We start from the raw sequence: 119,697 nt of genomic DNA, 5'->3' as shown, positions 1-119,697 counted from the left end.
ATGCATCTATCATACCTAAGACTTCATTTAATGTGCTTTAAACAAAGTTTAACGATTAACAGTGATGGGCAAATCATAAACACAAAGGGAAATATTGTGTTAACCATGTGAAACATCAAATCTGTGTTTAAGTTTGCTTTTGTACATCAAGGCTTTTTTACTAAGAACATTTAAATCCCCTTGCGTGGTGTCATTTTTTGACAAAATAAATTAACAGCAAAATTGAAAACAAATTCTTGTTTTAGGGAGCGAAAAACTGTATACTGTTTGTAGTCTTATTTCCTTTTTTAGAAACTTTCATGCATTTGTTTTAAAAAATAGAAGAGCCATAGTTTCACCCATATAATACCTGTAGAACATTTATTAGACAAAAAGAATTCAATAGAAAAAGGTCTTATTATTATTTTTGGCAACATCAAATTGCAGCTGCATTGGTGATGTCATGCAGCCCCCCCCCCCCATTAAAATCCCATTCCAATAATCTTTTGATCTATTGTAAGATAGTTATTTTCTAGGATTTAATTTCTGCAGAGTAGTAGGAGTTCATTGGTAAATTTTGCCTCTCAGTTGTGGGCGGGACCATTGGCACAGAGTAAGCTTTCCTAACTTCCCATCATCCATCATCATTACATACTCTCCCGCTAGCTTACAGCCGCTCACAACCACAAGTTAATATTACAAGTAGTGCAACAAAAAAGGCGAGCAATATTGGAGCCATCCAGCCATACACTTTTGATCGAAATGCCAGCTCAGACGAGGAAAACAAAGACGTACTTGGATCTATTTCTCCGCATGTGGATTCATCAGAGTGGAGCATAGCAGGGAGCTTGTTGCTCGCCCCTGTAGCTTCTAAATCACACCTACAAGCATCATCTGCTTGAAGAATCATCTTCTCCTGATTCACAATGATTCCAATAAAGAAATACTCAAAAGTGCAATTTTAAGCATAATTTTGTTTATATATTTCCCCCGTCATGAGAAAAATACCAGAAGATGTTACAAACACCAAAAACACTATTTTAATCAGAGTGGGTCTTTAATGCATCTTGTACAAAAGAGACTTATGACTCATAATTCTGTCAAGATACTTGGAAAATTTACATCAAAACATAAATTGGATGGATTTAAAGATGAATTGCTCATAGTCAACATTGTTCCCATTTCTTGTTAAAATAAGTCATTTTCTTAAATAATTCAGGGGTCAGCTATATGAGTTGTGTACAACTGAAAAAAATAAATTAGTAATGAGGTGGACATAGTAGAAAAACAAAACTGCACGATTATTAGATTTCTCACACAACTTTAGGGCCAGGATATCACCTGAACAGCCTTAAAAGCTGATGGATTCCACTTTATTGTCCTCTTCTCGAGAACTGATTTGTAGCAGTTTCTGTGACGTTATTACAAACCCTTCTGCAGGACCTTTTGGATTTATGTATTTTGAAGTTTTATGATGGTTAGTTTCTATAGAGGGTCAAACAAGGTCAAACCGGCATAACAATAACAAAAAGATTGACTGAAAACACAAAAAAACGCGTTATGAATGCAGTTTAACTATGTCAAACAAGATATGTGTAAAAACTACTGTTTGAAAATCTCCCACCATTAGGTTAGCACACAAACCAAAGTGACTCCCCATCTCTTCCCCGTCTGCAGCTTACTGTCCACTTCAGGGGCACACAAACATGTCAGAGTTTGTTCATCATTGTAAGCAGCTGAAAGGCAGGACTGGCAGCTGGTTTTAAACCGACAGAAGACAGCTTGTCACAGATTACAAATGCAAACATGTTAAAATAAAATGGCCTGCAAACATTTTGGCAGAGATGGAGGCTCATGTGGACCTGCTTCCTTTTTTGCATATCAATAATCCCAGCTACTTCACACACACACAAATAATTGGTTACATAGGGAGCAACGCCACCACGCACCTCTTGTTGCCTTGGTAACTAGAGAGACAGATTTTTCGAGCAGCACTTACTTCATTCATTCGTCCCTTCAGCTTCTTTTATTCAACCCTGTCATTCTCCCTCTCTGGGCGCTTTTCAACCCATTTCCATTCCCACCTCTCCTCCAATAAGATGTCCACTTGCTGTACATATGTAAATGAGGTAGACTTGACACCAATGAAAAAAAATGTTTTAATAACAAACAGAGCTGTGTCCTCACTGGCTTTAGAGACAAAATAGAGGCTCACATCCACTGTCAAAACCACTAATGCCTGTGTACTTTACGTCAAGCAGAGAAGCATATTGCCAACCACCAGAACAACTTTCTCTATTCTTGTTCATTGTTGAGATAAAATCTTTTTTTGTTGTTGTTGTTGTTGAAGGTTTACATAGTCACACTTTTGTTTAATTTCAATGTTTTAACTATTTTCGTCTCTCGTCTTTTGCGCACTTTGCTCCACTTTGCCTGTCGTTGGCTCCCCAGCTCTCCCCAGGGCATATCAAGTTATCACTGGCCAGCAAAGCAGGAAGCTGTCAGCACATAGTGCTCAGAAGACAGAACTCTGGAGATATTAGATGGCCAAAACATACACAAACACGCTAAACAAGCATCCTGTGCTGCTCCATGAAACTTTTGAAATTACATCAAAGTCTCTAAAAAAAAGAAATGTTATTTTTAAAGGAAACATGGTAAGTTCTTTACATCCTATGAGTTTGTAATATAAACAAAGATCAGTTTAAATAATTTGTGCCTTTTCACCAGCATATAGCATAAAAACCAAAACTGAGTTCCTTTAATGACCTGCAGACTGTCCCCCCTTCCCAAGAACAGAGCTTAAATTTGCACCCACGCATGCAAGAGTTTTAAAGATTTATCTCACTTAGTTTTTGTTCAATGTTTGAACAGCTGTGTATTTCCCTGTCTGCTCATGAGAGAATATGGGATGGACAGGATAAAGACCAAAAGAAACACTAAGCAAAAGAAAAAGAAGGATTTTTTACAATCTCGTCTTTGGTGAAGACTGTGAAAAATAAGAGCTTTAGCCTGGAACTGATCCACCATACATAAATACACACAGAAGAACACACAAGGCATGTTAAATTTAAGAAATACAGTTTAATTGGGACTGCCAAATCCTCAGAGTAACATTTCAGTACAAAAACCCTACAAAGTATGTCTACTTGTAACAATTAGAAACAAAAGCTTGGTAAGGAAAACAACAAAAAAGTGGCATATAACAACACATGACATCACTGAAATAAGGAGAGATCTTGAAAGTGTGACTGAAAGATCAAACAGAAAATGAGCACAAATAGTCCGTAGTCTTTGGCGGGAGACTTCTTGAACGTTTGTGATGACCTTGGACCAAGTGAAGCGAGATTCCTGAGCCCAGACGCTGATGGTGGTTAAGGCCAGACCTCACCAAATCGAAGGGCCAGGAGGAGAACAGGGTGGAGGAGGGTCGGTGAAATACATGGAATGGGGATAAACAAACATCAATGAATTTAAAGGCAGGAAGTTGATTGTGATTGGCTGTGAAGAAAGTGAGCACTTTAGCTATTGGGCTTATTGAAATTTCACCAAGGTTTCACACCACCTCTAAATTGTGAACACAAGAAATACAGCAAAAACCGTCATGGAGCACTATATTCATATCATACAGGTAAAAACACCACCCCTGACATGTGTCTTCAGACAGTACTTCAAGGAAAGTGTTTGTATTTATAGATGAGAACCAGGTTAAAAGTTAAACTATTCATTACAAGAGTGAGGATTTGAGCTTTTTTAGGTTTTTTTTGTGAAGTTTGGTCATGTTGAGACTGAAATAACTCCATATATTGTGTTCAGGTTGTTTTTTATCCTTACACTCCTGACTGAAAGTTGTTGCAAAGCTGAAGCATAATATTAAAGTGAATGGGGAACGACATACCTGTGCAACAAGCCTCTAGTGGTAATTTGATGAACTGACTTGGCTCCAGTTACTATGATTCTCATATGTATTTCAGTTGAAAAATTCTAAATATTTCCCCTTGAAACATACTCATTTTCTTAAATAACATATGAATGTGGTTTCTTGTAATACTGTTTTACTTGTCTTTTAAATATTTGCAGATATATTTCAATGCAAATGAAAGCTTGGGCTGGAATGACCTACTTTTTTTTTATCACATTCTGAGCAGCTTTTAATAAAGCCAGGGTCTCCTGCATACCTCTAAATGTATTTTTGCCCCCTGGCTCTGCACATACCCTGTAATTAAAAAACAGAATTAGCTGCCCCCAAAAAAGACGACAATTAATTGTTTTTAGTAACAAGGAGCTCAAAAGAAATAAAACATTGTCATTTTATAGGTCAAGGACTCGCACAGGGTCTTAGAGGGGCTCAAAGTTGGAAAGGGCAGCAAAAGCACTTTTTTTTGTCCTTTAAACAATTTGGAAATTAAGTACAATTTAAAAATAAACTACTAATAGATAAATATCTCAGCCATGTGATACGAGTGTCATTTCTTTTATGAAAAACAAATTATTGGTAACACGAGTTTGTTCATTGACTTGGAAACATCAAAGCAATAAAACAATGGAGGCTATTTATACTGGCACAATTTTCTTCAGGCATTATTCAATATGAATATGCTGTTTTATGAATAAAGATCTGAATTTCTCTTAATTGTCTTCAGTGAGTAGAAGTGTCTGGTTTAAAGTTCTACCTCTTCAGATCATCTTCTTTATCTGCTTTTTGTTTCCGCACAGTTTTTTTGTCCTGTTTAGGTTTATTTATTGAATCTTTATGTTTCTGTCGCAAAGCCAAGTTTCCTGCGTTTTGGCTCCTACACGTGTTCATTTATTTTGAAATATCTCCTGTGTTTTATTTGGAACTTAGAACCCAACTTAATGTCCTTGGACAATCTGCTTTGTGTTGAATTGATGTGCCATTCAAATGTCTGGTTAAAGTAAAAATGGACCCCTTGACTAATAGAGCATCTTTTCTAAAACCTTAATCATAATTAAGCTTGTTAAATCAGTGGAGGGCAACTAGTTAGACCAGAACTCTAAGATTCAAGTTGCTTCACTATCATGTCGTCTCTTCAGTTGTCCTTGGAGAATCAGTTTCTCTTGCTGTCCCTAAATCTCTTTGGCACCAGAGTGGAGCTGCAACGACAGAAGCGGCAGCTCAGAACCCCCATTACAAGAAAATGGGTTCAATAGAAAACCGTGGGATTTTGTAGCCATATTTTTTTGTATCTCTAACAGAAATATATTAATGTTAATACATAAATAAATAAAAAACCAGAGGGCACTAGGGCACTTTTTGTTACAAGGCAAAAGGGGCAGGTGCTCAAGCACCCCTGTGGTGCATGAGTGCATGTGCCTGTTATAGGTGTTGGTGCAAAAGTCTTCACCGTTGTAGTACTTAGGGTCAGGGTCAGGGTTTACTTACTTTAAGATTGTGGGCATAGCAGCAGGATGCTAATGCAGAAACACCAAAACTCCTTTTAACCTATCAAAATCCCATTGGGGTTGAAATATTTCTGGAGACTCATAAAACCGTTATTATTGATGGCAAATGTTAGGAGTACATCGTTTCACACTTTGATTTATAAACCAACAAGTTAATAAAATCTAAAGGGCAGTTAACAGATAAATAAAGAGCTGTAAATTACTGATGGTGAAGCTGCTGTGAGTTTGACTGTAGGGAAAACACAAAAACCTGAGAAGAAAACCAAAGGCACATGATAAAAGCTGACAAAACATTAAACTAAGAAGACTGAAATTCTTTGAACTACATCTTACAACAACAAAGGAAAAAAGCTTTAACCTTAGACCCATACTTTGTTGCAAAACCTGTTGTTGAGTGTGTGATATTACAAGATTCCTTATGCGACCAGACGATTATTCTACATCAGTCAGTGGCCTGGGGACACTTGGAGGTCACGCGGCGGCAGTCCAGTCACAGGTGGGTGGCAGGAAGGTAGCAGTGCAATAATTGACTAATGGGAGGGTCTCCAAAGTCGCCAAAATTGTCTGTTGATTCTCCGATGTCAGACTGCCACTGTGCTGCTGTTCCACTGCTACCGTCCAATTTCTAACAGTCGGACTGCAGCAATACGGGCATCCAACAAGGGCTGTTGAGGTAGGGAGGGGCCCGGCGATGACCAGATGTCTTTGGTGATTCCGGCCTTTAAGACTAATAAGGCTTTTAAGAATAATGACAAGGTCCTTGATTTTGTATTTGTTCTTCTGCTTTGTAGCCCCTATTTTGTTCAAGAGAATCTGCTTTTGTCTTTTGCATGCTAACCCCGCCTGGTTATATTCACAGTTTTAGTCAGAAGGAAGCAAAGCACTTATTGAGGCATAGTAATGCGGTGTTCAGAACATTCTATACTAACAAAAAAAAAAGAAAAAAGCAAGGAATGGGAAAATAATTCCTTCAAGGACAAGTGGTAGAGACTTATAAAGAATGATGAACCTTAAGTTTATTTTGCAGCCAGCTACAGTATTGCTGGCTGCAATCACAGTATTTCTATTTTATTTGTCAAAGGCTTATGAAAACTACAGATATAAAAAGTAAAGCAATAATATTTTGGTTCAATCAGAGTTGACCAAGTCAAAGACAAGGCAAGTGTGTCCATGTATTTAAGAAAAAGACTAGGTTTAAATAAATGTACAAAAACAAAGGATATAAACAAAGGATTTAAAAGATACCTCTTACTTATTTAACAGGAATATATGTAAAAAATAAATACATGTATAAATGAAATGTGATTTTATTTTGATCATCATGTTGAAATAAAAAAAAAAGCGTTTGACCTGTTCATCAAGGACATTTTCAGTTAAAAATATATATATATATATATATATTTCAACAAAAAGAAAATTTGATTTGCATTTCCCTTCATTGTTTCTGTCTTTCTCCACTATCAGTTATGACACCTACAAGAGGAAAAACTTGACCTTTGACTCGATGAGTCAGCGACTGTCTGGGTGGTCGTACGCCAGGCTAGAAGCAAAATTCCAGTTCCATCAACCAACCCAAGACAGTCTGTGCGTCCTTACTAAGATTTAGGAGGTCATTTAAGAATTGAAACAGACATCTCCACTTGACAAAAGAAACGCTGTTGATGTAGAAGGCAGAGGTGAGCTTTGGAGTGAATTCCGGACAGAAAAGGCTCTGTGGAATGTTAAGTGCAAAGGCTTCCAGGAGTCACAAAGCATGCTTCTTGTGACAGCGTATTGGAAGCCTGACCATGCTTTACAGGTCTTTTTGTGTTGTTACATTCCCGGTTAGGGTCATGTACTGTGGACCTGAAGTGAAAATCACGCTAACAAACTACTCAACACCAAAACGTTTTGAAGATCACAACTTAAAAAGCAAAACAAAAAAAAAAGTGATTAAAATTTTTTAAATACATGCGTCCAGCCCCGAGTTTTTTTCTTGGCCGCACTGACCTAGAAGATGGGTTAAGGTTAGGATTATGGTTGCGGTTGGGGTCAAACCACCAAATATTTCCTGAGCGTCGCTGTTTCTGCAGCTCATTGTTCCTCCAGGGAATGGATCAAATGCAGAGAAGACATTTCACAAACCTAGGAGCGTGACAGATAATGGGACTTCAGTTTTAATTTTAAATACGTGCAGCCAACAACATGGTGCAACCTTGGACGCACTTAAAATATGTAAAGCCAATGCGCATCTTGGCTGCACATAATACGTGTGGCCAACATGAATATCCATCACTTTTTGAGCTGGTCACATATGCAAATAACATCAGCCAAAAGAAAAAACACCAATGTTACATTCTAGAAATCAAACCAAAATTCCAGAAACCTCCCAAAAATGTTTTCAAAATGAAACAAAATAAGAATGAAACAGTTTGAGAAACAAAATTAATGTCCAGCAATCAAAATGAAATGTTAAAAAATTAAACAGAAGAAGAAACCAAAAAAAGTAGGAAGTCTGGGAAATCATTGATTGGACGTTGATGTTTGTCCGCCATTTCAACTGAAAGTTATTTAGCATGAAGCAATACTGTGCATCCTCTGTAATGATAAAACTTTTATTATGGTAGTATGTTGACATTGAAGAAGAATTTAATAAAAACCCTCAAACTTCAAAAATCAAACGACATCATCCATTCAGCGATGTCCCATACTAACTTGTCTGGTTTCATTTTGATTTCTGGAAATTACTTTTGTAAACTCTGAATGTTACAATTTTATTTCATTTCATTTTTTATTGTGTTTCTGGAATCTTTTCTTTTCATTATTTTCAGAATTTAATGATTTTTATTATTTGTTTTGCTTTTTAAATTGTAATTTGTGATTTTTTGATGTGATTTGCACTTCAGGGCCACATTATTCATGCCAACTTTACATTTAACCACCAGTACATTTAATTATTCCTGGAAATGAGTAGCTTTCAGTAGATAAGTAAAAAAATGTGGAAAGTTTCAGTGCCTTTGCCTTTTTTTTTTTTACAGCCGTCTTTTCATTTCTCCAAAAAATCAAGTTCAGATGTAATTCATTGGCTTTTAACAGAGAACGTCAGTTCAAAATCTGAACGTATCAGCACATTTATGAAGAAGCAGAAAGACACAAACTGATGGGCCACATTTAGATTATGTAGACGTGGACACCAGCACACACCGACGTGGACACGCATGCTCTCTGGGGGCAACAGTCCTCCTCATGATTAGTCAATTATTAAGGGGTCTATCCCTCTAAAGAGTTTTATTGATTATCAATATATGTTTAATTATTTAGTGTTTTAATAGAAAAAAAACAAGAAAGAGAACAAAGAAAGGACGTGTAGAAGCAAGGAGAAAGATAAGAGATTGAAAAAAAAGGAGAATAATAATTAACCTGTGGAAACTAAAAGGAATCACTTTCATTTTAAACTAAGAAGGCCTAGTCTTTATCTTAATCTCTTGAATTTCTCTGTCCAATATTGTTAAAAAGCAAGAACTTTACTTCAAACCATCAAATCAGAGGTCAGAATGTACTTATTTTGTGCTTTTGTGTTTGTTTTTAAAAGGAAATTGCTGTGTGTTTATGCTTTTTTACTTGCTTTCCTCCTCCATTTTTTTTTTTTTTAAGACCCCATATCTTTTCTCCTCACAATTCGGTCCTGCCTCTGAGGTCAGACTGTGAAAAGTATTGTACGGATTGCAAAAATATGAAGACATCGGGTCAGCTACTCTGTACCTGCACTTTCGGTTTGCAGCATTTTGAGTGTGTTTCTCCCTTTTAAAAATGCATGAGTAGACTGAACAGGAGAAGCTCTGCAGTCTGGAGGAGCTCTTCATCTCTAAAAAATTTAATAAATTTCCCTCATCCCACCCCCATTTTTTGAAAAACAAGAAGAATTGGAGGTGGTTCGTGTTGACGTTTGAGCAAAGATCTAATAGTATCAAATGTACACAGCTGTGCTTTTTTCATCCACTTCTCAGTAAAATTTAATATCCATGTCAATTGATTTGTTAAAAAAATCAGTTTATTCTTAAATCATAACTTTAACAATTTTAACTTTTAGGAGTTTAAGGGCATGCGCTTGGCAAATTGACTTTACCCAGATACAGTATTAAACAGGGCAATTCTGCAAATGGCTTTTTAAGAACAAGTATGTACTTTACATTGTTTTTTATTTGAAACAATTTTGTTGGTTTCAAATCAATCATTGAACAAACTGTGAGGATTGTTCACTTAAATATGATTTTTTTTGGGACGTTTCCTTTGCTCCTTTTTTAAAGTTTTTCCTATTACCGGTAGTTACACTAAGTTTAGGTTGCCAATTATCCACAGCTGTCTTGATTTGTGTTAATAATCACAGTTTCTGGTTTTCATTTCATCATAACACGTTTTTTTTAGTAAATGTTTAAGTTTCTGCCACCAAGCCTGGTCTCCTTTATCTTGGATCCTATACCACCAGTTCCTGACACAAACAACCTTGTGTTTTTCTTTTTAAAGCAAATGCAAGTTGAATCAGGTTGAATTGGGTTTTATCAGCAGCACAGCACAGAAAAATTGGAGTTGCATTGTGAGGCGAAATACATTTGTAATTACAGTACCTTCATCATGAACTTCTTTCTCCTAATACCCTTTATCATTCAATCAGTGATCACTATTTCTGTCATTGATTTTGAAACTACTCACAGCCCACAAAAAACACATACATCTTAAGAAATAATTAAAAAAATTTTTTATAGAACAATATGTTTGTCAGTCATACTGAAAAAGTGATTATTACATAGAATTTTTATGAATAAAATGAAATATTTCACGCTATATTTTTGTGCTTTTGATGATTATGGCTTACTAAAATTGAAAAATAAGAATATATGGAAAAAGCCACAAAAACCATTGCTAAACAATTTGGTTCTTCACAGAGAGCTGTAAACAAGCACATCAAGAGTACATTGGGCTGAAGAAAAAAAAAAAACAGGGATAATCGCACCTTAGAGCAGCGGTCCCCAACCTTTTTAACGCCACGGACTGGTATGACGTCACACAAAGCTTTCGCGGCCTGGTCTTTTATTTTGTTACGCATCACATTGTACATCGCACAGGTCTCATCATCCTCTCCCCTTCCCACAGTCATGGGGCAAAAGTACTATCTATTAAATTTAGCTTTCTTTTTTTTTTTTGAAGTCAAAGGCTCCTCTTCTGTATCCTGGCTCGTTTTCCCCCTTGGCAAAGAAACTTTCCAAAGATGTTTGTTTTTTGCTCATTTTCCTGGCTCCTGTGTTATATTTTAGCGGTAACCTATCACGTGACCGAGAAGAGCTCCTTGGCCTGCGTCAAGAGTGACATAGATGGATGTAACTGAGAATCAGGCAATTTTTCAAAATAAAACATCTTTTAGATTCCGAAATGAATAAAACGGAAGTAATGTAAGTTATTTATTCTTTATCTGCGGTCCGGTACCAAATGACCCACGGACCGGTACTGGTCCACGGCCCAGGGGTTGGGGACCGCTGCCCTAGAGGAAAAAAACATTCAAATTTTGGGGGAATCCTCATGGACTGAGGCTGAAGTCCTTGGGTCAAGCCAATCCTAAAAGAACGATTCCATCTGAAGGATCGTATTTGTGCTGAGAAGAAAAATAAGACAGAACTGTTGCTCAATGATCCAAACTCTTCTATTTAGACAAAAGTAGAACTATAATTCATTTGAAAATAAATGTCTTAGAGTCTGGGAGAGATACACAGAATCAACATTGCTTAAAGTTCTGTGGGAAGTTTCCACAGTCTGCAATGATTTGGGGTGCCATGTCACCTGCTGGTGTTGGGCCTACAGGTCCATGAAACCTACAGCAATCTGAGAATACTGGCAGTTATTACCTGAATGTATCAGAGTAAAAAAGAAAGCGCTCTATTTGACAGATCTAAAGAAAGAAGAATCGCAACTGGAAACCGAAATGTTAGGGTTGCAGTGGAACACAGCTCTTTCCAAGAAGCTTTTGGATTTCAAGAGGAAGCTGACATGACAAAGCAGCTTAGTGTCTCAGCAGATGAATTAGAAATAAAAAATAAAGGAGAGCATCATCATTTCCAGTCTCTGCAGCAGCAAAAAGGAAATGTCCAGATGAAGCTTCAAAATCTGGAAAGCAAAAAAGAAAAAGATGCAGAATTGAGACATCAGCATCAAGCAGAAAAAGGGCAGCGAAAGTGAAGGCAAAAATCCCAAGACTCTAACAATGTGAAGGAGCAAGACCTTCACATTGGGAGGTCGAATGCTTGCACCCCTTAGCTGTTCTCCAAAAACACTCTCTGCCATTGATGCCAGCGCACAGTTACTGGAGCGGTTCTGTGGCACACTTCTGCAAGCAGGCCAATCCTGGGAATGACTTGAACCATACTGAGGGGTCAAATGCACTGTTCCACAGAACAAATGGTGTACTGTGAGCAGGTCCTGACTTTCTATCCAATCAGTAAATCTAAGTGTAGGATGGTTTGGCAAGTAGGGCCAAAAGGGCTTCAAGTAGAAAGGGCCATTTTGGGATGTTGAAACTTTTTCTTTTTTCTTTTGAAAGGTTCTTCAAAAAAAAAAAAAAAAAAGCAATTAAAACTCGAATGATTAAACAATCTCCACTCGACACTCAAATCTTTTAATAAATGAAGCTGTTAGGGCTCGTGTTTTCTGCCTTGTTTTAAAGTTGCGGTGGTTTAGCCACGGAGCTGTGAGCTAAATCAAATAAGCGTCCCGCTGAGGCTGCAAGGTTGAAACCCCAACTAAGGCTTTTGCTCTGCTCCCCATCCCCTGACCACAAGTCCCAGCTGCTGAAACATCACTCAAACAAATAGGACACATGTAAAGTTCATGAAACAGGTAACCATTCTGCCCTTAACACTCGCTTCATATATGTGTACACGAAAGCGAAACAGACAAACACACACCGGCACATCCCTCTTCCCCTGGTAGTACACAAGACTTACTTGTGTGATTGCATTATTGATTGCTGGGGATATATTTTTCCCTTCCTTCTTAAAAGCATTTAGCAATCTGGCAATTAGTTAGAGCTTAATGTAGACTGTCAAAACAGTGCTATTGATCCAGCGGGCAAGAAGGAGAGATTGATCAGTCAACTCATTACATTGCTGGCGCTGCCTCGTCATAAACACTCCAGATGAGACTCCATCAAAAGCCCATCCTTCGTTTACTGGCTCTGTTCTGCTGCTTGTCCAATCGCTCCCTGGTGTTTTCTGTCGTTTGCTCGGGATGCTTGATAGTACTGTCTGCTTCAGGTTTGAATTATAGCTCTTTCCCCTTGTTTACCAATCATTGTTTTATTGCTATTTGTTTTTAATCTCGGTGCCTTAGCACTTTTAACAAGTTCTTAGCATTTTCACATTTTCCTCACATTTTTAATGAAGGAGTTTTTGCACCTTGTCGTTTTATCTTTCAACCCTTTTGTTTATGTGCTGTGTATTCATTTTCATTATTACTAAAAAAGCCGTCAAATGAATATGTCTGTGCATTCACAACCAAACAAAGAAACGCCTATCACTGACATCTTCGTGAAGACAAAGAACCATTTCAGTTGTCTGCATCATTTGGACCAATTTATTAGTCAATCATGTAAAGAATCACACAGTTGCAGACACACTTAATTCAGTTTGCAGAAACACATGGCTCAGCGCTCATTTTATAAAGTGTCGCTTTGTTCAGTAAACAGAAGCTTAGGCTCAATTAGTCAGCTCTAAGCAGTTGCTTTGTTTAACAAAAGCTGTTTGAGCTGAGTTCTGAAAAAAAACTATGTTTGACATAAAAAAAATGTTTTTTTTCTGCCTTTTGAATGAGGCAGACACTATTGATCATAACATTTTAGTAAACAAATTGGAAAGACATGGAAAAAGAGGACTGACATTAAATTGGTGAAACAGTTACATTAACAACAGGCAGCCGTTTGTACAACTGGTAAATTGTAAATCATCCCTGCTAAATTGAAGCTGTGGAGTAAAACGAAATTTAAAAATGGGATCAATTTTAGGAGATGTTCAATATTAGTTTTGTTTAAATTTTGACTTTACACCTTTCTGTTCTTAAAAGGTCAAATTGATTCGACGTTTGTGAGCACAACTTTCATATTTATTTTGAAAATATTTGTAAGTAAAGTGTCAAAGTGAGTGATCCAGAACAATTAATTTTTAATGTAAAATGTAAAACAATGCTAAAAAAAAACCTACATGAATGTGAATTTTTGTGTTACCTCTTTTAACTTACATTACATTCACGCTGTAGTAAAATATTAGCCCAAAGTAACTTTTCTTCAATTAGCAACTTATTTTTGACAGGTAAATTTAAAAAAGTAGTTGACATAAAAAAATATTTATGAGCCTTTCAGAAAAGTAAGTAAATCCTGTTAAGACGTTTTACTGAAAAAACAGAAGTCAGTGCATCATTTTTGTTATTAAGATGCTTGTGAGCAAGGTTTATAAGTGACAGACAGGTTTGCCACCATGCTTGCGTGCTGATTCACAGCTGCCTTCGTCTTGTCTTTGTCTGTCTTTTGGGTTTTGTGCTTTTTCTCCATTGCTTTTGTGTTCTCCTCCACTTTTGATAGTTTTTTTCTTTTTTTTATATTTATTTTCATCTGGAACACTCCTTTCTCACTGTGCACTCCCTCCCTCCTATCCCATCTGCCTTTGTGCCCCAACAAGTGTCTTATATTTCCAATGATGATTTAGCTCATAAATCTTGATAAAGCCACTGGCTGTTCCGTTTGGATGGAACAGGAAACCATTTCAAGACGCTGAGGATGAGGAATGGTTCTAGCTCACAAATTTGGCCTGTTTTTCCTGCGTTTTTAAGCTGCGACTTTTGGGATGGAGCCTGTAAATATTCATAGCCTCCCCTTTCAAAGAAAACATGATCTGTTGTTAGGAAACATCATGGACTGCCACCCTAAAATCTATTTTTAAAAATATTCAATAATCGCATGTTTATAGGTTTTAAAGGTACAGATGATGCAAAAAGATAACATTTACGCAATAAAAAAAATACTTTGAATTAGAGTGTACGTTTAAATTACAGTACAGTATGTGTAATGAAACACATTTTTACTCCTGATGTTTTTGCAAACCCTTTATTCCTTCCTTAAATTGATTTTTAAAATGCCAAAGCAATGAAACATGTATTTCATGTGAATATTAATGTGAATAATGTCATGATTCGGAGGAGCGGCAGACCCAGATGCTGGAACCCAGAATGAGGACGCAGGTAGATGAGAGTTAAGAAAGGGTTTTTATTCTTTCCTTCCAGGAAGATGGTGCTAGCGTGAATGTGATCCAGAGAGGAGCGAAGCTTGAGGCGTGGCTGGAGGTAGTAACGCGGCTAGCGGAGAGTGGTGTTTCCAGAACAGCAGGGGGGCTCGAACTGACTTCCACACAGGTGACACTGGTGAGCAGGAATCCTGAGACAGGAATAATAAGGTTAGTTGCAAGATCAGCATAGGATGCATAAACATGAGCGAGACTGGGACCAGGTTAGTCACCATAAGGGGTAACAATCTGGCGATGAGTTGTGGAGCTGGGTTTCCTTAAGAAGGGCAGAGTTGATGAGGATGAATTGGTCACAGCTGGTGGAGTCAGGAGCAGAGCAGAGGGGCGGGGCTGACAGAGGTGGCATGACAAATAAATAACATTTTAAAACAACATACATGATTGTTTATGGGAATTAAGATTTGGACGACTTGTAAAGTTTAAAAATGTTTTAAAAATGCTCTCAGGGTGATAAAGTATTTGATAGCCACAATAACTCTAAGAAATGTCTTTACACTTACACTTTTGTGTTTAATTAGCCCAAACTTTTTTATAATTACTTCCGGGCATTTCAGAACTACTTCCAGGAAAAGTAAAACAAATGTTCAAGGACAGAGCTGGGGTTATGAGAAAACAGCTGAACTTCAAAAAGCAGTGCATTCGAATGTGCTTATCAATTTGTGGTGTGGATTTATGGAAAGGGTTGGATTCATAGGTGAGGGTTTAAAACAAGGCAGAAGTTTACATGTATTCAAAAAAACATACAAGATGTCACTAATGGAATATATATATATATATATATATATATATATATATATATATATATATATATATATATATATATATATATATATATATATGTGTGTGTGTCTGTTTGTCTAATTTCTTTTAAAAGATATCCTATTACACGTACATATGAGTCACAAGACTCAACAGAGAGCACTTTACAGAAAGAGAATGTTTCTTTTTTTTGAGAGAGAGAAAATATCATTTATATTTATTCAATTCATTTTGTAATAAAACCAAATAAGGTATTTTAATTTTCTATGTTTGGGATACAATTTATGCAAATATATAATTATCCATGTAAAATGCTGCCTGGTAATGATGACTTTATTGCTCAGGATTGAAAATTATACGTAAATGATAAATTGTATTTAAAGCTCATGATACCATTTAGCCTTAATAGGAAAAACTGAAGTTACAAAGCACTGTGCGAATAGTTTATGTTCCTGCCCAGATCTAATACATAAATAAATAGAACAAAAATGTCTTCAAATATTTTAGCAAGGTAGGCATTACATTAGTGTTTAACCCTTGATGTGTCTATGAAGATTTTTCATTCAATCAGCTTGTCTTGAAGTTGAGTTCTGGCATCTGGATTTGTTGTCTTCGCTTATAGAAAGGTGTCACTTCTCATCATCTGAGAAGCTTTATCAGTCTGAGTGAGACTGGGATTGAGCCCCACTTATATCCTCCACGGTAAATTGTTCTAAACTCTGGAAAAACTGCAAAAAATTATTTTAACAGATTATAAATACATACTGTGTCAATGCAGTATCAATTTTCAATAGCTGTTCTATTAAATTAGATCTGCAGCAACACTGTGTTGGTCTTCTGTGGTCTAAGGTTTTCCAATGTTTACCCCGTCCGTTCCTGTAGAAGCTTTTTGGAGCTGAGCTAGTAAATCATTTCACCATCCATGCTCCATTTGTGTGTTTGGCTTGTTTACTAGTTACTTTTGATGCAAACCAAAGAGCCGCCAAAACAGCTGTTTGTTCTCTACCAAAAATTGAGCCAAAAAAACTTGGTTCTGAAACTGAAACATTAAGCAGGACAACGTTTTATACTAAATTCAGATAAACCAAAAGTTTTTCCCTTTAGAATTGTTTAACCTGATCTATTTATGTATATACCTGAAAGGTGCTTTGTAAAAAACTCAAATAACAATTTGGAAACTTCTGTTTTTTTAAATACACCAAAGAAAAAAACCAAATGGTAAAGTGAAGCACTGATGTTCATGAGAATGAGCTTCATAGAAACAATTTAGACGGTACAGTTCCTATTCCTTTCAGAGCACATGGTGAGCATCTTAAAAAGTTATTTCAACATATCAGACCACAGGACAGTTTTTCATTTTGTCTCAGTGCATTTTAGATTAGCTTTGGTTCAGAAACCAGGTGGATTTTTCGGATAATGTTCACATTCGACTTCTTCTTTCTGTGATAGAGGTCTACCTGGCGACCCATAATTTTATACAAAGATTAAAAGATGTGAGGCTGAACCCATGCAGTGATTTCCATTATAGAAGCATGCCTGTTTCAAATGCAGAGAGCCCAAAGATCATGAACATCCAATATTGATTTTGTACTTACCTGTACTAAAGAATATAAGGTATTATAGGTCAGTGAGTTTTATCTTTAAGAACGTTATTCACTTTATATAGGTGAAGTTTTAAAGTAGCTTATTCTTCTTCAGTTTGGAAAGTTTTCAGTCATCTCACAGATATGTTGCCAATTATCTTAATAAATCATAAGATATTCATCTGTGTATATCTCGTTATCCCACATTTTTGTTTTATCTTACTTATGTCTAAAACATTTTTCATGTATGCTTCATCAAATTATTTCTTCATATCAAAACTGCCTCACTTTCAGGAATGAACGTGCTTTTTTTTTGCTGTTGTTCTTTTTGGTTCGTGACACATTTATATTTTAAATTACTCACACTACATCAGTCTTTCTTTTTTGTCCATGGGTGTATACAACAGAAATCTCTCATATTTTCCTTTGAAACATTGCAGGTCTTCAAAGAACCAATTATTCTTAATAATGTCCAGACAGCATTAATAACATGGTCAAGGTTATCCCCCCATTCTGATTATGTAGGAGTCTTCTTACTTTTTCTTATTATGCTGCAGAACACATTCTCATTCGCTGTGCAGGAATCATATTATACATTCAGAACAAAAATGTGTCTTTAAATAGTGCCTGTTGTGGTGATTGGGTCTTTTGTTTTTTCTTTCTTTTGTTTTAGTCAGGTTTTTGGGGGTTTTGTCATGTTTTGTGTTCTGCTGTCACAGTCCCAGCAGGTTTATGTTGGTAACCATCCACAGCTGTCTTCAATTACGTTAATTATCCTCAGTCAGGGTATTTGTCTGGTGTTTTCTTCAGGTTGTCTCCATTGTCTCTGTTTTGTTTCATGGTTTTGTCACACTTAACTTTATTTATTAAACTTTTAACATATTGATACAAGTTTGCATGAAACCACTCCCGTTCCAAACTCACCTTAATTTAGAATACTTTAAAGACAAAGTGATTTTGTATTTCTTTTTTTTTTGATAGCTTTAAAACAATGCAGGCAGGAAGGTGTTATGTACCTGCCATTAAGCCTGGTCTCAAGCCTTTCTGGGTCCTTCACCACCAGTTCCTAACAGCTGTGCTGCTATTACTGATCTTCAAATACAAAATAAAGCAAAAGTGAAAGCATGAGGTATTGAAATGGTCTGGGTTTTTTTTTTTTGGGTCCAATAAACTTATTCCCAAATGTGCATTAGATTTGGACCCACAAAAAGATTTCCTGTTATTATACCAATTCAGCTACCTGATAATTAAACATGTCTGTCACTGGGCCAGAAAACAATAATCACTTATCAGTTACTTCGACTTATCTAAAATCTTTCAAGCAGTTTCATTATTATTGGAATCCAACAATATCTTTATGTCTGACAAGCTGAATGTTTATCATAGATTTACGAACCTATCCTTTCTATTTTTAAAGTTTGCAAAGTATTGGTTTAGTACTGTTTGTTTAAACGCTTATATGAAATTGTTCCATCCATGATCTTTATTACAAACAAAATAAACGTTTCACCCAAAAAATGTCACTTTACACTGATCTAACAGGAAATAGTTTCCAAAATTAGAGATATTCCAAAATATCTGAACTTAAAAAAAATGGTAATCATATATTTTCAGCAAAGACAATATCTCATATACTTACCTATTATCTGATTGGTGGAACCCTTTCAAATTAATTAATAAATAGCCAATAACACAGGCTTGAACCCTTTAGACAAACCTTCTGTAAATACATAACTGAGTGACGAGACATTCAAATAAATCTTTTATTTTTGTCAATTTTGACAATTCAAAGAAATGGGGGGAAATGGAGTAACTTTTTATTATCCTCTTAATGGAATTGGCTTGATGGGAAGACGTTCTGTTTATCCTCAGACACGGTCAACGATTCTCTCTGAGATAAATTAGCAGATTAAAGTAAACTGTCTTTTCAACTGAAAATGTGTTTTGTGTTTTACTTAAACCAAACACAACCAAAAAAAGAACAATAAAATATTACTGTAAATTACATCTTTTGATAGATTGGATGGCAAAATAGGAATGAAAATATTTTATTGATCCTCAAAGCAAAAGTAAAACAACATGAAACATAAATTTATTAAATGTTTCCCTTTCAACATAGTTTGTGTATGCATGCTCTTCTTGTTTCCATTTGTATTTAATTACAACTTGAACTTTAATGTTTAAGGCGAGCATGCTATAATTACGTTTATGTTTGTGTCCTGGGTTGCGTGCTGGAACAGTTAACAACTATGAGTCACTCAGATTTGTTGGGGAACATTTCTACATCAACAGCCTTCCCAAAGGTGGCAATGATGTCACTCTGCAGGTGCAGCAGGGAGGAAATAACCTATAATGAGTACTTGTCACTGCTTAAACATCTCTTGGTTCACTTTACAGAAAAAAGACCTTTTCCTGCATCTGAGATGAGAAAAGGACACTTCTTCCAGGTGTTTCCTTCTGTTCCTTTTACAAAACTGATGGGATTGTGTGGATAATTAGATGTGAAATGCTGTAAATGAGATATTTTGTGCAATGTGACAGGAAGTTACTACAAAAATACATTACAAATGTAATACAACTTCCAAATGTTGATTAAAACCACTTATAATGTTAACTAAAAACATCAGTTTTCATACTAGGACGTGGTTAGCGCTCTTGCCTCACAGCAAGAAGGACCCTGGTTCAAGTCCCAGCTGGGGGAACTGAAACAGAACATCAATGGGGGACCTTTCTGTGTGGAGTTGGCATGTTTTCCCCATGCATGTGCGGGGATTTCAAAACATGCTTCATAGATTAATTGCTTACTCTAAATTGTCCCTAGGTGGGAATGTGAGAGTGCATGGGTGTGTGGTTGTGGCCCTGGTGACCTGTCCAGGGTGTCCCCTGCTTCGCCTGCAAGTGGCCGGGATACTCCGGCAGCCCCGTTACCCTGAAAGGGATAAAGATGGATTAGAAGATGAATGAATTAGTTTTCATACAACTGTAAAATAGAAAGATCACATTTTAGTGTCCAAAAAGTATGTTTTTTATCACAAAAAAGAATTTAGGAGAGCGTCTAACACCTATATCTGAAGAATGTTTAAAATGTGGTTACCCCTCTCACCTTCCTATAAATCGCAGCTGGGTCCTTTCAGTTTAAGTTTCCGTGTCCTCCTCTTGCATGCGTGGGTTTTCTCCAGATCCTCTGGCTTCCTCCCACAGTCTAAGAACATGCTTCATAGGTGACTCTAAATTGCCCTGATGTGTGTGATTATGTGGCCCTGCAACAGGCTGGTGACCTGTTCAGGGTGTACCTTCCCTTCACACAACAGTAGCCAGGACAGACACTGGCTAGTCCTGCAACTCTGGAAGGGATACAGCAAGTTAAGAACATTTATGGCTATTTTTTTTTCTTCTTGACACACTAGTTTTCTAAAAGTAAAGACAAATTTGGCTTAATTTTCAGTTTTATATGACTCGAAAACCTTCTCCTTTAGTATTGTTTGTTTGTGATTGCATTCTGTTGCTTTAGTGTGTATCTACATATGTGTGGATCCATTGACTAAAGTTGTTATTTAAGTAGCTGAAGTACTGAGTTCAGGAAATGTGCACTGAATGAGCCCCTTCTACAACTCTTTCTTTTGCACACGCATAAATACACACACTATGCTGAGTCCTGGTACTTTGACAAACAAATCCTTAACACACACAGCCTCACACCAATGTGAATTTCGTGCTGCCTAGTTTCTCATTTCCTAACCAGTGCTGTTTATATTAGGAGATAAATTGTAGAAAGAGCTCTGGGTAAAAAGAACATATTAATTCAGCGGTTGCTTAATTACGTCTGGGGCTTAGTCGAATGCCCCTATCTAATTTGGTTTTACAAGTCACTGAAAAACCCTCAGACATTCATGACCACGCCAACGATTTTCAAGAAGAATCAGTCGGCGGCAGCTAATCCTGCAGTTTATGCCGGTGCCTCCCCATCGCTTGGTGGCAGTACAATGTGACCATAGCATACAGACGACTGAACCTACTCCAATCAAGGACCCAACGTGAGTATATGAGTTGGTCTGTGTTTATACTTCCAAAACAGTCCTAGAGAATGAAACAATCATCAAAACACATGTCTGAGTATATTAACTCGCAAGAACTTGTATGTGACATAACATTTTTATTCATAACATGGTTTTACAACAAACTTCTTCACCTTCAAAGATAAGTCATATGTTCATCATCATTACCATCATGATTCACTATGGCTATTTCCACCATGCAATTTCTTGACTGTACAAGTTCTCCCTGGTGTGTTTGTGTGTGTTTTTGTGCACAGATGATGTTATAGGTTTTGCTGTCCTTGAATTCACAACAACCTGCTTGCAAAGACAAACGTTAGCTGAATTGATTAGAACACGTCCAGCATTTAATTGCCATATGTGCTTTGCAATACAGATGTTTATTAAAACGTCAAAGAGCATTTTTGTCAGAAATGAAATAACATTTTAGCATCTCTTTCTTACAGAAACGTTACATATTTGTATGTACTTTTCCCGAAACCTTAAAGAACAAGAAGAAAAAAATCCTAGATCTTCCCTTTTCCCTCTAAAACTGATTTTCGGAATATTGACACAGCCTTGCAGAATTGTTTGCTTTATGCACGAAATGTTCAACTCACGCCCTTTTTTCAGCTGGTTGTCAGCCTCTCTTTGCTGGAAACCGGCTAGGAAAGGCAAATCTAAATGGTTATAAACCCCGCACTTATAGAAAAAAACAAAAACAAAAAAAGAAAAAGCATTAAATACACAAGAGCAAATCACAGTTTCATATTTTCCTTATCCATCTTCCAGTGAAGCACTTTTTGTCGAACTCTTGAAGGGTTTGGAGTTCCAGAGGCATCGAAGCACAAATGTAATCTCAAACATGACCTTTGCAGTATTTCAGCTTTATTAACTCAGACTCTGATGGGAGGGCTTCGGGGAGTGAGGGGAGAGATAATAATGCATTTTAAGTTGCGATGTGTGTTTGCAGTATTTGGAACAATTTGACTAAAATCTGAAAAAAAGATCCTACAGACATCCCCCAGGTTGCTATCCAGCCGCAATCAACACTTTTCATACAAGCCCACATGTGCAAACACACACACAAACACAGTGCCAATGGAATAAGCAAAGATTGCTCTGCGCCCTGGAGGTTCCGTACGTCACTTTGTGCATCCAGTGAGTCCCACAGCGTTTCACATCCCCCTTGCCCAGTAAGAAGACGGAAAAAAGAAAAACAATACAATAACCAACACAGTCTGGGAAACAGCAGTCAAGAATGCGACTTTCTTCTGGCAGCTTATTAATTTTTTTTTTTTTACATGTATTTTTGTTCATTCCTCTTGCTGTTATTTCATTTTACAAAAACAGGTTGAAGAAAAGAAGTAGCACTTCTAAAGACCAGAGTTAAAGACTATCACATACAGCATAGGCAGCATAGAAGAGGAAAGTTGGTTGAATAGTCTATTATACAGTAGGTCACTTGATTAAGAGAAAAAAAGAGAAGTCTGTGATTGTCACTCCCTCCTTGCCTTAGGTTGCTATTTGCACAGCAGTTATTGTTTTACCTTCAAGTCTGTCTTTAGAACACCCCTTTGTCCACTCCTTTTACAAAACACCACCACGGTCCAAATGGACACTTTAAGAAAACACAGCAGGCGCATGCACAGTGCTGTCAGCAGTGGAGCTGCTGCGACACACGCTACTCTCATGTGGAGGTGCTCCTACATGTGTTTGTTCTCACAGTTTGATCAAACTCCCACAGGCCCTTGCACGTCAAAAGCCCTCTGTTATTGCACAGAGATAATGTGTGGCAACTTCTGTGAAGCAGGATTGAGTGTACTCACTCAGGGCAAGCTCTAAGACAGCATGGATGGATCCAGAAAACCTTGTTAACATTTGCTGTCAATGCGGCTGCCTAAACCCCTCAGATTTATGCTCTGACAGGTGATAATAGTTTTGCAGAATGTCGAACTGATTCCACAAAGGTGACAGACCAATGATATGTCCAATCATGTTGTAGAACAGCCTGCACTTGAGGACAGGCTTGGTCGTTGTTAAGAGGGAGCATGACAAAAATGCACACACAGTAAAGATTATAATACACATCTGCAAAAAACATAATCAAGTAAACCGGGGTTCAGTTTCAGTAAGCTTTGTGTTGCGAAAGGCAACCTTGTATATAGAAAGAAATGTACAAAATGCATCTCAAGTAATAAATAATATTATAAATCAATAAAATCAACATTCCCCAACTGACAAACATCAATACCATCAAGTGCAGTGTTAAATAAGACCAATAATTCCAGATTGATGGTTTACATCTTATTAAAAAGGTTGTTAGCAAAACTTCAGATACGTTTTTAATAGTTATGTGAATAGTAAAATATGCATCAGTAAAATGCCAAACCAAACATTAATTGTTTTTGTTTTTTTGCCATTGCATGCATGTAGCTGTATATACAGTTACAGTTTTTGTGCAGGAATGAGTGGTTTTGTAAGTGAGTGAAGTGCTTCTCAATAATGGACGTGTGTGGTACATTATTGAGTTTATTTTCAATGAGAGTTGTTGCTGGACTGCCAGTAAAATGTATGTGGTGTGTGCGGTTTAGGGCCACCTTAGGAATGAGATGAGAGGTGAAGCTTGTAGAACATCTGCTGGCTGTAGGAGTGATGGATTTTCACTCTGACTTCCTCCTAGAGGACACTCACACCTCTTCCTCTTCAACTCAGCTATCCATTTGTACCTTTTTTGCTGTCTCCCTTCCATTGCCTCCCCTCTTCCTTCCCTCTTCTTCTAAATGTGCATTATTACCTCTGCTCATATTCCTCCTCATCATCGCCCCTCATGCCGTGCCACTCTTCTTTTTTTCTCATTTTCTTCTCATTCACCTCCACTATCCATTCCTCTATCTATCCTTCTCAGCCATAAAACAATAAGTCTTGAATGTCTGTGAGGAGACTGTGCTAATGGAGCCCATTAGGCTATAATGAAATATACATTACACCATTACAGAGGACGGGGCCTGGCTAAAGCACTGCCCCGCTCAAATAATAAAACATGTACAATTCAATTTCCTTCTCGGTCCATTTTGAGTCTTTCAGTAAGTGGGAGTGTGTGAGTTGGGGGAGGGGGGGTTGACAGGATAAGGTATACAGTGTGTGTGTGTTTCTCATGTGTGTGTCCCTTCAGTGCAGATGTGGTTTTCAAGGATGCCTGAGTGCTGAGAGCTTTGATGATTTAATATGGGTTGACCAAATGAACCACACCTTCTTTGGTGCAGCCACCCACAGATCTGACCGCTTAAAAACTAGTCAACCCCCCCACTCCCACCACCACCACCACCACCTCCAACCATACAAGCTCATAATTGTTGAACAGCTGTGGATAAATGAATCAATTGACCTTCCGACATGAATGCTTGACATCACAAGGGAAGCATCTGCCACTTTTGGGGGTCAAGGGAAGCATTCATCATGTTACCCTCTGCTGTGTGACGGTGCAGACCAGGCATATGTAAAGTAATATGCAACAAAAACAGTGGTTGAATTGCAGAAGGCAGACAAGAGTTCACATTTCCGATGGATGGACGTACTTGGTTGGAAAACACAGTGCTTTGATGGCTCAACGCCTCAAAGAGCCACTTTCTCCTCGCAATGTCTCATATTTACACACAAAAAAAGATTTCACAAGATCTTCCTTTTGCTGCTTTTTCTTCAGATTTCCGGTCTTTAAAAGATTCCTATGGTCCACTATGCAGCAAGAGAGGTCAGCCAGTCCCTTTAAAGTTCTGTTTATCAGGTTTTATCAATTTAGCCCCAGAGAGTTTAAAGCATTTGAAAAGAAGTGAGAAGCTATTTATCCCCTCTGAAGTTAAACCACCTCTCATCAATGTTTCTTCGGTGAAGAAGGAAAGGGACGCAATGCAGAAAAGAGAGGAAATTGGCTGGGCGGAGGGAAGTGATTGGGGACAACTTAAACAATTTTTTTTTAAAGAAACTCCTGCACCTTCCACGCACTGATACGCACAAAGTGGTTCACACCACTCAAAACACTTTCTACATGTTTCCAACTCACTAATCACACATCTAAAATTCTGTTTTTGTCCCCTTTTCTTGTTCAGCCAAGTATATCCAGATATACGGGTGAGGCTTTGGCCAGATTTAGCAGCAGACCGTGGATTTCTTTAATGTTGAGTCTCATGTGCGGTTCTCGCTGCCAGCATCCCAGCATCAGGTCATACACCTCTTTAGGACAGGTCCGAGGGCGCTGCAACACCCTGCCTTGAGTTATACACTCTATCACCTACAGAGGAGGAAATAAAGCAAGAAATGTAGACATTACCATCAATTTCAAAGGCAGATGCATTTGCATTTAATGCAAATAAATGTTTGAATAAAGACTTTTTCTTCCCAAACAATGTGATTAATTAGCAATGGAACCTTTATCATTTTAATCTCACTCGCAGAATCACAGCATAAAGGTTTGTGTAACTGCTCTAAGCCTTTGGATGTGCATCTAAAAGAGAAAAAGGCTGTTCAATCTTATTTCACTGCAGCCATTTAGAAATATCTACATTATTGCTCGTCTGTGATATTATTAAGATTATTATAATTTCCTCAAACATTAAATACACCCCACTGTGTTCATGCAATGAATACCAATTAATGGTTTTTATTAAGCCTCCAGAAGCAGCTGTGTCTTACAAATTGCTGCATATCAGAGATCCAGACTGTTAGAGAGTCATCATTATAGCAAGCAATCAGCTACTTACTCCTCCTCCTTCTGTGATTGCTATCAGTTGGTGCAAGTAGTTAAGTAATTGATATCTAATTTTGGAGCCAAACTCCAGATTGAAAGCTGTCTGAGCTGTAGATCAAGGTTGTTAGGTGAATGACCCGTGAAGCCTTGGAGAGCTGATACATGTCTACGAGAAAACAAGATGGGGCTAAAAGTTCAATATTGGATGTAAATGGAGCTCAGGACATCATTAGGCTTACACTGAAGAGGTTAGAGTTCATTTAAGGGTCAAAGGAGAATGGCACAACTGTGGAACAACTTGTCTAAAAAAATGTGGGAGGAAGGAGTTACCTTCAGAAGTTTTTAGCCTTACCACTACATAGAAGCATTGACTGTATATCTAATTTTCAATGCATGGAAGACACGGATGATGTTGAGAGGTAAGGTTTATTTGTTCTAAAGAGCTCTACAGAAGCCTTGGTAAATACGTCGCCATGTCTGGGTTCATCATTCAAAGACTCTCCCAGTACGGTAACCATCTACTGTCGGAGCTGTGTCTGAATGCCACTTTCAGTAATACTCTTTGATTTGCTCAACTTCTGATTTGATTCCGTCCAAGGAGGGAAAAAAATGATCAGATTCTCCTGCATGTTGGTCTTGGAGTTCAGATATTTGAACTCTGGATGCACTGCAATGCCCAAATTGTGCTGTAAAGCCCAAAACGCACTCCTGCCAGACCACCGCGCCTGATGCTCAAATAGCGCAGTATAGGACCTCTGATCGTGTCTGTACATTGACTTTACATTGAAACTGGATGCCTGTGAAGCGCGAATCGCATGCGGTGTGATTACAGCTTCAGGGAGTCCCCATTTTGAAAATCATCTTGAGCATTTCTTAATCTCAAAACTTTTTTGAAAAAGCAGATTTAACTTCTGTATTACAAATGGCAAAAGCTAAAATATTCACTAAATTGACTCTTATGAGACACTCCCATACAGAAGTGATCAAATATTAAAAATATCTTCCACAGAAGGATAATGCTTTCACACCTTAAGGCTGCAACATCTTGCTAAGCATCACTTATTAAACTGGGACTGCCTCCAAGGTAACATTTATAATGAATCTCTTACGTTATACTATGTCCTATCACAGTACAAGTACTTTTCTTGTAACAGATAGGTAAAAATCACAACTTTTCCAAATGTGTTGTGCCCAAACATTGTAAAGGACAGTTGGTAACAACAGATACAAGTTTACCTCATTGTTGGAGAGCTGGTACCAAGGCTGCTTTCCATAAGTGAAGATTTCCCAGAGAACAACTCCCAGACTCCACACGTCACTCTCCGTCGTGAACTTCCTATACATGATGCTTTCAGGAGGCATCCAGCGGATGGGCAGCATGGTGTGACCTCCAACCTTTCAAAAACACACGGAATGCCATTAAGTTCTGCTTACAAAAAGGTGAAAGAAGAAAGACTAGGTTGTGAGGCATCCTCTCAATTCTGTTCTATTCTATTCTACAGCTTCTTTATTCTTTTCATCTCATGCAACTTTTTACTTTCCTCTCACTCGGCTGAATTTTAAAACATTTCGGAATAGAGCAGACAGGTTTTACTTCTTTATAACTTCTGCCTGAGGCAAATTGACATTTGATGGTTTGGTGCACCAGGATGTATTATCTCTAAGACAGCCACATATAGCCCTGAAAAAAAATTAAGAAAGCCTTGCTTTTTATGGAATACCTAAAAGAATAGGTGAGCATTCATCTGAGAAGGCAAGTTATAAAATATTTTTGCTTTAACAGTCAGGATAAAAAGTGAACAGTTGTGTTTTGTGATCTGGCATCCGTTGTTTCAGAAGATCTCCCATCAAGTGGTGAGCAGTAATGATTCCTACAGGGTGATGAATACACGCAGAAACGTACTGACACTCAGGGAGAAAAACTGGTCATTTCAATACAATGTAAACTGAAATCATCCAGCAGGGCATGCAAAACTGTCATGTTTAATAAAAGTTGAGTTTTATTGATCATAAATACTGATTGATGCGCTCTGGAGAAAGGAGTGTTGTGGGTTTAAATGCAGTTAAAATGTTTTACTTTAGGAAAGCTTAAGAATGAAACCGCCCTGTCACTATTCGGTTCAGTCCTGTTCTGCAACATATTTTCTTTTATGTTTTTGTTATCAAAGGGTGCCAAAATAGATGAGCCATACTATTTCCATTATAAAGATACTTTTTTACACTTTTACAAAGATACTTTTATACAGTAACCAACACTCCAGGTTTCTACTCTCAATGTTGATTAACAGATGATTTAAATTGCCCATATTTCATGTTTTTTTTTCTTTTTCTTTTTTTCTGGGAGAAACATCACAACTTACATTACATTAACTAGTTAAACATTTTTTTAAGTGTTATGCACAAAACCACCTGCAAAAGCAAACTCAATCAAGTTTTAAAGGTTAATCTTTGTCAAAGCAGAACCATGGATGCAGTGGTTAAACAAGACAATCTAACTTTCAGGTGATGCTCTGTCCTAATCTCTGAGAACTGAAGCAGGACAGGATTATACCGTCTGATACACCCAGATTGGCTTTTTATACATGGCTGTGCAGCTGGAAAAAAATGGGTAGGTTCACTGATAGATAAGTCTGGACAATTTTAAAAAAAAGCAAAAAGTGGGCTTGGTGGCCTCCACCACGAAGTATGACAGTAAAGATTGAAGCTGAAGATTAAATTCGGTCACCATCTTGTAAGAAATTTAAAACTGTTATTCTGCAGCCTGCATTTCTTTTGGAGATTATGGAAAGAAAGAGATCAACGAAAGATTAAAGCAAAAAAGGGGGCTTAAGGTTAATTAACATCAATAAAATATGGAAACACTTTAGGAAAAAGATGATCTTTGTGCATAAAACACTCAAACATTTACACAGATACAAATTAGCATGTATGACTGCCCAGACCTCCATTCACATGTCTGTGCTGACCCACACATACACATGCAGACTAACTCATATACACATGTATGAACAAACACGCCAAACATATAACATACATGTCTGCATAATATCTGTAGCAGCAGGTAAGTGTATTTTTACTTAAATGTATAACGATGTCATTGAAACTAGAAAAGAATGTGGAAGTTCAAACACTTACTATAACACAAACACATACAACAGATACTGGCAGCGCGGAGCCCCCAGTACAGAGTACATGAGGGAGTCCCGCTGCAAGAGGCAAGAGACCAGAAGGACGGAGGGTACAAGCCCCCAGGGACCGGTCCCACTTGGCCATGCCCGAGGCCCAATGCAAGCCCACACCCATCCAGAAGCCCCAACAGCCCCAGATGAGGCCAGGTGTCCTGTGCATCTCCTTTCCACCAGCCTCAGAGATTAAGGTCACTAGAGAGGGTCACCAGCCTAAAATGTAAATACAATTTTGTGGGTGGGGCACTATGTGGACATCTGTTGGCAGTGGTGTCCAAGTGCCCTCCCACCAAAAGATGCTACATGTCTGATTAAAACCAAAGTTGGGGATTGTGGAACCAAATCAACCCAGCAACCAAGGGGGGAGGTTCCACTCCCATCAGGTAAATGACGGTGAAGGTTCTCAATTATTCAGGTGATTTTTTTTCTTGGAACGTGTTAATACACATCCAAGTGGCTTCATCAGACAACATCAGGTGGATGAAGAGTAGACTGCATGGGTGACCAGAACCACCCATGAGCGTTCAAACTGTGAAACACTTGAGATTTTGTCCCAACCAAGGAGTTCCAATCCAACCAAAAATCGACAGTCCCACAAACCAGATTTAATTTATGTCTATGAATGAATATTAAAGACTAACCTTTTCCTGAAGTTCTGCATTTCACAGAAAGCTTTTACATTTAAATGTCAAAAACGTAACTACTTAATACTGTTGTTAAGGTTTATTGAGGCACAGTACAGTTCAGACCCTTTACTAGTATAGCTTACCACTGTTCTTCCAAGTTTTCCAAATTTAAGCCCTCTTCTACATCCCTCACATCTGGTGTCCCACAAGGCTCAGTTTTGGGACCTTTATTGTTCATTTTATATCTATTGCCTTTACAGGACATTTTAAGTTCTTGTAACGATGTTTCTTGTCATTTTTATGCTGATGATATTCAGCTTTATGTGTCTTTTAAACCACAGGATGTTTTAAAATACAGATTTTACGCAGGTGTCTGGATTCAGTCAAGAGTTGGATGAATGATAATTTTCTCCAACTAAATGAAGCTAAAACTGATGTTCTAGTCTGTGCTCCTGACTGTTGCCTCCCCCAGAGATTACAGTGGCTTGGTCCTCTTGCTTCCTTTATCAATATGATTTTTATCTTGAAAGGTGCTATACAAATAAAGTTTATTATTATTATTATTATTCTGTCTATTTTCAAATGGGTTGCCTTGCTTCAAACTCACCACTAATTAACCTTAAACTAACTACAGTAAACCCTTGTTTATCGCGGGGGTTACGTTCCAAAAAGAACCCGTGATAGGCAAAATCCGTGAAGTAGAAACCTCTATTTTTTTAACAATTATTATACAATTAAATACTCTGTTATATATTGAAAAGAAGAACAAACCATTTTACAGGCTCAAACATTTGTTTCACAAATCAAAGTACTTTAAAAACGGTTTTTTTTCAACAAATAACTTCTGTACAGTACTGTCAAATAATAATTTTAATCATCAATGTGAACAGAAGGCTTCAAATCGCGGAGATTAGCCCCGCCCACCGCGACCCGAGAGTAATTGAATTAAACGGGAGAAAATTTAAAATGATCATGAAAAAAATACAAAGTACAAACGGACAAATAGTGGCTCAGGTGTATTTCAATGCTCTTCAGTCTGAGAAGCTGCAGTGTTTTCTCCTTCTCAAGCCCGCGGTGCAGCTGTGTGTGTTTGTTCGGAGAAGAACATAGTGATTGACAGTTGTTGTCGCTCTTTTTCTATGGGTTTTAGAGAAACAGGAAATTGCAAGATGATTTGCATGTACGTAATTTGGAAAGCTGATTTACGTATGTGTACATATTAAACTGCAACATTATTGACGCGCAGGTAGAGAAGAAGCGGAGTGACTTTTTTAGCCAATCAGAATGCAGAACACAATGCACGATGCAAATCCGTGAAGTAGCGAAACCGTGAAAAGTAAACCGTGATATAGCAAGGGATCACTGTATTCCTTATGAAAGAAGCAAGATTTTGGATCTAATGGTAATAAAAAAATGTACTTTTTCAATTTATTTACCTAATTCTACATACTGAGATCTTCCTACCAACTCTATTTCTTACATAGTACTCGTCTGAGCTTGAATCTACCAGACAATCTGCACAAGGTTGAATCTAACAGATAGCACTATCCATTCTTTGAGGTTTATGCCCATTATTAACAGCTTGACACTCACGCTTTTCATGTGTGTGTGTTAGACAGTGGATTATTTAATGGAGTCATAAAGTGTGTGCAGTCACATAGATACCCATCAAGTTCACTTTAATGTCTAGGGAAAAATATTTGCCTGCATCTCTGCAGCTTGACTCTTTGTATCCAGGCTTTTGTTGTCTGCTCATGCTGCGTCTTTTATGGTATATTCAAACAAACACTGAGAACAGACAGTCCTAGACTTCTTTTAATGTTCTGGTCTTGCAGTATTTCTTTCCTGCATTTGCATAAGTCTAGTTTTTTTTTTTCCCCTGTCAAAAATGTTAAAAGTGCTGTTAATATTCACAACACAAATGACTAGAGGTTGCTGACTCAGCAGGTAATAATTGTATTATGATGGCATTTATTTTTTATTTTTTGCTGCTTAAGTGTTGACAGCTCAGTATGCATTCATTGTAACCTCCAAATAGTAAAAATACAGTGGGGAATTGGAAGAGCATTGAACTGCTTTATTATAGTAATTGTGCTAACTTTTGTTCAGCATATTTTGCTTCAAATGAAATTACTTCCGCAGTCCCCATGTTTGCTGTAATATGAGGTTAAAACAAAGTTACTAATAAAGTAAACTGTATACTGGAAGATTATTATAACAAAGGCCAGTGATTGTGTAAGCTCCGAGGACAAAATCAAGAAAACCTTTAGGGAGGTAAAAGAGGGGAGCAAAATATCAAAATCCAAAATTATTTGGTAAAGTCACTGAACAGTTTACAACTGGCTTTTATCACTTATATGCTTTAGTACGTTTAGCTACTAGTTTAAAAACTCTACTCAGATCTCTTTGTTGATTTGATCAGAATTCACAGCACTGATAGCTCCCACTGAAGGAGATCGCATTTCTCATGTTTTGACCTTTTCGGCAGTGGCGCCACCGCACTAGCTACTATAAACTGTGGTAGCATTGGTTATGCATTTCATCCCAAATGCACAGCCTGCATATGAGGGGCCGTATAAGACATTATTTATTCTGAACCATTCACATTCATACATTCTTGCTCTCACATTCATATATACTCTCTTTCGCATACATATACTCTCTTACGCATACATATATTCTCACTTGCACATACATATATTCTCACTTGCACTTACATGTATTCTCACTTGCGCATCCATATATTCTCTGTCTCGCATGCATATATATTACCTTACACATACATACATTCTCACTCTCATTGTCACTCTTAAAAAAGAATATATGGATGTGAAAGACGAGTATATATGTGCGTGTGAGGAAAAGTATATATATGCGTGTGAGAGAGGAGTATGCATGAAAAGGAAGTGACTTTGCATGAAAAGGAAGTGACTTTGCATGAAAAGGAAGTGACTTTGCATGAAAAGGAAGGCAGATGATTTTTCGTGCTCTGATTGGACGAGAGGCCGCCACCTCCCATTTTGAACAGACGCTAACATGAACTAACACTTCTTTACCAAATTTAAAAAAGATCTGGACATAAACTGTTCATTCTGTCATTCCTCACCAGAAACTGTGCCTTATCTTTTTTGGTATTGCTCCTTCACTCAACTATTTTGGAAAGATGTGATACATTTTGTAAGAACTCATCTATGTGTAGATTATAGATTATTTTATGAGCATATTATTTTTGGATATTTTACACAAGAGAAACTTAATGCAGATAAAATATATGTAGTTAATTTACTCATAATTATGGCTAAACACTTTATACACAAGTGTAAATATTCCAACAAAAAACCAGTGTTTTATGTTTTTCAGAAAGAAATGGTGTTGTATGTGAACAGTATAAAATCCTCCACTAACAAAAAGCTGTCAGAACAGTTGACACATGGTCTCTCCTGAAACTTTAACAGATTCCTTTGCCTTTATTATTTTTGTTTTATTTTTGCATAACCAGTTTTACATAGTTATTATTATGTTTTTTTTTGTTTTGTTCATTCTCCTGGCAAACGTGAAGATTGTATTTTGCACAGTGTGGAGTTTTGTTTCTGGTATTTTGTATGTGCAATATTTGTTAATAAAGTTAAAAAAAAAAAAAGAAGGAGCCACGAGGGTCCTGCAGCAGCCCATCGGAACCTTAACAAATATTTTATCTTCACCTCACCGTTGCCTTTTTTAAGACATGTCAGCTGGTTTTCCCACATTTATATGTAGTTATGGAAAACAAGAGGAATTTGTTTTAATGTAAATGCGTGTTCCTGCGTCTACAGGAAGTGTTGCCCATAATTCACGCTCCCTCCGGTGGTTGGTATTTGAGACATTCCTTTGTGTCTTTAGAGATGCAGACAGATTTGTGACCACTTGAGGTGAAGATAAAATATTTCTTAAGATTCCGATGGCCTGCTGCAGGACCCCCGTGGCTCCTTCTTGGTAGTTCATGTTAGCGTCTGTTCAAAATGGGAGGTGGCGGCCTCTCGTCCAATCAGAGCACGAGAAATCATCTGCCTTCCTTTTCATGCAAAGTCACTTCCTTTTCATGCAAAGTCACTTCCTTTTCATGCAAAGTCACTTCCTTTTCATGCATACTCCTCTCTCACACGCATATATATACTTTTCCTCACACGCACATATATACTCGTCTTTCACATCCATATATTCTTTTTTAAGAGTGACAATGAGAGTGAGAATGTATGTATGTGTAAGGTAATATATATGCATGCGAGACAGAGAATATATGGATGCGCAAGTGAGAATACATGAAAGTGCAAGTGAGAATATATGTATGTGCAAGTGAGAATATATGTATGCGTAAGAGAGTATATGTATGCGAAATAGAGTAAATATGAATGTGAGAGCAAGAATGTATGAATGTGAATGGTTCAGAATAAATAATGTCTTATACGGCCCCTCATACCTGCAGGCGGCAAGTTGCTCTGATCACCTGAACCTGCCCACACCCCCTCCCCTCCCTGCTGCCTTTGTATGCGCTGCGACATCTGTAGCCCAAATTTGCATTCCTGAGTATTTCTTTGTTCAAATAGATTTGAATCAGGAGCAGTTGAAAAAATGCTGTGTTTAAATGTGTTTAAAAGCACTTATAGCAGTGACATAAAACCTACAATCAGCAGGTAGAAGCAGAAATTAGACCTTGAGATGTGTTCCAGAAAACACAGGTTTTTAAAAAAGTGGCTAAAATTTTGACTAAATTCTATCTAACTAAAAAGAATTACTGCTTTTCAAAAAAAATATAATTTATCTTTTATTAGACTCTTCTGTGCTGTCTAAACTTTTCACTTTTTTTTATTCGTTGGGATTTTTTTGCATTGTCAAAAATAAATATGGCAGCTCTTGGTAAGATTTTTATGTTTTAATTTTTTCTTCTTTTTTTTACTTTAATGGACAGCTATTGATTAAAAAAAAACAGACTTCACTGACAGGTTTGCAGTAAAAATGACCTTTGCTGGGTCAGTTGTTGCTTGATATGTGAATGTTATTCCTTTCTGCTCTATTGATAGCTTTCTGACAGCACAATGGTGCATCCAGACCTGCTTATATCCATTAGTCTTTTTGTTTTATTCATCATGGCTGATCATTTCCCCTGATGGTTTAAAATATTAATAGTGGGCTCTTGACCAGCTGAACTACACATCTTTTTCCTTGTTAACTGTGTGTGTGTGGGTAGGTGTGTGTCTGTTTGTGTGTCAGAATAGGTTTGCTGTGAAAATAAGTGAAGCAGGGAAGGGCAACCTTTTCAAAAAAGCCTCAGTGGGGCAAAAATAAAACACAAACATGAAAGGAAATCTATCAAAGACAATGTAAAAAAAATATTGTGAGTAAATATTCTTATTGTTGGGCATCTTTGCATTTTTTTCCATCCACAGCTCATGCACTGTTTTCTTTACAATTTAAGCAGGTTTGGTCTCTGTCTTTCTTTCCTTGAGTTATTGCTCTCTTATTTTGAATCGCTCAGCCTGCAGGTCTGATCCTGTACCACAATCTCATAAATATGAATTACTTTAGCTAGAGCACAGCCTTGTTAAAGGAGAGCCTTGATAAAAATGTTGGAAAATAAAGAAGAGGAAGGATGAGAGCTCTTTATTGTGACCTCCCAAAGGCTGTGGTATCCATGGCAACTGCCCTGGTTGCAGTATCGTAGAATGTGACGTAGAGCGGTCTTATGTCATTGACCCAACCTACTCTGTTACCCACAAAAAAATGCACCACCTTGATCAACCTCCGTGTTGCCATGGTAGCTAAAACTATTGTGGAAAATGCAGCTGTCTGCTGCTGCAGTGAAAAGTTATAAGACCTGTTCAGCATCTTTGGAGGTTGGAGCTTTACCAGCTTTTAATGGAAGACGCTGGTCACCCCCTCTATAACTGCTTTAGAACTGTATTACTAAAACATACTTAATTGTTGTAAAATCTGTTGGATAAAGTTCCACATAGGAAGAATGTAAGAAAATCACAAGTATCTGTAACGCAATGGAGACAGTAGGTATCCTGTAGGGATGTTTTCACATCACAACTGAAGGCACAGAAGTGGCTTGATGTAAATCTTTAAAGGAAGCTTGTAATTCATTCCACATATGGGAGAACACGACAAAGCAGTTATAGTTACACTCAACACATTATCAAATCATTGAGCAAAAAGGAAAAGAACTGTTGATGTTTGGTTTATTTCTTGTGTCAATAACGAATCAACAGAAACGTCTGTGTTGCTAATATTTGTCTTCAAATCATCATTCTTATAGAAGATACACATTCTGAGATGTAATCACTGTAAACTAGCTCCCACATTGGAAAATAAATCAAAGAGACCAGAAATTTTGACTTTTTCTAAAAAACGTAAGCACACTTCTTATCGTTGTTATGGTTACAGTGGTTTAAAAGCCTTTGTAAATGGTGTGCTGGTGTTCCTTCAAAAAAAACAAAAACATCCACTGCTAGGTAAATACTAGATTTCAAAAGCTTGTATTACCATCTATAAAAAGCCTTCTGTTATCTCCAGCTTCACCTTTTTTGTCCAAACATGGTCACTGCTTACGCCAAAATAATTAGGATGACCTTTTCCCAGCAGTGACGCCAATAAATTACTATATTATCTGAACTCAGACTGTATTTGGAACCGTTATCGTAAGGAGGAAAGCTATAACCGTGTTGAAATGTCTCACTAGACAGGAAACAATTATATACCTACAATTGCATGAGGAAAAGGAAGGTGATAAAAAGTAAGCATCTAAGCTGACTTCTGGACATAAAGGTTTTTCATCTTGATGGCCTTCTGGATCATGTGGGTTTAGGTCCAAGTCATTCTCTGTCTCTCATCTGAGCCAGACTGGCAGTTCTGTGAACACCTAAAAAGAAGGTGGCATTTTCAGAAATGCTAAGAAATCAATTACAATTCTTCCACTTGGTCGTCCGGGAAGCAGAACGTCTGATATTTTATGCAAATCTCATTGGCATGGCAACCAGGGGAAGTTTGCACAGAACACATCAATGTGGCAACTCCAATAAAAAAAATATATTTTCTTAAAAAGGTGATGAAGTAGTGTTGTTTAATGAGAAGCTATGAATCAGAAGATGAAAGATTTGTTGGTAATGAATTAATCTGTTGGGAAGAAATTGCATCTTAGTTCAGATTCTAGACTGGCAACTAGAGACACCTTGATTCCACCTTGATTTACACTCACTGGCTACTTTATTAGGCATGCCTGTCCAACTGCAAATTCCTATTCAGCCAATCACATGGCAGCAGCTCAATGCATTTAGGCATGTTGACATGGCCAAGATGATCTGTTCCAGTTCAAGCTGAGCATCAGAATGGGGAAGAAAGGTGAGTTAAGTAACTTTGCATGTGACATGGTTGTTGGTACAAGACGGGCTGGTATTTCAGAAACTGTTGATCTATTTTCACACACAACCATCTCAAGGGTTTAGAATAGCCACAAAAAAAAGAGAAAATATTAGAAAAATCTTGCCTGGTCTGATAAGTCTCCATATCTGCTGTGACATTTGGATGGTAGGGTCAGAATTTGGCATCAACAACATGAAAGCATGGATCCATCTTGCCTTGTATTAACAGTTCAGGTTGGTGGTGTGATGGTGTTGGGAATATTTGCTTGGCACACTTGGGCCCATTAGTAACATCTTAGTACCAGCTGATAAGGTGACATGTCATGAGGCTGGAACCAACTCAGACTGGTCTCTTGAACATGACAATGAGTTCACTGGACTCAAACGGCCTCCACAGTCACCAGATCTCAACCATAATGATCACCTTTGTGACGCGGTGAAACAGGAGATTGGTATCATGGATGTGCAGCCGACAAGTCTGCAGCCACTGCGTGATGCTGTCATGTCAATATGGACCAAACTCTCTGGGGAATGTTTCTAGTACCTTGTTATATGCCTCCAAGGATTAAGACAGATCTGAAGGCAAAAGGGGCTCTAACATGGTACCAGTAAGGCGTCCCTAATAAAGTGGCCGGTGATTGTATATGTGCATGACTAGGCGTCAGAGGGTTAAAAAGGAATTTAGCCAGTAAGTTCTCAAACAAACAAAATGTGGAAAAAATGTTTTTCCTGCCGTGATGGTACTTATTTTCATCTAGAAATGGTTGTAGTTCTCCACTGAAACTACACAACTCCAACAGCAAGTCGAGCCCCACCCACACCCACACACTAAAAAACGTCTGCATTGTGAGGCTCCCAGTTTGATTCAAAGCACCATGTCTGTCAGGTTCATTGTATAACAGCACTGAATGACGTCACTGCAGCCCCTTCAGTCCAAAGCTTCTATTTCTACAAACACACACATGCTAGGTGGGGGGTGAGCTCTAGATCCCCTATGACTCATTTCTGCTTGCGTCTGACGCAAGAGACTGGGTCCCCACATACCTTCCCACGGATGCACAACACACACATTGACATGCACAGATAAACACCTCAATCTCCACTGGATGCCTAAAAAAATTGCCCTCACCCCGTTTCTCTCTAGTGAAATGCCGTTTTCTTCTTCTGAGTAATTATTTTCCTTTTGTTCTCTCTGATACACCCAACTGTGTCTTTAAACCTGGATCCTGTAGGATGTCTTCCCTACAATCCTTTTACCTCCACCTCCCTCTAGACTCCCACCTCATCACAGCTTGAGTAGGATAAATGTTATTGCCTTTTCTCCCGCTTTGTATATTCACTTGTGTCTTGTTTTCTCCATGCCTGGCAAGGCATTCCACTTCTTTTCTCTCCTCCTTAGCTTCTTCTGCCTCCCTTTTCCCTTTTTTCTTTTAGCTCTCTGCCTTCATCTTGCCTCCATGTCTTTCTCTCTCCCCCTGTCTTTCTCCTCCATACTGCTCCAGCATACTAAACAGAAGTTCTCTTATTACTTTTCTTCCTGAGAAACACTGGATTGAGCGCTAAGGCTCACCAGCGCTCCTCTCCCTCGTTGCCATAACTACAGCCTCAGCACTTAGCTTTATTGAGGACGGGTGAACGGAAGGAGGAGGAGGAGCGAAGAGGTTGTTCAATGTCGTCACACAGCAACAGTACAGAAAAAAAAGCCTTTAAGAAGACCTTAATCTCCACAGTGCATTTATTTGCCGTTTATAATCTGTTAGTCCTAAATTAATCTTAAAAGTGTCGCCATGGAATCTGCTTTGGTGTCTTTTATTACAACAGCTTGTCTTCAGAGACTCATGCCATCTGTATAACACAGTAAAATAGAAGCACGAATATGCCAACTCCTGGATGATTCATCTAAACTTTCTCTGCCAAACTCCATGCATTTCTGCATCATTCTTTCTATTGTCTTTTCTTTCACTTCTGTTATGAAATGTTCTAACAAAGTTACAAATAATTACAAGCAGTGATTAAGAAAGACTTTTGTCATTAGTGTGTGATAAATACATCAGTTGCTTCAGTGCATTATCTTTTTTCATCTCTCTGACAGTCATTATTTATGCCAAAAAGGGTTGTTTTTTTCTTGCCACTGAGTGACTGCTGGTCCCTCCTTCCCCGCTACTGCGTCCTCTTCTGAAGTATTTGTCACTGTCAGTCATGTCAGCATGTCACAGTGCATGGGGGAGAGGGCTGGAAAGATGGACAGTCACTATCTATCAGTCAACACAATTTATTAGGATTTGGCCTTTTGAGACGGTGACAGATAACTGTACAATATAAGAGGCACTACTAAAAAAATCATGTAAGCTGACTCTGATTTATCTTGATAGGTAAAATATTCCCATGAAGGAGCACATACACAAAGCTTCACTAACATTTGTTTTTCACTAATGTAGCCCACCAAATTACTTTTAAAGACTGATAAAAGTTGTGTTTTGGGTGTTTTTAACATGTTCTTGTGGCATTTTCTTTTCTCATGATGGAGGACATTTATAAAAAAAATAAAAAAATGGAAACTTGCAAAAAGCTGGTAGCTGTGACGTAGAAGCTACTATGCAAGCCTCAAGCTCCCTGATTCACTCCATTCTGATGCGTCCACTTGCAGACAAATAGATCCATTTAAGTATTCTTTTTCCTCTTCTGGGGCCTCATTTATAAAACTTTGCGTAGGATTTGCGTCAGAAGTGGCGTACGGATGAAACATAGGACGTGCGTACGCACAGAAATATTCGGATTTATAAAACTGTGCGCACGCACATCCTACGCATCTTTCCCTTAATAAATCACAACCAATTCTAAATGCAGCGCAGCTTTTGCGGCTTTATGACACGCCCATAGTTGCCCATAAATAGTCCGTGAAACGCCCACAAATGAATATTCATTGATTGCGAAACCATGGCACACACCGAGAGGAAATGAAAAAAACGTAACTTCACTCAATGTGAAGTAGAAGTTATCGTTGGCGAGGTGGAAAAGAGGAGAAAAGTGTTGTTTGGAGGGCACAGTGTGGGCATTACTAATGCCTAAAAGCCACGTGAGTGGCAGACGCCGTTAATGCTTTAGCCTCACAACCTCGGACCGTGGTTAAATAAAAAAGAAATGATCGGACATCAAAGTCGAGGCAAAAACACGTCTGGCGCTGCATCGTCAGAGTGTGCCTGCCACGGAATCCCGGGAATCCCTTAGTGGAGTGGTTACTGAGGCGCAGGGGGACGCCGACGCGCCAGATGCACCGGGTGACACACCCCCCACCCCCAAAAGCCCGCAGAGGTCCAACAGGACAGCTCGAGGAAGTCGGAACCGGCTCATAAGCCACTCGTCCTCGTTTGCCAGCAAGTCTTCTTGCTGTCGTTCACTCCGAATTCTTCCATTTGCCACTTCTTCTAAGAGCGCAAGATCAGCCATTGTGCGTCATTACGCATTGTGATGGGGCATTTTATTTCCCTCCATTTAATTGCATCTGACAAGCTGCAGATGTCGGTAATAATCGACATGGAAATGGGAAATTGTTCAGTGCAAATGTAATTTCTTGTTGCTTTCTGAATGGTTGAGACATACGCCATACATTGTTTTATCAAAAATAAAACAAACTAAAGGCATATGCATGAATACCATAATTCCGTAGCTTATGAAGAAATGTTTTACTATGAAAACAACTTTCCCTAGTGGACAATTAATGCATCTCTCTCTATCTATCCATCTGTCTGTCTGATTGCACCTATATCTGCTCCGCCAGACGGACACATTAACGAGAATATCAGTTTTGTATATTATTTCGTTCTGTTAACTATATTATTTATGTGGATGAATTGCACAACATGCCAATATTGCAGAACATGTTTCACTTTTCTTTTTGCAAATATGTGTTCATTTGAATTTCTGTTGTAATTTTCGTTTGATTTTTTTTTATTTGTTTCACTGCTGATCGATCAAACGGGTGTTCGTGTAGGCTGTTAATTATAAGACTTGCTTTGTGAAGTCTTCATGTTATTTCTGAGAGGCAGGATTGTCACTTTCACGTGTTTCTTCCATCTGCCGACGGTGTCGCCGTTTCTCATTTCATCCGTTTTTGTGCGTACGCCTGGGTCAGAGCTTGCGTGAAGGGCCGCAAATTTTCCCGTCAAGTTTGCTTTTTATAAATCTCAACTATTGCGTAGAGAGTGGCGTACGCCTTCTTTTGTGCGTATGCAACGTTTATAAATGAGGCCCCTGAGCTGGCATCTGTCTCCAAACTGTACCGCTGGATAGCTCGCCATTTTTGTTGCATGTTAATGCTAGATTGGAGTTGTGAGGGGCTGTAAGGTAGCGAGAGGTCATGTAAACAGAGGGATGATGGGAATTGGGAGTGGGCTTCGTCCACGCCAACAGTCCCGCTGACAACTCAGAGGCCTATTTCTAATGAACTCCTGCCTTTTTTTTAGAAACTATGTCCTAGAAAAGGACACAGGTTTTTGATTTTGGGTAAAAATGGCACAATCATACTTAAAAGACCACTGGACAGCGTTTTATAATTGGGCAAACGATGATCGATCTGACTGGGATTTTAAAAGGTGCCTCCCACCAAACTTCAATAGTAGGCCAGTGAAAATGCAAAATACTGTGCATAATTATGAATTTTAATCATGCACAGTAAGAAAAATTGAAAACAAATAGTAATGAGTTAAATTAGTACTTTGTGTGTCATTCAGACCACGTGTTTTTAGTTTTTAATAAAAAAAAATGGTGAAAAAGCTGCAGCTGTTAGTTGGTTAGAGATCAGGCTCAACTTTTTTAGGGATGGTGTCTTTGTCCAAAAATTGTTTTACCCACAGAGCTTTTTTCTTAAAAATAAGAGTTTATAGCTAGTATAACTTTAGTTTTTCATAGATTTAGTTTTTATAGTGATTCTAGCAAAGAGGCTTCAAATAAAACAGCTATTCTCCCCTTTTTTCTTGCGAGATTTGCTCTAATTGCCAAGTCTCATTTCTGTTGAAAATTGCTTTTTTTTTCTGTGATGCTGATAAAAAGGCTTGACTCTTTTGTTTGGTCAAAATCCGTGCAGGAGTAAATGTTTGAAAAATTACACCTACTGCTTTTTCTTTGTCACAAAATGAGGAAAAACAGTTTTAAGTGTGGCATGCATGTGCGTACGAAACCTTTCAGTGCTAGAGGCTGATTTGTGTTTTTCTTTCTCCAAACAGCACTACCTTAAGGCTCGGCTTTACAATATTTTCCATCACAATGAATGTCACAGTTAAAGGTGACTGTGGCAACATCAGATTACTTAACTCACCACAACATGCATTACTGTGAATAGTCTGGGAGGAACTCATGCAGGAGGGAGGATTAGTAATTATATGGACACATACACATACCCTGTAGTAGTCAGTGCTGTAGACATCTCTGGACATCCCAAAATCTCCAATTTTTACCAGCAGGTTCTCACCCACCAAGCAATTCCTTTTAGACAAAAAAATGCATAAATAAAGCTCTGTTTAATGCTAAGAACAAATCATTCTGGTAAAATCAAGTACAATTTTTATTTTTTTGGTTACGCTACATATTATTTAACTTAAACATACAGAAAATATATACAAAATATACAGATATTTTAAAGATTTCATGATAAAAGCCAACTTTGACAGTAAGCCTCTGATAGACATGCAGTTATAGAGCAGATAACACACCTTGTGGCTAAGTCACGGTGGACAAAGTGCTGTGATGCCAGGTAGACCATTCCAGAAGCTATCTGCTGAGCGATGTGCAGCATCTGAGACTGGGTCAGTTCTACTGGTCTTGTAGTCTGGCCTTCTGCCATCAGCACTGCATCTGGTCCGTGAGCCCTGTCAGGGACCAGGTGGATGTTTCCCATTTTTAATGTCACCAATATTTTTTTTACTTTTAAATATAAAGACGGTTATTAGAATAATTATTTTTAAAACATGCCTGAGGAACTTGTTTAAGTCTCCATGTTTCATGTACTCAAACACCATGATGAGGGGGTCGCTTTCCACGCAGACTCCATAAAACGTGACAATGTGTTCATGCTGCAGGTTGGTCAACAGCTCTGCTTCTCTGTGAAAATCCTTCCTTGCATTTTCACTGGCCTCTTTGAGTGTCTGTAAATATAAACACACATACACACAAGACGTTTTAATAAAGTGACAAATGAAACACTCCCACATTATGCGGCATGCAAGATTGCACATTAGTCATTTTCAAAGTGGATCCAGCCTCATCTTATTCATTTGGTTGATGGCCACTGTTAAAAGAATTTCTTGCCCTATAAAAGCTGGTCAGCCTAATGCGCACTGTGTCATGTTTTATATAAATGTAAGAAACTCTGAAGCAGTGCATTGTTTATGTGCGTTTTAATTCTTGAATTAGTTTTTGCCTCCTCTTTTCTAAATCCGGAACTTCGTCAGGGAGATTGTGCGACATATGTATCCACAGCAGAGACAGGAAAACTATTTGCATCCAAAACAGACAGACTTGAAGGAAAAGACATTGATGCAGGATCTGCATTATTTTCCCATCTATCAAAGAAAATATAGAACTTTCCTTTTGCCCTACATGAATATTTTATTGTATTCCTAAAGCATGTGACATGGATATACAGGAATATCTAACCTTATATGTGTGTATATTTATCACTCTGTTTGTGCAGCACCAACACAAAGCAGAAGCTCTGATTACAATTACAAATCCTTAAAGCAAGGAGTCCCAAAAAAGAAAAAAATACATCTTCGGAAGAAATGAATAACTTGTGATCCTTAAGAATGCTGAGAAGCCTGAAAATGAGACTAAATTCATCCACCACACAGCCGGTAATGTAAAAGTTCTTGGTCATGTACATTACAGACTGTAATGTAATACTGTTTCAAGATGATGTGGAGGACTGCAGCAGAATGGAGGCTCTCACTCAGTTTGAAATGCGATCTTAAGCATCTTTGGCTGAGAAATCCTTTTCTTCAGCTTGTTTGTTTCTGGTTCATTCCAAATGATTATTACAGAGATTTTTTTTTTCATTTATGACTGATATGATGACAGGAATTACTGATAACTGCATTTGTATATAAAGATAAGCTGTAAAGAATATCTTGCCATTATCTAAAAAGCTAGCACTAAGATTTATATTCGGTGTCGAACTTCAAACACAAACTGGTTAATGTTTGAATTATGTTATTTTCTTTTTGCTTTAAATTAGTCATTAACTTGAATCATATTTTGGAAGTTAAACTAACATGCCACAAAATGAATCAACAAAAATCTTATTATTTATTTAGTCTTAATTCTTCTGATTAAGGCAAACAACTGAGGGTTGATCAAGAAAACAAACTTGTGAAAATAAAGGATACGCTTTCATTTGTGGACCTAATCATACAACTGCATCAGATAACCATCGAAAAACCATCTGACTCAGGGTGCTGAGCCAAGCATCTAAATGATGATCATGCAGAGACTCTCCTGTAAGGCAGAACTATGCAGGACTGGCTCACTGAACTCAAAGCTGCTTTATTTCCCAGGCCAAAAACCATATCATTACACTGTTAGTCATCCAGCCTGAGCACATTCAGGTCCTTGTACAAATAAAAAGCAATCAATAACCTCTAGATCTGAATTGCAGGGACTCGTTTACAGAGCGAACATTATTTTAAGTGCTCAGTGTTTATGATTGATGCGACAGAGGTATGTAAATATGCTGTTTTTATGTGGATATGCATATTTTTATGTATATGCACACGCATTACTGTGTGCATTTGATCGATTGCACATCATTGTTTAATATACAGTAACAGCAAAAACGGGTTTTCTGTGTAATGGATGACTGGGTGATTGATAGTCGACTTCCAAGCAAAGGTCATTAAGCTGTCATGGTGAGTGCAGAGTGTTGTAATGGTACACAATGAGGAGCAAGTTCCAGTAATGTTGTATGCATGACAGAGTGCTATGTAAGTACAGTGTAGAATCATTAAATATGTGGTTCGGATAATGAAGCAGGCTGGATACTCAAAGACCAGTTAGTGCCTTGAATGACAGTTCTGCTGCTGATGTGTGACTGTGGGGATATGGAAACAATGAAAGGAACTGCAATTTCTAAACCACGTCACATGACTGCACACAATTTACAGAATTTGACAAGCAGTTAAACATGGGGTGACTTGAAGAAGCAAAATTTATTATTTAAATTTAAATTCCTGTCAGCTGGAAAAATGTCATTCTTGATTTTTGGGTGAACATTCAAAAAAAAAAAAGATTAAAAATTGAACAAACAAAGCTGAATTTTGGCTGGCATTGTACATCAGTAGGTGGTTTGGTGCTGACCTGGAAGGAAATCCGAACAGGAAATCCATAAAAAAAAGAAGGAGGAGGATTTAGAAAATGAAGTTGAGCCAGAATGATGAGTCAGAAAAGAGGCAGAAAGAAAATACTGCAGGTGGGAGCTTGGAGGTGTGAAAGGTAGAGGAGGTGGGGGCAAAGGAGAGCAAAACTGTAGGGGGTTTGTTACAGGTCATGTATTGTTAATGAGCAGTTCTTTGCCATTCAGCTCCAGTTTCACTGCAGACCAGCAGAGAGTAGCAGCCAGGATGGGGAGACTGATGTTCAGATAGATGCGACAGGAGGATGCTCCCTAGGAAGCCATTCAATTTGATCCCGGAAGTCAGCGGTTTTTGAATGTAATCCCACCTTTCTTCTTGCAGAGAAACCACTAAATGGAGTGACTTTCTAATCATAGCAAAGGAAATGGAAGTGAAAGAGATTCAATAGAATAGAGCACCAGTGCCATGTAAGGATATTGTTTCAACAATGGCACATTCACTATAATCATATATTTAAGAAATAAAACACTTACAGCAAATTGTTCAACCTTTTCTAGTATAAGAATTTGAATGAAAAAAAAGTGTAAAAAGGCACATGTAGACAGAGAATGTGCATATACTGTATGTCCTCAATAAACAAATAAATTATAAAATGGCCTTTAATTACATAAAATACCTTTCAAGTAGTTTCCTGTTTTTATCAGATAATTTCTTAGAAGTAAATAAAGTTTATGAAAGTAGACCTTTTTTTTAAATTTTATGTTGTTGTTTTTTTAGTTAAATAGTATCCTGCAAAGGACTGGAAAACTGTCCAGAGCGTTCCCGCCTTAGCCCTACTGTGAATGATATCTATATGGACAAAAATATGGACAAAAAAAGTTTGCAACATTTCTAAAAATGACTTAGTACTCCTTGTCTTCCTGCTTCTAAAATGACTAATTTGCACATTTCATTATGGATGACAGCAAAGTAACCTTATGTCCCAGGTTATCTGAACTCTGTAAGCCCTAAAAAGTTGAAATGTATGATAGGGGTTGTTGAAGAAGTTAGCATAATTGTTTCTGCAACCAGTAGGTAGAATGTATGTTTGATCCTCTTTTCGGATGAAGTGTTACATTGAATTCTCTGTCAAAAATGCTATAGAGTTGTACCTTGGCTGTGAAGGATGGCAGGATTGTTTCTATTTCCCAGTGGATAAATATAGCAGGTAGCAGTGGATGCAGTTTATTTTTTCTGAGAAAAACAAAAGCTACTGTGAATGTTTTTTTTTTGTTGTGACTTGCAGAAGTTTGAGAAAGAAAAAAAACTACAGTGTGTCTTCGCCTGTTGTATCTTTGTTTGTAATAAAAAAAGTGTAACCATATATTCATATGTGAAAGTATAGTTTGGAGGAATAGTGTCAGCATTAATAATTAAGCATTAGCCAAGCTTTAGGTGTACATCCAGCACTGGAAAATTATTGTTTTGTGCAGCAAGGTGACAATCATTTAACAATAAATGTGAGTATATTAAACTAGTGTAATAAATCAAAACTTATGTAAAAAACAAATGCTTCATAGACTTAAAAAAGCATGGATGTCAGCCCCTTTTAGCTTTTCTTATTTGAAAAAGACTTCTGTGCAAAACTGACATACAAAACGGACATTCAGATTTTTAGATTACCTTGACAGCCACCAGTATCTTCTCCTGGTCAGGTGAAAGGTTGTAACATTCAGCCAAAAATACTTTTCCAAATGCTCCTTCTCCAAGTTCTCTCTTCAGCACGATGTTGTGCCTCTTTATGTGCTGTACGACTGAACAAGTAAAAACAGAGGAAGTCATTTAAATGTTGGGGATTTGGGTCAGAAACACTGCTGCAATCATAAAATCTGTTTAGTATGCGTACATAAAACAATGTACAGTCATATAGTGTTAAGCAGAATTTGTGTGTGTGTGTACATGCATACATGTGTATGAGTATGTGGTCCTACCCTTCAAAGAAAATAAAATTTGCTGGCCATAACTCCAAACCAACATGATTTAAGCTTTAAAAGAATTTAAAACAAGAAAGCAAAAAAGTAAGAATTTGGATTGTGGTACTCAAACCTGAAATTTATTTGACTGATCGATTACTTTTTGACTCTTAACAAGTCACACACTTATAATTAACTCGTTATAGTTGCATTTCCCTGATTCTTATCGTACTGACAGCTGAGATAAAAAAATTTCAGAATTTGTAGACTTATTTCAAGCCAATTTTTTAAAAATCATTTATATGCAAATATCGAAAAAAACAGCAACGTATTTATCCACTGTTGTGCTGTGTAAGGCATGAGGAGATAACAGTTAATGCTGCCAGAATATATTACAATCTTTGAGCCTTTTTTGAGTATAATGCAATATATAACCTTTGTTGTGCTTTTTTTAATGTTAACTTAGTGTTTATAATTACCAAAAAGAGTGAATAAACCCTGAAAAAGTGTGCACTCAATCATCCCTAAATGCCCTTCACAAGAGAAAATATATTCAAAAATCCCTAAAGTGCTGCAATCAACCTTTTTTTAGACTGTATTATTTCTGTGAATTACACGTTTATTAAAAGATACGGGGGTTGTGTAATATATGACTGTTCCTCTCTTACCAGCTCTCAATTAGGCGTGAAGGACAAGAGCAACATTTTGTATCCAAAGTGTGTTTTTTAATTCCTTGGCTAAAGATAACAAATGGAAATTGTTTTCTATGCCCTTTTAAAAGTCTCTCTCCCTTTCCTCTTGTTTTCTCTTGTTTTTTGTGTGTCTCTTTATTAAAAAGAAAAACCTTTTTCATTTAGCTTTTACAGTAAAAAGCATGTCTTTGTTAGATGAATGTGTGTCATCTCTTCCTGCTGTCTGCTCGGTTGGATCAGAGTCGACAACGATGATTTCTGTTGCTAAGTAATATGACTCCGAGGCAGCCGATTTCAACAAAATCTGTCTTCCTCCCAACGTTAATGACAAAAGCCTTTCTTCTACAGAGAGATTAACTTCATCATGTCCTTGCTTCAACCCTGAATAAGCTTTTACTCTTTATTTTGAGCCAGATGTGCTATGCCTGCCATTTTAAAATTACTTTAAATCAAGACAAAAAGGTACATTTGTGATAAGGCACAAAAGAGGTACACTATTTTAAAAGAGGAAGTTAACATCTCATCCACTTAAAATGTTAACCTTGAAGCCCGACTGGACTTCTAGAAAGGTATGCTAACCCCACAATGTTCAGACAAAAAGCAAAATCCAAGGAAACATTTTTTAACACAGATGGCCTCAATTTGATCATAATAATAACAATAAGGTACTTCGAATTTTTCTATCTCAAAGAAGATGGGCTGATAGATTTGGTGATTTCAGAATCAATAAATGCTTGTTGTGATTTTGCAAATATCACGGCAGCATGTAGCTGCTAGCCTGTGTTACATTACCAGGTAGGAGGTGCTAAAGATGGATTCCCAGAAACAACAACAATGTTTTGTTTGAATAATATATGTCTTGCATTTAAGCTTACTGCTTTATGCAGTCAGTCATGCATTTCTCAAGCACAAATTGAAATGGATGTAAGTGAATGTTGTGAAATTAACAGCTCAACAAACATATAATTGGACTAAAGTTGTTTTTTTTTGCTATTTGACTTTCTGAAAGTTCATTTGTTTCATTCAGTTAACACGTTAGTTCATGTTTTTTCATAATTACCCTCAAAATGTCAGCTTACACAAGTAAGACCCAAAAGAAACCGTTTTTTATGCATGAAAGACAGCTTTTTACAAAGTGCCTCTTGTAAATCGACATGATTGTAATTACAATTTAATGAAACCACAGAATTGCTGTTGTTTGGAACAAAGTAAAACGAGACTTTCCTGCACCTTGTGCATAAAACAGAATGAACATTTCCACATTTTACATTGTTTTCATATTTTAATGACACGCTGCATTTGCGTGATAGAGATGCAAGAAGCCATGCAACATTTAAGCTACATTTTTTTTGATAAAATAAAAATGGTTTCAACATGACAACGCCTTTGATTTTCTGTCTATTTGTTTTGGAGAAAAGCTAATTTTGAGATAATATAGAACAGATTGTGTTGCCATAAACCTTTTAAATTAGGGTTCAAATAATCATGTTTCCCTAATTCTGACTTTCTTTGACAGAAATTTCCTTCTGAGAATCAATTTCAACATCATACTGTCACTAAAACAAGTACCCAGTATATTAAATGTAATCTGAATGTGAAAGAAGAAGTTGTCATTTAAAAAGTGACTAGAAAAGCCTCAGATCCAGCAACAGAGGGCTGCAGATCTCCAGCAACTCCCTGTGCAACAACACAACACATTAAACTCGCATTCCCTCAAGACTGCTGCTCACCATTTATACAGCAAATTACCTCACCACACCATTTCCTACTGCAGTTGTGTAAGTATTCATCCATGAAAAGCTTTGCACCACTTGTCCTTAATTAACACCCTCAAATAGCAAGTAAATTGATATGTGCAGAGCAACGCTTCCTCTATTCCTTTGTTTTGTTTTTCCTTCTTTTGGCAAAAAGATTTGTTGGTTCCCACGTGATTTGGGTTTTTTGTGAACAGTGTCATGCTTTATTGCAAGATTTCTCAACATATAAATAAGAGAGAATGACGCATGATTTAAGACAATCTTTCAACGTAATTATTCTTTTTTTTCTTACAATTTTTGGCGCAGTACATTGTGTTGTCCAGGTGTGTGTTTTTCAAAGTTGAGGATTCATGTCTTGAACCACATCTTTATAATGAATCTGTGAGTTTTGAAGTAGCTCATGGCCAACTAAATATATTCAAAGATTTAGTTTTGATAAGATTGTATATCTAGTTTGTGTTTTCTCTCTGGAAGTTTTTTTCCCCACAACATTCTCATCCATCTCTGTGCTTCATCATTCATTCATCTCAACTGTCTCTCTCCTTTAAGCCTATAAACCCTTCAGATTTTGATCAACACCCTGTAAAGAAGGCTCTTATGTCCAAATCCTAGAGTCATTAATATTTTCCCATCAGTTTTATGTGACAGACTTTTCACTACTGAGGGAAAGATGAATAATATTTCACATCAACCACCTCATCTCACCTCCTTTCTCTTTAATTTGGCATCACATCACTCTGTGGTACCCTATTTTAACACACTGAGTCTCCTCCTTCATCTGCAATAAATAAACTCATAAAGTCATGTCTTGAGACCTGATTCTTGCACGTTATTTGTTGCTCAAAAAATAGAATTTCCTTTTTATTTGTTAGTATGCCCCACCTGTTATGTTGTACTCCATCCACCCAAAAGGTGGAGCTGAATTTGAGTCATGTTTTACATACTTTAAGGATTCTTTAAGTTTATAGTGGCATAATAAACACCTTTTTCACAATATATTAAACTCTAACTCCACGGCTTAAAAACATAATTGACCACAAAACATATAGGTAAATCTTATCTTTCACACTTTCTACATATTTGGAAAATTATTCATGTATTTTATTAACATTTATCACAGATTTGAACTCTTATACTACCAAAAAAGCCACAGGAAATGAGTCAAAAACTCCTCAAATTTGAAAGAAGAATTCTTAATTAAGCAAAAAATTGCTAATCCGTTAAGGAAAAAATTCTAGTCACTAAAATGTGTTATTGAAAATCTTTCTCGATAAGATTGTTTTTCTGTTTAAAACAGAAAATAATACATTGTTTCTTTAAACAAGGGTCTTCATACTTTCTCAAGATTGAGTTTTTTAAATAAAGCAAAATAGTAATTTACTCTGAACAGTTGGCCATTATTCTGAGCAAACAGTGCAGATTTAATTGTAGTAACGTATTTCACAGTTTGGAAGAAGGAACATAAAGATGTTGTGGATTGAAACTTTGGAGCCACTTTCTGTTGGATGAAATGGAGGCTGTCCTTGAACAGCACTGAGCACTCAATTCCAATTTGAGAATTTTCCCCATATTTTATAGATACTAAACTAACGAGTTTTTAATTCAAACCATTATCAGATGGAGTTTGCACCTAAAAATAAAAAAAAATCTGAAAGTATCTGTCATTTACACAATTACTGTAAATTCCTACTTCTTAGTCAAAATGTTCAATATTCTAACAAATGCAATATATTTTTATATTTTAAAAATTGTATGCATTTCACAATAACGTTAAGGAACTTTGGATTCATAACCACAGCGATTGACCACCTTTACAAATCCACATATTTCACACTAACCGCTTAATAATGCATGAGCCAAGCTTTCCAAAAACCCTGCCTCCTCTGATGTGATTACTGTTAATGAGGTTTTCACTTCAGAAGAAAGCTCAGATGCTGTACAGCAGAGCTAACATTTCCCATGATTGCACGTGGATATATCATCTCTGCACAGTAATTGCTACTTTGTTGGTGCCAGGAAGAGACTGTGTAATCATTTCAGATGCCAAGTTTTTCCACTACTAAAAAGACAAGCTGGTTAAAGACATGATTGGGAAAAAGTAGCCTAATGCCACTTTGCCAAACTGTCCACATCAAAGGCCATTGTGCTGGTCTCAATAGGGAAGAGTGCCAAATAATTGGTCGGATAGCTTGAGTATTTATGGTGCCTGTCTGACTCAAAGATGCACACAGAGTAATCATTGTAATGACGGTACTATTGTAATGACCTGCAGGCACATGCGCAGACATCGCACTGTGTTATTGACTTTCATTGATCCTTGGTGCTTTCATTCTCGTCTTCAGGCTGTAAATCCTGGTCATTCTTTCAGTTATATCACAGGACTGACGAGGTCAACCTCCAGTCCCCCATTAGTATACCTCTTAAACCAAGCACTCACAGATACACACACATGCATTGTTCCACAATTCACTGTGACACAAGGCCAAAGCCTGGAGGGGCTTTATTACTTGCCAATAATCATAATGTCATGTTGATGGAGCAGGTCAATATCCTTGTGTGTTGATGTGCACTTGCTATCTCTTCTCTGCACTCCTTTTTTTCCCCTCTTTTGTTTTCATCCGCTGCCCTCTGTTTCAGCTGAATTAGTGTGTGTAGTTTGTGTGATTAGAAAGAAACAGGAGCGTCATCTAAATTGGTCCTTTTGTGCTTTGGCTCCTGTGGCAAAGAGTAACGTGTGATAATGTGTCTCCATTTTAAACAGACAAATCCTTCATGTCCAACTTTTGCCCTCAAAATAAATAACTAAAGGCCGTGTCACACAGCCACTATGTACATTTAGCGGATGTTGCGCGGCTGAAAATTGGTCAGACGTTTATCGTCAGACGATATAAAGTTTTTACGTATTTATCACGAATGAATCATGTTAAAACCACGGGAGAAGTAAGAATAAACCATGCAAAGATCACGTAAATTAACATAGAACATGAACCATGTGTGATTATTGCGTTGTTTAAATGCAAATCATTACGATTATGTGCATCAATTTCATAATTTTAACGTGATGTGTAAGCTGTTTGGGCAATATAATAGTTAAATATCGGTGGTACATGCATGAAAAGTTTGTTAGACATATGTGATAAGGTCGTGGAAAGTCACAAATTTGAGCATTCATCTCGCAAAAATCACGCACAATGACGTAAGATTTACCTACAAGCTCAAAACCAAAATCACGCCGTCGGCTGAGACATCTGTGCACACTGACGAATGACAAATGCAGAAAAACACTTATGAATTGTGCATATCACGCATGAATGACGAAAGATCGAAACTTCAACAAATACGCAAAATACGCAAAATGTTCGTAGTGGCGGTGTGACACTGTCTTTAAGCTTACAGATCCATTTTGTTGTGTGAAGTTACAATGTCTCTGCTACGTGTGTCTTTTTTAAAAGGTACATATACAGTATTTTGCTTTTGTTAGCTTACATGTGTCGGTCTTAAGCAGACTGTTGGTGCTCCTGAAGTACTGAGGGTTCTCTATCACGGGGATCTTGGTCATCCCGATGATGACTGCGTCAGCCCCCATCTCTGAGGAGGAGGGGGTGTTGCTACCATTGGAGACGTGATGCAGTGGAGAGGCAGAATCGTCGTCATTGCTGATCACTGAGGAGGGACCTGCGAGGCACATAGATGAGCATAAGCACAGGGAGACAAATCAAGCAAAAACTATAGAAAAAAAATCAAAAGGTCAACCATTAAACCTTTACTGACAGACAGGGAGATTGTGAGACTCTTGAGTCTACTTTAGGTGCTCTTCTGTTATTTTGTATAAGGAGACAGTAGATTCACTCCAGTACGTCCACATTACTTTCTGCAACATTACCACTTTCCAGAGCAATCGGTAGAATAAACAGTTGGATCTGTATGACCATGAACCTGCAAACCTTTTCATAACTCCAATAAAGTCTTGGGGTGAAATTATCACTCCATATACTTTGTAAGGCCTCAGCCCTTCACCTGCTGCTGTGACACCAACGGACTTTAAAGGAATGTGATGCCATCACTCAATGCTTAGAGAACCAAGGTAGCTTCCTTATGGATATCATGTGACCTCCTCCCAACACACTGTAAAGGTCTAGTGTGCTCACATGCTACAGCATTGAAAGGCCTTTTTAAAAATCCTAAGGTCATTTTACACAACTTGACATTACAGCTCATTAAAAGTCAAACAATAAATGGTTTGGAAATATTTCCAAATAAAATAAAATATTGTAATGACCCTGCCCACTGCAGAATCACTAGAATGTGTGGGATGCAAGTATTTTTTTTTTCATTTTTTCTGTTTAGGTTTAGGGTATTTTCTGTGTTGGCTGGCACAACAAGTGAGTAGGTTCCTCATGGGAGTTAAATCTCATTGTCAGTACAGTAATCTATGCTTTTGCTAAATATGTAATAATGTATTTGCACTAAAGACTTCACACATTTATATTTAGTCTCCCCCTTTTCTCTGAGTGCTCAGGATAAACTGTGCAAAGGTACAGATTAGCTGAAAAAAAACAAAAAAAAACCTGCCTCTTGCATAATTTTGTTTGTAGTTGTTAGCATCAGGATATTTTGTCTACTTGAGTTTTGTTCCCAAAAAAACAAAAAAAAAAAAAAAAAAAAAAAATATCTTTGTTGGTGACATGAGGTTGAGTTAACATCAAGAATGTTTTGGACCTAAGGATCCACCTCTTGTAATCATGTAGACCTAAAATCTGAGCAATACGTCATCAATCTTCACAATTTTGGCGGTAGATGACAACATAAAAATCATTTAATCCAATTCTAAATATCTAAAAAAAGGTTTCAAAAATTGATGCAAGAAAAACAGAGAAACAGACATCTTGTAGAATTAAAGTCCCTCTCTGATCATCTTTTGATCTATTGTAAAATCATTTCAAGTGGACTTTAAATGAATAATAAGACGTTTTCAGCAACATTAAAAAAACTTGTCATTTTCTAGGACATAGTTACTGCAGAGCGACGGGAGTTAATCAGAAATCCGCCTCTGAGGTGTTGACTGTTGACGAGGAGTTAGTCTGCGCTCATTTCCCATCATCCCTTTGTTTTCACTCTACCCTGCTAACTTACAGACCCTCACAACATTTTGAGCCAGATGCCAGTTTAGGCAAAAAAATGAAGAGGTTATTGGATTGATGTGTCTGCAAGTGGATGCAAGTGGAGTGGGGAACTTGTGGGTTGCTGATTCCACGTCACAAATAAGTTATCTTTTAAACTCCATTTTTTCATCTGCTAAGTATTAAAGTTCTATCGGCCAATAGTTCAAACAAAAAAAAATATTGCAACTTGAAATCTTTAGACATCCTGCAAGTGTGGAATGTGGGCCAAAACAAAGAAAATTAGCCCTGCTTTGTAACCCACAAAGATGCTATCATTTAGCAGGAGTAACATTGGTTCACAGGGGCTTTCTGTAAAAAAAAAAAGAAGCTCCCTCACAATCTTTTTATTGCAACATCCTGATGGTCATATTGTTTGAATGCTGAACCAGTGCAGTTCGCTTTAACTCTCTCTGGGGAGGAACTCGGCGGTGAACTTAACGCTCAGCCACACTGACAAAACATCAGTGCCGTGGAAAAGGTGGAACAAACACAAAAACCTATCTGTACCTCCTTTTTGCAATTTATCAAACTGCAGGTCATGTGGAGAAAACCAAGGGGCTGACAGAGATAATATTTTGTGTCAGATACAATGAACATTGCCTCATCTGTGAGGAATGCCTGGCCAATGCTTATACCCCCCATGTTGGCTTCTTTTTAAAACCTCCAGAACAACTGAGTGTTTCATCCTCAACCGAATATAAAAAATTGTGATAACATGAAAACTCGAGTGAGTCCCACGCCTACCAGGTTTGGGATGAATACAGTTGGGAGCAGCTCATTTTGGAATAGGCGAGGCTTGTCTGAGTGAGGCTACAAAGGTTTAGCCAAATGTATGAAATGTTTTTCCACTTCTACTATTCCAGATAACAAAGCGATTCTGTGTTGGGATTCCCACACCAATGTGACTCCCTTTGTTTCCACATGTTTTTACTAGCAACTACACATAGATCTGTCCACACTCCCATCTGATGATTGAAAAGAAACCCAGTGGAAACATAAAATGTCTTAATGAAAACCAGCAATGTGTGAAAATGATCTTAATCACTTAGCCAGAGATTTGCAGACTACTGCCTTTCAATAGCTGTCCCTCAAGTGCTGCAATAAAAGCTGGTGAGTGATGCTCTGCTTCATTCCTCCTGCTTTGTGAAGGCATGTTATTTGTGCCTTTTCCCTGAAATAGTCACATGAGTTGCCAGTTGTGTGTATCCGTAAGCTTTTAGGGAGCATAATTGCAGGCCACCATCCAGATTTGGTCTTTCATCAGCTCTTTAACCTCCTTGTGTGCAGATGAGCAACACTGGAAGTAAGATGGAGCTCAAAGTGCTTTGGTAAAGACAATGCACTGCACTGAAAACATACAAGACACTCCCATAGGGAAAAAAAAAAAAACACTTGAGTAAACATGTGAGACTTAAAATGTTTTACTTTTTTATTTTTAATTCTCTCCAACTTTGAATAAAACTCTCTCCAGGCTCTATGTTTGCAAAGCAAAACTAAACTGACACAAACAATGAAGTATTAGGGTCACTATAAAAAAAACGATTTTGCTAGAATGAAGTTGTAAAATTATTAGAAGAAAAGTAAATATTGTACAATACTTAAGTCGTAAAATGATTAGAAAAAAAGTCAAAATTAAAATGGTAAATTTGTGATTTCAAAAGGTTATGGTTTTTCAAAATTAAAGTTTTAGTTTCATTAAGATAAAGTTGTACATTTACAAAAAGAGAGAAATCCTTGATTCCATCTGAATCCATCTGATTTCCCTGAATTGTCTGCAAATAAATTAAACAGATAATACTAAATTGTCTGTGATAAAACATTTTAGAAGCCAAATCAGACATTTTTTTAAGTATGTCTTTTTCCTTATAAAATTACACATTTGTGAAGCATAAATTACAATTTTAATAAGTATATTTGATCATAAAAACACAGGGTACTTTTTGTCAAAAGCATACGACTTTATTCTCATAAAATACTCACTTTTTTTGATCATTATTTCCTTACTTTATTTGCATATTTATTCATATGTTTTGTCTTTCATGGTGGCACTAATACTCCATGTTAGATACACATGCATAAAAAATTTACTAAAATTACGGCATTTTTAATATGCTTGTATTTTTATTTTTATTTTCGTTTTTTGGAAAGTGTAGCAACATATGCTCTAAACCAATAAATAAGACTGTTACTAATTTTAATTATGGAATTTTAGCATGTTTAAGGGGGTGAGTTTAGATCAAACACATAAAAATATTCACTTTACTGTTCTGAGATGAAAACAATTGGACATCAATGAAAATATAATTGTTTAGAAAACAAAAAGTAGCCTTGATAAAGAAAAAGCTGTAATTTACCTTTTAGGTAAACAAATAAATGCTTTTATTATTAAGTGCACATAAGGGTGTAAAAAGCAACTAAAAAGCTAATAGCATCTCACACAGTGTTCCCCCTCATTGTGATTTTACTCAATCAGAAATGTGGACAAACATTTCTGTTATTCCTTGATTGTGGTGCATGAGCACAAACTCAACAGCATTGCACAAATTGATTTCCTATGAGCACAGAATGCAGTAGATGTTTTCCCCCTCATGTAGCCAGCTCTGCTGCATTCTAATACTGGCTGACATCGTTCATTTCCTTTTTTTCCTGGCCTCGTATCAGGCTCTAGTTCTGTTGACAGGGCCAGATTGAAAGGGCGAAGCTGAGCTTTTTGGTGAGGGCGTGAATGGGTCAGTTGTAGTTTTTGTGTGTTTCTGACTTATGTGAGGGGAAAATAATGAAAGCATGGTGGAAAGAAGATCCTGCACATGCCTTGGGAAAATTGCAAAGTTATTAAGCACTTAAGGGGCAGAGGTCTTTGGAGCTTTTGGTCTTATTGGACACCACAAATCACGGTGATGTCACCTTAACAAAGCATCTGAAACATCTTAACTTTGTCCAGCAAGTGCTAATTAAGTCTAATAAAACGGGTACTATACTTGTTAGCTCTGAAAAAGACAATAAAAAGGGTGCCATCTAATCTGTTTTTTCTTTTAAAATATAAAATAATGATGAAGAAATAATGTTTTTTTCATTATTTAAATATGCCAGAAGGTCTAAAAAAATATTAAGTTTAGCAAGAGACATGAATTTCAATTTTTTTAAAGAAAAATAACCTTAAATAAAAAATCTGACTCCAAATTTAATCTCTGAAGGTAAATGCCAGTTTAATTTTTTAAATAATCCTATTTTTAATTCAAGCATGTAAAGAAAATTGCTCTTCTCTATGTTGAGTATAAGCCCTGTGACAGATATTACATACTTAACAATAGTCTGCTTATACAAGCATAAACAAAAGGATAAACAGTGCAGGATTTTCTCCATCAGCACATGTATATATCTCTGATAGGAAAGGCTGTCGATCATTAACACAGTAGGGTCTCCGGGTCAAATCATTATAAATGCAATTTGCAGAGAGCCGACAGGAGCCTGCAGTGGCTTGTGCATGGAGACAGGGTGCAGTGGCAGAGCGTCCGCTGGGAGTTTCTGCACAAAGGGGGATGAAAAGATTTGGAGAGGAGTGGCAGGAATGAAGAGAAAGATGGACAGCAGAGGTCAAGGTGTAAGTGGGGTCAGTGCAAAACCCAACACTGTTAATAGACATGGAACTGGTGTTTAAACTGGAGTTAGAGTGGGGCTCGCCACAAATGTCAATAAATTACAATGTCTAGCTTTCAAAACGAAGGTCATGACTGAAAGGTGGGTGGCAGCAGGACGAGCTCTAAAACCGTCAAAGACAGTACATCATTGTTTTATAGATTGCCATTTACACTAACAACATATAAAAGGCCTTTAAGTGATGGAAAGATGAGGTTTTAAAAGAACATTGTTCAACAGAACACATAAGGTCAGACAAAAATTCACTATCTTAAAACTGTTTGCACTGTGTGAGCTTTTCTACTGAAGAGAAGCCACAAATACCTCTAAAAAGGCTTGTGGTGCAGCGGATCAAACAAGCTTTAGAGGAAAAGGGGTTTCTGTGCAAAAACCAGTAAGGTTTGACAAATAGTGCTTACACATGAATGTATATGTGGACATATACCCAAATGTGACAATTAATGAGCTATCAAATTAATGGAAGACGGACACCTAACTCCCTTTGTTCTTTTTTTTCTTTCTTTGTCCTTTCCTGTCTAAAATCTTTTGTTAAATATATGTATAAAAAGAAGTTTGTTCATGTTGTAACACCCTCTTTTTTGTTAAGTGCTTAACGCTTTTGTTTTAGATCATTGGTTTTGTTTGTACCATTAAACAAATATGAAGTTTTTTTTCAGTGTTTACAGCTTGATGGTAATATAAAATATTTCTTTAAATGTAACTTGTGTTTTTTTGTTTGTTTTTTTTGCATAGTTTGACCGACGGTGCGACTGTGACTGTGAAAGCTCTTTGGGCCTTTGAGGAAGGTAGAAAAGCAAATATATGCCATTTACCATTTACGCTGGGCTTTGGCGGATTGTTCCAAAGCGACACAGAGGGTGAAGAATTCAAAGAATTTAGCGATTTGAAGTGATTTAAAGAGTTTAGTTGACTTGTTAGCATGTTCTTTATTCGATGGTTTTCTGAATAATTAATCATATGTTGCACTCCCATGTTTTCTTAAACTAAAAAAGCATCAGTGGCTTACGGTAGTGAAGTCAGTTTGTTACCTATTCTGTTTATATGATTTGCTTTTCAAAAAGAAATGTCTATTCTTGTTTTTTGTTAAATAAATTTCTCCCAAAAAAGCAATCCATGTACGATTTTTTTCTTCTTTATTATTAATATTATTTTTGATATTGCGACTTATACTCTGGAGCAAAAAATATGGTAGGCTACTCTCTGAGGGTCATGAAAATGTCAAAATAACATGTTGCAAATATAGTTCCAACCTCAACTATGACTTCTTTCTGTTTTTAATTAGTTGCACAGTGCAGCCTATGATTAATGACGCTGTTAATTGAAAGACTTCCCGTTCACACAGCTTGATTCATCTAGTTACACAGAGTACAATTTCCCAAAAAAGAGATGCTAGGTAAAACAAAACAGATGAGGTCTGTCATCGTAGAACATCTGTCTTTGTTTAAAAAAAAAAAAAAAACATCAGCTACAAATGACCAACCTGCGTTTTACATTTTGTACTCAAAAAGAAGAGAATGCAGCTGAAGGAAGTTTTGGTTTTCACCTTTGAAGGTGAAATATAATAGCTGGAAAGCTGGAAAATGAATCCAGCTCAGACACAAAGAAGCCCTGAAGCGTTTAGCAGAAAATCGGAGTTATTGCAATCTCTGTGAGAGGAATGATGATCACAGAGCAGCGGGGCTTTCTGGACTTTAGTGACAGTGAGTTTGGCAAACATAACACATCAGAGCTGAAAATATGTCCATGTGAAATTCCTATTCTTCAACTCTTTACATGACTGGCGTGACACAACATAACTGAAGGAGCCCAGTGGTTTGGGATCTTGACTTTTATTGCCGGATCCTCACAGGAGCTTAGATAAACCAATGACAAGTGAGTGATTGTATTGATCTTTCTCCTGCTCTTTGAGTGAACCCCAGACAAACTCGAGTCATTTGCTCCTTCTTGTTGCCCTGGGCAAGAGATTTAAGAAGGCTATTGCAAGATTTAAAGGCATCAAGCTGTGTCAGTCAGTCTGTTAAAATAACTTCGTTGCTGTTACCCAGAGGCGAACAGTTGTTAGGGGGGATAATATTGGGGAATTTCATGATTTGACACTGCGGTAGAAAAACAGAACTCTAGTTTCTTTAACAGGTGATGATGAACAGCCAAAATATTTGGTAATAACTGAAAGAACAGATTAAAAAGCAAAGTGTTGTTTTCAGACTTTTTGGTACATTTGCTTCACTTGTCGTATGGGTTTGGATCTTAATTTTTTTTAATGCAACATTATCATTTGCCTGTCGCTCAAATGGATCTCCCAGAAACCAGCAGTATATTTCAGCTATGGCTCTGCAGGAAGGTCAGGTCTTTCACTGATCCTGCTGACACTATTGACCCTGCAGGTTTCTGTGACCCTCCCGCCTCCCCCTCCATGATCCATACAAACAACATACATTGAGACGTGACTGGTAAGAAGAACCTCATGGCCTCTAAACTGTTCTGTCACACAGGAAGTAATCTATTGATCCAGAGGATGTAAAAGGATGGAGGGATGCAGGAAAGAGACAAGGAGGTGTAAGACGAGGAAGTTTAATGTTGGAGGAATGAGGAGCAGTGGATTCACTGCAAAGTGGTTGGTTAAAGTAATACAAATGTATAGATTTAACTGTAATCTGCTCAGTCGTGTGCTTTATTTCTTAGCATCGAAGTCTTGATGCAGGTGCAAGGGTATTTCACATGTTTTTTTGACTTTCCAATGGAGGTTAATCAGTATGAAAATGTGAATTTTTACAACTTTTAAAGATTACTGCATCTTTATCACATTCATTTTTCTCTTTGCTACAATTGAAAATGTAATGTTTCTTTATACTCTCTTTATACTATAATAGAAAACAGTAATCAGGATAGATTTAGGTGAAATGCAAAATAACCAGAATTCAACTTCAACTTCTGCCACCCAATGTTGTCCTAAAGCTATGTGCAAACCGGTCATGTGACATGCGTTCAAGAACACGCTAAAACACGGGTTCTTGAACATTTAGCCCATGGTGTTCACACTGGACAAGTAGGGATGGGCTACTTCTTTTTAATTTTCCACTGTTAACTAGCGCATGACTGCCACTTACAGTTAGGCTTGGTGCGCAATGTTGAAGCGGTGCAAGTCTCGTAAGACTTGGTGTCATTATTCCTGGCGGGCACAATTTTCAAACACTTGGCACTTCTGTGAATTAAAAGGGACGCCATCCATAAGTCACAACATGATTAGTCAAAATTCAACCTGGCTTAACTCTAAACGTGTGTTCATTGATCACATGTTTTGTACTTAGAACCTGAAAACTGAAACCTGCATAGCTACAAAATGCACATTTACACGGATTTACATAGACTTTTCATTGGAGATGGCCGCTTAAACGCGAGTCGCTTTGCACGGTGTGAACATAACTTAACAGTAAGCAGTAACATCGCCTCAAATACTATCAAATTTAGTGTAAGTAGTAACTCTAGAAGGAAGCTATTTTGCACCAAAGACTTTAGAAGGCAAATGGGCAAACTTACTAATATTGTTTCATTTAAATTTAAATTTTTGATAAACTTAACATGAAGATCACCAAGAAAATGCAGAAAACTATCGCAAGTCTTGGAATGATCCATCTTGATTATAAAGTGACACATTTTCTTTCCATCTGGATGAGCCTCTATGCTCATATATATATATATATATATATATATATATATATATATATGTATATATATATATATATATATATATATATATATATAAAACATAAATATATATATATATTTTTTTATCAAAAAGGCAGTCCATTTTCGAAAAAAAAAGATTTAAAACTTAAAAACTTGAAACATGCAGCAGCCTTAAAATAGTCTGTAAATTTTTTATTCCTAAAGATTAAAGATGCAAATCGAAAACAAATAAAGGGCGGAATGAAAATTTAAATTGTCAAACTGAAGGAAGAGAAGTAATAGTGAAATAGTCTTGAGGGATGAAGTTTCCGTTTTACTGCAGTTAGTGTCTATTTGAATTCACCTGAACCAGCCAAATTCCTCCTCCTCTTGCTGAGTACAGAGGAATATCGCATTCCCTGTTTCTCTTTATCAAGCACAGATAAAAATAGGCATTTCCTCTCTTTCTCCCTCTAATTGTGTATCTTCTTTCTTATATCCATGTATGAGTCCACCACCTCTCTAGCCTTCGTCCTCCTCCTTCTTAGCTTCCCACATCCTCTTCTCTTTCTTTTCTGGCCTTTCTTTTCTCCGTGCCTCCACAGTTGGTCTTTTTCTATTTATAAAATTCATCCCACATTCATCTTTTAAATTCCTGGAAGTTAATTTGCACCGTGGTGGTCAGGCATGTAAAAAAGAAAGATGCAAAAAATAGGCAATCAGTAAAAAAAAAGGAAGAAGGTATTTGGTAACTTTACTGGAGCAAAAATACTAAAGGGTTGAATATGTGCATTTTTTATTTTTTCACTAAGCTCCTTTTCATCAAGCTCTCCACTAGAACCCAGTTGACACATTCTGATTCGAGGATAAACTGGAAATTCTTATTACGACTTTGATCTCAGTGCGTTTGCTCGACCCAGCTAGGGATAGTGGAAATTGGCAGTATGCTTACACAACTGACCTCATTACAGCCTCATCCACTTTACAAAAAAAGCCCAAAGGTTTTTTTTCCTTTTTCTGAAAAATTAGTTTTAATGACTCATTAGCATTTTACCAAACATAAACTACATATCTGATATAAATAAAAAGTAGAGACTTGTTATAAGAAGCAAACATCAATATTTTAGAAATAAAACTGATACGAGAAAGTTTAGAAAATCTTCAGCAGTGACTCAAGAGGGGGTCCAAAACTAGTGAAACCACCCAATTCCATTCCAAGCTCACATACAGTACAGACCAAAGGTTTGGACACACTTTCTCATACTTTTCTGTTAAACTGACACTCATATTTGCTGTTTGGTGTATTATATTGGAAAGAACCAATCTACTGATGGATTAATGTTATCCATCATGTCTGAAAGAACACTGGGGTGTTAGTTTGTTAAACATGTCAAAAACACTTTAAAATGATAAATCAAAGAGGCGGCAACTGTAAGAAATGGCGGTAAAATTGTACAGTACAATGCTGTGAAATGCTAACATAATTAAACTGTAATTAATAAAACAACAACAGGTTGTGTTTTTTACAGGTATATCTAGTATTTATAATAACTAAATATCTTTGTTATTTTATTCATAAAAGCATTGTCTTCTTTGTGAAATACTCTAGTCCCAGAAAAAATAAACACATTAAAAAACAATTCAATTTAGTGCCTGCTAACCGAAGCTCAGTCCAATTGGAAACGAACCGACACCACCACGTAAGATGGGTCCTGGACCCGGACCTCTTGGGTGCATTCAGACTGAACATTTGTTCCAGATTATCAGGGGAAACAAACTGTGCTTTACTTTCAGTGGATCAAATGTTTCCAAACTGAATACACCCCAATTCATTTTTTTGGTGTTATTTTTACCAATAGTAATAATTTTAATAGTAACCTTGAAATTCTGTATATTCTGTAATATCTGGCTGGTTTTATCAAAAACAGAGATTGTAATGACGGTATATATTTGTAAAATTAAGACAATAAATGATGTAATATTCACAGTGTGGCCGTGAAGTTGTTTACATAATCAACATTTTTTAAACATATTCATGCCTGGTAATTTTTTCTGTAAAAAAACAGTTTTTCTTTTTTTTTTTTTACAGACCACCAAGAGCACTTCCCCATAATTTAGAACGTGTTAGACGTGTGAGGAGTTCTTGACTGACACTTATTATCTCGGCTTGGGAGAAGAGTACGTTATTCGTGTCATTTCATCTAACAATTACTCATTGTGTTATTGCAACATGAAAATAAAAATTCACAAAATTCTGAGTTTATAAAGCCTGAATTGGGAATACCTTCCTTTATGAGCTGCTTTTTAGTTTAGCTTATGAATACAGTATACACAGTGCAATGAGAAAAGAGTTCATAAATAGAAATCATCCTTAGACAAAGCAATAATGAAGTGCGCATTTTTAAAAATAAATATTTTATTAGCCTTTCATATTAGCAAAGGAAAAACAAAACAAAAAAATTAAAAAACATTCTGACAAACTTCCACCTCAGACCCTCTTCACTTTCAGATGTGAGACACAGTTACCGGTACACACTCCTGTAAATCATTCCTTGTTTTTTTAAACGAATATCTTTATCCCTTTAAAACAAAGGTGTTATTTTCAAATGAAGCTTTTAAGTAATTATTTAAAGTTTAGCTTCTTAAATGCCCCTTTAATGTCACAATACATATTTTGTTGAAGTGATTTAGAGAAAGAGTCCTTGTAAAGCAAATTTTCTCAGTTAAAACTTGAGAAATGTGCTCTTTGTATCCTGATATTTGAGGTATGAAGATCTTTGCTGTAAAAACCTTAAGCACTTATACTGTAAAGTGTTATCTAAACCCATAAGTAAAACAGTTATTACTGAAAAACACGTGTGAGGTATGATCCAATTTCAAAGGTAGAAAAGCAAGAATTGATTCCTGGTAAGAGCATGACAACAAAGTAATAAAACAAATGTCTAATATGTTACAGAATCTAATTTGAAAAATCCAAAACAGCAAAAAAACAAGTTCCTAGAGTAAGTATATATATTTTCCATAGATTTAAAACTTAACATTCTAAAAAAAAAAAAGCTAAAATATGAACTAGTTAAGATATGGACACAATGCGCAAAACAGAAATTCAAAGGTTATTATAGAAACATACAATGACATTTAATTTTTGGATTATTGCACAGTGCTTTGCAGCAAAATTTAAAACTTTAGCCAGTCACATTTCAAGAGTTTTGGGTTGCTATGTAATTACATCTTGATTGATTTTCAAAAAAAAAAATAAAGAATGTGTGTGCGGGGGGGGGGGGGGGGTGTACAGGGAGGTAGGTTGGTATAGAACCGCCACTGTCAACGTCAGTGTATGTGATTTAACCCTGGAACCCCTATAATCAAACATCCCCAAAACGCCTCCCCAACCTCAATGTCTGTGTTACACTGCGGGTATGTGCTTATTACAACACATCTGCAAGCTTTTCACATGTGCACAAACAGCACACTGTGGTGAAGATTCTACATGAATGTTGTAAAATAAAAATTTGCCTCAATAGTCTGCAGCGAAATACAGAGGAATGAAACCTTGTTTGTGCACACTGCTGCCAGTTTCTTGCATTTTCTTTTGTTTGTTATACCGTATATTGAAAAAAGAAAACAGGAGCATTAGAAAAAATTGTTGTAATTCATGAAGGTGCCATTCTTTCTTTTTAAAATGTGAATGTTTTTGTCTTCATTCCTATCCTCTTTGCTTTGCTTGTGTTTTAGCTATCACACAGCATGGTGCTCATCTCAGTCTACCTCTCTGTTCCACAAAAGCAAGGCTCATTTTAGAGAAGCCAAAGATGTGTCATGAGTTCAGTGCTGACAAATGATGCAAGTACTCTAAATCCTTAAATCAAAGAAGAAGTTTGAGATTTTTTATTATAGAAAACAAAACATTCTCACCAAAAAAGTAAAAAAAAAAAAAAGTAAAAAAAACATAATGATGACATCCACTGATTTATTGAACTGCATATTTACATGAAGCTGAATTATTGGCATGGGAGAAGAAAGGCAAACTGCTCCATAAAAAATCTGCTGCATGTTTTCACAGGTGTACCTGAAAAAAACTGATGTTACTGTTAAACTACTCATTTTTTCATTGTCTAATGAAGACTTTTAGAATTCCAAAGAGCATTTTTTTCTTAAATGAATCTAAAATTAACCAGTTTTTTTTTTTTTTTTTTTTTACAAAAACTCTCATTGGTTATTCATTTCTTTTTCAGACTAGACTAACATGTTTAAACCTCAGCTGTTAACCTGTCTTGTTTTCTCAGTGCCTGAATGTCTCAATGTGGGCTAACTGGATTCAAAAAGGGTCCTCCACACAGTGTCCCTTATAAAGTACGGCTTGTGATTGCACACGCATTCTGCATGAACAGACATCTGTGTGATCTACATGAGCAGACTAGACTGGAGTGGCAGCTGACACGAAAAGAAGACCAAATCTGCTGTGGTGTTCACATTGGCGTGGGAGGCTTGGGCACATGTGAGGGAAGGAGCCATCCATGTATTTAATGAAGATGTAGGTTAATGGTTGTCTCTGTCCCTCTGTTTTGAATAATTCATCCAAAAGGAGGCTTTTATGATTCTCTGAGGTCCCTGTGGGATTCATTGATTGAATAGCTGCACCCCAAAGCTTCACTTGATTCTTTTGCCTCTTGAGATGATAGTGGACTTCATCCCGTTTGCGTGAATGTGTGTTTATACGATGCTTTAACCTCACTACATAGGACACTCCACTTCTTACACATTTGTTGTGTTGCTTGGATTTTTTTTTTCCATGCATGAAACATTTTCACCCCTGTTTTTCCAACAAACACACTCGCACACAAACACATAAAAAAGAAGAAGCAGTCTTTCAGTAAGTCTCCTGTGTGTCCATGTCTGCTAGCGTGACACCACTTCCACTGGGATTCTCTGAAACAACACACACCCTGAAGGGGAAGCAAAAAAAACATAAACAATGGGAGAAAATAAAAAAAACAAAAAAAAGCCAACAGACGGAGATAACGAAACCTAGATAATATTAATGGCAACAATTCATTCTCAACACACGCAGCAATACAACACACATTTCATTGACTTCACTTTGTTTAGTTTGAGTTCTCTGTTGATTAGTATTTGTTAAAACAGTCCTACTGTGGAATGGAGAAACCAAACAAGGTGTTTTCTCAGAGATTTGAAGGGTTTTGTGTCAGTCCTTCAGAAAGGCAGATATTATCAACCTTGTTTTATTTTTCCATTCTTCATTGGGCTAAATATATGTTAAAAAAGGTTGAAAAAAAGAAATATGTGTTTTAGATCACAGAGAGTAGAGCGATAATGATATTAAAACCAGAGAATGTGATTAGTTTTCCTTCAAAGAACACTAACAATAGAAATACTGCAAATGCCAGATGTCATTTCTTTTTTTGTGTGACAGCATGAAGAGTGCTCCACTGTGTGTTTTTCAAATCAGTGCATCCATGTGAAGGAAGTCCTACACTGCCTGTCAACACTTAACCTTAGGTTCTGCAAGAATGAACCCCAGAGAAACTTTAAATTTCTCTTAAATCCCTCTTTTTTCTTGAAAACAAGACAACTCCTCATTCTCTGTGCTGAAGATGATAAGGACATTTTGAAAGCCCCCACAATATATTTTAATTAGGTATTCAACTCTTGTTTTTCAAATGAAACATCTTAGATAGAACATAGATTTAAATTCCCTGAAGTAGGAAACTCAAATCTGAAAAAGCATTTACCAGATCATAGTTATCTCTCTTCATTCAAAAGAACATCCTTTGTTTTCTTTTAAAAATTGAAATGATAAAATCTGACCATGAATTGTCTTTCCTTGTCATGTTTTTTTCTTTTTTAATAGTCACATACACATGTACGTTTACATCATTTTAGACTATGGATCAAACATTTTTTCCAGGATCCTTTATCTTTGTATTTTTTATCTCACGTATTTCTTTATTTAAGCTTGCAAATCAAGATGAAGGAAAGCGAGTGAGATTTGGAAACATCCTGGCCTAATGCAAAAGTCTCAGCAATTCCATTAGAGTCATTTGATGCCATTCTCCCCTGTTAGCAAGTTTTGCTTTGGCCGTTTTCACGTCTTTGAGCGGATCCAGCTTTTGTTCAGCTTGCCTGGATTCTGGACAGATTTCGTTTCCTTGAAGGGATTTTTAAATTGTGAGAAACGTTTAGAGGGGAGTAGAAAAGTGTACTGTTCTTTTCTTGAGTACTGCAGCCTTTAATATGGGGTTTCCATTTTAAAACCCAAGTGTGAAGTACTTTTACGTGGCAAGCAGCTCTTGACTAATAATCTACATGTTATTTACAATCTAAAGAATATTAACAAAACTTTAACATATTTGTTCATATTTATTAACATTCGGATCCCCTGAGTTTTTATCAGCCAAAACATCAAAAAAGGACTTGGAAGTTTGTTGTTTAACCAGTAAAGTTTGATTCTATGTTTATCTAACTAAAACTTGTTTACAAAGATATTCTTTATTAAAATCCCACTGCGATCATCTTTTGACCTATTTTTAAAGTGTTACCAGTGGTCTTTTAATTGTGACTATCCGTTTTTAGGCATAGATTGTGCAGAAAAGCAGCGGTTCATCAGAAATTTGCCTCTGAGTTGTGGACAGGACCATTGGCGGTAAGTAGGCTAAGCCTGCACTAATTTCCCATCATACCTTTGTTTACACTCTCTCTGCTAGCTTACAGCCCCTAACACCCCCAACCTAATATTACCGGTGCAACAAAAATGGTGAGCAATATTGAAGCTATCCAGCCTTATAGTTTTGAGCCAGATTCCAGCTCAGAGGAGGAAAACAAAGACGTACATGGATCTATTTGTGCATGTTTGCATGTGGATGCATCGAAATGGAGCGGAGCAGGGAGCTTGTGGCTTGCTGACTGCAGTTTGTACGTAACGATTACAAGCTTTTTCCAATTGCATTTTTTCGTTTTTTTTTAAAGAAAAGGCAATGGGAAGGAAAAACTTTAGTTGTTGGATAAACTTCTGATGTTTAGATCTTTCATGGAAGTCGTAAGGTGAGAAAAAATGGCAAAATGTATATTGATGTTATTTTCACAGTTAATCAAAATAGAACATCTTGTTCTCATAATTTGGAGTTTAATGAATATAAAAGTGCCCAGAAGTGCTGTTTAATTTGCCGAGGCTACAGTTGTTAGGCTATTGAAATTTATCAAAAAGATTTTCCATAACTTATTTAGTGGGAACAAATGTGTGGCTGCAACCGAAGTGGTGTTGAAGTTGAAGATTAAATCTATAAAGGTACGAGGCGGAGCAGCATGCAGCAGCAATGCAGCTGCGGAAAACTTAAAAGGTAAGTAAACTTAAAGCTCAACCCAACCAGTGAGATTTAGTGCTACATGCCCAGAGGTTTTATTTTAAGATAAGTATCATATCTCAAGCCCACTGAAAGGTTCCCTCAATGGGCTGATCACTCACCCATGATATAAGCCTACCGTAATATACACTAAAGAAAAGCAGAGTTGTTGATATCATGTCAACATAGATGCTATAGGTCAAAATATGAGAGAAGCAGTAACACTGGCATCTATTCCACACTGTCTAAGCCGAGGATCAGGGTTGAATAATCTACAATTTAGCAAAGGTCACTCATCTTCATGTAGAAGCAAAACAGCCTCACTTTAGAGTAAACGGTTGGAAAAGCATAACCTTTACATGACCTTTTTATCAAAAATGAATACTAAACGTATTGATCTTTTCCAAAGCTGAACGAATTTACTTTCTCTTTCCACAAGACTCTCAATAAAATTGCCCACACCCTATGCCATCTTTGCAATGTTTTTACTTTGTGGCATTGCGCCCAGACACACCATCATGTGTTAAAGATAATCAGCTCCTCAACATCTTAGAGAATGATACCTGCAATGTCCCAGAAGCAGTCTGCGCCAGACAAGTGTAACCGTCTTGTCGGTGTTCAGCGGATTAGGAGCACATTACAGATCTGTCACAGGCTGAGCCAGTAAAGAGACATAAAATCCCTCCGCTGGATGGACCATTAAGATAGAGCATGCCAAATATTTTGAAGAAAATGAAAAGTATCGGTATGAAAAAAAACGATCAAATGCAGTAGCCAGTGCTATGTGAGAGAAGGATTCTGTGAATTGCCATATCTTGTGAAACATCAAAAAGGCTGAGCGAATGAGGATAGAGATGAGATAAAAAGAAGAAAGTCAAATTCCCAGCATGCCACTGCAACTGCTTCAATTTAATTTCACATCCTGAATTTTCTCTTGGTCCCGGTCAGATATCTTCTAAGTTTTCACAGCAATTATACAACACGAACAGCATACATTTCACCTTGTAATTACTCGGAATGCACGAAATGTTTGATTTTCATTCACTTTTTAAAGAAAATGATGACAAACTCCCTCTGGTACTGACATTAACCAACGATTGAGTTAAAAAGAAAAACTCCAGAGAGAGGAACATGTTTAACCAGAACAGCTGCTGCCTGGAGCCGTCACTTTATGTGCCGTGAAATGTGAGTTTCAGGAAAACTTGCTAGATAATCCCTCATTCTACCATTGCTGATTAGGATCTATGTTTTCATTTCTGAAGTAAAACACGTCGTTTTATGTCAAAGGGGGCTTTTCTTGCTCACTGAAACATAATTTTGAAAGTTTGTTTTTTTTCCAAAACATTTTGAACTAAGTAACTACTCAAAATTGAATTTTGAGTAGTTAATAATGGTTAAACTGTATAACTTTTTGGACATCCCATTAGTTTTTGTTTAAAATGCAGCAGCAAGATTGTTAGCAGGAACTAGTAAAAGGGAACACATCCCTCCTGTGTTATTTTTACCTCCCTGGCTTCCAGTTGAATCTAGAAATAAGTTCAAAATCCTCCTGCTATCCTATAAGGCCTTACTTGGGATGACTCCATCCTATATTAAAGATCTAATAGGGTCTTACCAACCAAACAGAACACTTCGTTTACAAAATGCAGGACTGCTTGTGGTTCCTAGAATTTGCAAAAGTACAGTTGGAGGTAGAGCCTTTAGCCACCAAGCCTCTGTCTTATGGAATAAGCTCTCAGCTCCGGCCTCTCTTGGCCGGCACAGTTTCTACATTCAAAGTTAGGCTTAAAACATTCCTCTTTGGATAGGCTTATTGCCAGGCTAGCTAGTAATCAAGAGAATGTTTAACTTACTGCTTCCGTTACCTGTAATGTAATGAAGTTTGGGGGAATAATTATAATTTTTATTTCATCCATCTTACATATTTCTTCACAGAGGGAAGATTGTTTCATAAACCAGCCCAGAGCGGTCCATTCCCCTTGCTTAGAATAATACTATATTTTATCAATATTGAAATGCTAAAAATGTAGATTTTCTATTATTGTTATTATTATTACCATTCGTTATATGTGTCATAGTTCATGCAATTTACTATTTACATGTTTGAATTGAATTTGAATGCCAATAACAATAAGTTGCTAGAAGTTAGAAGCTGGGGAAAGTATGGTGCACTGGGGTTCCATCCTCTATTTTCATTCACTTCTCCTCTACTCTATTCTTCATCACTTATTTATCATTTAGTTCTCCATGCCTCTGTTTGGTGCTATGCAATTCATGTGTTGGCTCATCTGTGCTCCTGTTCTTGGCAGTGGACCTTGTCTCCAGCTCGTCTCGCGCCCCTAGCTGTCCCTCAACTCCATCTAGATGAAGCCCATCTGCTACACTATTTAAACATGTAGTTGTAGCGTTAGATAAGTTAATTCTTCTCTCTTCTCCGTCCTAGGATAGGATCCCTCCTTCATGTGGACATCCCTGAGGTTTCTTCTTTTTTTCCGGACTAGTTTTTGTTTTTAGGAGTTTTACTGAGAAATGGGGTCTAAGGACAGGGATGGCTAGTTTAACTTATACTGTTTAGTTTAACAATCAGCTATTGTATTTTATAACTGATGTTATGTTTTGTACAATAAGTAAAGCCTGTTCAGACAACCGTGTTGTAATATAGGGCTATACAGTAAATAAAACTGAATTGAATTGAATGAATCTTTAGTTTCTTTGTTTTTTAAATCAGCTATTGTACATTTAACAGTGGATGTGTTCGTAAATGTGAACAGGCTTCTTAAAAACCTAATAAACAACATTCACTTCCATACACACAATATTCAGAGCAGCCTTTTTCCCATTAGCACACACATTACATTAGGATTATGGGGGATTTGCATAGTACAAATATATCTAAAGTCATTTTAATTGTGCTTTAGCTGAGGACTGAAACAGTGGGCTAATGTGAAATAATTAACATGACTCCTGTAGTTCTTACGCAAAAACTAATGAGAAGTGTAATGGGGGCTTAAGCACTCTGTTAACGACGGTGACAGAGAGGAAAGGCACTAACAAGTGACCCAGTCTAAGGAAAGGGAACATTTTCTCTGTAAGGTTTAAAACCGGAGGATTTGGCCATCACTGATGCCCCTGTTGTTGAGCTACTTTTTAGGTTTACACTTGGTTCAAGTCATGATTTAATTTTTTTTCAATGTTATTCTGTTACCACTGTGTTTATTCTGTTACCACTTTGTCACAGATAATTGATGACAATTATCCACAGCTGTTTTCCCTCTGTCACTTAACCCTTAGATTATTTAAGAGTCTGGTTTCCAGTTTGTCTTCATCAGGTCATCTGTGTGTCACTCATTACTTTGGTGTTTTGGTACCCCTAGAACCACCTCCATGAAAACTTTGACATGAGTTTGATCTTAAGATTAAAAAACAACATGCAATTTTTAAATATATTTTTTTTTTTGCACTTTTGAACAGCGGTTAAAAAACAAGTCAAATTAAGTCGAAATGGCTGAATGGAAACTGACTTCCTTGTGTGAGACAATGTGGTTACCTGATAAACTGAACTGGCTCCTCCCTATTGCTCCAAATGTAGGGGCATTTAAAGTTGTAGTGGTGCTCGTAAGTTCTTATTTTATTTTATTTTTTTACTATGACTATGCCTCCACTAGTAGGGTGTAGGGTTGTGGGGTGGAGGAGAAGCTCTGAAGCACAGAAGTTTACATTTAAATGTATTTTGTTAATCACTATGACACTTGAACAATTTTCTTTTTGCATGACTTTTTTTTAAAAGTCATAAAACTGAATCTATGTATTTCTGCGCGCTGGCAGCTACGCGCTAACTTAGACAACCGGTGACCTTTGACGATGTCATCAAGCGGTATTAAAGACACAGTTTTTTTCACATCCCTCTGCTATGAGGGATAAATGTAGTAAGAAGCCGTAGGGGTAAGGAAGCAATTTGGATTCAGTCTAAAATGTCAACTTGCTGTTATTAATATAAATTTAGTGGTAAAGTGCTTATAACACTGCTTGCTCTGCGAAACTGAAAGGGTTAAGGTCCAAAGTTGAAGTTGTTTCTTTCATAATATGATACCATGACTGCTTTGTCAGAGTGACTTTAATTTACAATAAATCGACATAGGCACAATATCCAGAGCACCCACATTTCAGCAGCCTCTTCTATGAATATAAATCCTTCTTAGAAAATTAGCATACCCAATACCACAAAACCAGTACAGAACCTCTGACTTCAACCATCTTGGTAACAAAAACACTAAGAGCGCTGATGTATAAGTGAGACTCTGCTGCTGCAGTCACAGCAGGCGCCATCTTCCCCAACTCCACCTCATCTGCACTGAAGTGACTTTAAATAGAAACCGCACAAAAACCAATTGACTGCCAACTGTCAGCCTGTGTGCAAGTTTCTTTTTACCTTGGTTGCTGAGAACTTAAAATGTTCCCGGCTGCAGCAGAAGATGTCCAAGCTTAACAATGCCCATGAGTCATACAAGGACTCCACACACAATAATCAATTTTTGAGCCCAAACAACATGTCCAAAGAGGAAAGGTGTTTATTTAGACTCTTGGACAGTGAAAAAACACAAACAGGAGTGTGATGGTTGAGGCATTTGTCAGGATGGAGATTTTAAAGACGAAAACCCTTTCAGGCAGCTGACAGGTTTTGATAAAGAGTTGGCCGAGTTGAGCCAGAAACAACGACCAGCCTGGTAAAGCTGTCTTTTCACTTCCTTTTAATGAAATTTCCAGAATGGTAGAGAACAAACAGTAAGCAGCACTTCTTCTGACTATCAGATGGTAACCACAAAGAGTTTTACTAAAACATTTTTTGTCTTAATGTGTTGTGGTCACACAGCAGCAGAGTAAAAATCTTTGGCAGACACGTTTGGTGCTCTAATTTATTGTCTCAGCCCTCAGCCACAAAGATCCAATTGCAGTGTTGTATCCACAGTCTTAGGCTTAGTGAATGAACAATCCAAGGACAGAGTAGAAGAATGTTACACTTCAAACCTGACTTTATATCTAATTACTTAAAAAAATTACTTAAAAAACATGTATATATTCTTTTGTTTTTTTGTCCAATAAATGTGGTTTGACATGAATGTCCTGGGTTTAATGGTATGTTGCAAATCAGCAACATACATTTTGGACACACCTTCCCATTCATTTGAATGAGAAGGTGTCTCCAAACTTTTGGTCTGTAGTGTACGTTATAGAAGGATTGAAGCAAATAAATAAATGTGTTTGCTATTAACCCCACAGAATGAAACACTTCACTGCAAAAAAATTAGAAACAAACAGTAAAATAATCTGAGACATATTATGAGTGTAGTACCACCAAATTTGAACCCTTACACTTCAAACTCAGTCATATGATACATCACACAAAATTCCAATGTCAGGAAACTTGTTTTGCTGCCCCTTTAACAAAATTCAGCAAACTTTATTTCAACACTGTGTGAATTGATCCAAGAGATTAAAAACTGCATAACACCCACTTCAGAACCTTAAACATTCATTCCAGACTCGTGTCTGGCTGCCCGTCATAAAAGAACATTGGAGGAAGAGTTAAAACGTATATACTTTCTCCATCTGTGACTCATTTTAAAAAAAGCTTCTGAATGAAGCCAAAGGTCCCTCTGCAAGAAGCAGATTGTAGCAAAAATAAACACTAAGTTTTTTATTGTGACGTCTTTTGTCTGCTCCTGTGTGAATCCTGTCTGATTTCAGTCACTGTTGCTGATCCTCTGTGTTAGAATGTGTGTGTATGTGTGCTGTGTGTAGGTGCATGTGCGGTGGGTTTTCAAGGGTGGTGATTCACTCCTTGCCCAGACACAGCTCGTGATAATGCTTTAGTTTTGGAGCTGTGCAGGTTGGCAATGACGCGGGTTGCTACGGTAACAATATGACAGCCTGTAATGGGCAACGGAAGCTTACCATATTTCACTGCAGACTTTCTGACAACTATTTTGGAGCCAGACATGGAAATACAAAGTGTGCATGATTTGAAGGTGTGCCTGTGTTTTTGTCAGCCCCTGATTTCTGTCTGCCACACATTAACCCCACGCAAACAAGCATATTTCCTTAATTTTTATGTATATTAGCAATAATATATTATTTTTGTTCATGTCTTTCTTTTTTTGCCATTTTGCTTCACTCATGACAAGAACATTGATATTTTCTTTAAAAAAAAAAACAAGCAAAAACGTACTAATAAAAAAATAATCATATTGTCGATCTTTTCAATAAAGCTCTGATTTTGTCCTTTACAAAATAAATAGTTTTTTTGTATTTAGGTGAGGACAAACTAAAGAAAAGTCCATCCATCCATCTGTCATACCTGCTTTATCCTTAACTGGGACACGGATAAGTGAGGGACAGTGAATAATGAAATCAATATTTCTTTGGCTATAAATTATTCTTGAAGTTGATTTTAGATTAATGCACTTCCACAATCATTGTTAAATTAGTTTTACTTAACTATGACCCAAGAAAAATGGGAGGAAAAATGTAAATATTATTAGATTGATTAGAATATTATTTCTAAAATGTGATCAATAATTTAAATTTCATAATAAAACCATTAATGCTGTTGAAGTAATAAGTGCACGCTCCTTGCATGCCTCTTGCATGGTCGTTGTGAACTTTGTGCCTGCAGCCTGACTGTTAGAAAAGAAGAAATTGGGCAATCAGAGTGTATTTGGTGTGGGTATCCTACAGGCGTCCTATGGACACTCATGTATAACATGCACACACAGTACTTGCGGCATTTGGGTGCAGTCAGTAAGGAGCCAGTGCATCCATCTTACCAATGAATAGGGTTAGGGCAACATACCTGTCGACGACCTTCCAGGACCCGTACAGGTCAACCCCTATGGGTGCATGGGACTATATCATTAAATAATATCGTACAGGATGGGTATTTTGAGAATAACTAAGATTGTTTAACAATCAAATAGTCACTAACATAAAAAGAAAATACTACACAAAGGATTGGTTTGTATTCAGTTGCCTCGTCACTTTTGCTATGCATCAGATACACATTTAAAGCCTTTCTTTGATTTTGGGTGGCAGCTTCTAACAGCTTCAGCTTGCTTGTAAGTATTTGTTGTCAGCTGTCTTATGTCAGCCAAGAAACATATGGAAAGCTCAGCAAAAACAAAGCTCTTGGCACTGGACCATGAGCCGGACTTCAGGAAACACAGTGAAAAATCCAGTTGGCTGCTCTTTCAGGCAGCTAACATACAGTCTGTTCTGTAGAATAAGGTGGTTAAGCTCACACAAACACTTGTGCAGACTGAAGTTTTCATTCTTTCCAGTTATCGCTTCCTCATTCCCCGTCTGTCATTTTCTCTTTTTTCTTGCTCCTCTTCTTGATTTTTTCCCACACCACCAAGATTTTCCCTTCACTGACACATCCATCTGCCAGCTGCACACACAAACCAATGCATTTCTCTCCTTTTTTGTCATTTTAGTTCTTGTAACTGCACAAGTACAAAGTCAGTTTCAAAAGCCTTTTAAGTTAAGCTTTCAGTGGTATCATCTACCCCTTAAAACCCCTGAAAGTGATATGCAGTGCCAAAAAAAACTATATACCAAGAAGCATTTAATGACACCACTTCATAATTTATTGTTAAAGACACAATTGCATAGCTGTCACCTTCTGTCAGTCATGATACACCACTATGTCTTATTAGCCGTCCTTCCAGTGTTTTTGGACCTGCACCATAATTGGACCGAAAAAAGGAAAAGTCCCACTTATGTACTTAATTTTTTTTTTTTTTTTTAAACATCAACTATACTGTAAATGCAAAATCCTGCAACATACTTGTGTCTCTGAGCCTTCCATCCATCCATCTTATAAACCCACTTAATTCCTCTCAGAGTCATGGGTTGCTGAAGCCTATCCTAGTCACTGTTGAGTAAAGGTGGGGTACACCTTGGTCTGGTCTCCAGTCCATCGTCCACCCCACACAATCACATTCACACTTTGGGACAATTTAGTGACATCAATCAACTGTCAGACTGTGCAGGAAGGAGAATGGGCAAATTCCACATGGAAAATGCCTAGCTGTTTTTTAACAAGGGTGTCCTCGCTACACCTTGTAGCCCTCTTTCTGGGCTTAGAACTACCTATGGATGCCCTTCATCTGACATTTGATTTAACTTTGGCTCCAAACCTGATCAGAATAAACGTGTTTACCATAAAAAAAACGGTGTTTTATCTTTGTAAAGAGTGTTGACCCCAACAATAAAAGTTCCTAACAAGGTAATAAATACAAGAACACACACTGACACACAAACACTGCTGCTGACTTTAGCATAAGGGAAACAGGGCCAAGGAGACAGCAGCATCCTGGCTCAGTCTGGACAGCCAAACGATCAATGATCCATCAATAATATTCTATCTACTATAGTGCAGGTTCCACTAGTGCTGCTGCAACGCTGTGTGGTTCAACCGTTTGTCTTTTACTTACTGCAGAGACGGGGAAAGCAACGGTTGTAACTGATGTTGGTTTGCTCTTTTTAATACTGCATTTCAGGTGAACTGAAGACTCAGCTTCTTCTTTACACTGATGTCTGCTTTAATGCAGCGGGCCTACATACTGATTGATAGCTAAAGCCTCATTAACACAGACCCTCCCATGCAAGGAACTTACTGTGCTGCCCAGAAAAACTCACATTGACATTACACACACTCTGTCTTTCACAGCAAAGATGTTTTCAATTTCCTCACAAAAGGAAGAAAAAAAAAGCCCTATCATGTTCTCATTTAAAATATATCTTCCTGATCTACAGCATGTGTTTTTTTACACAACAACAAAATGCATGATGAAATATTATATTGCAAGTTTATGGCATCCCAGCCAATAATGGAGGAAATACAGAGATTTTATCAGCCTTTAACACAAAAATTCCAAAATTTACATCAGGCCAAGTGTAATATTTATAGTACAAGTCACTTTTTTTCCCCATAGTATTGAGAGGGGTGCACATTATACTCGTACATTTGTTATTTTCTCACAAACAAACGGTTGCCCGTTTAGCGGTTTCTCCCACTTACAACGGCTAGAGGTCACTGAAGGTGTGTTTACCTGTTTTTGATACTGACAGCAACGCAGAAAAAGAATGGCTATCCAAAACAAACATGGAGGAGAATCTGATTGTTCTCCTGAAATTTATATTTTTCTTATTTGCATTGAGACATTAGTATTGTTCATTTTTATTTTTTCCTAATGCAGGACAGCAAGTCACCCACTGGGTTACAAAGACACGGAAGTACCGCTGAAAGTGCCATCATTCAGAGACAGCTCCTGTAGTCAAAGGTAAATAAAATAAGAAAGACTGAATGATCTCACGAAAAGTCATGTTTACGGATGCTTTTGTAGAGATTTTCAAAATAAATAAACCTGACTTTTGGCAGCTTATGGTCTGAAAATAACGGTACAGTATCTCCAGTCAGGCCTGAGAGCATGGCAGCTGCACTGATTGTTTTCTTTAATGTGGTTTGTTCACACAGGCAGTATTCTGGGGGGTGTTCCAGAAAGCAGGTTATGCTAGCTCCCACGGTAAGTTTGAGGCTAAGGAAGTTGATAACCTCAGCTTTCGCTTCCAGAAATGGAGGTATGTTTCAGGGTATGTCAAGTTGCCATGGCAACTCATGCTCTGAACATAACCTGGTCTGGAGCAGGTTTAGTTGAAGGTTAGTTTGTTTTCAGAGATGTGAAGCAGCATGGCGTGTCCATTTGAAGATGATTTAGTGGATGAAGAAGCTCAAATAATACTTTTCCCACCGTGAGAGGGATGATAAGACCACATATGGATGTTGGGAAGATAAACTTTTTACTTTGATCTAGCTTAATTATTTGCTTCAGTTAAGATAAATTTTTTTTTTGTTAAGTCAGCTTAAAAATAACACGTAGTTTTCAGACAATTATTTTCCTTTCATTCAAATTAATTCAATTTAGTAGGTGTAACTTTGGTGCTGCTGTTAGAGCGGCACCGCAAGGGATTCTGGGATACCATTCCCTTTGCCTGTCTGGACGGATTTGGGTTTAAGTGTGGGTTTTTGACCAAATGAGTTAAGTTGTTTAGCTGTTTTACTGTGTTTTGCCGTGTTTTGCCGAGTTATTTTGTCCTACTATGCTAAAGCCTCTGCACCATGAGTGAGAGGGAGGGAGAGGATGATGAGTTTATATAGCACCTACTCTCAAATTATGTAATGACTATGTTTGAAAATTCCTAAATCAATTTATAAACTCATGAATCTATGAATTCTTTTTATTGTTATAAAAATGAGTATATCTGCCGGCTCAAACGAAAACATATGAGAGTTCAAGAATTATAATTAATTAAGATGGAAAAAATATTAATTGAATAGGAGTAATATGACATTTCGTTAGATAAATATGTAAATTTGAGTTGTATAAACAATTATTGAGTTTTATAGACGTAGGAAATTAGGTTAAATATATTAAACTCAATTACTTGTTACCAATAGAAGTAATTCATTTAAGTTGGCTAAATTGGATAAGTTATATACATTTATATATGCGTCACAAGGAAAATGGAAATAAGATCAGAAACTAGTGCGTTTACTTTGTCTGTTCTTTTTCTATACCCAGAAACTCTTTTTGCTGATGCAGCATTGTTACTTTTTTGATGGTCTTATAATCTTCATACGCCGTCATTGAAATGTCCAACTCCGTCTCACTGGAGTATAGCGCTCTCTTTTTTTTACCACGCGTTTCCATGGTGACTCCGGAAATCGGCGATCCATTGAGAATGTCTTTATGTACTTGCCGTGCACGTGCATTAACCCAGGGTTACCAAGTCGAGCGTAATTACGCTAACTCATATCCGGTCTTTTGGAACCGACATACACAGAGTAAGCAAGCTCAAGCGGATTTCAGCCAGAGTTCAGGTTTAAAGTCAGGCTAGTTTAAACATGCTTCCTGGAATACTCCCCAGGTGTTGTAGTTAGCACTAGTTTAAGTGTGAAACAAGCTTTATTGGACAATATAAGAAACTCATATATGTTTACAATGAAAGCATATACCGTAAACTGCTATTTTCCTCAATGGAGCAGAAAAGAGCCAATGGGGAGCCTGAGTAAACACACAGTTTTCATATTTAGTCCTTTTAAAAATGGTTTTCTCAAGGAATGCATAAAATAAACATTCTTTTCAAAGTTTGCAATAGGAAAAGGTGCAGCACTCATCCAATACTTACCCTTTTCTTAAATCAATATTTGACTCAAACACAGCTCTGTGATGGTCTGCTGATCTGTCTACAGGGTACCCTGTCTATGCTTGAAGAAAGCTGGGTTAAATTCCACTGATCCCTGTCCGGTAATCAGGATAAAATGAGTTTAGATAATTGGTGAATAGATAGAATGAAGTATGAACTCAAAAAGAAATGGCAATTTTTTAAATATATTTTTACTACTTACGCTTTTACAAAAAAAGTATTGAAATTTACCTAAACAGCACGAATGTTTTGGGTTTTTTCACAAAACTAAATTACATTTATTTTTTTATACTTACACACTTAAGACAAAAGAATAGATATAGTGAAGCTGCTTGCTTCAGTGGCACCAGATGTATTTGCTGTCTGGCCAGTTCTGTATTGGGATGAACTTTACTGAGAAGCAGTAATTTGGGGCCAAATTACTTTGGTTCTTGCATGGTGATTACACAAATGTAAGCAGTTCTTTCTAATTTGATCCATCCTCCTGAAAATACCATTAAAACTAAAAAAAAAAAAAATTGCATCAACAAATTACAGCTGCCGCCAGTGAACCTCACATCCAAGAATTTGATAAATTTAATGCTCCTACTAAGCACAGTGAACCAATATGTGCTCCCTACACTTCACGATCCCCTTCTTATAATGCATGGTCATTAAAAGTCCATTTATGCCCCCAGATATTCAAAATTAACCCACAAATAACACTCAAAAGTGCTTCTTTTTTTTTTTAAATTGCAAGTAATCAAATTGAAAAAGGACCCCCCCCCCCCCTCCCCATTTTTCTAAATGGAAACAAATCCTAAAAGCTCAGCTGTTCTGTAATGGTAGCATATGCGACACGCCATATTAAATGTACACACAATGTCCTGCTCCCACATTGCTCTCCCAGTTTGAGCCTTCTCATTTTTCACTGCTTTGACTGTTTGCAAAGGTCAGCCTGACCAAGACAAGACAGGAAATGATGTGCAGCAGCACAAAGGACCCCCTCCACCAGAAGGCAAAAGAGACATCCATGGATGATGACCGCCTTCAAGGTCTTTCACTCCAAGCAATCAACACTTTCCTTAAAAAGAAATAAATTCTTATGATTTATGCTTCAACATTCTTATTAAAAATTAGATGGAAATAAACAGTCTGCGTGAATATTAATCCATCTCATTAGCTCTCAAACCTTTTATATAATTCCTTCATTCATACAATAATCTTTTTTTTTGTTGGACCAGATGGAAAAGTAGAGGAGCGAAGAAGAGAGAGGGATGTCAGGGTGGAGAGGGTAAGGGCACAAAACAAAGGGGGGAAATGGGGGGTTAAGGAAATAGAAGGGGGCGGGGGTAGAGTCATAATGCAACAAGCAATACATTTCTGGAAGTTTATAATCATCAATGTCAGGTGTAAATGTTAGTCTAAAATAATAGTCTAAAATAATATTTATATATTTAAATATTCTGGGGTTGTAGTATTTTGGTGACGATGCATATGAAAATTAATTGATTTTTTCTTTATAAATTCACTCAGAATTAATGGATCTTTTTCCGTTTTTTGAAAATTTTATGCAATTATTAGTAATCATGTCTTTAAATTAGGTTTCTAAGTTAAAAGACAACTTCACTTTAAAGCTTTAGAGATGGAATTTATACTGCCACTATCAACATGAACTAAATAAAAAACTTCTTCTAAAACAATGTGGAAAACCATAAACAGCTGCCAAAATACTCATACGCTACTCAACATAAAGAGCAGCAGTAAGAACTGCGGCAAAAAAGAAACAAAAAAGCATCAATCTGTTGAGTGCACAGACAAGGTCTCCAGGCAACGTCTTACTTCAAAAGAAAAAAAAAAAAACAGCTTTCTTTTCAAAGCATTTCAAACAGTCACTGCCTCCAGGCATTAAGACATTTCTCAGCATCAAGATCTACAAATATATTAATGGTCTTTTAAATAATATTTCCCAGGATACAGAATAAAACATGTTGATTTTTCCCCCCCTTTCCATTTATTCATTAGAACAGAAAAGCTGAGTCCCATTAGACTTCATGGCTACTATAAGTGCATGTAAATCAGGGCGGGGACTTAGCCGGTCTTTGTTCTGCTTTTACAAGGCACTGCATTTTTTAAAAACAAGTTGGAGGAAATCTTGCTGCATCTACATTTTAGCACAACTTTTTAAAGCCAAATGTTTTTTTCTTTTCTGTTTTTATTTCACTACCTAACCAGAGAAAACACAAATAACTTATTTTGCCAGTTAATAAATTTCACAGACTCAATTAAAAATAGAAGAAAGCTGTTACAAAAAGTGGTGCATGAAACAAATTTGATCTTTTTACTGTTTTGAGTTGGCTTTAAACTATCTTACAGAACTAAACCCGTCAAACTTTTGATTTGCGTTTGAAGGAGGCCTTATTGGCTATTTCTGTTATATATCTACAAAAAAAACTTGCAGAATCTGCTTAAAAGGTACAAGCTTGTAGACTTAATAATTAACAGTCATTTGGCAAAAAGTTTTGAATTTCAGAGGTTAATTTAACAGTTAGAAAGTAGCTTTTCAGAGATTTAAAGTCCCTGACTCCTAGTTTCCAACAGTCTCTAAAAGGTGTATCTGAGTGCAAACAAAAAAGCCTTGTTTCCACAGAGTGGTTCGGTTTGGGCCGGTCTGCTATTTTGAGCGTTTCCATTCTAAAATTGACCCATTAAGCCGGACCGAACCGTACCATTTTTGGGCTTCGGGTGGTTGTTGTCCATGGAAAAATGGAAGGCACCGGTAAGGGGCGGAGCTACTATTGAACCCCATTGATTGGCTGAGAGTCAAGAAAGCTCCCAGAAAGCGGATGTATTCCTCTTCGTCGTCTGTAATCTTCCGTCAAACAACGTTAAATGCTTTGTATTTGTTACGAAGTACCAAAGCCAAGCAGAAAAAATGAGCTGCTGAATGACCTCCATTGTTGTTGTTGTTAGCTTAACCCCGCATGTGCCGTGTCGGTCCAGCTTTGAGCAGAAACACTCACGTGAATTGCCTTGACCATTCTAAACTGGAATGGAAGGTACCATACCGCTTGGTGGAAACACAGCAATTTAACATTCCGGGAATTGTCATGTTTATCAAATATGCATTAGTGGGGGGCCAGTTTAGCTCGTGCTGGTTTGCGGCGCCTTCCATCCGTGAAACCCGGGTTCGACTCCAGGCTGCTCCCTGTTCCCTTCTCTACCTCTGCCGGTTCCAAGCCCGGTTAGAGAAGGTTGCGTCAGGAAGGGCATCCGGCGTAAAACATTGCCAAAATTTACCATGCGACTTGTTCGCTGTGGCGACCCCTGATGGGAGAAGCCGAAAGTGGAAGATCAAATATGCATTAGTAGTTTCACAAAATCTTAAGAGGATGATAGCAAAAAAAGGATTTTAACAGTTTTTGTATTTTTGATAATTTAGAGACATAATAAAAAAAATTAAATTGTAATACTATTTCTTTTGCTCCTTAGCTTTTCAGGACAAAGTGAAAGAAAGGGGGGAGTGATTGTGGCGGCCTTGCTGAGCATGTTCTGTGCTGCTGCGGGTCCAGAATGATGCTCGGCTGACCTTGAGAGTGTCATTTCAATCGATCGACACTGAGGTGCTGTGTGTTCATGAGGGAGAGACAGAGGTGTGCAACTCCACCCAACAAAAGAAACCGAAACTTGTTCTAATGAGGAATCATTGAGATGTGGCCGGAATATGACTTTCTTCTTTTCTTAGTTATTAGTTTTATAATGTCCATACTCCAATTTTTTTATTCCCCTACTCTTCTTATTATTTCTGTATCTTCACTCTTTTCATGTTTCTTTTTTTTCCCTGTCATTTTGTCAAATGTCAGTTTGAGCATTCAGACACTTCTTCCTGTCCATCTGGTTCGCACTTCATCCACATCACATTTCCTGACTCCCTGTCAATCTCACTTTTTTGTAGTCTTGACATTTCTGCATCATAACCAGAGCTTGTGTTCCAGTCCAACAGGTACTTAAAGATATAAATGGACATGCAGCCATTTCTCTCTGTGGATATTATTGATTTGTTTCCTCTTACAGGAGTCTGGATTTGATTGGGAAAGGTTGTAAATGCGTCCCTCTTTAAAGTTGTCCTCTGACTGGCCTATTTGAGCCAGAGAGATCAGATCTTCTCCTTTTCATCAAGGTCAGAATCTTTTTTATTTACTTTTATGCATTGAATTCCTACATCAACATGACCTGGGATCTGAATATGTGCAAATATTAAATTTTACATTGACCACAATTTTAGTTTTACCAAAATTATTAGATCTAACTGATGCTGATGAACAGCCTGGAGGCATAAATACCGAGAGAAATTCCTCTAAGTTGTGGCTCCTTGTTAAATCCACTTACAAAAATGGTCATTCTGCCTTTAACCAGCTGGCTCTACTGAGTGTTTGACAGCACCATATTTACCCAGAAACAATGAAAGCTAATTTATGGGTACTCACTGTTGCCTGTTTGTCAGGCTTTGCATCTTTGTCGAGAAGATTATGGGAATTAAACCAACGCAGAGCCTTCTGAAACATGCGTGTGGGGTCCTAAAGCCAAATATATGTCAGTTTCTGGTAATGAGAATTAATTAAAGCAAAAAACTACGGAAGTGTTTGGTAATTCCAGCCACACCTGGAATTTAGTCAGCTCAGTAAAATGGGATAAATTAGCATCTTCTGCCTTTTCCAGGCAAAAGAAAAAACAAAAGGAATAAACTCCAAATCATGCATTAATGTATTAACTGGAGATTCCAGGTGATATCTGAAAATATTCCAAAATGTCAGCAAAAGGTGTATAAAATGACTAATAGCCCTCTGTCACAACACTGAACATTGTACAAGGAAAGACAGATAATAAAACACTCAAATTCTCTTAAATCAACTTTAGCACCTGATATTAAAGTAATCAGAACAATAGATTCCAGTGAGATTGTTTTTTATACTGTTGTAAAGATTTGGAAAAATAAATGTTTCTTAATGAATAAAATACAGCAAGAAATGAAATTATTTCTCCTAGCAAAAAAAAAGTTAAATACACGCTAATTTTCTATGAGGCAATACATTCCATATGAGGTTATTTTGTATTATTTTATTATACCATACTAATTGGCAAAAAAGTAAAAAAAAAAAAAAACTTTTTACACCATGTAAGACATTACCACAAAGTGTCACATATATCCTAAAAAGGTTTCCAGTGGGTTACTTATAAGTCAAAAATAGTCATTTAAACCAGCTTTTCCTCCAAGTATCAGAGCAATTTAGTCTGCAGCTCAGGCCTTTTTGCTGCACACCTGTTCAATGAGGCACAGGGCCTGAAATGCTCTCTTCACACGTTCTGCTCACAAGTTCACCGTCATCATCATCAGCACCGACCGTGTGGGTGTGTGTGCATGTGAGTGCACATGCCATGACGAAGTGCTGTTTGTTTCAGATTAGCACTTGCTGTCAAAGGCTCAGTCTGACTTTTTAATGCTCCACCTTTCAGTTTCTCCCGTCATCCAGACACCTCAGCATCAACATGTCACACAGCACACATCTGCACGTGTGCGGAGGGTAAAGATGATGGGAGTTTTTCCTCAAGAGTAGGATTGAGAATAGAAATCAGAAAGAATGAATACCCAGGGGGGGGTAATCAGGAATGTAATCAGAAAGAAGGTGAAATATGAAAAGTGCACACGCACAACCAAACACAAACACACAACCTATAAATGGTACATCTGTCTCTATTCAATGTTCTCTGGAGGAAAAGAAGAAAAAAGGGCTCTTAAGGTATGAATTGCACACCTGGCAGTCCTTTCAGCGTAAGCATTTGCATTTCTTTTGCTGATATGAATGTCAAAAGTGAAGCGTCACTATCCCATGGGAGCAAAAGAGAAGTTACAAAAACAACATTATTCCTGACACAACCATATCCTTTAACAGCAAAAAAATAATAATAATAATAATTCTAGGGAACTGCTTTCTAACTTATTTTTAACGTCATTTTCCAACTAAATCAACTAAACCTGCATGGAAAACACACACAAAAATACTCTATGAAGATGTATACCCTGATTCCACCAACAAAACTGTTTCCCATTGTTTACTCATATTTACAAGAAAAATACCAAATATTTCAAATCTTTCCTTTTGAGTGTATGAACTGTTAAAAGGTCAGTAGGAGCTGACAGAGATGTTAAGGTTAGTGCACAGAGGAAACAAGCATTCAAGCCAACTGTGTTCTAGTGAGTGCACATGCGAAGTGTTCACCAGCAGATCTACAACCCACAGGTTATAAGCAGAGAAGCATCTATGAACAGGAAGGATTCGTGGATACATGATGTGCTTCATAAGAAATTTGAGGGTGAAGTTGTAAAACAAATAAAAAGTTCATGTATTTATTTATTTCTGGTTAAAATGATTATAACACTAGGTTTTGGGATTCAAAGATTGTGATCTTTTGTTTGATCAATTTAATTGAATTCTATCGTTGACCACACAAATTAGCTTTCGAAACTTAGGGTCTCGGTTGACTTGTAAGTGCTCCCTGGTGTAATTTATCACAGTGTAAAAGTACACAGACTCTTACCAAAGGGAGTAAGTGACTCAAGCGTTGTGAATTCTAAGTTGACCATAATACATCCTACACTGCAAATGGAATGGAGTGTGGATTGTTAAAAAAAAAAGATTAAAAGATGTGTCATGTGTGTAAATCTGCTGTATTAGGAAGGTATAGATTTTTTTTTTTTTTGATCAATGTTTTTGTTTTAAAAGTTCTGTTGAGAACGTAGTAAAAAGGTTCAAGTCAAATGTAGAAGTCACAGAAACATGATGCCTCAGATATTAAAATTTATTGATTTTTATGAAAAACATTACATCTATTTATAATTTGTTTTTAATAAAAATTAAAATATTTATTTAGTTGGTTTATGGTTAATTGTGCTTCTTTTTTTATTTTATTTTTACATCTGTTCAGTGCTTTTTTAGGGAAAACTCGCTCAAACAAGCAGCTGTTGTAACCTGTGTATTTTGTTTTAGCAGTTTGGACAACTTTAGTCGTCGGTCCACAACAATGTTTCAAGATTTCCCCAAAAGTCAGACCAAATCTGGCATTTTGTGTAAAAAAAAATCTTCAGTGTTTAATAATGTGCTATCCAAGGCACTTTAACGTTGGAAGTTGGGTCATCTAGACCCACTAACAGTGCGCTAAACCTTTTTTCTTCAATGATTTGTGATCTTCACTGGTGTCCATGGATTACATGAAATCTTTCCACCTTTGTCATGGTAGGGAGAACACGTCAAAGTAAGGGTGGGGTCATCTAAGATAGCACAAGGGTTACAATCAAGTGTTTGGGTTGAAGTTCTTGTATATCCACGAAGCCCCCCTGTTTCATCTACACACCCAGAGAGAAACTGCTACCACTCTGCAGTTTGGCCTTGAAAATCCATTCTGTTACGAAGAAAGGAGATGTTTTATTCTACAGGACTTGATAGTTAGTAGTCTTACCTTTGATGCCAAATTTGGAGTTCCCTCCAAACTTGAGAATAACCAGCATCAAAAGGAAACCCGTGAAGGCCACAGCAGCGATGCCCACCACGACATACACCTGTGCAACAGCAAAGTCCAGAAATCAATCAAACTAAACGTCACATAAGGCAAAATACATGTGACTGCCATTTAAATGAGGGATGAAAGGTGACTTACAGCTACTCTGTCTTCTGGTGGATTTACAGTGGGGCTGTCTGTTGACAGAAACAGACAAAATATGACATATAAGTGACTTTTTTAGTTATTCAAAGCTTATTCAGAATCAGCTCATGCAGTACGACCGAGTTTTAGGACCACCATAAAAATAAAAAAATAAATGAATAAATGTGCGACAGTATATTTGTAAAATTATGATAATAATTTTACAAAAATAAAGTCATGTTAGAAAAAAAATGTAAGAAACCTGTGAAAATAAAGCTGTAAATATCTGAGAAAAAGTTATAATTTCACAATAATAAACCCAAAGTCAAAATAAAGTAAAAATAAAAAAGATGTAATTCAGCAAGGACTGGAGAAAAAAACCCTTAAAGAATGCTTTACAAGCATAAAGAAAATCTGAAGCTTGGTCTTTTTTCCTAAGGAAATGCAAACTAAATAAAAATAAAAGAGCCACAGTACGTAATAGAGGTGTAACAATTAATTGATGAATTGATTTATATTCCTATGTTTCAACAGGATCAATCTGTCTGAGGAAAGTTGTTAATCGAATCAAATTCAATCGACCAATAACATTAAAAAATTTGTTTCAAAATAAGATAAAACACTAATCAATATTGGAAAATACCATTTGGATTGAGGCACGGTATAAATATAAATACTACCACAGCGTGGTAGACTGTTCTTACAATGTTTCCTTTGGATTACTTTGATGTGGAAAAACAAACTTTATGGAACTAAAATGTGAATGGATTTGCCATTTATTCTTATTTACATGTTTTTTCTATTCACATTTAACCCTTGTGCTATCCTAGGCACTTTAACGTTGGGAGTTGGGTCATCTAGACCCACTACACAGTGCTCTGAATCTTTTTTCTTCAATAATTTGTGATCTTCACTGGTGTCCATGGATTACATGAAATCTTTCCACCTTTATCCACCTTTGTCATGGTAGGGAGAACACGTCAAAGTAAGGGTGGGGTCATCTAAGATAGCACAAGGGTTACTTAACACTTTTTGCAAGAAAAACTAGTAATCGGGAAAAATTAACCTGCACTGTTCAGTACTCAGGTGTTTATCTCTGAGTCACACTACTTGAATTTTGGCTAAAGATGTCCTGGATCAATTTTAGCTCAGTGAATCGGATCGTTTTACAATGAACCTTCATCGACCATAAATCGTATTGTCAACCACAAACTATGAAATGGATCAAATTGTTGTTAAAACGAATCGTCACACCCCTTGTATGTAATGTAACCATCCACAGCCTGGATTAAAGAGCACTTGATGTAAACGTCATGAAGAAATGAAGACGGGAATATGACACATTCAAGAACTGTTTGCTAAAATCCCAAATCCAAAGAAAATTTTAATCCTAGGGAAAAAAGTACAGATGGTTCCAAACATGCCAGATGTCTCCTTGTTATTTGCTATTAAGACTTTGTGTTATAAACATATCTCTTCTATTTAACTGAATTGTACGGTTCACAAAAATAACTGTCATTCATCCACTTTACTTAAACATGTTCTAAAGCCTGTTCTTTAAGCATCATTGACAGAATGCACCACCCGCAAAATGAGCTAAACTGAATTTAGCAGTGATCCACTGAAAGGTGGCTGTCAGTTCAAAAGGTTGAGCTGCATGTAAATGAGGAGGGTGAAAAAATTAAATGTAACAGTACCTGGTGTTTGGTCTGTCCATGAAGTTGTGGAAAGAAAGACAGACACAAAAATCAAAACAAAGACATTTCAGCTGTTAGATTTCTTTACATGCAACACGTTACACCCAGTTTAGTCAACATGCCTGGTCTGTGAGCTTTTTTGTAAAAGAAAAAACACAATAACAGCAAAATTATGAAAACAAACAAAATAAAGCAACGCACAACGCGACAAAAAACATTCTATCAGCATGCACAACATCTAAAAAAGGACACAATGGAGAAACAGTGGCAGTGCTGTGTACATCTACAACGCACCCTCAGCAACTTGAGAGACAAACAGAAAAAGAAACATTTCTAAATTGTAACTTTAGCTTATTAAAGAAGACAGTGTCAAAACATAAAAGCTGATCAAAACACACAATTTAAAACTTCAGTATGGGTTACAGAACACTTAAATAAAGTCAAACTCACCATAGTAGGCTGTGTCTGGCCCTAACTCTGTGGAATAGAATCAAAGCAGAACCGTACATATTTATGATTCATTTTATTTTGATTTTCTCCATGAACAAACTTCACAGACTTCATCTGTAAAAGTAAATAGACTGGTTTGTGGATTGCCTTTCGCCTAATACTCAGTTCTCCCCTAAATAATTGTATCTAAATAACAAAACATACATTTTTAATAATGACATTTTGGTTTTATATTAACACCTATGTCATATACACATATTGCACTTGTTGGCATTGTGTAAACAGGAGGTGAGCAGCATCCTGACCTTCCCAAGGTTGCCTCATGAAGTGAGCATCCACTTCTTTCTGATCCATCCCGTATTCGTTTGTAACCACAAGTCTGTATCGGCCGTTGTTGAGGTGTGTGGGGTTGTCGAGTTGCAGGCAGCCGTGATATTCTCTCTCTGTGATGTCATGGATCATCGTCATGATGTAGGCGCCCTCTGTTACCTCATTTTCATTTAGATACCACTGAAAGTGGGGCACCGGGTTTCCTGCAAAGATTTTGTTTATGCAACACATGTAGCTATGTTAATTTACAGATGGAGATGGGTTTGTATACATAATAGTGACTTCAATCAATGAATTCCACTCACATTATTACAAAACACTGTTGTGTGTGTCATACCTGCAACACTAAATGGGATGCACCAATGGTGGTCAGGAATTGCATCACTTAACTTTGTGATTTTAGGAGGAACTGAGTGAAGAAAAGAGTTAAAAAATTTAACCTGAAGAAAAAGATCTTCGTTAAGACAAGAGCATATAAACTCATATACGGTAATGATGTGAAATATTTTTAAAAAACCCAAACAGACAAATGAAACTGCTTTGACATGAGGCTGCTGACAAATGGCAAACATACAAAGAATGTCCAGCTGCAGAGAGGACTCCTTCTCCCCTACAATGTTCTCAGCTATGCAGCTGATCTTGCTGTTGTGATCCAGTGACGACAGGTTGGACAGCCGCAGCACCGAAATCTGTCCTGACGTCTCAATCTAAGCAAGAACACAGAATAAAATATGCTAACACACAAATTGTTCTTCCATTATTTGTCACCAAGAGTACTTAGGAATCCTTTATTTTCTTTTTCTGCTCCACTTTGTTGAAGGAATTATTTGTTGCACAGCAGCGTAGCACTTGAAGAGCAGAAAATAATTGAGCTGCCGAGTAGACTATGGTATCTGTGTACACCCAGGCAGTCTCAAAATCTCTTTTGAACATTTTTTGATCTGAAACATCTGTTGCTAATCTTTATCTCTTTACTGTGGTCAAATTCTCCCACAGGTACCAAGGTAAATATAATCTCACTGATTTCTTTGTTTTTTTTCGTTTGTTTTTCATTTTATTCTTTTCAAGGTTATGCTAAATTAGGTGAGTTCTAAATAAATGGTTTGTTGTAAATTAGCAATATATGGCATGAAGGGGTTAATTATTGTGTTTAGTGTTTTTCTCACATCTACGCTGAATGTGCTCCAGAAAGCTTGAGGGGATTAAAGTGATATAGGGTATTTACTATACTGTAAGTGAATTTGAATAGGATACTTAAAATGTGCTTCCTATGGAACTGTTTAAGCAAGTTGTGGTCATGATTTTTGTCGATCAAGGACTTCTTATGTTTTTTTTCTTTTTGTGTACATTATCATTTTTGTGTTGTTGCTCTTTTATTAACACTTGAATTCTGTCTTTATATATATTTGTAAAAATGAACAGCTTGAATGAATGAACCTTAACACAAAGCCCAACAAGAAATCTACAAATTTAGAACAGATGTCAAGGTCAATACTGAGATCTTCCAACAACTGACGGCTCGGATTCAGAAAGTCTTTAAATCTGATCAAACAGACCTGAATAACAGTGGCAACTCAAAACCAAAGTACCGTAAATCATTTTTGTGGCAATTTATGTCTCTTCAAAGTGGTCTTGGCAAAACCCTGAAGAAAATGATAAGGAAGAAGATGGAAATGGAAAAGTACTCTGATTTGGACTGATCTGAAAGTTGCGGCGGAGATGCTGCAAACTTGTAAAAACAGGCATGACTGACACATATTTTAAAAACAATTACTCATTTCATAGTTATTCTTGTATTGTTTTTATTACATGTTTTTTTGTGTTTGGGAGCATGTCTGAAAGCATGGTTGTGCTTGTTTGAGCTTACCTCATAGTTAGTGGCCAGTGCCATGCTCCAGTTCAGCTCAGGTGCGGGCACTCCAGAAGTCGTGCAGGACAGCTCCAAGTTCTCCCCTTCTTTTACGCTCGTTTTGGATGGGCTCAGCGTTGCCATGGGAACCTCTACACACAATCAGGGAGAGGGAAGAAAACAATCAGGGTATTGAAAAGGAAAAAAAAAAGAGGAAGGAGGTGCAGAAATGAAAAAAGGCAAACTTAGGATTCATGACCATCTGTTGTCTCTCCAGTTGAAATACAAGGCACGTAAGAACCTAAACAAGACAAGTGAAAAAGCTGGCAAAGCACACATCCACCGCTGAGTCAAAGTGAAAAGAAAAACACACAAAAACCCCAAATTCAATCTCCCTGTCTACCACTCTTTTTTGTCTTGTTTTGTTGAAGCACACTCACACCAATTAAATAGTAAAACAAAAAAAAAACAGAGTTCAAACACAGCGATGGTTACACCGATTACTAGTGCGTGTCTTCATCTAAATTGATTGGACACAGTCTGAAGCCTCTGTCAAAGCGAAGACACTGATTACTCTGTGTGTCTGTGTTTACGTGTGCCAGCCATGTGTGTCCGATGACCGGAGTGTCACCGATGAGACTCAGTCTCAACCTTACCACTATTGCCCCCTGTCAAATGACAGAAGGGAAAAGACAACAAGTGAAGAAAAGAAAAGAGAAGCATTGAGTGCCGAAGGCTAATTCAGATAAAGCTGGTCTGATTCCTTATCAATTCCTCTCTTCTCCCCCTCTTACACCCTGTTCTGTCCATCGTCAAAATACTTATCTCCTGGGTAACCCACTTATCGCTACGACAACTCATTCAATCAGCATGAGCTGCAGTAAAGACCATTTCATTTCATTGGCAGGCTCGCCACCTTATCAGCACCACAAATCTTAACTGACTTTGAGTGATTCAGCTTTTTACCGGCATTGTAACCCTTTGCTGGTCACAACCAACGAACAATATTTACTTGTCATAACAGGTTAAATTGCGTCTCAGTAGATTATAGACTTTTTTCCTGATACTGTGGCTTGCACAAGAAAAAATACCAGTGTGCATTTTGGAAAAGCAAAAGTGAGTTTGGGAATAATTTCATGTACAGAAAAGTCTTTTTTGCTGGCTTTGCTTTATATTTTCAATGAGAGTTTACCTTCAAAAGCAATTTTTTGTAGCAAGTTATGTCACTGACACCTACACTCAAAGTTTGAACAAGCCTGACCTAGTAAAGATAATACTGAAATGTATGGCAGTATAGAATTTTAGCAGCTGGATGGCTCAGTTGGCTGCATGTAGGACTGGCGCACAAGAAACCTCTGCCAAACCACCTGTCCAAATCAAACTGATTCGCTGTGGCGACCCCTGAAAGGATAAGACGAAAGGTGGACAACAACAACGGCAATATAGAATTTTTAATATTACTTTGAAAAATATAATCAAAGCCTGTCAACTAAAGCTAATTTCTATGTTTTCAAGTGTTGATGAAGGTTCTCATTCATCCAGGTGACATGGTCTTGATGTTGAATCATGACATCTGGACTTAAAAACTCCTTTTTTTTTTAAATGTTTCATCACTCATCCAAGGGGCTTCATTCATTTGATCAAGTTTGTTTTAAAAAGAGATCACCCAGCAGTAAGGATGTATGACTCACATTTACCAAACCACGGGAACAACCAGTTCCGGGAAATTCAGTAACGCTACATAAAATGAGAAATTGCAACCAAATTATAACTCCTTCATTCTCTTTTGATCTTTTAGGAGAAATAATAATCTAATACGACAATAGTTTATTTATTTATTCATTTTTTAATATTCCAGTTATGGCTTTAAATGGTTTTGGAGGTAATTATACCTTTCTGAACATATATGACAAAAGATAATAACGGTAATGCAAGCTAATTACAAATTAATAAATTATTTCCTCTAGTAAATTTATCTAAAGAAGGAAAAACTATTAAGGTTCATGGGGGAAAACAGTGGGTAGCGCCTTTGGAGTTTGCATGTTCTTCCCATGCAGGGGGGGTTTGCTCTGAGCACTCTGGCACAGTCTAAAAACATGCTTTGTAGGCAAAATAGTAACTCTAAATTGTACCTAGGGGAGTGGCAGTGACAAATGCAGTTATAACCGTTTTTATCTTACTTAAAATTTTCATTTAACTTTTATTTTATGTCTGAAAAAATGTAGTCTCTGGAGTTTTTGTCTGTTTTAAGCTAAGTATTTTTAGGAATCGAAGCAAATATTTTTTGAAATCTTTAAAAAAAACAATATTTTTGGAAATTAAAAAAAGATAGATAGATAAGAGATTTAATTTTTTTTCCACAAAAAGGATCCATGTGAATAAAAATCTAAAAAAAAGTCAACCTGAAGTCCAGTTTATCAAGTATGTGTGGAAAATGTATCACACTTTTGTTCCCCTCAAAAACTAACCGCCTTCTTTTCACATTGAGCATGTACTGTGAATGAACACAGCATCCACTGGCTGATGTGATTCTAAATAAATGCTCATGGCTCATGTAAACAAATGACATCCCCTGTTCTCTGAACTGAAACTCTACCACAGGATGTCTTAGAGTTGTTGTGTCAAGAGCCATTGCTGACAGCTCCCTTGATAGGCTGCAAGAGTCCTCAATGTATCATGTCAGAGAAATGTAAACATTAATTGCATGAGTTGCGACTCCATCGTAGAGATGGATGAGAAGAACCAAAAGCAAAGAAAGAGCGATAGACTAAAACATGGCCAGTAGGGTCCCACTGCGTCCCTTCTGTATGTTTGTTGTGCAAAATGGAAGTGAAATCAAGAATGATTTAAAAAAAGGAAAATGATTGGAATATTTACCAATAGTCTTGTTAAACTGGTAATTAAGTGTATTCTATGGTTACAGCCTACCTATAAGTAATCTGCAGCCCTTTTAGCTTGTGTGTTAGTGACAGGTATGTTTCTGTTTCAGTGGCATATGGCATCCGCTAAAGCATGCAGGTTGTCTCAGGTAAGAGTGACACATCTTTTTCAATAAATGTAATTTTTTTTAGTTCTTACTTTGATCAAACAAATGCTGTAATTCTGTAAATAAATAAAGTTGTGTAAGAAATGCGACAAATGGTACAATTTGATAAAAGGCCTTTAAAGAGCCTTAGAAATGATGTTGCAGAAAGCTTCACTACCCACATCTGTGCAGCAAGCAGACACCGGCACATCATTTGAATTGTTAATTATATTCAGCGTGACGCTCAGTAGCTTTATCTGTAGTGAAATTGTCTTTGCACATAGCATTTTTATCGCATTCACTATGTTTGACATCTGCACTTTGTTATAAAGGTGTTCTTACTGCACTGTTTTATAGCTAATTTAGCTTCATTTTCAAACCAAAGTTCTCCTTTGAACAAAATTTGACTTTAAACACAACAATACATCTTTTAAATTGACTCCAAATTCGTAAATCTAGGCAGCATTTATTCATGTGCGTCTCTCTGATGCCATGGTGCAGAGGCAGAGGGGTTAACCTTTGATCAGAAGAACGCAGGTTTGATTCTTGACCTACACGCCCACGTGTCTCAGTGTCCTTGGGCAAGACACTGGACTCCACATTGCTCCTGGTGGTTGGTGCCAGTGTTAGTGTAAATGGGTAAATCGGACTATGACTGTAAAACAGTTTGGGCATTCTAAGAAGGTAGCGCTGTACAATTATTTACCATGAACTATATTTATCGTTTCTTGTCTGCATGCCATTGATTTTGTGACTCTTCACTATAACATTAGCCAATCCTTTATGCTGTTTACAGCTTTTGTGTCTTGTTTGTGATAAACAATCATCATTTATCATATGGATCATCTATGTCTGAAAACCAAAATCCAACATCCTCTGCCTAAAAAACAACTATAAGCCATCTTGCCTGTTTGGGCTTTAATTCTTTTGCATGTTTGGGTTTTTACTTTAATTAAAAACAGAATCTGAAAGTGTAAGTACTTAAAGTAAGGAATTCTAGGGAAAAGGAGGAATAAATGTTAAGGTCATTCCAGACACACGAAACACACGAACTGGCATGGAGACAGTCACGATCCGAGCGCACCTGTGCTTTGATGAAGCCTGATTATCATTTTCACAGTGTGGGGAAAAGAGCTGAAACAGCTGGATTGTGTTATTTGTCCACTGTAAAATGCTCAGCAAGTGTATTGAGAAATGTGTGTGAAAAATTTCCATGCATATTTAAATTCTTTTTTTTAATGCTGGCAGGCAAGACAATACAGAATTGAATAACCTATAAAAACACAAATTCAGGAAGGAAAAGTTTGTAATTTTGCTTTTTTTCAGTTTTAGTCGATGTTAGTATGAGAACACCCACGGCTGGTCATTGTGTTGGTGGGTAGTTTTAATAGTCTGCTCATCAGCCTCTTTTGGGTGACGCTCCAGCAGTATGCAGTCGTTGGACCAAAACAAATGGCAAAATCAGTGTCAGCCTCGGGGCTCCACTAGGCATTTCCTCTCCTTTGTGCCCTCCCTCATAACGTCACTGAGAAATGTTCAGACACACAGAGAAGGACTCACATGAATCAGACAAACAGATGGAAAATGGGAAATACAGATGAGGCACGACGAACAGCAGTTTGGCCAGACTGAGCGGCTTTTTGGTGTGTCACTCTTAGCCCTGGGGCAACATTTGGCACCCCTGCCCCACCATGTCCTCCTCCTCATCTGTCACTCTGCCAGGGGGTCCCCTGCCCAAATTCCCCGAGGCCATGCTTGTGTTTATACCAGAAATAACTTGTGCTAATGGAGGAGAGGCTGAAAGAACAGATCAATAGGAGTTATCAATTACGTTAGCTTCCAGTTAGTTGACTTATTGTTTGAGTCTTGTGTGTCCCAACAGGCCCAAACTATTTTTGACCCAATCATTTGCTTTGTCACCCAAAAATGGCCCAGCACTCAAAAATAGATTTCATTATTTTGTTATCGTTTTGATGTGCAAATTAGAAGTCAAGACTCATCAATCCACAAAGGTCAACCCTGCATATTTTGACAATAACCCTTTGTTATTGTTAAAACTCCAATTCATCCTGATGTCAGCTGATAAAAGCTAACAAGTCCAGAGGATGAGCTGGTCCGTGATCTTGGGTTTTCAAAGAGGTCGGGCTGTTATCTGACCCTACTTATGAACAGAAGAATCCAAAATAGAAAGAGTCATGAAATATTCATGCAGTCAACCTAAAGGATTTAGGAATAAATTGTCAATTAACTGCTGACACTCATAGCTTTGAGTTTGAGAAACACACTTATGTGAAAGAACATAAAAGGTTGGTGAGTCTGTCCTGGAGTGACAGCAAGCTTGTGGTCATTTTTTGCAGAATAAAGCGAAAGGTCTTTAATGGCTCACAAATTAAGAACTTTGGGTTCACTCACCCGAGAGATTATTTCGGTAATGAACTACAACTATATGATTATTCAGGAAAAAATTCCATAAAATGTGCAGCAATGTCAGTATTTTAATTCTGTTAAATTATACATGTGTATTTTCTCATTACAACTTTTTGTCTCCATAGTGTCCTACGCAGTGACCCTTTGACACCAAATGTATCAGATGACTAAGGCGCACACATTTTTCTTATGACAACTAATCTATACGTCACATAAGAAAAAAAACTGCAGGAAACATAAAGTACAAGCCTGTTTTTGTTCATGGCATTTTAGTGACACTTTTCAAGCCACTTTAAAGGGAGCAAAGTTTTTATACCACCGTTTTATTTGTGTGGTTGTTGCTGCTTCTACATGTCATTTTGTTTACAAAAATGACAATTTTCTGTGTAAGTAGAGATCTGTGAGTCTGCAGTCCAGTGCATGGAGGCCAGCAGCCAGCAGGTATGGATAACTCATTACTGCCGGGGCTCTTGTCAGAACATGAGTTGCTTTTCTTGAACAGGTTTTCCCTTAAATGTTAACAGCAAACATCCCTCCCCTATTTCCTTGCTTCTTAAACTTTGCATTCTGCACACCTTGTGAATGTTTTTCCCCTTCTGATGTGGCGTGTGTGTGATTGCATATGCACTTACCACAGTTAGGCAGTGTCAGTCTTGACAGCAGCTTCCGGGCTCCTCCATCCTCAGTGCAGCGCAACTCCTGAATGTCTGCTTCTTCCCCTAACAACAGCTTGATCCACATGTTCTCACAGGAGCAGCGCAGAGGGTTCCCTGACAGAATACTAGAACATACGTACACGTTCAACAGAAACCACACGAAACACTGTGCAACATATACAACAGGCTGAATCCAAATGCCAGCTTGAAACTTTTCTGACTCAGGTTCTTAGGCGCCTCCAGAGGTTTGTTTTGTGTTTTTAGTTTTGACTAATAAATACAAAGTAAAAAAGTAAGGTAAATTCTGTTGTTTAACTTTTAATCAAAAAACATAAAAAAGTCTGTGTGTGGATCAAGCTGTTGGATAGTGCATTGCTTTGAAACATTGTCTTTATACATTCAGGAAGGTATTTTGGTGTCAAAGAGTTTATTTATTATGAAACAAATTGCTTTATCTTCATTTTTAAAATCGAAAATACTCATACATGATAGAAGCTGACAAAACCTATAGGAACTGCAGTGTTTTGAGACAATAATGAACTTTAGATGGTACGTGTATAAATATCGTATGTTGTGCCTATAAAGTTAAAAAAAATCTTTCTTCAACATTTACTTGACATTATAAATGCTATGAATGTCACTTTATCTTAAAAAGAGGCTGGTTTCTCTGAACTTACAGATATGAGATGTTGAGGTGTTTGAATATCCTCCAGGACAGAGATGAGAGGTTGTTATCTTTCAGATTCCTGCAACAGAAATTGAGTGTCAGGAGGCGTAAACTGCATTTGAAACTCCTTACAGCAGAGTTGTTGCATCAGGTGACATACCTATTTTAACGTACAGCAATCAATCCAGTAGGCAGCCTTTATTAATGGTAAATGGCGTCTACTTATATAGCACTTTTCTACCTACAAGGCCCAAAGCGCTGTACAGTCACAGTCACCCATTCACCCAGTCACACACACACATTCACACACTGGTGGTGGTTCCGCTGCCGAACACTAGCGCCAACCTCCCACCAGAGGAAAGGTGGGGTTAATGGTAGTTAATGCCTAATTAAGCATTAATTAATAATTAATTAAAGCATTAACACCCACTTTTATGCATCACTTTGCATTGACATTTTTAGGGCTAAATAGTCAGATGTACGGTGGCCCAAAAGGGTCACAACACAACACATTAACTTTCCAACAGATGCCCCTAAAATCTCAAATTATTAAAAGTGTTCTTTTAAATTAAAATTTTAAATTGCCCATAATGTATTAAACCATTACTACTTTACAAAGCACTTTACTCACAGATATTGCAGCTTGAGGTTGTTCTGAAAGGCCAGCTTTGTTACGTAGGTTAGTCTGCTGTTGGTCACCGTTCTGATACAGAAACACACCAAAGTATTATTATTTTCATAAGCATCAACATTTCACCAAATGCAACTTTGTCAGTGTTAAATACAAAGCTCTGATCAAGATCCAATGCACCCCAATGAGGTATTAAACATGTGAAAAGGTCTCAAGAGATCTTTTCAAGCAATTTTTTTTTTATTATTAAAATTGGAATCAGCCACAAGTTCATAACTGTTGTAAACATGTATTCAGTGAGTTTATTATTTTTTCATGAGGAGAATATTTTGACATTTGCTACAAGTTCATTTACATTAGCATACTTTACTTTTCTTAATTGCATAAATAACTAAAATCCACCTTCACTCACTCTACTGATTTTTTTTTCTTGAAATTAAAAAGTATTGATCTAGCCCAAAACAGTATTAGACCATTAAGACCTTAATCTTACTCTTTTGTATGAAAGAGAAGTGATAATCAATGCAAAGATCTAAGAGTCAAGAATGCGACTACAGCTCAGTGCATTTAGACAACCTGAAACTCAAACCAAGCAACACATTGTAAAAAAAGATGATTGAGGTGACTTAGAATGCAGCTTGATGGTTGCTGCCAGACAAGCAGGACTGAGTATTTCAGAAAATGCTGGTCTGTTGGAAATTCTCAGGCACTGCTATCTCTAGAGTTTGCAGGGAAAGAAAATCGGAAAAAAGGATAAATATCCAGCGAGTAGCCACCACATGGAGTAAAAAGTCTTCCTGATGACCAAAGGTTTGAGGCAAAAAAATTCAATAGAAACTTAAATGTCCTTGTATTACAATCAAGATGTCCAATATAGCAGAGACTCAGAACAAGTACAGCACCAGAAGACCACATCACAATGCTGCTTCTCTCAGCTAATAAAAGAAAATCAAAACTGCAATGAATGCTAAAAGATTGGAGAACTGTCGATTCCTTCTGCAACACTTGTGTTTAAAGACAATTTCCCAGCCCTTTGTTTAAACTTTAGCCGCAGCATCTTCAACAAGTCTGTCTGAGATTGGCTGATGAATCTATCATTTCAGTTAAGTATATTGACCAGAATGTTGTAGTCGGTGTGTGTACATAAACAAAAGCAGACTCACAAATTCCTGAGGTTCTTGTAGCGGTGCAGATCTTTGTCATTGATGGAGGAGAAGCCACTCTGGTTTGCGATGTAACTGTCAGTGGATACAAGGGTAAGTCAGAAGAGGCCATTTCTTAACAAATGGTAGTGTGCGCAAAAATATTTTCACCTGGCACAAAACATGTCAAACCCTGAAAAAATACACAATCTATGCACTGAGGCTATAATTTTCAGAAGACAGTAGACATTTGCAGTAAGTAGGGAAACAGAGGAAGTGTTTTTCTGTTTACACTTTTGAGCAAAGGTGGAGGTAGAACAGCTGGCATAATTGACGCAAAAATGTGAAGGTATAGACAAAGAATAAAAGTGCAAGTTAAATATTTGAGCTTGAGGATGGCTTCCCATGAAATTTAAATCGAAATGAGGAAAAATATGAATTAAACAGAATAGAGCACACTCTCCTCTTTTAGTGTGAAAGTCACAGCAGAGCTCCTTTTACAGCAGGATCCAGTTTAAAAACTAGTGTCATTAAACTAAAAGAACTATATCCAGTTAAATATTTATTGGTTAAAAAAAATACTATTTTCAGCTAAATTATTTGCTAATGTTTATGATTATTAATGTGTTTCTCATTCAGTATGATGTATTGTAACCTAACAATTTGGCCCTTTACTAAAATAGGGCATTATTTTGGATATTTTATACATATTCTGCTTAAATAAAGTTGCTTAGTGAGACATTTTTCTCCGTCATAAACAATTTGTAAAAATATATCAACTTCCTTGTTGATTCCCATTTACAAAGTTGACCAAGAAAAAAATTCATGGAAATTAAGCTATTAAAATAAAAACAGTCTTTGACCAACAAAACAGATGGTAAATACATTATAAAATTTTATGTTGTGTTTTCCCCCCAAAACGCTGTAAATTCAGAACAAGAAATATGAACCAGTTCAAACTTATTTTAATCACCTTCATCATCCAGAGATTGCTCCATTATCTTCGTGAATTAGAGCAATTAAAAGATCAATAGCGCATAAGTGATGAGCTGCACTGACATAGAGAAATTGCACCCAAAAAGCGAATGTGGTTGAGTTTACTACATTAAAAAAATGAATCCTGACACCTGTCAAATTCAAACCAGAGCGTGCCATAAAAATCAGATAAGCCAATTAACGTAAGAAGCCGCGGAGAGCTCTCTCCTCCAGCGTTTGGTGAGTCGCTTGGAATGATTCTTATTGCGGTCATCAGTAAAGTGTCTGTTTACGTTAGCCAGGCACTCGATGAATGCTTTGAGACTTACTGCTGCCTCATTTAAACCGCGGCCAAGGCTTCTCCAAGGCCAGCGATTAAGGTTATTTATCTGACAAAAATCATTATCAACAAGGTCGTTTTTATCTTCGCAATGCACGTTGCAGTTTTCCATGTCCCTGTTCTCCAATAGGTTTCTTTTATTTGTAGGCCAAATGGCGTCAGATTTTAAATGTCATTGGAAAGGGGGGGGGGGGGGGCACGGTGCCTTATGTGAGAGTTTGAGAAGGATGGGGCACCAAAATAAAAATAAAATAACAAATAAAGTCTTGGGCTCCGAGATTTCAAGCACGAGCGGGATGCTGACTTTGGAGAGAAAATCATGGCTTCGTTTTGCTTCAGCTCCCTTGATCCATTCAAACAAACTCATACAAGCCATCTTGGGAAGTGTTTGTGCTAATATTTGCATTGTGTCTCATGATGAGAGCGAGGCGTACTATGCGCTCACACGAACACACACGCGGGCACCGACGCGCGGAGGCACATGCGTCTGTACGCACAGTCAGCGCGTTATTGTCTCCACAATCAAGTCAATCCGTGTCATTAGCTGCTCAAAGACTGATGACCTGCGCGGGGAACAAGTCATTTTTTTGCAGTGAGGCTCACAACTGAGTTTGATTCTAGGACTCTAAAATTACTATATGTGATGAAAAATATGACATCCTTTCTTGGTGTTCCCTGATCTCTTCTGGTTAAATGGCAAAAGCAGGTCAGATAAAGGTTCCGAACCGCTTATGTTCATCCTTTAAGAAGATGCTGAGGAAACACTCACATGTCGGTGATGTTTTCCATCTCCGCGTCGCTCTGCAGGGAGGGGAAACTGCTGATCCCAGTCTCCGGGTCCACGCAGGAAATCCTGGTGCTGCTGCAAGAACAAGACGATCGGCATGCCTCCGCCGACATCCAAGGATCTCCCGAGCCCACAGCCAGCCCCCATGACAAAAACCACCACCACAACAAGCACCGCCATGACTCAGACCCAGAGAGAGCCCAGCTCCCGGGTTGGTACGCGCTCATCTCGTGTGCCAACTTCAGCTACAAGGCTCGCGGATCAGCCCCACGGCCCGGCCCAGATTGGCTGGGATCAGACCCCGGTGCGGCCAGTCAAGGAGACGCGAGATGAAGCACACACAAAAAATCCTGTGCTGAGGTGGATGCAGGCGGAGCAGCAAAGCTAGAAACCCATTGGTCGTCCTTTCGATGCCAGACGGAGAAAATATAGCGTGAAGGGATGAAGATGAGCGTGGAATCCAACGTATAGACAGACAGTCAGTCAGTCAGTCAAAGCTTCACTGCCACAGAGGCGATGGGTGCCAAGGAGGCTCTCTCCTCCTCCTCCTCCTCCTCCTCCTCCTCTGTCTCTTTCAGATGTCACTGACCGGAGCCTCCTGAACAAAATGCGCCGCATGTGACTGTCTGCCGCTGCTGGTGTGGCTTGGGTGGTGGGTGGGTGGGTGCGTGAAATGCAAGGAGAGTTGGAAAAGTATTGAAGAAGAAGATGATGCGTTCCCGGATCAAGCAGATCCTGCAAATATGCGAAACCTCATCGATCTCCAGCATAGGGAGATGTCTGTTAATCTACTCTCGAGGTCTGATGGAAAAGTCAAGTGCAAACGCTTCTGACAAACTAAATTTGTCTCTAATTTATTTGAATATTGCATTGGTATACACTGTCCACTCCAAAGAAACAGCTGCTCTTTGCCCTTAACCTGACATCATCTTAACTGACACATTCCAGGTACCTAGTTCAATTTGACTGATGGCCTAGGACCATTGCCTAAACAAGTTCAAGGTGCTGTCAGTGTTGATGCTGTAATTTTGAAAATCCTATTCATCAGCAGAGGTTGCCATGGCAACTTCCATCTGATTGTCAGCAGGTCTCTCTAAACCTGTAAACGGGCAATCAATAAAGGAAAAAAAAAATCTAGGCAGCCAGCAGACTTCAAGCCAGTCAGATGCCAAATATTTAAGATGTATGGAAACTTGAAAATGCTTCATTTGCAAATGAGCTGGAGTTTAAGTGCAAGAGGTGCACACCAGACAAGGGAGGCGGAGGAGCAATCAGTAATCATCAGGTCTTTAACTTGCATATACAGGAGAAACATCATCTAATTAAATAATTATGCCACATTTCATAATAGCAAGAAAAAATGCAGCCGCAGTTACATCAACATTATGTTATAGGATTAAAGGCTGCATGGTTGCTGTACACATCACCCACTGCAATTGGGTTTTTAAAGTCCCTCTCCAATCATCTTTCAATCAATTTTAAGATATATTTTATTCCCTGTGGTCTTTCAATTATGATGATGTCTTTTTCAGCCGAAATTCAAAAACCTGTGCCGTTTTCCAGGACATGGTTTCTGCAGAGTGGCATTAGTTCATCAGAAATTCACCTCTGAGTTGTTGACGACTATTTTTGTGGAGTAAGCCAACCCCCATTTCCCCTCATCTACCTAGCTTACAGCCCCTCACGCCTCCAATCTAACATAAGCGGTGCAACGAAAATGGCGAGCAATATCTGTGCTATTCAGCCGTTTTGAACCAGATGCCAGCTAAGACAAAGAAAACTAAGACGCACGTGGATCTATTTGACTACAAGCGGATGCTTCTGAATTGAGCAGAGCTGGGAGCTTGTGGCTTGCCATAGTAAGCTCTATGTCATACTTACAAGCTTTTTCCGACGTAATTTTTTCCCTTGCTCCTGATTCACAACAATTTGAATAAAAGGGCGACAGTGGCTCAGGTGGTTGAGCGGGTCGTCCAATGATCAAAGGGTTGGCGGTTCGATCCCCGCCCCCACCAGCCAAAATGTCGTTGTGTCCTTGGGCAAGACACTTCACCCTCCTTGCCTCCAGTGTGGCTCCACTGGTGTGTGGATGTGTATGAATGATCCCGGTGATGGTCAGAGGGGCCGTAGGCGCGAAATGGCAGCCACGCCTCTGTCAGTCTGCCCCAGGGCAGCTGTGGCTACAACCATAGCTTACCATCACCAAGTATGAATGAGGAGTGAATGAATAATGGACACAATGTAAGCGCTTTGGGTGTCTTGAAAAGCGCAGATAAATCCAATCCATTATTATTATTAATAAATAAATACTCAGAAATGCAATTTTGAAATTAGTTTGCGTTAAAAATGTCTTTCATCATGAGAAATATGCCCGAAGAACATGTTAAAAACACCCAAAACACGATTTTAAAGGGACCAGGTCTTTAAGAGGCATGTAACTGTACTGCTCCTATGAGTTTCACCTTGCATTTCAGAAAGCCTCTCCATCTGCCTTTGAGCAGCAACAGTCCCCATACCTCAAAGCATGTGAGGAGTGCTCATCTCTCCTACTCAGTGTTCCATCCCCATGTGCTGTTCAGATGTGACGTATGTGCTGACGCACAGACAGTGCAGCTGAAGAAAGGAGTGCAATAATGGATCCCTGTTTCACCCAATCTGACAGATGCTTTACCTATGAAAGTGAGTACACATCTACACACGCTGCAGCAGTGTGGGTGTCCTAGTCACAACACTGTCTTACAAGAATTCTGCTGTAAGCATGCTTTGTCCCCTTTTAATAGTTGTCAGATGCCTGGTCACCTGTGCTGTCGCATCAGACGGACGTTAATGATATTTATCACAACCAGTAGAGTTGTTGCACCACAGTCAAATATGTTGATACAAGATATAGGGTGTCTTCCTATCTCCATTACTATTATCAATTTATTTTGATTACTTCTAATGACAAAAAACCTTTGTTTTCAATCAGTTGAGCAGTCAGTCATATCAATAATCCCTGCTGTGTCAAAATCATGTTGTTGTGCTGCTGAGATAGTATATGTTAAAAGCAACTCAATTGTTTCCTTATAATTACATTGTTTCAATTGTTTTTAGAGCTTTGGTGTTACATTCTACGCACGCTTTTTTGCTTTGAATTTAGATATGATGCTGCAAATTAATCATCTACGTTGCTGCATATGAGTTGTCTAATTTCAATATTTTGTGTTATTACATCGCTGCTTGTAAGCTGCATTCATGCATCACAATAATGCTTCCTTACTGCAGGGCTATCTTTTTTTTCTACATAAAGATTGCTTTGTTGCTGCAACAAAATTACATATTTTCCCCCTGAAAAATACATATTAAGAAATTCTTATTTGGATTGAAATCCAGTTTGCTTGAAAAATTGGCTTATTTCAAACAAGTTCAGCAATAAAAACAAAAGGAAAAGGCAATAATAATAAAAATGCATAGTTATATCAAATCTATTAAAGATATTCATTTGTTAATTTGATAAAAAAACAAATAAAAGGAAAATTATGCTATCTTCTCACATAATATTTTTTTCTAATTGTAGATAGACATATTTGCACTAATACATACAAAAATGGCACATTGAATCCATTAAATATAGTAATTGAGAAATCAAGTTTGATTTCGTTAGTTGCTTGAAGGGCAGTTGGGAAGAAGTAAACCAATATAATGCCACCTCAATTGTGTTTTACATAATTTTTTTTTCTTTACTATTTTCCCATAACTCTCCTTATACCAAAAGGCTGTGCAAAACACAAATGTAAAAGTTCAGAAATTAAAGGTTAATGAAGGTACTGTTGAAGGTAGAAAAAGATGTGTGCACTATTTAAAGCTATACAGAAAAGCCAATAGTTGTGTTTTTGTTGAAAGTATTTAAAAGTGCAGATATAGTAATTGCCATTATCTATGGATAGATCAGCTGTCATGACTTGCTAGGCGAGACAGACCCAGGCGCTGGAACCCGGAAGGAAAACACAGGTGAGTGATAAGGTAAATAATAGAGTTTATTTTCTCCTGAATGCGGTAATTGCGGTGGCTAGGACTCGTGGCGTGGCTGGAGGTCTTGTCGTGGCTTGGAGTTCTCAGGATTTTCAGGGAGGATTAGGCTGCTCTTGGAGAAGTGTGACTCAGGTGAACACTCGTGGTTTGAAGTCCTGTGCGAGAAGTAAAACAAGATTAGCGAGGAGTAAAGACACATGAGCAAAAAGGTAAACTCTAGTGACCAGACTAAGCACCATCAAGGGCAACGAACTGGTGATGAATGCTGGAACTGGATCTCCTTATGAAGGGCTGATAGTTGATGAGGTGAGTGTTCACAACAGGTCCAACTCAGGAAGCAGAGCACAGAGGGGGAGGAGAGACTGCCAGAGGCACCATGAAATCAGCAAGTGAAAGTAAAATATCTAGATTCTTTTTTGCCCATAACAAAAAACATAAAACTTTATTAAGATGAAAGATTAACTTTTGTTTTTTGTTTTTTATTTTAGCATCAAAGACAATTTTTGTGTGAAAGAAAGTTCAGAAGAAGTACAGGGAGGTCTCACGATAAATTTGGCAGAGGTTTTATTTAAAGCAGTTCAAGGCCCAGGTTATATTTTGATGAACTATTTTACTGGATAATAATTAGAAATTTAATGTCTTTAACTGTTTTGATTAACAGTTGTAAAAACAGATTAGTTGTACGGTGATGAGATGTCAGTGAATGACTATCACCTACTATTTTGCATTATCAAAGAGCCATTGATATCCCAATAAAATTAAATTTTATCATGAGTCTTTGTTGTGTGTCTCTAATCAACTATTGCAGTTGTTAGGTGTTGTTCCATTAATCATATTTTTATAATAAAAAAATAATAATAATAAAAACTTTTTTTTAAAACTGTTATGGTCTATAGAGTATGGGACTGAACTCACAGATGGGTTAAATGCGGAGAGCAAATTCCACACACCTAGGTGCGTGATAGCTAATGGGACTTTAACTGGGTCTTTTTGACGCTTGTCATTTTCGAATGAGATCACATCCCTGTACAGCAGGATAAGAAAGGATTCAGTAGATGCAAATTTTGCAAGTTGTTCCACTTAAAAAGATGAGAGAGATTAGTCATTTAGATGCACTTCAACTGTGAGAGACATAATATAAAAAGGAATCCAGAAAATCACATTGCATGATTTTTAAAGAATGTATTTGTATAATTGTGCCGAAAAGGGTATTTAGTTCCAACTGACAAGCTAGAATTCTGTCTCCCACAGACCTGTTATGTCTTTAAGAAGCTCTTCTATCCTACACTCACTACCTCTATTCATGGCAACTGTCATCTGTATAAGTCACCTGTCCAAACCCTCATTCAGACCTCCACCTCTCTACTATGACCAAGACCATCTGATACAGAGAAGGACTGGGAGAATGCCGCATGGTCAGATGAGTCCAAAATGGTACTCTGGTTTAAACGCCACTCGCCATGTTTGGAAGAACGCTAGAACACCATGACCACTTTAAAGCATGAGGGAGGAAACAGCATGCTTTGGGGCTGCTTTCTGCAAAGGGATTGACTGATCCAAATTCTGAAAAGGAAGTGAGGCCATGTATGGTGAGATTTTGGATAAAAACCTTCTTCTATCTTGAGGATTAAATGTGGCTGGCTCTTGCAGCATGAAAATGATCACAGTGACCACAATGATTGCAAACACATCACCTTGGCAAAGAAGTAGTGACTACTTAAAAAGCTTTTCAAGGTTCTGGAGTGGTCTAACCAATCTGCACCTCAATCCAATTGAGAATCCCTGGAGGGAGTTGAAAGTCTGTGTTGTCCAGCAACAGCCCAAAAACATCATTGCTCTACAGAAGATTTGCATGGAAGACTGGACCAACATAGCAGTGTGTGAAACCCTGCCGAAGACCTGCAGGAAACATTTGACCTCTGTCTGAGCCAGGATTGCATTACAAAGTATTGAGGTGAACTGTTGTTATTAACCATATTACTTTCTGCACAAATACATTTTTTATCACAGAATGTGATGTCCTGGGTTCTATTTTCACATTCTGTATCTCTGTGATGAACCTTAGACCTCTTTCTAAGTGGGGAAACTCACAGTATCAGGGACTGACAAATACTTTCTTTCCCCAAAGTTTTTCCCTGTTTATTATATCCTTGTTTACAGCTTGTTAAACTTAAATCAGTTTAGTTTTTGAGCTGAATTAGTAATATGTTTAGACCACAATCAGACTACATTCTACGACAGTAAAATTACCTTTGAAATTAATTATATTGTGATTTGTTTTGATGTAGTTTTAACCCTGTGTAAATGGTAAATGGCGTGTCCTAGTATAGCACTTTTTCTACCTTCCTACAAGGCCCAGTAAGCTTTACAGTTATAGATCCTTTCACCCATTCACATTCACACACTGGTGGCAGCTGCGCTGCCGAACACTGGCGCCAACCTTCCACCAGAGCCAAGGTGGGGTACAGTGTCTTGCCCAAGGACACTTCGACACATGGTCGGGCAAGGCGGAAACTGAACCCGCAATCTTCCGATCAGAGGTCAACCGCCCTACCTGCTGTGGTAGGGTGCAAACAGTTATGAATGTTTGAACGTTTTAGTCTAAGCTATTTCACTAAAGTTTGCAAATGTGTTGTAGTTTGAGTAAAAATATGAATTCTGTCTAAAGAATTTGGTTCTTTTCTTTGAAATTGCAGTTCTGGATCACTTAAATAAGGAGATGTCATTCTTCCAGAAGTTTCCATGGTATTAATTTGTTTCTTTTCCTGTCCTGGTTTCTACATGCATAATGCTTTTAGGATGTGATCCAACTCAAAGAAGATCGACTCTTCCTCCCATTTTAAAACCTTTAAATTATATTTTAGGCACTCGTGGAGTATTGCCTTTTTAAGTAGAACAGAGGAATATGAGCTTGTTCAATTTAAAAACGAAAATATCACAGGCTTAATATTTCAACTGCTAAACATTATACTTCTGTTAGGGATGATGTAAAATCAGCCGTTTTTAAAGCTCTGAACTCCATGAACAAGATTTTCATGTGGACTTGAAGGACACGAAATCATGAAAGTTTTTTTAAATAATTGTATTCTACTGCTCTCTAGTGGCTACAGAAAAACTCTTACAATGAATGAAAAGCTTCCTCTGTAAATCCTCTGTATTGTCCATTTTGTTGAAGCTAAAAAAGCACCTGCTTGAAAAACTATATTGCTTGCCCTCAAGGTGTATAAATGTAACAGTTACATGTTCTGAGATTGTATTTTATTCTTAATTGCTTTTTTTTTTCTCAAGATGAAAACATAAAAAGAAAGAAACCAAAAGCAGAGTTAAAAGCAGATTTTGCAGCGGCAATGGTGGAGTAGATTGTATTCATCTTTGTAGTTTTACAAAATTAATAAATATGGGCTCCATAGGGAGGTAAAGCATGGATTCCCATGCTTTTAATCTCATATTTTTTTGTACATTTATCTATTAAACAACTAGCTATTAAAAAAAACTAGTTTTTTGTTGTTGTTTTTATTTGCAAAATCCGCATTTAAATATAATTTCAACACCTCATTTTAAAATGATAAATGACCAGCTTGCTTTATAATCAACGAGTAATCAAGATTAACGAGCACAAAATAAAAAACAACAAGCATTAAGTTCAAACTATGCTTTGTCACTTGTGCATTGCCAAAATGTCATTAGTTTCCTTTGAGAATTTGATCTTTTTTCTTTTTTCTTTCCTTGTTTTTGGACACATTAACTTTGGTCTCTTCAAATTACCTCTTCTGATTCAGTTGTAGACTGATCCATTGTGTCATGAATAGGGGTGTTGAATCTTAAATTGTACACATAGAAACAAATAGTAAAAAGAAACAAGGAAAATTTACTCACAGTTAACACAGCATGATAAGTAATAATACGTTTAAAAAATGTTTTTTAATTATGTTTTTCTACCAAGAATATATTGGACGCTCAGAAAATCCGTCGCCTACTAAGATTGGGAAAGTCCACCTCTATTTTACAGGTGGACCTGTTGAACCGGGGTTAATGTGCAGGTGAGTGGTTTCTGGTCTTATCTTGTATCTGATGATAGCATAATAACACAACAAAATTAGGTTATAAGCAAGACAAGAAAAAAGTGTTTGAGGGAGGGAGGGAAAGTAAATAAAAACTGCAGGACAGGTGGACCTTTAAAAAATCTCTTAATTGTCCAGCCAGTATCTGAACATCAGCAAAGGAGAAAATGGAACTAAGTGCATCAGAAAAGCAAAATGTGAAACAAGGAAACGATAACGGGGCTTTTGAAATGGAGGTAGGAACATTTCAGATTGCAGTGTTTTTGTCATTTACCTTTGAGCACAGTATAAAATATCACTGGTGTTACCAAAGTATTCACTAATGATGAAATATTGTTTAACTGGATCTTGTAGAGATTCTGTTAATGTGTTATTGTCTAAATGTGTAGTATAACCTAGTTCCTGTTTGTGTGTTAACAGAACCATATAAACATCAATGTGGAATGTGGCCCAGGAACCACAACCCATACATCCGGCATGACAGACAACAACAAAAAGTTGACAGGCTTTCTTATTTATTTGCATTTAAATATTCTTTTGTTCGAACTCAATTTTCTGATTATACACTAATCTGAGCTAATGTGTATTACATTTCTCTTTTCCATCTCCACCTTATTGTGTGTCCTTTGTGAGATCAGCTTCCTTGAGAAGAAACTTAAAGGACTTCAGAGCTTTTGGGCAAGGCACAAAAGCCAGGTTCGACTGATCATGAACCTGGTTTTAGCAGCAGGTTTGATATTCGTTAAAATATAACTTAAGAAGAAGGACTGGTTGTCTCTGTCTGCAAGCCTTAAGATGTCAACTTAATGTTTTGGTACTAAGAGAAAATATTAGCTTTCTTAAGTTTTACTATAATTTATTTGTCTCTCCATTCTAAAGCAGATAAACGTTGTAACAGGCAAATACATCAACAAAATAAGTGTTACCTCATTTACTTCAAATTGAATAAGTGAGACTATGGAAAAGTAATCATTTAAAAATGCAAATTATCCACATCCTTTTATCTGTTTTAATACTTTCAATCTATGTGTCAAAAAGTCATATAATAAAATGATCACTATTATAAAGGAATATAGGGCTATAGATGTAATAGTTATTAATTACATATTTGCTTTAGGCTTTGTTGCCATGGTTACTGCAGCATGTATTGTGAAGTTTCATCGTGCTGTGGGGCTGCTGGTCATCTCCTTGGTAACCATATTCTTCCTGGTTTGGGATTGGATGATGGAGCGGTATGGCGACCAGGTGTGGGAGGTTCTTGCTCCAGTCAAAAACATTCTCAAAAGAAATTGGGTTTGGTTCAGATGGTGAGAAATGAGACACATCATATTCATCCAATTCATCTTATCACATCATGACAGAATGAACCACTGAAAAACACTCCTGGTTGATTTGAAGTAAATGACATGGAACACGATTTTGGACAACTTGAGAATTTTTCTGTCTCCTAGCAACAAGAATGTTCTTCAACTTTGAAAAAATAAAAAAAGAAATGACAAAAGCTTTGAGGGAAAACAGTACAGATTAGAGGGATCAAAAGCAAAGCAAAGTCGAAAACAAAACCAGTGTCTTTCAGTTGAGTGCATAAAAACATCTATATATAAAAATAAAAAAAATCAAGGAACCAGAGTGACATTAAGATATTTTGACAAGAATAAATATGCAGTTTTTCACCCACAAAAAAGCTATTAACAAATGTTCTCCGTGTAGATCTTGAATTAATTGTATTTATGCCAAATTAATTTGATTTGTGGGAAACAAAGACAGTTTATAATATTTGTTTCACTTTAGCCATTGATATAAAACAGGGCGGAGGGGTATTAAAACTTGTATTACGGCTAAATACATTGATCATAAAACTTAATTGACTTTTTTGATATTTATTTTACTTATTGGTTTCTTTTCTCTTTTTACAAATAGTCTTCGGGTTTAAAATAAAGTCCTTCTAAACCACACTTCCAATCTGACTTTAGAATCTCTCAAATAAATGTCCTTTTCACTCCAATTTTTATGTCTGCGTTGCATAGGATCCTGTATGTGTTGCTTCTGGCAGCTGTGGTTTGTTGGCTCGTCCTTGACACGGCCCAGCGGGGCACCAGACAGTTGTTGTCCTTTGGTGGTTTGCTGTTTCTTGTCTTTTCAATGATGGTTTTCTCCAAACACCCATTCAAGGTAAGATTTGCACCATGGTTTTTGTTTTTTATATGAATTTTAATTCAATGTTGTTGTTGCAGTGGTCGTGGCGAACTTTGCTCAGTGGGATTGGACTACAGTTTATCTTTGGTCTGCTTACCCTTAGGACTGAGTTTGGTTTACAAGCATTAACTTGGGTTGGAAACAAAGTAGAGGTGTGCATGCACTCGTGCAGAGAGGATTTAAAATGTTCAATTTTTAACAATGCCTCTAAAAAAAATCTTCTCTGCAGATGTTTTTGTCATTCACAGATGTTGGATCACAATTTGTCTTTGGTGACAATTACACAGACCACTTTTTTGTCTTCAGGGTATGACAGCAACACAACATAACAAACACGAGCATATTTGGTACACTTTTAATTGTTGAAGCCTGTGATTTATTTGATCATTTTTTGTTTCTTATCTTTTGCTTTTCCTGACATCTAATTTTCACAACAGGACTTGGATTTGGGGTATTTAATTTTATTTAAATGTTTTTTTCTGCAGGTGATGCCCATATTGGTTTTTCTGAGCTCTGTCATTTCCATCCTTTACTATGTTGGCTTCATGTCTTGGCTGATTTGCAAGGTAAGAAAAAACAAGTACAAAAAAATTTATAAAAAAATGTTTTAACTTTTGTGAAATTGGTAAAAATTTAAATTATTAGAGTTTTTTTGTTTCATAATCTCTACACTCACTATTTCTCATTGACGTCTTGTGCTAATGTAATTTTCCTTCTGCAGATTGGATTTGTGATGCAGGTTACCATGGGAACGTCTCCAACAGAGTCAATGGCCGCAGCTGGAAACATATTTCTGGGGCTGGTAAGCATCTGTAATTCAAAACACTAGTTACTGATAATTTGGGGTTTCAAGCTGGCTTCCTTGCCTGTTCATCAGACGGACTCGCCTCTCCTGATTCGCCCGTATATCAGTGAACTGACTGTCTCAGAGATTCATGCTGTGATGACTGGAGGCTTTGCCAGCATCTCCGGCACCATTTTGGGAGCTTATATCTCATTGGGGGTAAGTATGTAGCCATGAGGAAGCAATTTATATTTAGAAGCAAATTAAAAGAAGGAAAATAAATTCTCACAACTGCCAGAAGAATAAAATGTTTATTAATTAACAGGAACATGCCATTTGACTTGAAGGATTTGGTCTTAAACCAAAAACGTCTTGTTGATTGTTGTTTATTTTAGTTTTTCTGTCACAACCAGGTTTTTTCTTAATGGCCAAACTCAATAGTGACTTGGATTGTCAGTATTTTACGTTTAACCAAATGGTAAAATGAAGACAATTGCACTCGTATTTTTATCTTTGGGACCAAAAAACAAATATATACATATTGTCCTTCATCTTAGCTCTTTAAATCACCAAAAAAATAAAATAATATTCAATGTCCTAAAATCGTAGAAAAATTTGATCTAACCTGATTACTTTACCTATAAAACATCTGATGTGATGAGACGTTTGCAGTTTTTTAATTAATTCATTATAGCAAAGGTCACATTTATTTTTTTCTTTGTTTTTAAGGTTGATGCAACACATTTGTTGACCGCATCTCTCATGTCTGCTCCAGCCTCTTTGGCTATTGCCAAGACATTCTGGCCTGAAAGAAACAAGACTGTTTTGATTTCTATCAAGGACCTCAAACTCATTAATGGGTAAGAAAGATCAAAACCACCAGTGAATCTTTCAGAGGATAGTGTCAAAGCAAACCATTTCCTCTTTGACTTAAAAGCCAAATATATCACAATATTTTACAGCTTTTATACTTAGCAAAAGTTTATATTTTCATAAAATAAGCCTAAACTTTTTTTTTACTTCATTGTCCAACTTAACTAGTCTATTGTCAGTTTGTATTACAGCATATTTCATTGTTTTTAATAAACGTTATAAACAATATTAATCCCCAACACTAAACTATTTGAAAAACAACTACTATCTTTCATAGTCATGTCAAAAAATGCAAATGCATTATGTGTGTCATGCACACAACAAAGTACAGCACAAAATCCGGCAAACTCTTAACTACGGTACATACAATCAAGATCAGTACCCTTAGAAAGTACTTATTTGGCAAATTTTCTGATGATAGAGTTTAGATGTTTTCATAAAAACCAAGCTAATTAGTAAGTCAGAGAATTGCTGACATTAAATAACTCAGTGAAATTTGCATTATATTTCAGAACTCATACATGTTTGTATGCAGATGACACTCAGTTGTTTTAAAAAGACTGTCATTTAAATTGCTGAAAGGTGTCGCTGTGTCTTCTCAGAGAGAACAAAAACTTGTTAGAAGCAGCGTCTCAAGGTGCATCTCGTACTGTTCGTTTGGTAGGGAGCATCATAACAAACATCATTGCCTTCCTGGCACTGCTGGCCTTTTTAGACTGCATCCTTTCCTGGCTGGGTGGGTTGTTCGATTATCCTCAGCTCAGCTTCTCGGTGAGGGTTTCTGACTACAAACACAGCCTGCAATACTTACGATGCAGACAGTTTTCTTGACATTTCTGGCATGACTCTCATTTTTTTTGTCTCATCAGCTCATCTGCTCCTATGTGTTCATGCCCTTGTCCTTCATGATGGGTGTTTCCTGGGATGACAGCTTCCTTGTTGCTGAACTGATTGGGTTAAAGACATTCCTCAACGAGTTTGTGGCTTATCAGAGGCTGTCAGAGTTCATAAAGAGGAGGGAGGCAGGCGGGCCGGAATACGTGAATAACATTAAGCAGTATATCTCTGTAAGCCTCATTTACATTTTTATTGTCTATCATGGGAAGTGTAGATTGTTTTTGACTGTAAGGCTTTCTTTGAATATACAGGGGTGGTTATTGTTATATAGCTTTATTTTTTTCTGTTCGGTCCTCCAGTCGAAATTTAATTCAATAGCTTTAGATAATGAGGAGATAATGAACATTATGCTCCCTAGATTCAGCTACCTGGTCATCAAACAGTTCATCTTGCATATTAGCATAAAGACGTGATCCTATGTGAAGTGACCTGTTTTTTTCTTGAATGTGTAGAGTCTATTTAGTAATTTATGCATGTGTGTATGCACATAAAAAATGAACTATTGACCAAGAAAAATAAGGCACTATAGCCTACATAACTGTTTAAAAATATTTTTATAAAGGTGTGGAAGTCAAAAACAAAATTGTTCTATACATTGGGGATACTGAAAGAAGACAGACAGTATACAACCGTTATGAAAGATTTGAACAGTGCTGCTTTAAAATACAACAGTTACAGTCCCAAAGCATTTCCAGCAGTCTTTAATTATGATAATGCCGTTTTTAGGCAAAAAAAAAAACTGTAATTTTCTTGATCACACTTTCTGCAGAGCAGCAGTAATTCCTTAGAAATTTTCCCTTACAGCCTCTCATAACCCCAGGCTAACATTAGCGGTGCGTCAAAATGATGACCAGTTTTGGAGCTATCAAGCTGTACAGTTTTGAGCCAGATGCCTGCTCAAACGAGGAAAACAAAGACGTACATGTATCTATTTGTTTACATGCATCAGAATGGAGAGGAGCAGGGAAGAATGTGACTTACCTAATGTCGTTTTTATGTTTTACTAGTACAAGATCTTTCAAACTGAAAGTTTCTTCTGCTCCTGATTCAACACAATTTGAATAAAGAAACAGTCAGAAATACAATTTTAATTCTTATTTTTCTTTTTATACAGTATGTCCTCCATCATGAGAAGAACACAACAAAAACATGTTCAAAACACCAATAATGCGATTTTTATTGGACTGAGTCTTCAAAGGTCAATGAAAAAGAACCAAACACCTAATTGTTGTAGTTTTGCTTGTTTATTGTTTTCTTCAGATGTAAAGATTGAATAATGGCACTCTTGATGTGAAGATTGTGTCCTCCATGGTAGTCTTCATTTCAGTTAATAATCCACAGTGTATTTAGGTGTCAGATCGTCTGCTCCTATCACCCCTTTTGGTTTAGCTTTTGTGTCTTCTTTTGGTCACGTTTTACATTTATAATTGTTAGAGGAATACATCTCTCCTTCTCTATGCATGTGCTGTAATTAGTGCTTCACAGGGACATGCCATGGTTTAAATCCCTGCAGGAGCATTCTTGTTATGTCTTTTTTTTATGCCCACCCTGTGTGTTTCCCTCAGGACCTGCAGAAATGAGTAAATAGCAGTTAAATCAAATCTTTTTTGTTCTTCAGGTTCACTCAGAAATGATTGCAACCTACGCTTTGTGTGGATTTTCGAATATTGCTTCCCTTGGGATGTCTATCGGGGCACTGAGTGAGTAGTGCAGCAATTGGAACAGTAAAGACAGACAACTGTTTACTAAAAACACTGCAAAAAAAAACCACAAAAATCATTGGATTTATGCAAAAGTATTTTGATCATCAGACTGTTGAAAAAAATATTTTAAAATAGACATACCCACAATAAAACAGCCTAAAACTTACATTGACGTGTAAAACACGATTTTTAGGAACATAAAAATATATTTTCACAACAAAACATAAATGTGGGTGTGATAGCTTTATTGGCTGTCAAACCTATGTATAATCTGTGCAGAATTTTAGTTAAACTCCATGCAATTGAGATTTTGTTTGATTTAATTTGTAAAACCATTTTCCATGTTTTTTCTTCAGCTGCAATGGCTCCAAACAAGAGATCTGACATCTCCAGGGTTGGACTAAGAGCTCTGATTGCAGGCAGTGTTGCTTGCTTCATGACAGCCTGTATTGCAGGTTATTATTCTGCTTTTTCTCCTTTGAGTTGTTTCAGCTTGTTTTTTTTTTTGTTTTTTGTTTTTTTTTTTGGTCAAGCAGGTTTGTGGTTTAGAAGCAGCACACAAACTAAGGTTCAAAGCTCAAGTCTTGAAAAAAAAAAGAAGCTACATCAACAACTTTCTATAGCAAATGAGATGTTTCCAGCTCTCACACAGATGGCGTGTACGGCATTCATGAAATAATTAGACCTATGTTTCCCTGAAAATATAAATTAAAATGTGTTATTATTTCCAGTATTTAAAATATGCTCAATTGGTCTTTAAATTGCAGTGCTGTTTTTTAAATGCCGTTTAGGCATCTGTTTGTTTTCTGTAAGGACTAGCTTGGTTTTTTTTATTACTTTTACTCTAAGGTGTTTAAGCACAAAGCATCTGCATAAACTAAACTAAATAAAACTCTTCAAGACTTAACAATATAGACAGTATCTTGCAGCAGGCACAAAGAAGGAGTTCATTACAAGAGATACAGTGTCATTGTTTTCTATAAGGGAGGTAAAATGATGTACTGTCACATCCCTGTTAGTGTTTATCTTTTTTTTTTCAAAAACAGAACTAAAAGTCATTTAAAATAGAAATTAGAAATAAATTAGCAAGGCTGGGTTTTTATAAATTAATTGAAATTAAATTGATTTTCACTTTGAAAATATAACACCATCTATCACATCTATTAGTTGATTTGCTTTTTTTTGTATTTGTCAGACAAAACTCACCTTTTCTGATTGTTTTAAATGTAGGAATTCCTTCCTCTTAAGGTTTTATTAAGTTCCACCTTATTTCAGCTTAAATCATAAAAATCTTTATAAACGTAATTAGTTGAGGATGAACAAAAAGTTTGACACCCAACCCTGGATTGTACAATAACTTTTGTCCCCTAGAGATTGTCTTCCGCATTCTTTTGAGTTTCTCTGAAACTACATGTTAGCTATTAGAGGCTGATCTTCACTAATTTACTCATTTTTTGGTGACTAATTTAGAAACTGTGACCTTATTTTCTGGTTAGCTTGAGTAAAAATAGTTTAACTATCTCCATCATTATGGGTTAAGTTTCTCATCATTTCAGTTTTCATCTCCACCAGAATAGAAAATATTCCGATGTTGCGCAGAGATGATCATTGATGTTT

At 37.2% G+C, this 119,697-nt stretch overlaps 2 protein-coding genes across 7 annotated transcripts in view; one reads left to right on the top strand and one right to left on the bottom strand.

The window, feature by feature from the left end:
* Window positions 1–21,198: 21,198 nt before the first annotated feature.
* On the bottom strand, window positions 21,199–104,137 carry ntrk2 (neurotrophic receptor tyrosine kinase 2). 2 transcript variants are annotated; one of them, XM_020705849.1, is made up of 20 exons: window positions 103,538–104,137; window positions 101,475–101,549; window positions 100,312–100,383; window positions 99,691–99,759; window positions 98,990–99,138; window positions 92,924–93,057; window positions 91,631–91,763; window positions 91,394–91,465; window positions 91,032–91,259; window positions 90,727–90,753; window positions 90,277–90,288; window positions 88,595–88,632; window positions 88,397–88,496; window positions 53,278–53,466; window positions 47,053–47,183; window positions 43,016–43,188; window positions 42,757–42,912; window positions 42,439–42,529; window positions 27,077–27,235; window positions 21,199–25,384 (listed from the first exon to the last, which is right to left on the bottom strand). In XM_020705849.1, exons 1-20 carry the CDS (start codon window positions 103,780–103,782, stop codon window positions 25,199–25,201), a joined length of 2,439 nt encoding a protein of 812 aa, XP_020561508.1. In that variant the 5' UTR covers window positions 103,783–104,137; the 3' UTR covers window positions 21,199–25,198. The 2 variants fall into 2 exon arrangements, with proteins under 2 accessions (XP_020561508.1, XP_020561509.1); XM_020705850.2 differs by having other exon boundaries at window positions 42,445–42,529; window positions 103,538–104,136.
* A 7,459-nt stretch (window positions 104,138–111,596) lies between these two features.
* The window catches only part of slc28a3 (solute carrier family 28 member 3), an 11,427-nt gene continuing 3,326 nt past the window's right edge, over window positions 111,597–119,697 (top strand). Inside the window, exons 1-14 of one of the 5 annotated variants that reach the window (XM_023958387.1) lie at window positions 111,606–111,863; window positions 112,048–112,124; window positions 112,266–112,934; window positions 113,655–113,799; window positions 113,862–113,975; window positions 114,053–114,130; window positions 114,309–114,389; window positions 114,545–114,625; window positions 114,701–114,826; window positions 115,337–115,467; window positions 116,083–116,251; window positions 116,350–116,547; window positions 117,996–118,077; window positions 118,437–118,535. In XM_023958387.1, the coding sequence (XP_023814155.1) occupies window positions 112,678–112,934; window positions 113,655–113,799; window positions 113,862–113,975; window positions 114,053–114,130; window positions 114,309–114,389; window positions 114,545–114,625; window positions 114,701–114,826; window positions 115,337–115,467; window positions 116,083–116,251; window positions 116,350–116,547; window positions 117,996–118,077; window positions 118,437–118,535 (1,561 nt within the window). In that variant the 5' untranslated portion in view covers window positions 111,606–111,863; window positions 112,048–112,124; window positions 112,266–112,677. Of the gene's footprint in view, window positions 111,864–112,047; window positions 112,935–113,654; window positions 113,976–114,052; window positions 114,131–114,308; window positions 114,390–114,544; window positions 114,626–114,700; window positions 114,827–115,336; window positions 115,468–116,082; window positions 116,252–116,349; window positions 116,548–117,995; window positions 118,078–118,436; window positions 118,536–119,697 lie in introns of all 5 variants that reach the window. The other 4 variants (XM_023958390.1, XM_023958388.1, XM_023958386.1 and 1 more) reach the window with 4 other exon arrangements.

The sequence above is a fragment of the Oryzias latipes genome, chromosome 9 (assembly GCF_002234675.1).
Source record: "Oryzias latipes chromosome 9, ASM223467v1".
Classification (NCBI taxonomy): domain Eukaryota; kingdom Metazoa; phylum Chordata; class Actinopteri; order Beloniformes; family Adrianichthyidae; genus Oryzias; species Oryzias latipes.
This window is presented reverse-complemented; position numbering and strand designations above follow the sequence as displayed.

Bases quoted from the DNA above. Each gene is read 5' to 3' on its own strand.
- ntrk2 (XM_020705849.1), bottom strand. From the start codon at position 103,782: ATGAGCGCGTACCAACCCGGGAGCTGGGCTCTCTCTGGGTCTGAGTCA. The intron at 93,058-98,989 runs GTAAGTGCATAT...GATTGTGTGTAG, and splicing joins ACTGACACTGCCTAACTGTG to AGGTTCCCATGGCAACGCTG. The intron at 27,236-42,438 runs GTATGTGTCCAT...TGTTTTTGAAAG, and splicing joins CTGACTACTACAGGGTATGT to GTTGGAGGTCACACCATGCT.